At 37.1% G+C, this 129,466-nt stretch overlaps 7 protein-coding genes across 8 annotated transcripts in view; 2 read left to right on the top strand and 5 right to left on the bottom strand.

Moving 5' to 3' along the window:
- Positions 1-5,448: 5,448 nt before the first annotated feature.
- LOC140150656 (2-Hydroxyacid oxidase 1-like) lies at positions 5,449-13,334 on the bottom strand. Its single transcript, XM_072172764.1, has 9 exons — positions 12,835-13,334; positions 12,198-12,768; positions 11,170-11,321; positions 10,266-10,521; positions 9,050-9,204; positions 8,140-8,231; positions 7,626-7,787; positions 6,924-6,993; positions 5,449-5,959 (listed from the first exon to the last, which is right to left on the bottom strand). Exons 2-9 carry the CDS (start codon positions 12,341-12,343, stop codon positions 5,889-5,891), a joined length of 1,104 nt encoding a protein of 367 aa, XP_072028865.1. The 5' UTR covers positions 12,344-12,768; positions 12,835-13,334; the 3' UTR covers positions 5,449-5,888.
- A 27,859-nt stretch (positions 13,335-41,193) lies between these two features.
- On the bottom strand, positions 41,194-48,388 carry LOC140150821 (2-Hydroxyacid oxidase 1-like). The gene is given in 10 exon segments (XM_072172997.1): positions 41,194-41,813; positions 42,729-42,798; positions 42,994-43,155; positions 43,465-43,556; positions 44,256-44,410; positions 46,593-46,701; positions 46,704-46,841; positions 47,494-47,645; positions 48,173-48,190; positions 48,192-48,388. Coding segments are annotated over 10 exon segments (1,074 nt in total). The 5' UTR covers positions 48,299-48,388; the 3' UTR covers positions 41,194-41,742.
- A 3,353-nt stretch (positions 48,389-51,741) lies between these two features.
- Positions 51,742-61,804, bottom strand: LOC140150912 (2-Hydroxyacid oxidase 1-like). The gene is given in 8 exon segments (XM_072173099.1): positions 51,742-51,817; positions 52,688-52,757; positions 52,975-53,136; positions 53,754-53,845; positions 54,695-54,779; positions 58,474-58,790; positions 60,209-60,360; positions 61,652-61,804. Coding segments are annotated over 8 exon segments (1,080 nt in total). The 5' UTR covers positions 61,786-61,804; the 3' UTR covers positions 51,742-51,749.
- Positions 61,805-63,334: 1,530 nt separating this feature from the next.
- On the bottom strand, positions 63,335-73,737 carry LOC140150742 (2-Hydroxyacid oxidase 1-like). Its single transcript, XM_072172878.1, has 8 exons — positions 73,545-73,737; positions 72,418-72,569; positions 68,875-69,130; positions 68,307-68,461; positions 66,261-66,352; positions 65,894-66,055; positions 65,270-65,339; positions 63,335-64,314 (listed from the first exon to the last, which is right to left on the bottom strand). Exons 1-8 carry the CDS (start codon positions 73,679-73,681, stop codon positions 64,244-64,246), a joined length of 1,095 nt encoding a protein of 364 aa, XP_072028979.1. The 5' UTR covers positions 73,682-73,737; the 3' UTR covers positions 63,335-64,243.
- A 2,523-nt stretch (positions 73,738-76,260) lies between these two features.
- On the top strand, positions 76,261-100,384 carry LOC140150996 (glutamine synthetase-like). Of its 2 annotated transcripts, none has more exons than XM_072173219.1 (7): positions 76,261-76,375; positions 83,243-83,428; positions 84,305-84,466; positions 86,576-86,722; positions 87,682-88,009; positions 92,577-92,757; positions 99,843-100,384. In XM_072173219.1, exons 1-7 carry the CDS (start codon positions 76,315-76,317, stop codon positions 99,954-99,956), a joined length of 1,179 nt encoding a protein of 392 aa, XP_072029320.1. In that variant the 5' UTR covers positions 76,261-76,314; the 3' UTR covers positions 99,957-100,384. The 2 variants fall into 2 exon arrangements, with proteins under 2 accessions (XP_072029320.1, XP_072029396.1); XM_072173295.1 differs by lacking the exon at positions 76,261-76,375 and adding an exon at positions 78,995-79,147.
- A 5,251-nt stretch (positions 100,385-105,635) lies between these two features.
- LOC140151147 (ciliary microtubule-associated protein 2-like) lies at positions 105,636-119,973 on the bottom strand. The gene is made up of 8 exons (XM_072173412.1): positions 119,799-119,973; positions 117,270-117,357; positions 116,280-116,585; positions 114,804-114,941; positions 110,904-111,047; positions 109,531-109,698; positions 107,982-108,116; positions 105,636-106,292 (listed from the first exon to the last, which is right to left on the bottom strand). Exons 1-8 carry the CDS (start codon positions 119,867-119,869, stop codon positions 106,050-106,052), a joined length of 1,293 nt encoding a protein of 430 aa, XP_072029513.1. The 5' UTR covers positions 119,870-119,973; the 3' UTR covers positions 105,636-106,049.
- A 1,781-nt stretch (positions 119,974-121,754) lies between these two features.
- LOC140151226 (uncharacterized) overlaps positions 121,755-129,466 on the top strand; it is a 9,506-nt gene continuing 1,794 nt past the window's right edge. Inside the window, 8 exon segments of the mRNA XM_072173529.1 lie at positions 121,755-122,371; positions 123,479-123,663; positions 124,365-124,426; positions 124,836-124,940; positions 125,818-126,105; positions 127,432-127,588; positions 127,958-128,114; positions 129,082-129,466. The exon segment at positions 129,082-129,466 is cut by the window's right edge and continues 646 nt beyond it. Coding sequence (XP_072029630.1) covers positions 122,300-122,371; positions 123,479-123,663; positions 124,365-124,426; positions 124,836-124,940; positions 125,818-126,105; positions 127,432-127,588; positions 127,958-128,114; positions 129,082-129,466 — 1,411 coding nt within the window. The 5' untranslated portion in view covers positions 121,755-122,299.

A 129,466-nucleotide genomic window follows, 5' to 3' on the forward strand; every position in this document is an offset into this window, starting at 1 on the left:
AAAAAAAAAACCCCAAATATTTTGCCAGGGGGTGGTCCATAGAATCACCCCCCAATGTTGAAGCCTAGCACCTGAATATAGGTTTCTGATCAAATTAACCTCATATTTGCCCATTTTAGCCCCCAAAGCGTGCGTTTATTCCACTTTTGCACCATATTTCATCAGTTACGCTTCAAAATAGCTTCAACAGTTTTCGCGCGCATTTGTAACATAAACCTATTATGTCGCCAAAAGGTGCTCACTATACTTCCAAGACTTTTTTCCAACCCCCATCCCCTCAATGTAAAAAAGAAATCTATGCCACTGATTAAATTGGTAGTAAAAATTAAAACATGCACTGCAAAAACAGTGTATAAATATTAAACACCATTCTAGACACCATCTTGTCCTCGATTTGTAAACATGTCTAAATGCTAAACATGTTTAGTAATTTGATGCCATGGGTTTCTAAATCAAGGACATAAAGTGTTCAATCTCTAGACACAGTTTTTGCAGTGTGCCATTGGTCAATTAACACAAACTGCAACTGTATTGGAATTGAATTGGAATTGAAATGAATGCTCAGAATTGAATTGAAATTGATTAGCTGTTAATTTCACTGCATTGGATTGGAATTGAATTGAAATGATTTTGAAATTGAAAAATTGAATTGAAATCGAATTGAATTAATTCTAAAGCAAGGTGGATTGAATTGGAATTGAATAGCAAGACTCCCGGTGTAGAAAGAATTGAATTGGAATAGAATTGAAATCAATGTTCTGGAGTGAAATAACAATACTGTGGATGAAGTTGAACTACCTCTGATAACACTGTGGAAGAAGTAGAACTACCTCTGATAGCACTGTTGATGAAGTAGAACTACCTCTGATAGCACTGTTGATGAAGTAAAACTACCTCTAATATCACTGTTGATGAAGTAGAATTACCTCTGATAGTACTGTGGATGAAGTAGAACTACCTCGCATGGGATGAAGTAGAACTATCTCTGATAACACTGGATGAAGTAGAACTACCTCTGATAGCACTGTTGATGAAAAAGAACTACCACTGATAGCAATGTTGATGAAGTAGAACTATCTCTGATAGCACTGTTGATGAAGTAGAACTACCTCTGATAGCACTGTGGATGAAGTAGAACTACCTCTCATGGCACTGTTGATAAAGTAGAACTATCTCTGATAACACTGTGGATGAAGTAGAACTATCTCTGATGCACTGTTGATGAAGTAGAACTATCTCTGATGCACTGTTGGTGAAGTGGAACTATCTCCGATAGCACTGTTGATGAAAAAGAACTACCACTGATAGCAATGTTGATGAAGTAGAACTATCTCTGATAGCACTGTTGATGAAGTAGAACTACCTCTGATAGCACTGTGGATGAAGTAGAACTACCTCTCATGGCACTGTTGATAAAGTAGAACTATCTCTGATAACACTGTGGATGAAGTAGAACTATCTCTGATGCACTGTTGATGAAGTAGAACTACCTCTCATGGGATGAAGTAGAACTATCTCTGATAACACTGGATGAAGTAGAACTATCTCTGATAGAACTGTAGATGAAGTAGAACTACCTCTGATAGCACTGTTGATGAAAAAGAACTACCACTGATAGCAATGTTGATGAAGTAGAACTATCTCTGATAGCACTGTTGATGAAGTAGAACTACCTCTGATAGCACTGTGGATGAAGTAGAACTACCTCTGATAGCACTGTTGATGAAAAAGAACTACCACTGATAGCAATGTTGATGAAGTAGAACTACTTCTGATAGCACTGTGGATGAAGTAGAACTATCTCTGATGCACTGTTGATGAAGTGGAACTATCTCCGATAGCACTGTTGATGAAGTAGAACTACGTCTGATAGCACTGCAGATAAAGTAGAATTACCTCTGATAGCACTGTGGATGAAGTAAACCTACCTCTGATAGCACTGTTGATGAAGTAGAACTACCTCTGATAGCACTGTTGATGAAAAAGAACTACATGTACCACTGATAGCAATGTTGATGAAGTAGAACTATCTCTGATAGCACTGTTGATGAAGTAGAACTATCTCTGATAGCACTGTTGATGAAGTAGAACTACCTCTGATAGCACTGTGGATGAAGTAGAACTACCTCTCATGGCACTGTTGATAAAGTAGAACTATCTCTGATAACACTGTGGATGAAATAGAACTATCTCTGATGTACTGTTGATGAAGTAGAACTATCTCTTATGCACTGTTGGTGAAGTAGAACTATCTCTGCACTCAAATTTATACTTCTACGCTACTCAAATTTGGTACACTCACCGGAGCGCTTTCACCGGGTCAACCGGCGTCTTCAGCGGATGTTATTGCTACGTATGAATATACATCATTATATCTCTGCACTGTTGATGAAGTAGAACTACGTCTGATAGCACTGCAGATAAAGTAGAATTACCTCTGATAGCACTGTGGATGAAGTAAACCTACCTCTGATAGCACTGTTGATGAAGTAGAACTACCTCTGATAGCACTGTTGATGAAGTAGAACTACCTCTAATATCACTGTTGATGAAGTAGAATTACCTCTGATAGCACTGTTGATGAAGTAGAACTACCTCTGATAACACTGTTGATGAAAAGAACTACCACTGATAGCACTGTTGATGAAGTAGAACTATCTCTGATAGCACTGTTGATGAAGTAGAACTACGTCTGATAGCACTGCAGTTAAAGTAGAATTACCTCTGATAGCACTGTGGATGAAGTAAACCTACCTCTGATAGCACTGTTGATGAAGTAGAACTACCTCTGATAGCACTGTTGATGAAGTAGAACTACCTCTAATATCACTGTTGATGAAGTAGAATTACCTCTGATAGCACTGTGGATGAAGTAGAACTACCTCTGATAGCACTGTTGATGAAGTAAAACTACCTCTAATATCACTGTTGATGAAGTAGAATTACCTCTGATAGTACTGTGGATGAAGTAGAACTACCTCGCATGGGATGAAGTAGAACTATCTCTGATAACACTGGATGAAGTAGAACTATCTCTGATAGCACTGTAGATGAAGTAGAACTACCTCTGATAGCACTGTTGATGAAAAAGAACTACCACTGATAGCAATGTTGATGAAGTAGAACTATCTCTGATAGCACTGTTGATGAAGTAGAACTACCTCTGATAGCACTGTGGATGAAGTAGAACTACCTCTCATGGCACTGTTGATAAAGTAGAACTATCTCTGATAACACTGTGGATGAAGTAGAACTATCTCTGATGCACTGTTGATGAAGTAGAACTATCTCTGATGCACTGTTGGTGAAGTGGAACTATCTCCGATAGCACTGTTGATGAAAAAGAACTACCACTGATAGCAATGTTGATGAAGTAGAACTATCTCTGATAGCACTGTTGATGAAGTAGAACTACCTCTGATAGCACTGTGGATGAAGTAGAACTACCTCTCATGGCACTGTTGATAAAGTAGAAATATCTCTGATAACACTGTGGATGAAGTAGAACTATCTCTGATGCACTGTTGATGAAGTAGAACTACCTCTCATGGGATGAAGTAGAACTATCTCTGATAACACTGGATGAAGTAGAACTATCTCTGATAGAACTGTAGATGAAGTAGAACTACCTCTGATAGCACTGTTGATGAAAAGAACTACCACTGATAGCAATGTTGATGAAGTAGAACTATCTCTGATAGCACTGTTGATGAAGTAGAACTACCTCTGATAGCACTGTGGATGAAGTAGAACTACCTCTGATAGCACTGTTGATGAAAAAGAACTACCACTGATAGCAATGTTGATGAAGTAGAACTACTTCTGATAGCACTGTGGATGAAGTAGAACTATCTCTGATGCACTGTTGATGAAGTGGAACTATCTCCGATAGCACTGTTGATGAAGTAGAACTACGTCTGATAGCACTGCAGATAAAGTAGAATTACCTCTGATAGCACTGTGGATGAAGTAAACCTACCTCTGATAGCACTGTTGATGAAGTAGAACTACCTCTGATAGCACTGTTGATGAAAAAGAACTACATGTACCACTGATAGCAATGTTGATGAAGTAGAACTATCTCTGATAGCACTGTTGATGAAGTAGAACTATCTCTGATAGCACTGTTGATGAAGTAGAACTACCTCTGATAGCACTGTGGATGAAGTAGAACTACCTCTCATGGCACTGTTGATAAAGTAGAACTATCTCTGATAACACTGTGGATGAAATAGAACTATCTCTGATGTACTGTTGATGAAGTAGAACTATCTCTTATGCACTGTTGGTGAAGTAGAACTATCTCTGCACTCAAATTTATACTTCTACGCTACTCAAATTTGGTACACTCACCGGGCGCTTTCACCGGGTCAACCGGCGTCTTCAGCGGATGTTATTGCTACGTATGAATATACATCATTATATCTCTGCACTGTTGATGAAGTAGAACTACGTCTGATAGCACTGCAGATAAAGTAGAATTACCTCTGATAGCACTGTGGATGAAGTAAACCTACCTCTGATAGCACTGTTGATGAAGTAGAACTACCTCTGATAGCACTGTTGATGAAGTAGAACTACCTCTAATATCACTGTTGATGAAGTAGAATTACCTCTGATAGCACTGTTGATGAAGTAGAACTACCTCTGATAACACTGTTGATGAAAAAGAACTACCACTGATAGCACTGTTGATGAAGTAGAACTATCTCTGATAGCACTGTTGATGAAGTAGAACTACGTCTGATAGCACTGCAGTTAAAGTAGAATTACCTCTGATAGCACTGTGGATGAAGTAAACCTACCTCTGATAGCACTGTTGATGAAGTAGAACTACCTCTGATAGCACTGTTGATGAAGTAGAACTACCTCTAATATCACTAGCTGTTGATGAAGTAGAATTACCTCTGATAGCACTGTGGATGAAGTAGAAGTACCTCTCACGGCACTGTTGATGAAGTAGAACTATCTCTGATAGCACTGTTGATGAAGTAGAACTATCTCTGATGCACTGTTGATGAAGTAGAACTATCTCTGATAGCACTGTTGATGACAAAGAACTACCACTGATAGCAATATTGATGAAGTAGATTATCTCTGATAGCACTGTTGATGAAGTAGAACTACCTCTGATAGCACTGTTGATGAAAAAGAACTACCTCTGATAGCAATATTGATGAAGTAGAACTATCTATGATAGCACTGTTGATGAAGAAGAATTACCTCTGATAGCACTGTGGTGAAGTAGAATTACCTGATAGCACGGTTGATGAAGATCTACCTCGATATCATGCATTAATGTTGTTTTATTTTATTTTCATTTATTTGTGTCTTTTTTTTTTCAATCTTATTTGTGTCTTTTTTTTTTCAATCTAAGTGTCTTTCTCCAGTACTTTTGTGCAAGTTTACGTGGTTTAAGGCAAAGCGCCTTTTCATTTCAGGGAATGATTGACTTCTGATAACATTGGATAAAGTGGTGATAGGTCTGTTCTTTGAATTTCTATGTACGCTCTCCCTTTTTAAAATTTCTTTTACACCAGTTATCAATCAAAACTACAATAGAGAAACCAAGAACCAAACAAACCTGGACAATGTGTGGACATTTAGGACCGGTTTCTGGAAGCATGGATAGTGATCAGGCTTCCTGAGCCGTCAGGCCTAAGCCATTATTAGTCTATACCAATGATTATAATTTCACATCGAAAAAATCACCTTGAAAGATAAATCAATAAAATGGTTCCACTTGGTATGACTTGCCCGCTGGCTTAGGAAGCCTATAAGTGATTCACCATGTACTGAAATCGTTTACTACAGTATAATATTTCAGGCTTTTATGTTTCTAGCATATAATAATTGCTGATTCAAAAAGAGTTAAAGAAAATTGAAAGTTATAAGTTCGAAGAAATAACCGGTCTTCTTTCTACCAAATCTGGTGTTATTTCCTTCAATGTCTTACAACCTGTATAAAGAATAAGTTAAAACGAACAAACTTATATAAGCAATGACATTACGTATTATTCAGTTCGTGTTTAATACTATTTCTGAAAACATATAATGCGATTATTAGAGTTATATGTCTTTCCAATGTCCTCAGAAATCTTTAAACAGGAGGACTTTTTACTCTAGATATATAAAGACGATAAACAAACTTATACAAACAATAATATTACGTATTATTCAAATCGTGTTTGATACTTCACTATTTTTGAAAAAAATCTAAATGCAATTTTGCGTCTTTATTATATATGGCTACAATATCGTATACATATATCAAGATATAATTTTAAAAGGAGTAAAAATGAGTTCTAAAAGGACTATAATAATTATGAACATGCAAATAATCAAGTGACGCTGATGTCAGATGTACATATGACCACAAATTAGGACCTCAAAATAACTTATTACGTTCAGTCAAGTAACATGAAATAATTGTTTCTCAAACCCATTCTGTCGAAAATATCCCAATTTTTGCATCAAAAATATCCAAATTTTTGCATCAAAAATATCCCAATTTTTGCAAGAATGTACAATCTCATTTTCACTGCGCCAAAATTGCGACATACAGCAACACTGCATGTTCGTCACCACCCCTTCTGGGATGTGCTTTATGGGATTTAAAATGGTTTCTAATTTTTGTGTTATTACTGTTATGTCATTATTTTCAAATACTAGTAATCACTTTACCTCCTAAATCAATGTAATAACAGGCAGTTGACATTGAAACAAATATACGTATGCACTCGACTGTTAACGTCCAAAATTTAATCAGTTAATTAGAGGGGTATTACGCCAGCCTATATTTGGTATTGGCTATGGTGTTTTTAGTATTATGTTATTTTTGTCCATAATTTGTTCAAACATTAGGTAATAATCTTGGATAGAAATTAACATGATTAAAGACAAATATTCCACGGTGTTCTTACCTGAGAGTGCCATAGCAATATCAAATTCGTCTCGAAGTATTTGAAGAACTTTCTTCACTCCAGCTTCCCCCTAGTAAAAAATAATAACATTATGCACATGGTTAGTTCCACGCAATTAATTGAATTTTTCAATCCTAAACTTGATTTACACCTTTCCTCTCCCTGCTCTCTAACAGCCAATGGCCTTCCTCACCTTAATCATGCCTAAAATCATCAAGATTCACGATTAAATCTGCAAATGATTATATACAAATATTAACTGTCTATGAGTGTGATGGTCGAAATATAATCACGACGTGAAAGATGGATTGTTCCATTCCACGAGCCGGAACGGCGAGTGGAATGGAACAATACATCTTTCACCGGGTGATTATATTTGGACCATTACAAGAATTTAAGACAGTTAATATTTGTTTTATATCACTCATATATATAAATTATGTTGCTCAAAAATACTATTTAAGATAGGGAATACATTTTTTCATTAACATAACACCGTGTTTTGCCGTGACATACTTAACATTTTGGTATCCACCCCATAACTAATGGCTTGGCGCAGGCGCACTACGGCGCAGCACTATGATGGTAAAAACTATCACACGGAGAGGCTGATGGTAAAAATGATAAATGGCTATTAACCAATGAACTGTCTAGAATTTATGTACGAGTGATATAATAAATATTATTGTAGGCCCTACTCACATCGGTTGCCAGACCCCACAGCACAGGTCTGCCAACAAATACCGCTTTGGCGCCTAGAGCGAGAGCTTTCAAGACATCGGTGCCCTTCCTGATTCCTCCATCAAGGTAGACTTCAATATCTGATCCACGGACTGCCTGGACTACTTCCGGCAAGGCATCAATCTGTTTAAACAAATTGAAATCACAAAGCCGTGCAAAATATAGAATACATGGTGTGCAGGAGGTTCAGACTGTGGTCCCCTCAAACTATGGCATGACACCTTATAGATGATTGAATATTTTACCTTCTTTTTAAAAATGCATTTATTTATTTATTTATTTAACATGGGGTGACCAATCAATGCACTGGCACTGTTCTCCCTTGTTTCCCAAGGAGAATATGTATTGATATTTTTCTTTCACATGACATGTATAATGCTATTTTGGGGTGTTTGTAATGTTAAATCATGTAAACTTGGTAAAAAGCAAACTTCCTGCTGGACTCCCAAGATAGGAAACCATGTAATACACGTACCGTAGCAAGGACTCCATCAAGTAAACGACCGCCATGATTAGACACAATAATGGCATCTGCCTTGTGTAAAACAGCATTATGAGCATCTTCCGCTGAAATAGAAACATGCGCTCATTGTCAAACAATTAAATAATTTAAAAAGTTGTTACTTCGTATCAAGAGCCAAAAATGTGTCTCAAATCTTGGAAAGATTGTGAAATTCACACGTAATGCAATTTGGTTACACCATATTTTTTCAGGGGTATGTGGGGAGCCAAAGTGAATGGGATGGGGCAAAAAATCGGCAAATTTTGGACATTATTATGTTTTGATGAGTCCAAGTGTGTGAAAATATTGGATCCAAAACATAATAATGATAAAATTGGATGCTTTGCGCCCAATATTTATTGGTCTCGCTATGAGTTTTAAAATTTTAAAACTCATAGCTCGACCAATAAATTTGGGCTCAATCGATCCAATTTTATATCAAAATTGCCACAAAAAGTGGATTTTTTTGTAATTTGGGTTTTTAATGAGGTATATTGAGGGCAATAAAACAAGTTGAAATGTTATAAGCTTCAATGCTTTCATTGATGAAAAATGAAAAAAAAAAACCAGAAATAATAATAATTTTTTGGCAATTCAAATGTTACTCTGGCACCCACACATTTTCCAATGCATGCAGGAGCTTTGAGACAAACTTTATTTTTAATTTGGCATTGCTAGATACAATTAGGTCTTCGTTTATGTACTTGGGTGTTTTGCAATCTTCTAATCTTTAAAAAGACGTTGATCCACAAGCCTCAGCACACTTTAATGCGTTTGTGGGTCATTTTCAAAATCCCTCTCACAAAGCGTTTATCCTCGACTCCTTTGAGTGAATTAACTTAAGAAGCGTATAACCACTGTTAAAACAAATCCATGCACTTGCCTGTCAATATGCCCTTGAGAATGATTGGTAATGAGGTGACGGACTTGATCCAGTCGATATCGCGCCAAGTCAAAGTTTCATCTTTCAGTCTCGCTGACTTTGACTCGGACCGCAGTTCTTCATTTGTAAATCCATATTCCATTAAGTTCTCAAATCTAGTCAAAAATAATAGTGCTTTGAAACGTTAGATATATACAGGTTTCCTCAGTTAATTTAACACATTTTCAGTAAATTTGTGAATATTCTCAGTCATCCAGGTAGATAAACATAATGAAATGGATATTAAATCTGTTCATCTGGACATACTATTTTTGATAGCGACAGTATCGCATCTCATCCAAGACGCATCATCCGACTGACTGATCATTTTTCAGTACATGTAGCTCTAATACATTTATATAACCCACAATTTAAAAAAGGGTATTTTCTGCTCATGTTATGGGTAAATTTTGCACATTAGAACAAAATGTAATATTTGGAAATTAATTGAGATGTAATATTTGTCGTTCAGTTATCCCAGAGAGAGTGTAAATTAACATTATCATAATGAAAAATTTGACAAAAATGAGCAAAACTGCAGTATTGACTAAGGTGGAGCCACATTCAAATACATCTAAATTATTTGATAAATCAGATGGACATTCCTCGTATTCAGAATGCAATTCGATGTGTCTGATATGCTTTCAAGTCCCACAAAAAATACTGCAAACGTTGCTATCAAAAGACAAAATATGATATTTTGCATGACTCTGTATTATTTCTCTTGACTATATACATGTATTTGAATGGGGCTTCACATTTGTCAATATACTGTTTTGCTAATTTTTGCCAAATTTTTCATTTTCTAAATACCTAATGATAACGTTAATTTACACCGTCTGTCTCTCTTTTACCCATAACATGAGCAGAAAATACCCTTTTTTAAATTGTGGGTTAGTACATCGAGATGTATAGATGTATTGAGCTACATGTACTGCACTAAGATTTATTGAAATATTTAGCTGTGCTGCGTTGGAATAACTATATTAGGCTATAGAATTACACTTACACGTATCAGGGGAGAACTTCGCTATTCCGAAGGTTCGCTATTCCGAAGGTTCACTATTCCGAAAATTAAGAAGGTTCTTTATTACGAAGGTTCTCTATTCCGAAAACAGAAAAGGTTCTCTATTCCGAATATGAAAAATGGGTCCCCCCCGTATCAGGTCCTACTTACCTATATGGGTGTGGAAGTCCTTTTTTGTGCCTTATCATGGAATATTTCTTTCCAATCACAACGCTGTCTATGGTCACAACAATACCCTTATACCCAGCCTTTTCAGCCCTTTGTATTAGGTGTTGTACCAGACTTCTATCTTTGTAAATATTTAATTGGAACCATTTAAGACCCTCGGGTGAAGCGACGGCTATATCTTCAAGACGTTTGGTTGACCGATGGCTTATGACCATCCCAGTTTGCATAGATGATGCCGCTGTAGAAGCAACAAAAGTAAAAATGAATCCCGTATCATCCCGTAAATATGGCGGACTACTCAAATGCATTCAACAAAAGCATGATTGCAATCTACCGTGACAGTTCGTCTCACACACATAACCCTGCACTACGATCAAATAGGTTGATGACAACATTTGATTGAATGGACTGCACTCCGCCATAACTACGGTGAAGGACACCGGTTCAAATCTTTTGTTTGGAGCCAATCGATAAAAGAATGCAGGGCCTCTATATAGGAAGCATCCAGGTGGTTCTTCCTTCGCTAGGCTTCTCACAATGCTTCAAAGTCCAGGTATACATTTAAGTTCTACAACTGCTACCTGTGGTAGTTCTATACTTCATCCAGTGCTATCAGGGGTAGTTGGAATTCAATATCCATCCATAGTGCTATCAGAAGTAGTGCTATAATAGTGATAATTCTACTTCATAGTGCTATCAGAGGTAGTTCTTCATCCATAGTGCTATCAGAGGTAGTTCTACTTCATCCACAGTGCTATCAGAGGTAGTTATACTTAATCCACAGTGCTATCAGAGGTAGTTCTACTTCATCCATAGTGCTATCAGAGGTGGGGGGGTGGGTTGCATAATAAATAATCACAAGATTTGTCTTGTCACATCTATTTACCTTTAGCTGTAGCAATCTCTCCATCAGGATGTGCTAAGCAGTGTTTAGCAGTCGGTGAGATAGCAATAGGAAATGATATTCGTTGTCCTAAAATAGTGGTAGACAGATCACGGTTAGAAACATCTCTCATCAACCTGGGCAATAGCCTCAACCTGCATGTTGACAAAATGAAAGCTAGATATAGTCATTACTCCCAATTCCAGAAAATTTGCATAAGAACATTTTTCTATGTTGCTTTATGGATTTTTGGGCGTGGGGACATGTACTTGTTTGCATTCCATGTTCCCCCGAACAGTAACACTATGGGCTCATCCCAATGCCATAGTTCAATAACCTCAATTAAACAAGTTGCGGAGTATGAAATTGTGTACCCAAATTTTCAAAGGTCATTCAATGAATGTGCAACTACTGTATTGGGGTTAAAGAAATGTACCCTGATATATGAGCATGTTGTGGGTCCTAGTGTTTGTAAGAAGGTATAGACCGTTTTACAAATAAAAGGTGCCAACATAGCCCTGGCCTGGGCCCTGAATGGGTCCACCCTTTTGACTTGCCAGAATCTCACCGGGGGGGGGGGGGTCACTCCCATTGTGGCCTGTACACCATCCGCGATAATGAAAACGCGTAAAAAGGGTCGTTTTTCGTGGGTAGGCACGATACGCGCGTATCGCGTTTAGGGTGTCAAAAACATGAAAAAAAAAAAAAAAAGGGTAGCAAAATTGCAATTTCTAAATACGCGGAAATGAAATTTAGGGTATGAAATTTGATGTTGTTAGGAATGAAATCCCTGTTTAGGGTGTCGTTTTAGCCAAGGGTTAAATCCTTGTTTCGGGTGCTTTTCAAAAGTTGATTATCGCGGATGGTGTACAGGCCACAATGGGAGTGACCCCCCGGGAATCTCACCCCTTCGACCTACCTAAATTGCATCACACCCCTTCCAGTTGCTTGTTGTCTGACTACAAGTCATCCACATTAAACCCCGGCATTAAACTTGCCAAAATCTATCAAAATAAAGTGATCATACAAACCTTTTGAAAGCATCTTTGTTGTCTTGAAGAGTTTGTTGTTCTTGTGCACCACAACTAAAATAATCAAAGGCATATTTTGACAAATGTGTCCTTGCATATGCCTCAAAATCGTCAATACATACTAATGCTGCCATGGCTTGTTGCATTCAGGTAGGCCTATTGTAGCTTGATGTGTTATGCAAGCATTACTGCACACAGCTGCACAGTGGCTATGACACATCACAGGTGTTCCAATATCTGTGGACACATGTACATGCATAGTCATCAAAGCATACTGCAGTTACTGTCCGTTTTCCTATACATAATACACAGTGCTCTTTCCCATTGACGCGTGTCCTCTACAAATAGCCTACGTAAAAAGTATGGGGATATGCCTAGTTAACGTCGCTGTGTGAAAAATAACCGGCCAATATTAAAAGTACTCTTCTAAAGTTCTAGAAAATATAGTTTTGTAACATGTCCTAAATTTTTAGCTAATTTAGATGTTTGGAAATATTCGCACTTTGGTGTTTTAGTTAATGTTATAGGTAATAGTACATTGCCTAGTTAACGTCGCTGTGTGAAAAATAACCTACGTAATAGCCTACGTAAAAAGTATGGGGATATGCCTAGTTAACGTCATTGTGTGAAAAATAACCGGCCAATATTAAAAGTACTCTTCTAAAATTCTAGACAATATAGTTTTGTAACATGTCCTAAATTTTTAGCTAATTTAGATGTTTGGAAATATTCGCACTTTGGTGTTTTAGGAAGGATATGTAAACGACAGATAACACCAAAAAATATGAAGAAATTATTTCCAAACCGTGTTAAGTCTGCAAACCACCATGTTTCTCATTTTCAAGAACGCTGGTTAACAATAAGCACGTATTGTCTCATTTCGTAAACAAAGCCCACACACAATTGTTCTCTAGCGCTCGCTTTATAATCGTTCACCCAACTGAAAGGATAATCCCAGCGCATTGCTCCATTGTACGTGTAAAAGCAGAAACATATGATGTGTGTATTTAACCAGAGAAGATATGATTTAATCAGTTGAGCTGTTTTCAATGAGTGTTATCTTGGTTTAATAGCTTTTAATGGGGTTTAAGTCCTGCAAAGGTCGAATTGAATTCTACTGTAGACATGACTGCATCATGGTTTATATTTCATGAACTGATGTTAGACTTTGTTCAAGTCTTTAATTTATAAAGAGCTTGATTGTCACAACATACAAAAACACGCCATGTTTTGGGCCTTATATTTCCAAAAGTTTGCCAAATATTAAAATTTGACTCTTTTTTTACCAGTTAGGTAAGATGATGGTCAGTTAGCCCCTGATTGAGCTGTGTATTATTGAGCAAAACAGGATTAATATTTTTTTAATTCAACAAAACTATTTTGCTGAGATCGGGTTGTTCAACATATAGTTTAAAACATTTTGGCGCCACACGGACTCTACATGAGGTTAGGACTTCCTCTATAACGTTATGACCAGTGCTATATCGCTCATTCTACAAACTCCGGTGCCAATAGCCTTTTTTCCATTCTTTGGTCCACAAACACTTTGTCGAGCATTTAGGGCATCAAATATGTTGTTTTTTCTGGTAGAACTCAACGAGATCTACACGGACATATATGGTCAATTCCAGCCAAAGCGGGCCAAAATTCTCTCTGGGGCCATTTTGAAAATGTTTTCCTTTTCAATTCTAGACTTATCAAATGAGACGATCATGTCTAGTGAATCATCAGGTGGAAGTGCCATCGGATTGAAAAATAACTTCTTGCTAGACCAAATAAAGTGTTAAATGCGCATATGCATGTTACCCACGAATTCAAGCATTTTTCACCTGTTGTACGCCATAAAATTTCACTTTCTTTAATATCTTTCAATATTTTATGTGTGACTCATATACACTAGAAATCGGTGAAGACTTTGAACGTAAAATAGAATTTTATTACATATATCTACAAAGAAATATTTTGGTTATTACAAATTTTAAGAAAGAACCAGGTGTACAGTTAAGATTGTGTCAATTCTTCGAACTCTTTCCAAAGTGGCTGTCATTTAACATTACTGTATTATTTCGAAAGATTAGAATAAATGCTTCATATAAATATAAAGTTAGATTTTGTATCTCGTCGCAGGATGAGGATCTCGGATGGATTCGTGGGTAACAGCGTCTGGAAAATAGCAATTCCTATTATTGTTTTTAAATAAAAATAAAAAATACTTTTCCGTATGTCAATAATTCAGGCTGCAATGGCACTAAAATGAATTTTAATCAAAATACAGACTACATGGAATATTTAGAATGGATCATTATGGCATTTTGGGTTTAAAAATTTTAAGAATAATGAAGTTGCCAAATTCAAATAGACAGAGCAAACAGTTTAATATTATTATTTTAGTAAAATCATTCCATATTTTCAAGCACCAATATTCTATTAACTCGTGTTTGACAGTTCCTATGAACTATAACACTATCAATACATTGTTAACTATAATTTAAGTAGGGATTCGTGGGTAACCAAAATGTTCGTGGGTAACACATATTTGAAGGTATGTATTGGTAAGCGGCAAAATAGAAAATATTACAGAAGGTTGGAAACCACCATGCGGTTATTCCTCCATTGTGTTTCAATGATTCCCGTTTCTCTAACCAATTGCATTTACCCAAAAAATGGTAATTTAGGATAATCAATCAAAACTTCATGATGCAGCTTCAGTATACTTTCAAGAGGACGCTATTAAACAGGACTGTTTTGGAACCTATTTCGCATGTTTTGAAAATGTTAAGATGCATAAGAAACATATAATTTACGAGTAAATCCTTGGATTCGTGGGTAACGCCGAATTCGTGGGTAAAGCTATAAGTACTATAGTACCGTTTGGGGTTTGCGTTTCTTAGGTGTATAAACTGTAAGTAGTGTCAAAATTATAGCATACCCATGGCTTGAATATGTGCTGATTTAAACTTAAAATAAACAATCTCCTTATTTTTCAAGGTTAGCATCTATTCGGGATTCGTGGGTAACAAAAGTTTAAACCGTCTTAGCTTCTTTTTTAAAGCGGTGAACGTATTTTTACGGTTTACAATTTTAAGCGCTTGTCAAACTAAATTCAGTGTCCAAAGTCATTAAATGTTAATTTAAGTTATGGCAATTATATTTGCTGGACTCGTGGGTAACAGTTGATACGTGGGTAACGTCAAATTTGTTTTTATGGAATTTTATGGGTAAAACGTACTTGCATAAAATAATCACTTGGACCTCAGAATTATAGAACGAAACTTCGTGTCATGATATAGTCATTTATGGCATATTCACTTAACATTTTTCAGAACGATCATTTTATTTTTGATACGCGGGTAACAAAATTATTAGCCAAATTGACTTAATGGCCTCTAGAGTCCACAAACTTTGGTGGAATTCAATCGTTTTACATATGATGAGAGATCATGCAAACGTCTTTCTAACGGTAATAATTTCATTTTGATTGAAGGACATTCAATGACATATATGGTGCTTTATCTTTGAATTCGTGGGTAACGCCAATTCATTTAAGCTATCATAACTTGTCCCCTGGTATGACTTGCTAGTAAAGGTCTATATGCACACAGAGAGCACATTGGACGTGACATGATATGCTCCATCAATAACGTGATTTCCTTTATTAATGACATTTTAAAGTAGAAAGTTAACATAGAGAGAATTTTGTCCCGCTTTCGCTGGAATTGACCATATAGTTGTCCATACTTTAAATGCTTTCTTCAGCCTGATTAACCCTTGCAAAGGCTCAAAAATCGCTAAAAATGTGTTTCCACTGCTCATGCTCAAGTGTCACATCTGACCCTGAATATTTTCTTTGAATAAATGCGATTTCTTTACATATTTGTTGTTTTTTAATTAGATAACGCACCATCATATTGTTTATCAACATTATTTTTTAGTGATTAAAACGTCTTTGTGTAATTCTAAAATAAATTGCACTTTCCACCAAAACGCCGTGAGCTACGTTACCCTTTTTAACACACGTTATTGGAAAGAAGTAAAACAGAGGTATCAATGTAATTTGCAGTTTTTGAAAGGAAACACTCATAGGTTTTTAAAAATCACAGTAAAAATCGTGATGCTGTAGCATTTTTGGCATAGAAATGTTGTAAACATTGAAATGTCGACCGACCATGTTAAGATTGGTGAGCTACGTTACCAGGATTCTATAGTATGCACTTGTATTACATGTACTTCCTAATAATATGTGAAAGCTACCAGTGGTCGAACCCCATTTATATTAGAATTAAACGACATAACGTTCTAACGTTCGCAAATCACATTAAAAACCCGTGAACTACGTTACTGTGAGCTACGTTACACACTCATTTACGCATCTTCAAAACTTCTATGAAATGGTGAAATCGGTTTTACATTTCACTCAAGTGATCTTTAGTTTGCTTTTTATGACCTTGGATTGAGTAAAACCAGCCCATTTTGTAGTCGGTAACGTAGCTCACATTACATTGAGTTTTAGTGTTAAAAACATCATGACTTCCTGAAAGAAAAGTATGCAAGTGGTGTTGGCAATTTTTACATCTGAAAGTAGTGATACATTTACTCTTAAAAACACAAAAGCAGGTCTTTTGAACAACTTTTATTGTTTCAATTTTTATAGTGGATTGGCACCGGATTTTGTTGAATGAGCGATATATATTTTTACACAAAAAGAGCCCACGTGAGGGGAAATAGCAAAAATGCGCTTAATGTTTTTTTTTTTAATCCTCCGTCTCTCGCACCCAATTGAAAACAAGGTGGGAGGGTAAAATTGGGCGGGCGGGCGCGTAAGAAATTTTTGGCGAGCTGAAAGCGGGTTAGCAATTTTTGGCAAGCAGAGAGGGGGCAAGCGATTTTGCCACACATTCTTCGGGCTTAAGCTTAAAAACAGTATGAAAACGCTTAAGTATGCAAATTTTCCTACTCCCTGCACTCGCAACATGTATCTGGACCATTTAACATGTTTAAGGTTTAAAAAAAAAGGCATCCTAAAATATAGCATGTGCAAAGGGGGTAAAGATTTTTTGGCAGGCCGAGAGGGGAGACTAGCGATTTTTGGCGGGTCGAGAGTTTGGAAATTCCCCCCCCCCCCTCCCCGACTGGCACAGCCCTAAGAAACACCTACCCTAATTTGTATAATTCCAGAAAAAGCCCTTTCTTTGTTTTTTTTGCCTTTTTGAAACGGAATTCTATATTGGTTACAGTAAAACATTAATAACGAACGTGAAAGTGATACACATATCCCACCATTAGCTACATCAAATAGGGACCCCCGGGGCTTAATGAAGCAACAAAATGAGGAAAGTGGAAATAAAGAAAAGAGGAGAACTAGAAGAGGGGGAAAGAGCAGAAGAGCAGAGGGTAAAAGGAGGACTGGGAACGGAAACAGGACGAATGAGAGATGGGTAGGTATATATAAAAGAGCTTAAGGAAGATGGAAACATAAAAGGAAGAAAATAAATAAACATGAGAAGGGAAAGGGGGAAAGAGAAGAGGACGAACAAAGTTACTAAGATTTGTTCTAACCACTCTTTAAAGGGCATATATATTGCCGAAAAGTTTAACCCCATTGAAAGAAAATAATTAATACATTACAAATTGACACTTGTTGTAATTATTTATTCGTATTTTTCCTGAAAAATCCCAATTGTGTTGGTAGAATTCTGGCTCGTACGGCCCTTTTCAGCATTCGAAGCGAAGCATTGATTCCCAATGCAACAGACTGATGACGTCATTATATGAACGGAAGTGGTTGTATCGCGGCCCGTTTAAAGAACGTTGCTATGTGTATACATACTGTCACAGAACGGGGATAGGGAAAAGGATGGTATAACAATGGGGATGGTAGCGGATAAAACAGCTCCAATGTCCAGTCACTAAATCAGCACTTGAATGTATACATATTTTTCTGATGACATCAACAGTCATCTAGTCATCTAGGCTATTTTATAGGTAACTAGTTTTATTTGACTGACCATTTTTAATGTCCCTTTCCTTGTCCCCCTCTCTTTTATATATTCAAATGTCATGGCTTTATTTTTCTTATATTTTGTCCAGTGAAGAACCTTTGGTCCCACATCACTAAAATGGATTAGACTCTAACGTTCGGCAGATTTATGTTGCAATGGAAACAGCGCTTTTTTCGGTATTCATAGTATTATAAGGACTGATGACTAAAAAGCATCCAGAAATGACACAAGTAATTCAAATGATGCCTCCAATGGCCAAATTACTTTTACTTAATTAAATTATTAAAATAATTTAATTAAGTATTATGTGATCAAAATCAGTCCGAAGTATATAGGTCCATGTCATTTGCGGTTCTTACATTTTCATTTGCAGCGTATTCAAAGCTCCGCATTAGTCATGTTGGTGAAAACCCTATGTCAATACGACCTTAGTAGTAGGTTATTGCCGATTCTGACTCATTTACTGTCATTTTCCGTGTAAATCTCCCCCAACCATCAAATACACAGTAAAATCACAGAAACCTGTGTAACTGCCGTGTAAATCGACTCAACCACCAAATACACAGTAAAATCACAGAAACCTGTGTAACTGCCGTGTAAACCTCCACTCTTCAAATACACAGTAAAATCACAGAACTCCCCTAACCTTAGTACCAATTTTTTCAGGGCAAAATGCAGGGGAAAGTGTAACAAAAATAACAACACAGGATTACACAGAAAAACAATTTACACAGGATTACACAGAACAAACAACAACACAGGATTACACAGAACAAACAACAACACAGGATTACACAAAAAAACAATTTACACAGGATTATACAGAAAAAACAACAACACAGGATTACACAGAAAAAACAACAACACAGGATTACACAGAAAAACAATTTACACAGGATTACACAAAAAAAAAAACAGCACAGGATTACACAGAACAAACAACAACACAGGATTACACAGAAAAACATCATTGCCGATTCGAGCTCATTTACTGTCATTTCCCGTGTAAATCGACCCCAACCACCAAATTACACACAAAATCGCAGAAATGCTGTGTAACTGCCGTGACTCTTTAAATCACAGTAAAACCACACGCCGCTGCTGCGACGCTAACCCCCAGCCGCTATTTTGGATGGTGTCACGGCCGACTAGTACCGCAATGGTGTTGTAATGTCCCCCTCTTTGAATTCGAGCTTGGAACTTAAAAATAATTTACATTTAAGAAAATCAAAAAAATTTAGTAAAAAAACAAATATAATAAAAAAATGGAATCATTCAAAAATCATTACAATATCGAAAAAGAAATAACTCTCGAATCGAAAGTAGAAAATAACCGTCTGTTCGTATTTTACAACAACCAGTGGGTTCAACTCAGTCAAAAAAATCCAAACAAATTTTACAAACCCGTAACATTGCAGAATCGTTACAATGTCGGTCTATGTAAAGAGTTGGGAATTCCGACAAACAAGGGTAAAAAATATAGTTCGGCTTATTACCGGAAGAATAGAGAGAAGTATCGCGAGGCTTCAAAAAATATTACGAAAAAAGAAATCCTCATAATAATTTGATATTGATTTTTTTTTTTTTGAAAATAAAAAAGAGTTTAAGAAAATAAAAAATTGTATATAATAAAAGAAGATGAAACGAATACTATTCTTTTCATCGAACGCTGAATGGGAGCGTATTAAAAAAATCAAGAGTGAATATACGGTAAAGGATCTACGAGCCATTGCGAAAAATGCTGGCCTGCAAGGAGATTGGAGACACACCCGCAAAACCGATCTGATAAAAATTCTTCAAGAAAACTATGTCTTAGATCCGCTGGATGCTCCGATACAAAATATCGATACGCCTATCCTTCAACCAACGCCGTACATGCCATTAACACAACCACAAGCGCAACAAAGACCACAACCGCAAGACTGGTCCTTTTTGGACACACCTCAACCACCTTTGAGACGGACTAAATTTCAACGAAAAATTAAACAACTGTACAAGCAGAAAGAAAAACCTTTTGAAATTCAAGAAACCGAATCTGCTCTCAATCGATTTACTACTCAATACAAAATTGGTGGAAGATCACGTTATGAACCAAGAACCTTTTTAGCAGCAACTAAACAACCTGTTGTGAACCTTTTAACCAACAATCGTCAAACAAAGGTTGTGCTAGTTTTTCGCTGCATGATGGAAAAGACGAATCTCCAAACGGGAGAACTTATCATCAAAGAAGCCTCATTTACCTCCACTACGGATGTTAATCTGGAGGCAACTGATCTTGATGAATTATACAAAAGGTGGTCTGAAAGAATTTTGGAAAACATTGCGACATTTCAAAACAGTGGAAGCGGATGGGTATTCAAGTCCATCGTAGCTCTGGAGATTCATACCGTGAAGTATAAACCGATGAGTGGTTCGTCATACATTCCGCTTCCAAAAGATTTAGCCAAAAAGAAAGCGATCATCAATCCCAAAAATGAGGACAACCAATGCTTCAAGTGGGCCGTCACCAGAGATATACATCCAGTTTACAAAAATGCGGAGCGAATAGACAAAAACTAAAAGCAAAATCCAAAGAGCTCAATTGGGAAGGCATCACCTTTCCAACCACCCTTAAAGATATTGACAAATTTGAGATGAATAATCCACCAATTTCCGTCAATGTCTTGGGATACGCCCGAAAAAAATCATCCGAGAGGTTGTACAAAAATGAAGTCTACCCGCTGAGAGAAGGTGCTAGCAATCGAAAACATGAAGTTAATCTTCTTTTAATTTCGGGCAAAAATAAGGATGGCTATGACACCCAACATTACTGCGTCATTAAGAGTATGAGCAGACTAATGTCGTCACGAGAGAGTAAAAATGGTCATGCTAGATATTATTGTATGCGATGTCTCACGTCCTACATCTCCAAACAAAAATTGGTGAAACATAAAGAGCTATGTCAAAATAATGAAACCGTGAAAATTGAAATGCCGGATCCAGAGAAGGATTCATCTCAGTATTTTAAACATCATTTCAAGTCTCAGAACGTTCCCTTTGTCGTGTACGCCGATTTTGAATCTTTTACAAAACCGATTCAAACTTGTCAACCAAACCTCAAAGACTCCTACACCAAAAAGTATCAGAAGCACGAACCATCGGGCTTTTGCTATTATATCAAGTGTTTCGATGACTCGGTGTACACTCAAGAACCAGTGATCTTCACCAAGGAATTCGAGGACCAAGATGTGGCTCAGATTTTTGTGGAAACTCTAGAGCAAAACATCAAAGAGATTTATCAAGAATTCAAGTTCCAAAAGGAGATGATCTTTGGATCCAAGGAAAGAAAGATCTTCGAAAAGTCTACCCACTGCCACATCTGTAAGGATCCACTGACCCCCGATGATAAAGATAATTACAACGTCAGAGACCACTGCCACTATAAGGGAACCTTTAGAGGAGCTGCTCACAATATCTGTAATATGAAATATAGGAAACCAAAGTTCTTTCCCGTGATTTTCCATAATCTAGGCGGATATGACGCTCATCTGTTCATCAAGAATCTTGGCAAGACCGAGGGAGAGATCGACTGTATTCCTTCCAATGAAGAGAAGTACATCTCATTCACCAAGAAGATATTGGTTGATACCTTTACCAATAAGGAAGGAAAAGAGGTCGATGTCAAGCGTGATCTCAGATTTATCGACAGCTTCAAATTCATGGCTGCTGGGTTGGGTAAACTCGTCGAAAATTTAACAGGGTATGAAGATGCGATCAAAACCTTTGTTGGAGGAAAGTTTGACACCGTCAAAGATTATAAGAAAGCTTATCGAAAACGGACTGGAAAGAGTCTTACGCATCAAGATTATTGTCATTTGTTGCGAAAGAACAATTGTAAAAATCTTCAGCAGTATTATGAAGATGATCAACTCAACCTACTCTTGCGAAAAGGTGCCTATCCATACGATCACATCAAATCTTTGGAAAAACTCCAGGAGACTAGTCTTCCACCCAAAGACACCTTCTACTCCAAACTCAACGAAGAACACATTTCCGATGAGGATTATGAACACGCACAGAATGTTTGGAATGCCTTCGAGATGAAAACCATGAGGGAGTATCACGATCTGTATCTCAAGTCAGATGTTCTTCTTCTAGCGGATGTTTTTGAGAGTTTTAGAAAAGTATGCTTGAAAAATTATCAGCTTGACCCCTGCTGGTACTACACAGCCCCAGGCCTATCCTATGACGCCATGTTGAAGAAAACAGGAATCAAACTAGATCTTTTAACGGATATTGATATGGCTCTGATGATCGAGAAGGGAATTAGAGGTGGGATATCCATGATTTCAACCAGATATTCAGAAGCAAATAACAAATACATGGGATCCGATTACGATCCGAGCAAGCCCTCCAAGTATATCCAATACCTCGACGCTAATAACCTTTATGGCTGGGCGATGAGTCAACCATTGCCAACCGGAGATTTCGAGTGGATGACTCCGAAACAGCTAGACTCTTGGGATGAAATCCCATGCATTCTTGAAGTGGATCTGGAATACCCTAAGAAGCTACACGACCTCCATAACGACTATCCCCTAGCTCCTGAGAGAGTCACCGTAAACAGGGTGGAAAAACTCATTCCAAATCTTGGAGATAAGGAAAAGTACGTCATTCACCACACGGCTTTGAAACAATGTCTAGACCTTGGACTCAAATTAACCAAGATCCACAGAGGAATCATATTTAATGAGAGTCCCTTTATGAAAAAGTACATCGATCTGAATACCGAGCTTCGCAAAAATGCAAACTCGGAGTTTGAAAAGGATTTTTAAGTTGATGAATAACTCGGTTTTGGCAAAACTATGGAAAACATCAGAAATCGCGTCAATGTCCATCTCGTGAATTCGGAACACAAAGCCATCAAATTAGCCGCAAAACCCAACTACCAGCGATGCACAATCTTTGATGAAAATCTTGTGGCTGTTCACATGAAGAAAATCAAACTGTACTTCAACAAGCCGATCTATCTTGGAATGAGCATCCTGGATATCTCAAAGACAATGATGTACGACTTCCACTACAATTACATCAAGAGGAATTATGGTGGAAGGGCAAAGCTCTGTATGACTGATACCGACTCGTTGACCTATGAAATTCAGACTGAGGATTTTTACGCTGACATTTCGGGTGATGTGAAAAAGCTTTTTGACACCTCCAACTACCCAGCTGATCATCCGTCGAAAATTCCGACCGGAAAGAACAAAAAAGTTCCCGGTATGTTCAAAGACGAAGCCGGAGGAAAGCAAATCGTCGAATTTGTTGGTCTCAGAGCAAAGTTGTACTCTTACAGAATGCATGAGGGAAAAGAGGAAAAGAGATGTAAGGGTGTCAAAAAAGCAGTTGTTGAAAGAAAAATTACCTTCGACGACTACAAGCGTTGTCTCTTCGATGAGAAACCTCTGATGAGAACGATGAATGTGATTAGGAGTTACAAGCATGAGGTGTACACTGAAACCGTCAACAAAGTTGCCCTAGATCCGCACGATGACAAACGAAAGAGACTTGAGGACAAAATTCACACACATGCACGCGGTTACTGTGTTGAAAAACTTGAAAAAAGAAATTTTACTTCAAAACTCTGTCGGTGGCAACTGTGTACCCTCGGGTACTATCATAAGCTCCTGTCTAACAAACGCTCTTTTTGGTGCTCCTTCGACAAATAGTACAAAATTGGATCACCCGGAGTCCTCACGATACTATCAACCGTGTAAGTTTCCAGAGACCAAATGGGATCGGTTGCGCGTCTTCTCTCACCTCCTCCAACTCTCCGGGAGCGTACAAATACCTTAATCTCACGTTACCTGGAATTTCAATCTCATTTTTCAACTTCTGTGGAGCTGAAGACATCGTTTCAATCTTTTTCTTCTTGATAGCATCAACCGGTTTCATTCCTATCAGCCGAGTCTCTTCGCTGTTCAAAGCTCTGATCACATCCGGAAGCCTACCCACCCACTCGGTAGACCTCACATTTTTCTGACCACGAGCTTCCATCAGTATTTCCTGCGAGTACTGATGACCAAACAGTCTTTCAGCCAAAGTTCTGTTGAATCTTTCAACAATTGCCTGAGCTCTATGTTGACCAGGCAACCCTCTTCTGATATCGACCTTGTGCTTTTCATCACTTCGTTCACTTTGCCCATGAATTCTCTTCCAGGATCGACCTGCAGAAGCTTCGGCCACTTTAAAACTCGAGAGTAAATTTTTTCAAATGCCTTAGCCACCTCCCCAGATTCCTTCGAGCTCAGAGGCTCAGCTTCCTTGTATCTGCTCGCGACATCCACCACAGTCAACGCGTACTTGTAAAGCTTTTTTCCTTTACTCGGTCTGTCGTGAGGGAGAAACAACAAATCGGCTTGATGAACTTCATTAGGTACACTTACGTTAAATTTTGCTCTGGGAATGTACTTCGGAGGTGGTAGGTAAATTTGCCACTGAGTCTGCTTTTTCAAAAATTTCTAGCTTTTTCTTTCGTCACTCCAGCCTCTTTCGCCAGCTTGTCTATCGCAGAAACACCCTTCCAATACCCTCTCGGACTGTAGTAAACCTTAGACATTTTAGTTTCAGCCATCTTTTATTTTTAGCCCGATTTGAAAATAAAAACAGTTTAAGAAAATCCCGGCTAATAAAAAACAAACAAAATGGCAAAACAATCAAGCATACTGAAGCAAAAATTTGAACAATTGTTAGAAGAGCAAAAAGGATCCTCAATTTTGAAATGGGTTGAACTAGAAGAAGGTGGAATTTACAAAATTACCAATTTTGAGATCATGGAAACCAGGGTTGGAAAATCCGGAGTTATCACTCTCAGTGATGACACTCGAGTTTGGAGTTGTTCTACCCTAACAAAAAGGCTAGAGAACTTGGACTTGGAGTTCGGTTTCGGTGAATCAATAGCTCTTGTTAGACCCACGGGCAAAAAAGAAAGCAAAACAACCGGGAACATGTACCACAGTTTTGACCTTGTAGTGAAAGAGTTGGAATATGATGAAGACTTAGACTAGACGTACCGTCCCAAGGTAACCAAACAAAAAAAAATCCTCTTTAGACAAAATAGTCTAAAGGGGATTTTTTTTATTGTTACAAAAATGAAGTGTACGAGTAAATATAAGCGTTGTTTTTGCAAATTGTGTAAAAAGAAAACTCGCCTCCGAAAACAGAACAAAAAACCGATTTGTCTATACGGTACTGAATTTAATCAGTTGTTTAAAGAACCCACGCGAGTGCAAAGCCTGCCAAAATGTAAAAATTGCAACTTAGAATACATAGTAGACGATGTGTGTTATGATTGTGGTTTGGAAAATGACGCGTCTCCTAACAAGAACTCACCCCGAGTTAACATCGACCAAATTCGACAATCGATAAAGTACTGCGAAACCAAGACCTACCAGTTTGAAGAATACATCGAAATCTATCGAGGAAATGTTACGAGTACTTCTGAGATTTTGATCGACGAGTTTGTTAAAAAATATAAAAAAAATAAAAATTGTTCGAGTCCCTGAGTAAAAAAGACTTGTTAAAAGTCTTGAGATCAGACCCGGTTTTTTCAAACGCCGTTCACAAGATTTACTACAAAGTTACGGGTAATTTCCCCGTTGATTTTTGTCATGATCGGATTAATTTGTTATGCGATCTTGATAATATACTGAAAATTTATCTACAAAATAAACCCAAGAGAAATAATTTTAACATCCACTACACTCTTTTTTACCTACTCAAACGAAGAAATTATCCCGTAACTCTCGATGATTTTCCAGAGATTAGAGGCTCAGCTCCCACCGAAATACTTTTATCCAAAGTATTTGATAGCGACCACACCGGTTCCGAGCAATCCCAGTCCGATCAAAGCTAACTCCCCATTTTGGATCGATTTTGTTTGATCTTCGTCGAGATACTCTCCATCATAAAGTTGTGGTTCGGGTGGAAAAGAATCCATCAAAATTCCCGTTAAATTATAATACTGTCTCATCGCGTCATCGACGTCCGAAAAGGTTCTCTCCGCGTGACCCTGTTTTTTAATTGATCGTTAATGTAATCTATTCTTGAAAGACGCGCTAGATTCCAAGAATCTCGGTCGTGCTGAAGTTTTTCGAGAGCGAGATCGTGTCTTTTGCGTTCTTCCGAACTACTAAGAGAGTTGAACAGATAATTGCTTCCTGAAAATGCCAAAGCGTTAACCATGGCTCCACCAACCATGAATGCGAGTGACGCCATTTTCTCTTTATTTTTACAAAAAACCCTACCTACCATAGACAGAATGTCTAAGCCATAATTTGATCCGGAAGAATTCCTTGATTCACGAGCCAATCTCTGAGCATCGTAGCCAAAAAGACACTCAAAGTCAACTTTCCGATATCCTCCGCATCAAGCTGCGAGAGATTAGCCGGCTTCCATTTCAAGAACTTTTTCATAACGAACGAGTTAGCCCATATACCGAGACTTATTGTTGTTGCGTGATACGCACCGTTTACGATCATTTTTACGTTTGGATTGGTTTCTGCCATCTTCTTTATTGTAACTAAAAATCATCGAAAGGATCGACTTTTGGTTGATGATCGACCACTGTGGTCACGGTGGGTGGGCTTTCAGTCGTACCGTTTAAAGTAAAATACCCATATGCCACTATCCCTCCAACGACGACGACCGCTCCTCCAACAAGAACTGGACCTGACAACCAGTTTGACACGTCTGAAGGCATGGTCTCAGGTGTATCTTTGGATGGTGTTGTTTGCATTGCTTCAACGGCTTTCATTTTTGCTGTCCTTTCTTTGTTTCTTGCGGCTAATGCTTTTCCAGCGGCAACCCGGTTCGGGTTTTTGACTTTTGCTTGATTCACTCCTGCCGTCACTTTTGTCGGAGGCGTCGTGTCCGCTGCTGGAACGTCTACTGATTTGGTTTCTAGATCACTCATCTTTTATTATTAGAAAAAGGAAAAAATTTGAGCAAATTGCTCAGATATCTGAGCACCATCTGAGCAAATTGCTCAGATATCTGAGCACCATCTGAGCAAATTGCTCAGATATCTGAGCACCATCTGAGCACCATCTGAGCAATTTATTCAGATACCATGGGAATCAAAAAAAAAAAATTCAAGAGGAATAAATACTTCCTCTTGAATTTTTTAGTTTCCGGATCTTAACCCTTTCCATACTAGGCGGGTTTTTGTTGCTTTACGAGTTGTCTCCAGAAGAAAAGATTGCATTCAATCATCATGGTAGTCAACAGAGCTGGTGATTCGCTTCTTCCTAAAATCACGGCCCTTGTAAAATCATCCTTGCTGGATTCGCTAAAAATGTTGTAAAGCGGAGTCGGAAATGGTGAAAATGAAGAAAGTATGTAGCTTGCCATCAGCCTTACGGTTCTTCCGTTTCCATCCGAAAAAGGATGCAGTTCGAGCATTTCGGCTACAAAATATGCGCAAGCTTTGAAGGTATTCAACAATCTTTTTTCCTCGTCAGGATCTTCCCTGCTTTGAATAAACAAACTATTGAATCTATCAACAATGTTGATTGCCGCCATTTCCATATCTTCAGGCATGCGATACTCGTGTCTCTGACCCATAAACGTTGTAAACCTCCGAGCCTGACTATACTCTCCGGGCTTTGTTTTGCCAAATTCTAACGGAAGATTTTTCCTCACAATTTTGTTGGTCTGTCTAATCAAGTTTTCTTCTAGAAACCCAAAATTGCTATCATTTTTCAAACTCATTAAATTTTGACAGGCTTCGTGTAGGTTGAGCGTTTCTTTTGCTTGTAAGGAGGTGTCATCGGAGTCAGGGTTCGATAGAAACTCGCGCGTTTGCGATAGGTTTTGAAATCCATGATATTCTTCGTCTAGACAATGATAAACAAATTCTGTCAAGAGAAAGTCTTTTGGAACCTCGCAATTATTCATCTTTTTGCACTTCAGAATCTCTCGAATGGCATCTTTGATACTTGGAAATTCACCCTTTCTCCAACTAGGGTTTTCTTCTGGAGAAAAATCGATCAAATCGCTAACCGAAGAAATAAATGGCATTTTTAGCATATAGAAAAAGTTATATCTTAAAAACTGTTTTGCAAACTTTTAACTAACGGCGACTCGAGTCGCCGTTAGTATTCAAAGGGTTAATCAATCACATCAATACTTGGGGAGTCGTCTACTGTGCACTTCGCTTCTGGTGGAAAGTCAACTTTTTTAACACCGTTGCTAGTTAACAGAATAGCCTCCAACGGAGCTAGCATATGTCCAAAACTATGATACAGCCCACAGGTCCATTTGTTTAAAGCTAAATCAATAAAGGGTCCTTCGTTCAGAGACTCTTCCAGAGCATCGCGATCGGTAATCGCCAAATTTTTTGGAAGGAAGAGTCCGACCAAATTTACGTAAGTGGTAACGAAGTGCTTTTTCATTGACCTGGTCACTATCCCACCCATGTGAGCCTCGTATCTGGCGTAGAGTCTCATCAGGCTCTTTTGATCAAGCCTATCGATCTCAGCGGAGGTTATGGTCTTTCCCAAATACTCTTTGCTTTTTCCTGCCTCTGCTACGCCGATCAACCGTTCCCGCAGCTGTTCCGTTTTAGCAGAGTCCGTGTTTACAGGTTCCTCCCGTGTAGCCGTACCGTCTAAGGTAGACATTCCACCTAAGGTAGACATTTTGTCTATGGTAGGCGTTTCGCTCAGGGTGGGCAGAACGCCCACAGTCATCGCCTCGTTAACTATATCTTCAATTTCAGTCATCTTGCTTTTTATCTTAAGATTATTTTTGCCACCAGTACTCAGTCGGTTGCTCGGTAATTAAAATTAGTTTGGAATGTTTTTGTTTAGCTAGCTTTTTTTTATCTCTTTCTTCTCTTCTAGAGTTGGGATTATATCGTTCTCCCTTAGAGTCTCGCCGAAACTATCTTGATCTTTTGTGTAAAACAGGGCTGTCCATTTTGTCTGCTCTCTGAGATCGGTAACGATGGAGTTATATTTTTGTGTAAGCACCCAAACGGAGCAATTATCGTGTCTTCCGAGAATGCTAGCTGAGAAAGCATCTGTTTCTTTTTGGTTAATGATCTGTCAGAGCTGCAGTCGTCGATAATGAAAAGTGTGTGTCCGTCTTGTATTCCATAAGTTTTGTAGCCAAATTTCAAACAATCGTTCAGCCAATCGTCGGACTTTGGACACCAGTTAGGATCCATTGGAATGACATCAACGTCCTTAAAAACCAGGATCTGTTTAAGTACGCTTTGTTGCGCGTCCAGGTAGGGCAAACGATTATGATGTATTCAAAGAAATTCTTGTATTCCCTCTCGAGTAAATCCAGAACAAATTCAGTCTTGCCACAGCCGGTGGCTCCGCAGATTATAGCCGAGTGCGCGTGTTTTGGAAACATCTTTTATTCTAGTATTTCACGCTCTGCAATCTTCCGGCTTCGATATTCACCTTTGCATCCTGTATGTAGTACACGTAAGCGTTCAACGCTCCTGCAGCCTCGGCTTCTTTTTCGATTTCGATTTGAATACTCTGACTAGCTCCTTCAATTTTCCTACCAGATCCATGCAACGTGTCATCATCCGTGGTTCTCATGTCCAACCAAAGACCATACTTGGTTGTGAGATAATCTGGTAAAATCACATCGGCCAATTCCGCTTCTTTGATTATGTGTGGGACGGTTCTGAATTTTCCATCCGCAAAGTGCATTTGAATTTCTTCAAAATGGTTGTGAGGTAACATTCCGCTTGCATACAGCTGGTTTGGGTTCCCGTCTAGAGTGGCTGAGACTTTTTTGATTTTTGGGTTGTATAATTTCTCGGAATCTCGAGCGTAATCGGCTCCTCCATCCGCGGGATCTACGAAAAGAATCAAAATGCCTTTCATGGACTTTGCTCGTGGTGCCAGGACAATATTCCAGACGGTGTTTGATTTGTCCAGCGACTCCTTGCTGTGTCTAATAACTCTATCGTACATAACCACGCTTTTTCCATCGTACATGTTTTTGATCATCGTCGCCGTCTCTCGTGAGCTTACCACATCAAACTCCAGGTGAATGTTAGAAATGGAGTAACTGGCAGCTGTGTCTGTGGAAACTACCACTTTCCCATAGTTGTTAAAAGTTAGTTCGTAAGAGAGTCTGTCTTTTAACTCGAACTGGAAAAATGGGTTGTGGGAACTCAGCATTTCAAAGTCCAACGGGATGCAGAACATGTTGCCATAATTCTTGTCCACGGCAATATCCTTGGCGTCGGCACCTTTGTCACCGGCATCTATTCTGTGCTTACGCCCTGCTCCAGATTGAATACCCTGATAGACGGCATTTGATCGCTCCTTGGTTGTTTTCCAAAGATCTTGATAGCACAGGAAAACGTCAGCATCGTTCAGGGTGTATATGCTCTGTCCTTCCAATTTGACCTCAATTTTGACACTATCGCTCTTCCAAGATTATTTACGATTGTTCGATTAACATCTTGGTTTCCACCAGCCGCAGAATTCAAATCAACATTGAATGAAAGTCTGCTAGTTCCAGGGACTATGACATCATTTTTTCCAAGGTCTGGGAACCTCACTGTAAGGATTCCACCCTGATCGATAGTACTTGGAACGTGTGTGTTTCGAATGCTGCGTCGATCATCATTGATTCCTCGTGCATTACGAAGTTGTCGGTATGGATCCAATTTGTATCCGTATTCAGTTGCCATCTTTCTTTTTATTATTACAAAGTTCATTCAGAAAAAGCGTAAAATAAAAAGAAAGATCAAAATGCCAGTAGTTGAACCAGTAACAGATTTGGAAATGGAGAGGCTTGAAGATGAATTGTATGAGTCAACGGTCGGTGGTACAACGGGGGCAGTTGGCGGTCAGACGCAGGAAGAGAGTAATTTTGGAGGTGGACAAATTGAAACAACAGACCAAGGACGTAGAGGAAGCGTTGAATGGGAAAGTAGTGACCTCACTCACGATACTATCGAGGATGTGGAAAGTTTAACTCAACGACTTAATGCTCTTCGCGGTGATAGAATTCGCTCTGGAATTCCAGAACCTCCAAAAGAGTTTCTAAAAATACAAAAGATATTAATGTAAAACTTTCCGTACCTTGGAAAGAGTATGTAAAACAAAAATTAAAACTAAGATTTGAACTCAATAAAGATAATGTTGAAAAAATAGGAGACACATTTCGGAAGGGTACAAAATGGTCAATTGAGAACGATACTATTTTTATTGAATATAAGGGTAAAAAAACCAGACTTACCGTAAAAGGAAATCCGCAAAAATTTCTAAGTATTGATTATATTAAACAACTATATGGTGTAGGAGGTAGTACATTTGTAAGAGAAACCCTAGGTGTAAAGGATTTCATTAGCACTACTAAAAAAACGCAACAACAAGCCAAACAGGTTGAAAGTAGTATCAGTCAAGCAATCAATACCCCCACTGGACCTTCCGCCCAGGGTGGAGCACGTAACGGTACTAGAGCACGTAGAAATCCGTTTGCAAATTCGATTCAACAATCAGTCCAACAATCAGATGAATTGGCTGAACAGCTGGTGGATGATCCCATTGCAAACCAAGAGGAAGTCAGGAATTTTTTGAATGAACAAGGACAACTAAAAAAGCTGTCCGACATTTACAAGCATCTTGTCAAAAGAAGGGATGAAAAAGTCACCGAACTAAAAAACTTGAAATCCAAAGGCGGTCGTTCAGTTAGTTTTAATTCCAATGATCCGGAAGGAGAACCTCTATTACCCGTAAGCGAAGAAGACGCTGAAAGAGCTAGAGAACTGGAAACAGAAATTGAGGATTTTGACAAAGCTATTGCTGACCAAGACGCCAAGGTCAGAAATTCGCTTCAACGTTTGCGAAATTCTATCGAAAATTTCATAGATAGCGATGGCTTTTTGCGTGATAGAGTTAGCACATTATTTCGACGAGAGGGGTTACCATAGTTTCGCTGCTCACAGCCATCGGAATGACGATAGCAACCGTCGTCGAGGCCATTGAGTTAGCCACCAAATCCGCAGTCTCAGCGATCACACCGAAGCCTCCAGAACCAAAACCAGGTCCTCCTAAACCAGACCCAGGTCCTGAACCTGGACCATCACCAGGACCCGAACCCCACCAAAGCCTAAAACTTGGACCGATTGGATCAAGGATCAGCTCAAGAAAATAGCCAATCTCCTTTTGAAACTTGGAGACAAAGCTTTGATCGCAGTTCCAGGGATCATCGGGGCTGTTGTGAATTTCTGTCTCAAAGCTGCGGGGTCTGTTGCTGGATTTCTAGCTGATCACATATGGACATTAGCTTTGGGTGTTGGAATTTTGTTGTACACTACAGTTATGGAATTTGTCAAAAAGAAGTAAAAAAATCTTCTCACTAGAATTTAGTGAGAAGACTTTTTTGTGTGTGTTACCGAGTTTTAAACTTATTTTTTTAAACCGTTTGCCAGAAAAATAAGAAAATTGCAGCGGCTGCCAAAAATAGAGAAAGCTTTTTCTCATCATGCATTAGAGGCTCTTCAGTCAAGGGTGGACTTTCAACCCTTTCAGTCAAGGGTGGACTTTCAACCTCCTCTAAAAACAACGGACTTTCCTCAGGAGCACTGTCTCCAACATTCGGTCGAGAGTCGGTGTTTACGTCTGAGTTTAGCCCTATCTGCATGTCATCCGTAGCGATTTGGATAAAATTGTTGTATCCGTTTACGGATCCCACGAGGATTTCCATATTGCTCGGAAGCACGTAAAGTCCGTGACCCACGACAAAATCCAGTTTGCTTTGAGCGTACTGAAGAGTTCTCTGGTATCTGTCGATCGAGTCCGGAAGATCCACGACCGAGTTGATCGCATCCTCGACGTTTGCTAGAAATTGTTTCTGAGCGTCGAACGCCTTGCCGGAACGCAGGATGCCGGATCTGGCTTGAGCTTGGGATCCGAGAATTGCCCACGTGTAAGTCCTGATGGAGTCGTTGATTCTCGAAACTCCCGCACGTGTGAAACCCTCGTTCCAAGTGTCTGCTACAAAACTGCCGATGGCAGCCATGGCATCTCCTTTCCGAATGGATCTGTCGGTTATATCCGGATCGTGATCGAACAGCTGTTCAATGTATAGAATTTTGTCAGTCTGCTTGTCCACGCCTCCAAAGCTGTCCGCATCAAAGTGAACTTTCCAGTCCATCGACTGACTGTAGTTTCCTCCGTTGGTAAGCTTCGACCATTTTTGGTGGTCACGAATTTCCAGTCGTAAAATTGTTTGTTGAAGAAGTAACTGCCCATTCCGTTGGAAAGATCGAACTTTTGTCTCCAGTTAGCTCTCGTGGACACTCCAAATTCGTTGCAAATTCTTTCGTAAGCGTGGGTGTCGATCCGTTGTTCAGAGGATTGAAGGATTCCTCCGAGGGTAGTGGACAGGACATTTCCGACAGAATTCTTCTGATCTGATAATATGCGTGAAATCTGAACACGGATCGAATCATCGGATCTTTGTGACTGAGAAGTTCTTTGGACACCCGCATCCTGACGTGGCGCACCAGACCGCGAAGTTCAGCTGGTTTTGCCAAAATTGCATCTGGTTGGAGAGCCAGTCATCGTACACCTCTTTTTCCGTGACTCTCGGAAGTTTGTACTTTTGCCACAAACTGGGAAATCTTACGTAAAATTTTCCTTTTTTGCTGACTTGAATTTCTTGATTCACAAGACTAAAACCGTGCGTCGGTTCGAATACTCCTCCGGTTCTCATTTTATTGAAAGATAAAAGAAAAAATTACAAAAGAACAATTACCGGCACCGGCAAAGGAAAACCTTATCGCCCGTTGCAAAGTATAGACAATAACGGCGAGAACTTGAAAATTGGAATCAAAAGGATCTCGGGTCGAGTAGGTTGGTTCAACGTCGAAGAAGAACTCGAATGGAGGTACACTCAAGGAGGGCAGGGACCTGAAGAAGCGATAAAAATAAGCCCGGGGCTGTATAATTTTGACCTGCTCGCAAAAGAATTCACGAGTCAAATCGACGGTTTCGAATTCGAAGTCGACAAACGCGATGGGAAACTCAACATGACAATCCCGCGCAGTATCAGATTTGGTTTCCGGACCGCGTTCGAGAAATGTTCGGATTGGACGACGAAGGGTGGCTAGCAGATGGTGAATACACGGGAGATCGGGCGATAGAATTTTTACCTCGAAGAATTCTCGTATACCTGAATCAGCTGTCAACCACGGACAATCTCAAAAACAACGACGACGTTCTGCAGGAGGTCGAGTTCTTGGGTCTATCGATCTCACAAACGCCGCGTTCGGAGAATACTTCGTTTCGACCTACGAAAAGCCGAGTTTCAAAAAACTGCAAAACGGAACCATCCACGAGCTCGACTTCAACTTCAAAGTAGAATGGAAAAATTCTTCGAGAAAGCTCGATAATCACGATCAACCGCTAGATTTGGAATTTGAAATCCGATAAAATAAAAGAAAGAATGTCTATCTGGGGACCAACGATCAAAACAAAATCGACGTCAATAGCTGGCGAAGATGTAGATCTTTCCGCGTACGTCAAAAAAACTGGAGCGCGAATGACCGGAAGGATTAACATGGGAGGAAAAAAAATAACGGGGTTGATGAATCCAACCGAGCCGCAAGATGCAGCTACTATGGGTTCCGTGACCAGCCTAACCTCATGGTTAAACGACAGAAAAGTTTCGAAGGATGGCGACTCGATGACCGGCGAACTCGCTATGAGCGGCAATAGAGTCACGGGTCTCGGAACTCCCACGGACAACGAGGACGCTGTGACGAAAGAGTACGTAGACCAGCAAATTGGACACGAGCACGATACCAGCTTGCATGTTTTGGGGAGATTCATGGTATGGATGAACGAAGACGGAACGCACTATGTTTCCATCCGAGCCAAAAAAAACATCGACTTGGAGAGAGACAAGTTGATCGAAATTAAAAACGGAATGAATAACACTTTCAACGCTAGGCCTATGCAAATTGGCATCACTGCTGGGTTTACGAATTTGCCGAATCCCGGAAAAGATTTGACCCCCATGCGACTCACTAGACCTTTAGAAATTTTCTTCAACAACCCACATTTTATTGCTCAGCCTTGGAACCTCTCTTTTTCGGTAAAATCGGGAGTGAACCCGCCGAACGCCCCAGCGAACGCTTGTTCTTTGACGTTTCAGTCTAATCAGAATTTCTTCATGTACCTAAATATTACTTGGACCGACGACTCGATATCGTTCAAAGTGCTAAATAACGCGCGGCAAACCCTCTTTTCCACATCCGTTCAAACGGACACTACGATTATGCATCATGTCTCGATCGAGTACGTTGAAAATAAGCTTTGCTTTTGGATCAACGGGGTTTCAGCAGATGTCTACAGAACTCAAGCCCTGGTAAGTCTCCTTGGAATCAACATGAATTTTGAGCAACTGGGAATACTTAGCTTCTACGAAAAAAATTTAACCAAGCAAGAAATCATACAGCATTTCGTTGAAAATCACATCTTGAATTTTACGGAGCACGAAGTTTTGCTGGACTAACAATTTTACTAACGTGATATAAATAAATAAGCATGAAGAAACCTAACGCACCGCCACTTTATCCCGATCTTCCTCAGGAAAGCGAAGATCGAGGAGTTGAATTCCGACTAAAAAAATATCGAAGAGATTAGGAATTTCTTGGACAACGAGGTTAACGAGAGGGAAAAATTGAGGAGAAAATACAAGGCAGCGTGGAACATGTTCTACAACACGGCTCAAGTTTCCGGGCTCATCGCGGTCGGATCTGGAACCGGGGCTGTGGGGACGCTGGCCAGTGGAATTGGCGCGATCGTGAGCATTCCACTCGGTGGAATCGCCATCGCTGGTGGTCTAGTTAGCGCGGCATGCGCTCTTGGAAAGGCTACCATGAAAAAATTGGAAAAGCACGAAAGCGTAAAACGAACGGCTGAGTCCAGTTTGAATACAGTAAATGATCTGGTGTCCAAAGCCCTCGAAGACGGACGGGTCAGCAACGAAGACTTCCACCACATTCGGCGAGAGTTGGAAAACTACAGAGGTCACAAGGCTGGAATCAAGCACAGAACCAGAGCGGATCTAATTGAACTTACGGCTGATAGAGAACGTGAAATTCGTACAGATGCAGAACAGGCTGGACTGGAAAGAGGAAAAAAAGAAGCTTTGGAGAGTCTCCGAAGTACATTGAATCCGTAGAAAATAAAAAATTAGAAATCAAATTTGTTTTGTATAAATAAAAAAGAAATGGACGATACTTCACATTTAACGGATAAGAACATGATTAAGACCCTAAGAGCGTACGGAGAGTATCGAGAAGAAACGTGGGATGATGAAGAAAAACCATGCGGCCTTTGGAGATGGTACTATGACGAAGGAAAAACAAAAATAAAGGCTGTGTTGGAGTTTGTTGACAATAATCCCACGAATATAAGAGTTTTTAACGAAAACGGAATAGTAAAATTCGAAGATACATACTTCCGCGATGTACCTAAAAAATGGTGGAAATCTTGGGGAATGATGGACTCCGCGAGTGTTGGATACCTTGTATTTATAGCAACTTACGGTGCTACATCCTTTATGAAATGGATGTGGTAAACCACGACAAAAAAACCTCTTGTGATTATTAATCACAAGAGGTTTTTATTTTTGTACTCATTCTGCCTAAGATAGAATTTAAGTTCGTTTTGTACAAATAACCACGTTTAAATAAAATGGATCTTCCAAATCTAACGGATGACAACTGGGTTGAGAACCTGAAAGCGTACGGAGAGTATCGGAAAGAAATGTGGGATGATGAAGAAAAACCATGCGGCGTTTGGAGATGGTACTATGACGAGGAAAAAACAAAAATGAAGGCTAAGATGGTGTTTGATGACAATTATCCCACGTATATGACATGTTGGTACAAAAACGGATTAGTAAAAGCTGAAGGTAGATACAAAGACGGCGCACCTAGAGAACCGTGGGAATTTTGTGCTGGGCGGGATCCTTTAGTTACTGGATACGCCGCATTTGTAGTAACCTACTTGATTACAACCATTTTAAACTGGGTGTGGTAAACTACAACAAAAAACCTCTTGTGATTATTAATCACAAGAGGTTTTTTTTTATTTCTGTACTCATTCTGCTTTTTTAGCATCGTTGTAGGCTTTCAAAATTTCTAATAATAAAAGATGAGTGATCAAAAAACCAAATCAGTAGCCGCATCGTCTAAGGTAGACCTTTCAGACCTAGTCCAACGCCTCCAGGACATAAACCTGGAGGCGTATGGAGAGTATCACAGAGAATATTGGGATGGAAACCCACACAACGTTTGGAGATGGTACTACGATGAGGAAAAAACAAATATAAAGGCCGAGCTGGTTTTTGACGATCGTGATCTTGAGAAATGGGATACGCATTATTACAAAAAGAAGGAGACGGATTAGGATTAGTAAAAGCTGAAGGTATATACGAAGACGACGCACCTAGAGAACCGCAGGAATTTTGGATTGATCGGGATCCCTTGGTTGCTGGATACACCGCATTTGTAGCAGCCTACTTGACTACAATCATTTTAAACTGGGTGTGGTAAACTATGACAAAAAAACCTCTTGTGATTAATAATCACATGAGGTTTTTTTATTTTTTGTACTCATTCCGTCTTTTTAGCATCGTTGTAGGCTTTCAAAATTTCTGTCATGCGTCTGGCTTCCATCCTGATTCTTCTCTCGGGAGAATCCAAAAGAGCGCTCGTAAGAATCCAAAATGCTACGATCATCTTTATTTTAATAAAAAATGGCTGATTCGATTTATTTTGAGCTCGCTGATGATGAAATATTCCAACAACTGGAAGACTCTTCCAAAGGAGATTTTTATATGTGGAATGGTACTAGTCTCGGAAACCTGTTTGTTGCTGCTAGCGGTTACAACGGAAACAAAGTAAGAATCCAGGCAATCAACCTTTTGATGTGTTACATTGGGTGGTATAAGGATAGATACAGGATGAGATTGTGTTTAAGACCACCTTGGATTTTTCCTGAAAGGACAGAGGAGTTCGAGGTTTTGAAAAAGACTCTTGAGTTTGTTACGAATGAACCACCGATTGAAAAAAAAGATATGACTATGTTAAAAAATTATCAAGACAAATTTGGTCTTGTGAATAACTTTTGTGAAATAATATATTAAAAGTAAAAATCAAAAATTTTTGATTTTGATGAAGAGGTTAAAAAAAAATGCAGGGAATTTTTTCCCCTGCATTTTTTTTTTGGATAAGTTAAATGCAGGAGAATTTTTCCGTGTAATTTGGATTGGGGTGAATTAAAAATGCAAGGATGTTTTTCTGTGTAATCCTGTGTTGTTGTTTGTTCTGTGTAATCCTGTGTTGTTGTTTTTTCTGTGCAATCCTGTGTTGTTGTTTTTTCTGTATATATATCCTGTGTAAATTATTGTTCTGTGTAATTCTGTGTTGTTGTTTGTTCTGTGTAATTCTGTGTTGTTGTTTTTTTTGTAATCTGTGTAAATTGTTTTTCTGTGTAATCCTGTGTTGTTGTTTTTTCTGTGTAATCCTGTGTTGTTGTTTTTTCTGTATAATCCTGTGTAAATTGTTTTTTTGTGTAATCCTGTGTTGTTGTTTGTTCTGTGTAATCCTGTGTAAATTGTTTTTCTGTGTAATCCTGTGTTGTTATTTTTGTTACACTTTCCCCTGCATTTTGCCCTGAAAAAATTGGTACTAAGGTTAGGGGAGTTCTGTGATTTTACTGTGTATTTGAAGAGTGGAGGTTTACACGGCAGTTACACAGGTTTCTGTGATTTTACTGTGTATTTGGTGGTTGAGTCGATTTACACGGCAGTTACACAGGTTTCTGTGATTTTACTGTGTATTTGATGGTTGGGGGAGATTTACACGGAAAATGACAGTAAATGAGTCAGAATCGGCAATAACCTACTACTACCTTTGGTTACAAAGTTACAGCAATTATTTTGTACACCGGAACAATAAAAAAAAAACCGGAGAAAATCACGTTTAAAGTTAGAATACTTTAATTGAGTCATTTGTAGCACATAAAATACATGTAAATACATAGTCACCTTAGCAACGATACCTTTGCTTCAAGATATGGCTTTCACGAGATATAATTTCACGATTTTTGACAAAAAGTCACTTTTTAACATTTTCACTTCGGTATTTCATCAAAAAAATACTTCCATGTGAAAGAAGAATGTTTTTCCCTTTAATTTACAAAAAGGTAAATTTTGATTTTCCACCCCTGCACACATTATTTGGCATATATCTCAAAACTAGGATTGCCGAGTTCCGACTGATTTTGGTTCATCGCATCACAATTACGAAACGCCGGCAAACATATCTTGAGTGTTGCCAATTTATAAGGCCGTATAAAATTAATATTTTGGTTCTCGTCCAGAGGATTTTCATGAATTGATGAGGGAGGGAGGTGTTTTTTTTTTTTTTTTTTTTCAATGTAAAATCAGCATTGTCTGTAGTTTTCGGTCTTTTCCAACAGTGCTCGAGGAAACGATGTGGCACTTTTTTTTTTTTCAAATGTGAGATTCTGAGGATAAACCCCTAGAGTACCACAAAAAGACTTGGAAGTGGTCCTTGTTCTCTAATAAACTTATTTATATGTATGAAAAATTCATAAATCATTCCAAAGTCTAAAATAATTGAAAAATCTAAAAAAAAATAAAAAAATCTGACAAATCCCAGAAATTGAGGAGGGAGGGACGAGAACCAAAACATTAATTTTATACGGCCTAATCATGTCGTCTCATTGAAAATGGTATAACTGCTGCACCTTTTGTTAAAATAATGAACACCATTTAGCAATCAAAACTACAATAGAGAAACCAAGAACCAAACACACCTGTACAATGTGTGGACATTTAGAACCGGTTTCTGGAAGCATGTCTGGTGATCAGGCTTCCTTAACTATCAGGCTTAAACCCAATTAGTCTATACCAGGGCTTATAATTTCACATCGAAAAAATCACCTGGAAAGATAAATCAATAAAATGGATCCACTTGGTATAATAATAATAATAATAATAATAATAAATACTGAACTTATAACGCGCACAAATTTCCAAGGGATGCGAGGCGCGAGAAGAAGACAGAAGGAAGGGAAACATCATATTTGGGGAAGAGATGAGTTTTAAGGAGACTTTAAAAGTCCCAATGCTATGGGCCATTCTGATGACTATTGGCAGCTTATTCCAAAGACTGGGGCCAGCCACAGAAAGGTAGTATCCCCAGCCAGTTTGAAGGTTCTGGGGATAACAAGCGAGTTACCAGCCGATCGGAGATAGTATGAGGACTGGCGGATATGGAGCAATGAAGAGAGGTATTCAGGAGAATCCAGATTGACACATTTGTAAGTGTGGACAAGCGTACGAAATTTAATTCAAATTTAATTTAATTTGGTATGGCTTGCCTGCTGGCTTAGGAAGCCTAGCCAAGCTTCGAGAATTCGGACCTTATAAAGTACCAATAATGCAATCCTATTGACGTGTGTTTATGTACAGTCAAGCAAGTTGGATAATAAATAGCCATAGGCTGCGATCACATAGAAGTATACTATTCGGGTATACGGTGCACGTTTTGCAGGTTCACGCGTATAGCTTAAATCGAGCAAGGCAATTTCATAGTACCGGGTCACATAAGGCTACGATCGCATAGAAGTATACTATTCGGGTATACGATGCACGTTTTGCAGGTGCACGCGTATAGCTTAAATCGAGCAAGGTAATTTCATAGTACAGGGGTCACATAAGAGCTATTCGAAAAGGCCGTATACCTGCGTTTAGTATAGTATAGTGGGAATCGCGCGTGTTCGATTTTAGTGCAGCGTATACCGTCCAAATTTTAAAAACCTAAACCATATGTGGGTAAATTCATTTTTTAAATAGATGCACTATCTAATTCTGCACAACCTCATTGAATGCAATGTGACCTCAAGAAGTAAAGTTACAAGCATTTGATAAGACGAAGAAAATGGGTACACTGACATACTCGCTATTCGCTATACGAAATACGCTCATTCGATCAGGCTGAGTTCACATAGTATACTCCTATACCGTATACTTCTATGTGAACTCAGCCTAACGGCCTCCTTAGTAAATATACTTTCCACATTGCAATCATAACATTTTTAAAGACATCAACATTTAAATATGGACATCCACTTTTAAATATGTATATAGTATGGCGATTTAAGAGTCCATTGAACAATATAAAAGAGGTTTGCTTTACTGAAAATTCAAGTGTTACCACACAGTTGTAAAATGTAAAACATGATTGTAATCAATTTGATTGTCAAGTAAATGTCACTACATGAATATGGGTCTGGTATCTGCATATTGATAGAGTAGACGGAACACTTGCTTGGTGACAAAAATCCTCACTGCTGTGTTACTACCGATAATAGTCCTCAGCGTGATTCACCATATACTGAAATCGTTTACTATAATATTTTGGGCTTTATTGTTTTTAGCATGTAATTGCTGATTCAAAAAGAGTTAAAGAAAATGGAAAGTTATAAGTTCGAAGAAATAGCCAGTCTTCTTTCTACCAAATCTGGTGTTATTTCCGTCAATGTCTTACAACCTGTGTGAAAATAAGGTAAAACGAGCAAACTTATAAGCAATGACATTTTAATACTGTTTAATACTATATTTTGGAAAACATATAATGCGATTATTAGAGTTTTATGTGTTTCCAATGTCCTCAGAAATCTCAAAACAGAAGGACTTTTTACTCTAAGACGATAAACAATTATACAAACAATAACATTACGTATTATTCAGATCGTGTTTGATACTTTGCTATTTTGGAAAAAATCTAAATGCAATTTCGTGTCTTATATATGGCTACAATTCCGTAAACATATCAAGATATAATTTTAAAAGGAGTAAAATTGAGTTTTAAAAGAACTATAGGAACATGCAAATAAGTGACGCTGATGTCAGATGTACATATGACCACAAATTAGGCCTCAAAATAACTTATTACGTTCAGTCAAGTAACATGAAATAATTGTTTCTCAAACCCATTCTGTCGAAAATATCCCAATTTTTGCATCAAAATATCCAAATTTTTGCATCAAAAATATCCCAATTTTTGCAAGAATGTACAATCTCATTTTCACTGCGCCAAAATTGCGACATACAGCAACACTGCATGCACGTCACCACCCACTCTTGGGAAATGCCTCCTGGGATTGGAAATGGTTTCTAATTTTTGTTATTACTTGTTATGTCATTACTTTCAAATAACCACTTTACCTCCTAAATCAATGTAATAACATGCAGTTGACAATGAATCAAATATACGTCTGCACTCGACTGTTAACGTCCAAAATTCAATCAGTTAATTAGAAGGGAATTGCGTCAGCCTATATTTGTTATTGGCTACTAGGGTGTTTTTAGTATTATGTTATTTTTGTCCATAAACTGTTTATATTCATTATTAGGTAATAATCTTGGATAGATATTAAAGACAAATATTTCACGGTGTTCTAACCTGAGAGTGCCATAGCAATATCAAATTCATCTCGAAGTATTTGAAGAACTTTCTTCACTCCAGCTTCCCCCTAGTAAAAAATAACAACGTTTTGCACATGTTAGTTCCACGCAATCAATTTTCAATCCTAAATATGATTAACACCTTTCCTCTCTCTGTGTAATTGATCTCTAACAGCCAATGGCCTTCCTCACCTTAATCATGCCTAAAATCATCAAGATTCACGATTAAATCTACAAATGATAGTAAATATTATTGTACTCACATCGGCTGCCAAACCCCACAGCACAGGTCTTCCAACAAATACCGCTTTAGCCCCTAGAGCGAGAGCTTTCAAGACATCAGTGCCCTTCCTGATTCCTCCATCAAGGTAGACTTCGATATCTGATCCACGGACTGCCTGGACTATTTCTGGCAAGGCATCAATCTGTTAAAACAAATTGAAATGTTGCAACATCATAAAGCAGTGCAAAATTTAGAATACGGGGTGTTCAGGACCCCGTTCAGGACATGGAGGAGGTGGAGGCTTTATAGACTAGGGTCCCCTCAAAAATGTGACATGACACCTTATAGATAATTGATTACTTAATCATCTTTTTAAAAATGCATTGATACCGTATTTTGCAGAGGACTTGAATTTTATAATGCTATTTTCGAGTTTTTTAATGTTACATCATATAAACTCGGTAAAAAGCAACTTTCTGCTGGACTCCTAGATTGGAAACCATGCACGTACCGTGGCAAGGACTCCATCAAGTAAACGACCTCCATGATTAGACACAATAATGGCATCGGCCTTGTGTAAAACAGCATTATGAGCATCTTCCGCTGAAATAAACACATGATTGTCAAACAATTTAAAAAGTTGCTACTTCTTATCCAAAAGAGCAAAAAAGTGTGTCTCAAAGCTTCAAAAGATTGTGAAATTCACACGGAATGCATTTTGGCAACAGCATATTTTATCAAGGGCATGAGTCATTTTAAAGATCCCGTTCATAAAGTGTGTTTCCTCGATTCCTTAGAGGATAAGGACCATACCAAAACATTAAACATATGTTGCGAAACTGTACTAAATTTAGGAGTGTTTTTGCTCAATGGGCAAATCCTGTTTAGGGTATGTTTTGAAAATCTCTGAAACCTGAGTGCCCAACCCCTTGGAATGCCAGATGTAGATGTAGGGTATCTTAGTTTACTAAAGTTACAAATGTTACAATATGACTTTAAAGGGTTACTACACCCCTGGTCAATGTTGTGCCTATTTTTGCATTTTCTCAAAAATTATAGCGCAGTGGTTACAAGTAAGATATGTATATTATAGGGGCAAGGACTACAACTACTGCACTGAAAATTCAGAAACTTACGGTAAGTAGTTATTGATTTATTGATCAAATATTGGTTTTCCCTCATTTTTCGCCAATGCGCTATAACTTTTGAGAAAAATGCAAAAATAGGCACAAAATTGGCCAGGGGTGTAGTACCCCCTTAACTTAAGAAGCGTCTAACCACTTAACAAATCCAAGCACTTACCTGTCATTATTCCCTTGAGAATGATTGGTAATGAGGTGACGGACTTGATCCAGTCGATATCGCGCCAAGTCAAAGTTTCGTCTTTCAGTTTCACAAACGTTGACCCGTGCCGCAGTTCTTCATTTGAATATCCATAACCCACAAAGTTTTCAAATCTTGATATAGTTTTAAAAAAAAATAAGAGTGCTATGCAAAATTAGATATTTAAGTCTCTGCAGTGCAATATTACCCACTTGTGAAACCTGCACTTTAACTTAAGAAGGAAGGAAATTTAGTATATTAAAAATGCTAAAATTGTCAAACAATATTTTGCTACAAAAGTGAATTGAAGATTTTTTTTTCTTCAATTCCATGGTGAATTATTGTAGATCATTTTGGGAAAAGTGGGGGATGAGGCTGCGGATCACGAAATGCCCTTTTATGTAGAGAAATTAGGTACATGTATTTCAATGGGGCTTCAACTTTCGCTAGGATCACTGAATGGGACTCTTATGTGCAAAATTTACCCATTTAAATTGTGGTTTAGTACCTGGGGATCTATTGTACTAAGAAATCGACGATACCAACTCAATCAAGTTAACTTTTGAGGAAAAAAAAGATGAGAAAATCCCTTTTCTTGACACATTGATTGTTCGGCGTGATGAGGACGGCACTGTCAAATTGTTAGTGTATCGCAAGGTCACACACACTGACCAGTATTTGAATTTCGTATCTCACCATCCTCTGCATCAGAAACTGGGTGTGATAAGAACTCTTATGGACAGAAATAACAATATCATCATAAAAGACAAAGACAAGGAAGAGGAAGAAGAAAACATCAAAAAAGCTCTTCACACCTGTAGATACCCGCCATGGAATATTGATAGAATCGAAACACAAATGGAAACCCCTAAAGAGAAGAAAAAATCCAAGAAAGACGAAAACAGCAAGTCGAGGGGTCTTGTCGAAGATGTAGAAGAGGTCTCCGAACGTATCGCAAGAACTTTCAAAAGTTATAACATTGCCACTTACATGAAACTTCACACAGTGACATCGCCCCGATATCTTCATGGCAGAAAATGCCATGGTAGGGTGAATCCACAGCCACGAATTGTTGTTCCCACCTGTTTATAAAACACATAATAGGCTGAAGGACATCCGACTAAGGCTAATGACATTAGCCTGTGACTGACCTCTGTACGGTAGCGAGCATACATACGCCATTGTCATATGCTTTTAACTGCCTTTACGATAGTCTCCTACGCAGTCAGTTTGTGTCAGTCGGTCTGACACTCGTCGATCCTGTTTGTTCGTGATAGCCACATACAGTCTGGCCGAGACTACCTCCACGAGGGTCTACGCTGCGCTATATAAAATCTGATGATTTTGGTCACTTTTTCAGCTCAAGACGCACGCTAGTTTTTCAAAGCGCTACCTATAACGACGATAATACATGTTGAACATATATGTTCAAGTGCAAGGAACCACATCTGGTTTCTTTATACGAAATCATTTACGGGAGATATTCATCATTTTCCACCCCGGTATCAAAAGATTTATCGTCTGAACATCAATCGTGCATAGCACATTTACGTGTATCGATCCCGTGTATTCATTTCAGTGTCTCTGGCTGTACTAATGTAATTATTAACCATGCGATGTCGGTGTGACCCATTGCTCCCTAATGAAAATGTCAGTTCATCCCAAAGACAAACGTGATCCTGAGAACCACGGATGTCATTTACGCTATTCCTTGTAAGAACTGTCATTTTAAAATATGTAGGAGAAACGGGAAGAAAGTTCGGCAAGCGAATGGACGAACACCGGGCGCAAGCGGAAAAGGCAGGCGCTAACGTGCGGACTCGCGCAGTTAGAAAGGCATCACAATCCATTGTTAATAAATCGGCCATCACAGTCCATGTGCAGGAGAACGACCATATTATAGGCTGGGAAGAGGCTAAGGTAGTCGGTAAAGAGGCAGATAGATACAAGCGGTGGATTAAGGAGGCGATACAGATCAGAAAGCAAGAGACCATCATGAACAGGGACGAGTGGCAATACAATCTCAGTCCCATGTTTGACGATCTTCTTGGAAAAATAACTGGCAACCACGTTGCTAAGCAACCACCAGCATCAATGGTAAACAGAAGTTCGTCACAACAACAATAGTGTAGAAAAGGACGTCTGGTAGACTCCGAAACTTTCACAGTGAGTACTGTTTCTTGGACTAAAAGTAAGAAAAATCTACTATTATGTACTAAGATTTATCGAGATATTTAGCTAGGCGTCTTTGGCTTAACTATTATCATAATTATAGTTTTGATTGATTTACACATACACGTATCAGGTCCTACTTGCCTATATGGTTGTGGAAGTACTTGTGGACTCATCACGGAATATTTCTTTCCAGTCACAACGTTGTCTATGGTCACAACAATACCCTTACACCCAGCCTTCTCAGCCCTTATAGGCGTTGTACCAGACTCCTATCTTTGAAAATATTTAATTGCAACCATTTAAGACCATCGGGTGAAGCGACGGCTATATCTTCAAGACGTTTGGTTGACCAATAACTTATGACCATCCCAGTTTGCATAGATGATGCCGCTGTAGAAGCAATAAGGGTAAAAACATTAAAATTAATACACACATGTTCATAGGAAGCATCCAGATGATGCTTCATTCTCCATGCTTCTCCCGATGCTTCAAAGTCCATGGTATAAGAAAGTTTAATATGTTACGACTGCTATCTGTGGTAGTTCGATACTTCATCCAGTGCTATCTCTAATTCAATATCCATCCCCAGTGCTATCAGAAGTAGTGCTATAAGTGATAATTTTACTTCATAGTGCTATCAGAGTAGTAGTTCTTCATCCATAGTTCTATTTCATCCTCATTTATTAGTTCTACTTCATCCACAGTGCTATCAGAAGTTGTACTTCGTTCAATGCTATCAGAGGTAGTTCTACTTCATCTACTGCACATCTTAATAATAATTAAGTAAAATTTACCTCAAAACTATGTAACATTTACTCAATTATATATCTTAATCAAATTAATTATAATTTTACATAATTTGGTAAATTACTCAAATAAACAATTAAAAACTGCAATTTTTAAAAGATACGCACACTCCTGAGACAAACTCTGGTGTTTTTTTTCTTTTCGTTTTTTTTGGGTTTTTTGGTGGGTTTTTTTGGGGGGGTTGCGTAATAAATAATCACAACTAAAAAGGATTTGTCTTGTTATATCTATTTACCTTTAGCTGTAGCAATCTCGCCATCAGGATGTGCTACGCAGTGTTTAGCAGTCGGTGAAATAGCAATAGGAAATGATATTCGTTGTCCTAAAATAGTGGTAGACAGATCACGGTTAGAAACATCTCTCATCAACCTGGGTAATAGCCTCAACCTGCAAGTTGGCAAAATGTTATACTACTCACGAAACTTTGCAGAAAATGTTGCATATAAATGAGGACATTTTGAACGTGATATTGAAATGGTGTCCCAAAATGCCCCCCCCCCCCCCTCGGCCCGTCCAAAATCGCCCACCCCACCCTCTCGGCCTGCCAAAAAAATTGCATATTTAAGCGTTTCCGTACTGTTGTCCTAAGCCTTTTTCGAGCGTTCTATATAAAAGGCGCCCCATGAATATTTACCAAAAATCGCTCCTCCCCGGCTTGCCAAAATTGCTTCCCCCCCCCCCCCTCCTTCGGCTCGCAAAAATGTCTTCCCCTCCCCCAATTTAACCCTCCCACCAGGGCTCATAATTATTGTACAGTCCCTTAGTGCCCCACCCCGGTGCCCCACCCCTTTGACCTATCTAAATTGCTTACTTACCGCCCCCCGAACAGTTGTTGCCTGATTGCGAGTCATCCACCGCCAGTCTACCGCCAAAAATGTCTCAAAATAAAATGATCATAACAAACAGCTACAAACCTTTTGAAAGCATCTTTGAAGGGTTTGTTCTTCTTGTGCGCCACAACTAAAATAATCAAAGGCATATTTTGGCAAATGTGTCCTTGCATATGCCTCATAGTCGTCAACACAGACTAACGCTGCCATGGCTTGTTCCAGTCATGTTCATGTTAATGTGCACGTAATGTTGTGGTACAAAAATAGAATGCCTTATTCCACGCAGTGGCTATGACACATGCATAGCTCAAAGTTTATAGTTCATGGACTGATGTTAGACTTTGTTCAAGTCTTTATAAAGAGCTCCATTGTCACAACATACAAATAACAAACAAAAAACACTCCATGTTTTGTTGTTGTTGTTTTGTTTCTTTTTTGTTTCCACTGCAGAGGCTTCCCCATAGTTGCCATTTTTGTGAGAACTTATTCAAATCAAAATCACATGCTGCTTGATATTTCAAGATATTAAATAATATTTAATTACTTGTTTCAAAGTTTATTAGTTCATGGAATGATGTTAGACATTGTTGTCTTTATTAAGAGCCCCATTGTCACAACATACAAATAACGTTAAAAATACCGTTATTTCCAAAAGGGACATTCAAAAATTACTCGGGGAGCTAGAGGCACGTCCTGTGCATCCCAAGGACTAAACCAAACCAACTTTTTAGGTTCCTGAGATGACCCCAAAACATAATCAGGATGTTCCCAAAAATATAAACTGGCCCCAAGTGGGTTTTTCCAAGATGGCGTCCAAAATGGCCCCCAAATGCAGGTAATCACTATAAATGACCATATATGAATACTATTTCTGAATCAAACTAACCCTTTTAGCTTAATTAAAAAGCCCAGCATAAACATAAGTTGATATAAAGAAAAAGAATTCCCAACAGTCTAAACCATGTAATTAATGAGAGCATACAATGCGAAATAAAGACACCAGATCTGAAACTGGCTTTAACTTAAATCAATGTTGATTTTTGCGTTCTTTCAATTCCTTTTTTCGGTTCAAACTCACTTTCTAATATTACTTATATGGGCATTTCGTGATCCACAGCCTCATCCCCCACTATTCTCAAAAAAAAGTTGAGTATTTTATACCACTGGAAACCTCTGTCTACATAAATAATGTTTATGTTCCAAAAATTTCTTGGAGATTAATTCGTTTAGGAAAAATACCGTCAAATTTCAATTTTGTTCTGGTATACCAGAACGAAATTACAACAGTGGCATATAGAGCAGTGTAATACACATAATCAATCATGCATAACCCGGAAAGGCAAAATCGGAATCAACTGAAATTTTTGGAATAAGCTTTTTTCGTGGATATCATAAAAAGAGGATGATTTTGATTTAAACTTTTAACCTTGTGTTTGGATCAAAAGTTTAAATCAAAATCATGGTTTATACCAACACAGATGAACTTTCATGAACATAAAAAGAGGATGCTAGGATCACGAAATCACGTAAGCAATGACATTTGTATGCAACTTTTTATGCAATTTGCCGACAACTAATATGCACCTTTGCATCACTTAAAAGGGCATTTCGTGATCCACAGCCTCATCCGCCCACTTTTCTCAAAAAAGTTGAGATTTTTATATCACTGGAAACCTCTGGCTACATAATGTTTATGTACAAAATATTTCTTGCAGATTAATTCGTTTAGCAAAGATATCGTGAAATTTGAATTTCGTTCTGGTGCACCAGAACGAAATTACAACACATTGTCTATGGAGCAGTGTAATATGCATAATCATGCATAACTCGCGAACGCAAAATCGGAATCAACTGAAATTTTGGGAATAAGCTTTTTTCGTGGATATCATAAAAAGAGGATGATTTTGATTTAAACTTTTAACCTTGTGTTTGGATCAAAAGTTTAAATCAAAATCATGGTTTATACCAACACAGATGAACTTTCATGAACATAAGAGGATGCTAGGATCACGAAATCATCCTTTAAGTCCTTCATACCATGCATACCTCACCCAACTCCAACTCCTATTTTTCAATTCCCTGCAACTTATACTGGATATTTTGTAATTCACACCACTTTAACTTGCACGCATTCCTTTCTACATTAAAAACCCGTCCATAAATTTGTATATATGTTTCTTTTATAGAGAATGAACATTTTTAATGTAAGGGTAAATATGAAAATAACAACAAATAAAAGTAATGTTTTCTCTACTTATACAAGACCAGGGACAATAAAACTTTAGGGGCTCCATTCTACTTCAGTGCCAATGAGGTTAAGAAAATGGCAGTTGTTCCAAATCTACCTTTCAAAGAGTGTGCTGATATTCAAAACGTTTATGTCTCGTGGACAAGCATTAAAAGTGCTGATTACTTCGTTTTTTCATACAAGGCCACTAATGAATAGGCTATACCGTATGTATTTTAAACCCTAAAAGTTCAATCTGGTTATAAAATAAAGATGGATTCTTTGCACTATTGCACCTTTTTTTTTTAACTCACCCTGTATATTGCTTGTAGACAATAAACACCCTGTTTATGGACTGAACATCTTATATAGTAATTTAAGTGGAGCACTATAGATATTTTAGTTCATGAAGAGTGTGTTTAATCTTTTGTAATGAAATTAGAAGGATTAGACGGTTTGCAGGGCACTGTGCAAGAAGCGAAGAGGAAGCAGCTTCAAGTGTTCTTATGTGGCAGTCCAAACATGGAAAGCGAACAAGAGGTGCACCCAAGAAGGATTATATCAAGATGTTGGCAGATGATACAGGATTAACAGGCCCAGACATCAAGAATTGTATGCTTGACAGAGCAGTTTGGAGAGCCGTTATGGGAGTCCGACTACAAGAGTCGACATAAGCAAGCAAGTAAGCAATGACATTTGTATGCAACTTTTTATGCAATTTGCCGACAACTAATATGCAGAAATCTTATCACATTTTGAGACTTTTATGCTGCTGCGCGACATGTTAAGAGATTGCAGGGACACGTGTGCATTTCATTCAACATTTAATAAAGAGGTTCTGTGTACTTTCATGGAGTTATCAAAAATGATAATTCAATTAAATGGAATGACATTTTAAATGAAACCTACCCTTCTAAGTAAATCAAAAGGATTTTTTTTTATTATTATTACATTTTATAGATATTAATTTCGTGTAATTGTAGGCACCTGTGGGCATTTTATTCATTTTTGCAGAGTTTGTATTCGTTTTTGTATTCTAATTAGCATTGTTTGAATATAATACCATTAACTTAATGGCATTAATGATCCTAGTGTGTACTTTCATGGAGCTGTAGGTAATTAAAAAAAATGACAAGTCAATTAAATGAATTAGTGAAATACCAGACATGTACGTGTACTTTCAAGAGGTGGTTTGACATTTTGAAACCTATCAAGAAACAGCAACAACTTTACGATGATATTACGTCAATATTTGAAATTGTATGTGAATTATGTTATTAAATTTTAGGTTTTAAAATATAAGCTCATAAGGGTAAATCCTTGGATCCCTATTATTTATATTATATATTAACGATAATTAATACATCAAAGAAGTTCCTATTTATTTCTCGCTATTGATTACACAGATTACACAACCAATTATAATTATTATATTCAATTTGGAGAAATAATCTGTCTTCTTTCTACCAAATCTGGCGTTATTTCCTTCAATGTCTTACAACCTGTATAAAAATAAGATAAAACAAAAAAACTTATATAAGCAATGACATTATGTATTATCCAGTTCGTCCGTGATACTATTTTGGAAAACATATAGGCCTAATGCGATTATTCGGCATTGTGTTTCCAATGTCCACAGAAATTTTAAAACAGAAGGGTTTTTTTACTCTAGATATATATAAAGAAGATAAAACAAACTTATACAAACTGATACAGATCGTGTTTGATACTTTACTATTTTGGAAAACATCTAAATGCAATTATGCGTCTTATATGTCTACAATTCCGTAGATATATATCAAGGAATAAAATTGAGTTTTAAAAGGAATATAGGAACATGCAAATTATCAAGTGCCGCTGGTGTACAAACAAGATGACTACACAATAGGAACACAAAATTACATCAACGCACTTTTTGCCAAAATGTACCATCTTTGCTTGAAAATGACAAATCTCATTTTCACTGCGCCAAAATTGCGACAAACGGCAACACTGCTTGTTACCACCACTCTCTTGGGAAATGCCTTCTGGGATTGGGATGTGGATTCTAATTTTTGTTATTACCTAATTATGTCATTATTTTCAAATCACCACTTTACATCCTAAATCAATGTACATGTAATACATATAAGATGCATTTGCCAGTGAAAAAAATATACGTCTGCATTCGACTTTTAACATCCAAATTTTGATCAGTAAATGGGAGGTGGGATTGTGTCAGCCTATATTTGGTAATGGCTACTATGGTGTTTTTAGTATGGTAGGGTTTTTTTCATAAACTGTTTATGTTATTCATATAGGTAAAAATCTTCATATTGAAATTACAAATGATATGGTTTCTAACTATGACAAATATTCCATTGTGTTCTTACCTGATAGTGCCATAGCAGTATCAAATTCATCTCGAAGTATTTGAAGAACCTTCTTCACCCCAACTTCTCCCTAGTAAAAATAACATAAATAGTTATTAGTTCCGTGTGTTTAATAGGATATTACAATCCATCAACGCCCTTTCTCACCTTGTGGGACTAATTTCTTTTCATTCAAACTTGGTGGGCTAAGCAAGAAATCCCTATCATAAAAGGCCTTCCACACCTTAAAGCTCCTTAACCACACCTTAAATTATCATTCAGCATGCCATTGGAAATGTTGTACTCACATCGGCTGCCAGACCCCACAGCACAGGTCTGCCAACAAATACCGCTTTAGCCCCTAGAGCAAGAGCTTTCAAGACATCAGTGCCCTTCCTGACTCCTCCATCAAGGTAGACTTCCATATCCGATCCACGGACTGCTTGGACTATTTCTGGCAAGGCATCGATCTTTGAAAAAAAAGCAGAAAATTGACGACATCAAAGCAGTTGCGAAATGTTAAATTAATTAGAGTGAAGGGTGTTCAGGGCATGCCATGGTGGCGTCCAAGATGCAGAAATGTGGCATTACATGGATGATTCTTTATTTCCGTTTATGTCTTAATTAATATATTTTTCTCTTACAGAACTGGTGTGAGACTAAAAAAACAAGTTTCTTCGCAGTTGGCCTGAAACACAAAATGCAAAATGCCCGGTTTTTTTTCGTTCAGTTTCAGGCTGTGGTAACCTTTTTTTTAAAAACATCTCAGAGGAAACTCGTATCTTTATTCTAACCTACTCTGCATATTCAGTATAGGCTAAATATTATGTTTTAGGACAATTTTATATTGATTTTCATAGGATTTATCAATTTTATATTGCTTGTAAAACAAAATGTACGTAAATATCCGTATCTGTTTTTATTGATTTCTCAAATGAAAAAACCGAAATGTGGTCAACTCCAAAAACGAAATGCGTGCAACCTACGGGAAACACTTCGGTTTTGGTCCAATGATTCTTATTTTTTCTACACACAGTAAAAGGCAAACATTCTGTTAGATTCAGGAATCCACGTACGTAGTACGTACCGTGGCAAGGACTCCATCGAGTTGACGACCTCCATGATTAGACACAATAATGGCGTCTGCCTTGTGTAATACAGCATTATTAGCATCTTCCGCTGGAGAAAAAACATAATTCATTGTCAAACAATTGAACAATTTAGAAAGCTGCCACTTCCTATATTCTCTTAGGCCTAAAAAATTGTTTGATTGGCGTAACATAAAAAAAAATTTAGGGTAGGTAGGTCGGGATTCTTTTCTTTTCTTTTCTTTTTTTTTTTACTTTTTAAGCTGTAAAAGCTTTGGAACTTTTTTTTTTTCTTTTTCTTTTTTTTTTTATTTTTTTTTTTAAATTTTATTATTTTGGGGGGGCAGAAAAAAAGTTAGGGTCGGGCCTAATTTTAGGGTAGGTCGGGTTACGCCAATCAAACAATTTTTTTAGGCCTTATCTAAGATCACAATATAAGGGTGTAATAAGAAGTCAAATTGTCACATTCCTTCCATCATGGCGATGAAGCTGCATTATTTCTGTAAGATACCTAAGATTTTTCTAAGAATTTTGATTAGTCTCCTATTGCTATACATAATCATTGACATGTTTCTTTAGATTTAATGCCGTCGATGGCTGGACGTACGCAGTTCCAATTTCATCTTGAACTATTGACATTTTTGCCCAGCGTCCACAGCATGATTTTGTGACGGGACTCCGTCAAAGACATATTTTCGGCGCATCCCAGACTGATAAGGGCATTTTCTAAGAAGTGTACATTTGAACCGCTTAAGAAATCCAAGCACTTGCATATCAATATCCCCTTGAGAATGATTGAACTATTGGCATTTTGCCTGGCGTTCACAACATAATTTTTTAACTGGATTTCGTCAAAGCCATATTTTCGGCGCATCCCAAACTGATAAAGACATATTGTAAGTAGTGTATAATGAACCGCTTTACAGATCCATGCACTTGCCTGTCAATATGCCCTTTAGAATGATTGGCAATGAGGTGACGGTCTTGATCCAGTCAACATCGCGCCAAGTCAAAGTCTGGTCCAGCTGTTTCGCTATAGTCGACTCGTATCGTAGTAATCTTCGTTTGAATATCCATAACCCACAAAGTTCTCGAATCTGGAATACAATAGCGAACTTCATTTTCATTTTCTCCAAATCTATGAATTATTGTAAATTATTTTTCAGGAGTGACTTACGGAAAGGTAGAAGCTGTGATAATCACTTAAAGGGTGTAACCCAATCGACAGCCTCATCCCCGATTTGTTTTTTCATCAAAACTGAGATTTTGGTATCACAAGGAAAGCTCCTATTTTGTCATTATCCCAGTAAAATTTTACGCCTATAGGCCTATATTTCGTTTAGATCGTGTAATAGTATGCACTATCCTATGAAGCATTGTTATACATGTTTTTTGTTTCTCATGTAAAAGCCGCTTAAGATCACAAAATGGTAGGCCTCGATGTAAGATAGAAAACAGAACATGAAAATATTGGATGACACCCCTTTAAAACGAAGCCATTAAAGCCATATTATAACATTTTCATACAAAATAGATTAGCATTTCTTTGCCATAAAATGTTAGTTTTTACTGTCAGATATATCCCCTTTTATTTTTGGGCCGAACAACTACAGCAAAGCAAAGAAAATTAGAATTTACTACCAGCGCATATGTCGCCAATACCTACCACTCCTTCGGTCACGTTATGGTACGACCCTTTGTTGTGTAGATCACCGTACCGCACGCCGTATACGTACTGTGTGTTATGAACATCGTGTATGCGTTCGACTAATAATTCCATCGTAATAATAAAACGCTTGGATTTTGACAAAACTACAGCACCTAGAGTCTTGATTTTTGCAGGGTATATTATTATGTTATAATATGGCTTTAAGCAAACAATATACCTCTGTATGGCTTGATCAATTTACAATTACACGTACTTTATAATTTGCGAAATCCACCCAAACCATTAAACATGAGCAGATAATACCATTTTCTTGACAATTTGGTTTAGTACATGGTTATTATGCTTTAACGGGTTATGCCATTTTAAATCGACTTTCGAAAAGTTTTTTGATACATTCATTGATTTCTCAAAAAGTAAAAATCGCAGTTTAACAAATAACGGTTCAAATGAAAGCCATTATTGGGGGCTAATTGTTGTATCACTATGATAGGCCTGACACCAATATAAACACTTGTTTCGGTGACCCAAGTTCATGGTCATTTCTGCTAACGCAGTTTTTACAGATGGCCTGGAATTTCATATTTCGGTTTCAGCGATTGCCCGAAAAAGGTGGTATGTTTTTGAAAAGCGTTTCCGCTTGGAATGTAGATAGTTATTGTTGCTATTACTCTTCGCGATTTTAATTTATGCCCTCTTTAGCCGACAATTTTCAATGCATTTTACACAATAGATACGTCGCTTGCATAAATACCGCTATTTTTAACAGTATCGTTTTTGTTAACCAACATAACATCAAAAAGAGTTCTCAAGACTTTGATGAGACCATAAATACCAAATCGGACTACATGTGATGAACAGATTTTACACTAGAATCAAAAGAACCAGCGTAGGCCCTCTCAAAATGTACTTTTTTTAAATATCGCGTTGTGATAAAAATGACTGCCTTTTCCTTGTTTTTTATAACAAGGAAAAGCTTTACTACCTCAAACTTCAAACGTAGTGCTGTCTCGGTGTCCGTTACTGGTTAGTATTATTCCGATTAAGCGATTTTCATGATTTAGGCCTACTTAGCCTACATTTGAGCAACTATTTGCCCACACCGTGTACGAATATATTCCAAATATGGCGCTGCATTCAGTATCACGCTAACGACAAGGTTATACTAAGATGTGTAAGACTTTCTGACACTATATTCACGGTTGTTCTAATGGCTATTCAAACTTATGACAAATTTGGCTGGTTTGCGTTGTTCAATACCATTTCACCTAGTCTTGGTACCAGCCGGTTTGTGCTCCTCCGTCACTAACGGTGACGGAGGAGCACAAACCGGCTGGTACCGAGACTACATTTCACCCTGATGTGACAGTGACGTCACATCCGGGGTCACGTCAGTATAAAGCTGGTTTCCACAGAGGAGTAAGATATCTTACTCCTCTGTGCTGGTTTCATACTAGCCTGAATCCTTCTGGCCTCTAATGGCGGCGCCTTTTTTTACCCACAATCCTTCACGTTGCCTAATTCAGCACAGTGGAGCGGCCGTGCGTGAGTATTCGAAGACTGGAGGATCGAGTCTAGTTTCATACTACCATGCCGGTTGCAATGAGCGGCGTGGCGCACGCGCATTGCAGACAAACGGACACAATCAAGACTTGTCATTGGTTGAAACGCTCTGCCGCTTGCCGGGTGTTCGTGATCGCGCGCCATTATCGTGATGATCGGGGATTCCTTTTTTTTTTTGTTGTCACCAGTCGAAATGTCCGTATTTCAGAATGCAATGAACATAAATCTGTACTCCCCCGGGGAGATGATGTATTTTGCGACACTCATGGCGGGAAAGAGATATGAAACGAATTTTATTAGGTGCAGCATCACTCGCTGGAGTTCGATGGCGCTGGTGTACATACGCACGCGCTTAAAGACACCGCATAGATGCGCGAGCGAAACAGCTGTTCACAACGCGTTGACATCACTGCCACATCGGGGTGAAAAATGGTATAGGTAATAGATGACTATGAAACCTCAAACTCGCCCCTCGATAAAGGTTGGCAATTGAAGCAGGCCTTAGTTTAGCGAACTTTGTCTAGTTTAATGCGATGCGAGTGCAAGCGCCGCTCAGAAGGTTTCTGGATACCGAATATGGGTTTAGATTAGGCCTATATCATGTCCTCTAGGCCACATAATTTATTTTTGGAAAGGAAAGTCTAATCTCGGAGCCTATTCAATTGAAAAGGGACTGGATTTTGTCATAATAATATAAAAATTAATACTTAATGCCTCGCGATTTTTTTGATATCCAACCATAGTATTTTAATTGATTAAACTGAACATAAAGCTATATCTTTACTAGCTTTATGCACTAATTTGCAGACCCGCCCGGCCTTCTACATGTAGTGAGTACCACATTAGATTGTGTTTACAAGAAATAATAAGCGCTGCCTCCTCGAAATTTCTTATGACATCAGCTTTGATGATTAAATATTATCTACAACTCGGCACCTGTGTTCAAGGCCTTTCTTTTATCTATTGACCTTAAAAGAAAGGATTAGAATGATCAGAATGCCGTCCCTGACCCCTTTCCACACATTAATAATGAGTCGGTAAGGGAACGTGCTACCGTTATACTTCAATGAGTACGTATGGCTACTACGCAGTTCAATGGCCTTATTGTGATCTGGCGGGAGTTTTAAAAGCACGGTCCCTGACTGCGTGGGCATATTTCCGGACAAGGAACAATAGAGACCAATTGCCTGGCAATGACGTCACATGTAATCCCAGTCTATAGTGTGATTAGAACATTATAGGCTGGGGGTCACTTATAGTACGATCAGTACGAAAAGTCCAATGCGATTATTAATGTATTTTCTAAAATTAAAAGAACCACTTTTTAGCGGGAATTTTTGTAAGTTACACAGCTGAAGTTGTGAAAGGGTTGAAAGACTATAATATTACGGCTTAAACAAGAATTTCTTTGTTTGGTCGTTATTCCTATAAACTCATCCCTTAAAACATTGCATTGCTCTAAAACTTATCGAGATATTTAGCTAGGCTACTAAGGAATAAACATATATTGTTTGAATTGCTTTACACTTAAACCTAGTAGGTGCTACTTACTTATATGGGTGCGGAAGTCCTTGTTTGTGCCTAATCGTGGCGTATTTCTTTCCAAGTACGGGGTTGTCAATGGTCACAACAATACTCTTACACCCAGCCTTTTCAGCCCTTTGTATTAGGCGTTCTACCAGACTTCTATCTTTGAAAATAGCTAATTGGAACCATTTAAGACCTGCAGGTGCAGCGACAGCTATATCTTCAAGACACTTAGTTGACATACTGCTTATGACCATCCCAGTTTGCATAGATGATGCCGCTGTAGAGGCAATAGAATTAACAGTTATAAAACAAATACTTTTATACATATATAGTTACATATGTGATTCCTTCTCCAAGCTTCTCACATTGTTTCAAAGTTCATATAAAAGTAAATTTAAACTCCATGATAAAGTGCTTAAGCTGGAATCGTTCATGCAGCGCTATCAACAGAGCCTAATTAAGACACATTGTGAACAGGTAGTTCTCCCCCCCCCCCCATCGATCTAAAAATGTAAAAATCCCATAGGAAAATGGCCGAAAAACAGCTTGTGCCCCCATCAGATCCGGTGCCCCCAATCATGGTCGGTGCCCCACCCCCCATATGATGACCCACGCTGCTACACCACTGAGTTCTACTTCATGCAGTGTTATGACTGCTCTCTGTGGTAGTTCTGTACTTCATCCAGTGCTATCAGAGGTTGTTCTAATGCAATACCACCCATCATCAGTGCTATCAGAAGTAGTGTTGTAAGTGATAATAACATGTACTTCATCCATAGTACTATCAGCTCAGAAGTAGTGTAGATTTTCATCATTCCATAGTACTATCAGAGGTAGTTATACTTCAAACACAGTGCAGTGATATCATGGATAATCATAGGTAGTCCCGCTTTATTCACAGTGCCATAAGATAATACGTTTACTTCATCCAGTGTTACCACTAGAGGTAATTCTACTTCATCCACAGTGCCATCAGAAGTAGTTCTACTTCATCCACATTGCTATCAGGGGTAGTTCTACTTCAGCAATAGTGCTATCTGAGGTAGTTCTACTTCATCCAGTACTATCAGAGGTTGTGTTATATCCTCCATAGTGCTATCAGAGGTAGTTCTACTTCATCCAGTGCTATCAGAGGTAGTTCTATTTCATCCAAAGTGGTGTCAAAAGTAGTTTTACTTCATCCAGTGCTATCGGAGGTAGTTTTACTTCTGTATAGTGCTATCAGAGGTGGTTTTACTTCATCCAAAGCTATCAGAAGTAGTTTTACTTCATCCACAGTGCTATCAGAGGTAGTTCTACGTCATCCACTGTGCTATCAAAGGTAGTTCTACTTCATCCAGTTCTATCAGAGGTAGTTCTGATTCATCTAGTGCTATCAGAGGTTGTTCTACTTGTTTATCCACAGTGTTATCAGATGTAGTTTTACTTCATACAGTGTTATTAGAGGTAGCTCTACTTCATCCACAGTACTATCTGAGGTAGTTCTGTTTCATTCAGTGCTATCAGAGGTAGTCCTACTTCATTCAGCGCTATCAGAGGTATTTCTACTTCATCCCCAGTGCTATCAGAGGTATTTTTGCTTTATCCAAAGCTATCAAAGGTATAATTCTACTTCATCCACAGTATATCAGAGGTAGTAATAAATAATCACAATTGCAAAACAACATTTTGTCCTGTCAATATCTATATAGGTACCTTTAGCTGTAGCAATTTCCCCATCAGGATTAGCTAAGCAGTGTCTACTAGTCGGTGAAATAGCTATAGGAAAGGATATTCGTTGTCCTAAAATAGTGGTAGACAGATCACGGTTAAAAACATCTCTCATCAATCTGGGTAATAGCCGCAACCTGCATGTTGATGTGAAAAACAGTAAAATGAAAGTTAATTTAGAAGTGGTAGTAGATCCCGAAAAATACAAAACTAACTTTCTGGGATTCCCAAAGTTCTGCCAGATAAAACATATCTCAATACAAAACCTTCAATGCGACCTAACTGAGAATAAAACCGATATACCGTATTCATTCAAATTTTAGAATAAAACCCTTATTTTGTCTTATGCTTTCCTACAATAACATGAACAGTCACTAAATTTGGCACAAGTCTAACATTTCGCGTTTAGGCTAAATATTAAAGGTACTCTGTATTTCCCTTTTGTCTTTATTTTTCAACCAAAGTGGATTGGTTTTGACTGATTTTTATTTTAAATGCAGGCTTTTTTTCCTTCCGATTTTGTACAATTTAATTGTAATGATTTTTTCCAGGTGGTGGCCGCATTGCATTCTCTAAATTCAGTACATTTTCATCGTCAACCGTGTAATTGAATGGGATTATTTTAGAAATTTTAAAACGCTTGAAATATCACAAACAAATAGGCATATGTTGATAAATAATATAAATACAAGCTAAAACCGTTGGGGTTAGATAATGAACCCCACAAAACTAACCGACTATATTGGAAAATGCCATACGGCCGGGCGGTTTCACAAGTTACCGGCTCGATCATGTCATCCGCCGCCTGGATTTTTCAGAATAAAGTCCTGACCGACTCTATTTGGCAAGTTCATCAGCCTGTAGATCAGGACTTTGACATTCGTCGTCTTATAATGTGTTTTTAGGTCTTTTATGAAACTTCGTCAAACGGTCAAAATTTTTAAATGATGATCGGCTTTTCTTCCCAGCTACGTACATTTTAATAGCCATTTTGTTGAGCACCTCAAATTACACGAAGGAATAACTTATTATCATTAGATTGATAAAGTTTACTTCAAGGACTATTGAATGTCAAAAATGTCCTTATTTGATATCAGAAGGACATTCCTCGTATTCGAAATGCAATTTGGTATGTCTGATGTGCTTTTAGGATCCATAAAACACAGTGCAAATGTGGGTGACCGAGCTCTTAAGGATTAGAGCATTTAGCTATGGCGAAACATTTTTTTATATATTAAAACAAATTCGGTCTGTATTCTTCTGACATCAGGAGTATCAGTATAGTAGAGGTGTTGGTGGTGATAGCCCGGGTGGTAGAAGCAGCTTCCATTAGAGCATGTACAAACGAACAACTCATTTGGGGTGACGGTATCATAGTCAGAAGAAGACCTCGGCCCTGGGTTTGCAAAACAATCTAGAATAACAAACCTTTTGAAAGCATCTTTGTTGTCTTGAAGAGTTTGCTGTTCTTCTGCACCACAACTAAAATAATCAAAGGCATATTTTGGCAAATGTGTCCTTGCATATGCCTCAAAATCGTCCACGCAAACTAATGCTGCCATGGCTGGTTACAGTATTGTTCATGTATGTTTTCAGCATGCCTTTAATAGCACACAAGCAATATACATTAATGAACATGTCACATGATGTCTCCGAGAGACACGTGGTTCATAATAATCAGACCGCGTAGACTGATATTTTTTATTATTTTTTATTTTTAGTATGTTTCGACTATATTAATAAATACGTATTTATAAATGCGCAGGTGACCATCTCCGCGCTGCCATAACAGCTTGCAGACAGTAAAGGTCGGTTCAAAGTGTATATTCGAAGGCGAATATTCGGCTTCGAATACTTTTTGGGCGTCAAAATATATGCGGCTTCGAATATAAAACTATGAACCGGAGAAAGATTATATTTCTACAATTCACAGCGTTGCCCGACTGTTAACAAGTATTGCCCGTTGACCAACCCAACAAACACAAAAACGTTTTAAAAACGTTTTAAATAAGTTATATTTTGGCTTTTGGTTTAGGTAAAAACGTTTTAATAACATTAAAATGTCGGGTTATATAAAGGTCATGATTACGTTTTAAAACGTTTTGTATGAAAACACACTACAACAGTATTTTTAAATGTTTTCAAAAAATGTTATTGTAAACTATTTTTGCAAACATTTTTGCCAAATATTGTGTCAATACTTATATAACATTATGTTAAAAATATTTGAACCCAGCAAACACGGAAATGTTCTTAAAATGTTTTTTCAAAACCTTTTCATAACATTTAAATGTCAGGTTATATAAAGGTCATGAAAACGTTTTTAAAACGTTATTGAAAATATTTCGGAAACATTTTTCGCAAAATATTTTTTCAACCCCAAAATTACATTCTGTTTAGAATGTTTTGTATCAAGTTTTCAAAAATGTTTTTGGAATGTTATTAAAACGTTTTTATACCCTTAATATATATAACCCGACATTTAAACGTTTTCTGTAAAACATTTTTGTTTGCTGAGCAGTAGATTATCAAAAAATGTTTTTAAAGGTTATGACAACGTTTTATACTCTTAATATACCCGTTATATAACCCGACATTTAAACATTTTCTGACAACCTTTTATAACCTTTTGTGAATGATGTCGAAAACGTTTTGTGTTTGCTGGGAAGGTAAGCTAAATTTAGAGAATTTCTTTAACGAAGTTAATAAAATCATAATAGGTAAACTCCATTGAACTATTGTCAAGATTTAATGTCTATATAAATGGGTCTAAATAGAAGCAGTGGCGTAACCAGTGGGGGGCAGGGGGGGCAAGCTTCCCCGGACACAAAAGTTGGAGAGCAAAAATTGGGAAGGGTAAAAGGGCGGAAGGAGAGAAAAAGAGGGAAGAAATAAGAGGGAAGAGAAAAGGGAAAGAAGAGAAAAAAGAGGGAAGAAAAAGGAAAGAAGAGACAAAAAGGGAGAAGAGAAAAAAAGGGAAAGAAAGAGGGAAGAGGGAAGAGAAAGGGGAAAGACGAAAAGAAAAAAGACAGAAGAAAAAAGGGAAAGGGAGAAGAGAAAAGGTTAAAAAATTGAGTATAATCATGATAATATTGTTGTGTAATCAGCAGATAGAATTGGAACATCGTTGATGTATTTATTATCGTTTATGATATAAATAATAGGGGTCCAAGAATTGACCCTTGTGGCACACCTCAACTTGTATTTAAAAACCTTAAACAGGAAGCCCCGCTTGGTCAGTTCTCCACAGAAGAACTGACAATACACCTGTTACTTCGATGACAGACAGAACAGAATTTACATGGATAAATTTTAACCTTGATTAATTCCCCAAGGAACATGACCCAAAAGTGGGGTTACACTTGAACATTAAAAAGTTAATAACATTACTCATTAACAATTTTTCCAAATGTTGGGGTAATATCATCATCGTAAGAACAACTTGCTGTTGTTTCTTGTTAGGATTTCATTTTAAACGTCAATCCACTTGTTGAAAGTGGTCCACTATTGTTTTACAAAATGTTAATTAGAAAAGATTTAGAGTTGGAGTTACTTAGAAGGGTAAATGTAAATTCGTTTTATTAACTAGTCATTATTTTTAATTACCAGCAGTTCGATGGAAATACACACCAGGTTCACTAGGGTTAAACAATGTTAATCAGAATGCAAAAACGAATACAAACTCTGCAAAATTGCATAAAATGCACGCAGCTGTCTACAATTTCATGAAATTGCAATCTCTGTAAAATTTAATTATCAGAAAAAAATGTTTAGATTTACTTAGAAGGGTAGGTTTTCATTTAAAATGTCAATCCATTCAATTAAATCGTCGGGTTTTTGAACAACCCGATGAAAGTACACAGCTGGTTTACTGATATCAAGCAGTATTAGGTGTAAACAGGTGGTGGCACAGTTGATTACAGAAATCCTCACTTCACACCATGTAAACTATGATATTTTAACCTCTTGTATTTCTATCATTATGTTGCTGATTCAAGAAGAATTAAAGAAGATTAAATGCTATAAGTTCGAAGAGAATATCTGTCTTCTTTCTACCAATTCTGGTGTTATTTCCTTCAATGTCTTACAACCTGTATAAAAAATAAGATAAAACAAGCAACCAAAAACAATTATGTATAAATTCAGATCAAGTTTGATACTAGTTTGTCAAACATCTAATGTGAAATGCGACTTTGTGTTTGCAATGTCCTCGGAATTTTCCAGCCGAATATTTTTACTCAAAGATATAAATATCTTTTGAGCAGTAAAATGGGATTTTGAAAGTGTGGTATCAGGACATGCAGGTCGTCAACTGCAGTTGGTGCACAAAAAAGATGACCACAATTTCAGGTTTGAACCGTAAATAAACATTATGTCCACATTACATTTAGATTATCATGAAACGATCTTGTTCGAACTTTCTTGTCACCAGTGGTCAATGTATTAAATTAAGTTATTCCTTTCAAAAATGTCCCACTTGATTGAAAATCGTATAAATCTCATTTTGACCGCTCCAAAATTACAACATACGGCAACACTGCTTGTCATCACCATCTTTGAAAATGCATTTTGGGTTTGGGAAATGTTTTCTAATTTTTGTTATCATTTTGTTATGCCATTAGTTTCGAATAACCAGTTTAACCTAAATCAATGTAATTATAGACAGTTGATTTGCATAAAATTAACACTCCACTGTTAATTTAATGGGGTATTGTGGCAGTCCAATTGGGAAATGGTTATTTGTTTTTGTTTTCTGGAGCCCAAAATTACACTAAAATTTGACAAATCGGAAAAAATCTGAAGATTTTTTGCAAACATATTTTCTAAACATTTTCAGCCAAAATTAATCAATTTTGGTTAAAACGGCTGATTTTACACGATTTTAGCAAAATTTAAAAAATAAAACTCTAAAACGCAAACAGTCGCCTTATGATTGTTTTTTCATAAACTGTTTATGTTATACATTTTATTATGTAATAATCTTTAAATTAAAAACAATGCTTGGATATAGTTTGTAACTGTGACAATTATCCATTGTGTTCTTACCTGAGAGTGCCATAGCAATATCAAATTCATCTCGAAGTATTTGAAGAACTTTCTTCACTCCAGCTTCCCCCTGGTAAAAATAACAAGATACTCACATATTAGTTCCACGCAAGTACCCAATTGAACTTTGCAATCTGTAACATAATTAACACCTTTCCTCTCCATGTATAATTGCTCACTAACAGCCAAATGCCTTCCTCACCTTATGGGGGTACTACACCCCTAGCCAATTTTGTGCCTATTTTTGCCTTTTTCTCAAAAATTATAGCGCATTGGTGACAAGTAAGATATGTACATTATACTGGCAAGGACTACAACTACTGCACTAAAAATTCAGCAACTCAAGGCAAGTAGTTATTGATTTATTGATCAAATATTGGTTTCCCTCATTTTTGACTGTAACTCCACAACTGTTGTCTGTGCTGAAATAAAATTACCAGTGCAGTAAGTGTAGTCCTTGCCCCTATAATATACATATCTTACTTGTCACCTATGTGCTATAATTTTTGAGAAAAATGCAAAAATAGGCACAAAATTGGGCAGGGGTGTAGTACCCCCTTAACCATGCCTTAATCATCAATATTCAAGATCCCCGCAACAAATGATAGAAAATATCATACTCACATCGGCTGCCAGACCCCACAGCACAGGTCTGCCAACAAATACCGCTGTAGCCCCTAGAGCGAGAGCTTTCAAGACATCGGTGCCCTTCCGGATTCCTCCATCAAGGTAGACTTCAATATCTGATCCATGAACTGCCTGGACTATTTCTGGCAGGGCATCAATCTGAAATGTTGCATCATCACAAAGCAGTGCAAATTGAAGTTTGTCATTTAATACATGGTTGATTCTGTTATCTTATGTGTTGATATATTGCTTTTACAGGACTGGTACTGGCCGGCTTTTTGTTGTTTACTTTTTCTTTTTATGTTATAAAAATCACAGTACAGAACAAACTTTCTGCCTGATTCCGACTAAACCATGCACGTACCGTGGCAAGGACTCCATCAAGTAAACGACCTCCATGATTAGACACAATAATGGCATCTGCCTTGTGTAAAACGGCATTATGAGCATCTTCAGCTGGAAAAGAAATATTCAATCATTGTCAAACAATTGGACAAGATAATTGCTATGCTTCCTAGAACCTCTTAAAAAACAATTGAAAACTATTGCTACCTTGCAAACAAGCATCAGGGACATGTAATATTCGTTGGCCGTATCACATACTGACGTATTCGACATTTTTAACATTTTAAAGAAAATTGGTATTAGTTTGTTATGTTCTACTCTATATATTCACCAAAAACTCAAAGCTGCTTAATTAGTAAGGTATTTATTGATTTAATTATGTCGTATTTACAAAACCTTGAAATGTCTGCATCACATAACGACGTATTTGCCGATCACCTATACTGCGCAAGCCCAGTATATCGTATCTGCAATTTGAAGAATTTGCCGTTTCACATACTGACGTATTTGCGCTACGTATTTGCGCGACTCTGTCATTGCACGGCAAAATTGCTGTTTTGTCCTTTTCACATACTGACGTATTTGCGCAACTGTATCACATACTGACGTATTTGCGCAACGTATTTGACATTTGAATGGCGAAATTGACATTAGTCCTTTTCACATTTTATTTATTATTGATTTTTTGCAGAATAAGTTATTCTCTGATAGTGATAAGTGAATTATATTGAAAATGTGGTATATTTACATTACTGTTAACCTGGTTTTAATCGACAATAATATTTTAATCAAGATTATGCAGCAAATGAAAATCGCTAGATTTTCAAGTTCGATTTTCTCGAAATGCGTATTTTGCAAATACGTCAGTATGTGATACGACCGATCAATGTAAAGCTTGTTTTGAGGGCAGAGTTGCCTATCCAATATCTGAAAAGGTGAAAATCCCAACATTTGTGGTGGATGGTCACAATTTCATGTTGTACAATCAATCAAGCGTTCAGATTGGTCATGTAAGTAACATTCAAAATGATGTCATACGTACAAGTGCCACATACATCTACTAAGGGGTGCAACAATTATGTGTACCCCGGGGTGGTGAATTATAGGGGGGGGGGCAAATATTTTAGGGGCAAATATTTTAGGGGCAAGCATTTTTGGCAGGTCGAAATGGGGGACAAGCGATTTTTGGCAGGCAGAAAGGGGGGCAAGCGATTTTTGGCACAGAGGCTCTAAACTGGGCTCAAAAAGAAACTTTTTTCACAAGGTCATATCTTAAAATCCTGTCCATAAAAATGAACCAAAATTGCACACAGGATTACTTCAATACGCTACTCTAAACAATGTTCAGAAACCAAACAGTTGTCCAGCTGACACAACAGCAAATTGCACTGACATGAAACAGCTTCCTGGACCACATTCACAGCCCAATGATTGGCACCCAACACAAGAAATCTGTGAGTAAGTGGAATAGTGTGGAACAAATCATGTTTCTTGAAGAAATTGTGTGAAAAGCAGAAGCAGCCCCGTTCCACACTATTCCACTTACTCTTTGGAAATAATCACATGTGTAAGTATCTTGGACGCATTCGCACATATTTCTTTTGCTGGGTGCCAGTTATTCGCATGTGAATGTGCTCCAGGACACTTTTCCGTGTCAGTGCATTTTGCTGTTGTGTCAGTTGGACAACTGCTTGGTTACTGACATGTGTTTAGAGTAGAGTATTGAAGTAATCCTGTGTGTAATTTTGGTTCATTTTTATGGATAGGATTTCAAGATATGACCTTGTGAACAATGATAAGTTTCTTTTTGAGCCCAGTTTATAATACGCCCTAAAAAGATGCAGGAAAACGTTAGGAACACGTTCAAATATGCAAAATATCCTGATCGCTGCACTCGTATGATTGAATCGATTATCGCACCACCCCTAATAAATCTGTCATGCCAAAACTAGACTGAATCAACCCATTTTGCTTGATTGTAACATTTTTGGGTGAAACTTCGGGATGAACGTAAAGAAGCGTACAATATTGAAATATGAACCACTTCACAAATCCAAGCACTTACCTGTCATTATTCCTTTGAGAATGATTGGTAATGAGGTGACGGACTTGATCCAGTCGATATCGCGCCAAGTCAAAGTTTCGTCTTTCATTTTCGTTATTGTCGACTCATATCTTAGTTCTTCGTCTGAATATCCACAACCAACAAAGTTTTCAAATCTTGATACAGGTATAATGAGAATAGTGCTTTGAAAGGTTATACATGTATATTAAAATCGCCACAAAATTGAGTATACTGACAATTAGCAAACAATAGTTTTGCTACAAAAGGGAACTGAAGATTTTTTTCGCCGAATCTATGGAATTATAGATATTTGTAGAAAATAAAAGTTCTTCAGAGCTTAAGAGCAGCGATAATCATTTAACCCCGAGTGATTAATCAAAATATACACCTTTTTGTGACTCAATTTACAATTAAACATAGTTTAGATTAGCAAAATTTACCCAAAACATCAAGTATGCACAGAAGATACCATTTCCTTGATTTTAGCTAAATCATTAACAGATTAGGCAATAAACAATTATAAGATAATACATTTTGATCTATTTACAATTCATAAGGCTATACTTACTTATATGGGCGTGGAAGTCCTGTTTTGTTCCTTATTAAGGGGTATTTCTTGCCAAACACAACGCTATCAACAGTCACAACTATACCCTTGCACCCAGCCTTTTCAGCCCTTCGGATTAGATGTTGTAGCAGACTTCTATCTTTTAAAATTGATATTTGGAACCATTTGAGACCATGAGGTGAAGCGACGGCTATATCTTCAAGACGCTTTGTTGACCAACTGCCCACGACCATCCCAGTTTGCATAGATGATGCCGCTATAAAGACCAAAGTAGCACTAAAAATTAAAGGCCCATTCAGTGATTGGCTCATCCGGATGATCCTAAAAATCATCAAAATTCAGATTTTGGTACCTTTGTCATTGTCATGATGTGCTAACATAGCCTGTGAGTGGTTCAGCCAAAAGCCACGTATTAAAGACAAAATAAGACATTTTACACGAATCTGTAATTTAGATACTGACAGTATCTAAATTAGCTATCTGTATTTGAATGGGGCTTAAACTTCGTCAGTACTGCTGTTTTCTTCGTTTTTGCCAAATTTGTCATTTAAAAATACCAAATGACAATTTGAATGACTTATCCTTCACTTTTAAGCTATTTATAAACAATTTTAATTTCTTTTACACTTGAGCTGGGATCACTGAATGGGTCTTTAATGAATATAAACATGTACATAGGAAGCATCCAGTTGGTGCTTCCTTCTCCAGGTATATTATATGGCTCCAGACTAATTCACAATACATCAACGTTCCTGTATAAGTAAGTTCAAAGTGCTTTCAGCTGGAATTCTCCTTAATAATAATAATAATAATAATAATAATAATAATAATAAAACAGCATTTATATAGCGCATTGTGAATCTCAGATTCCTCAATGTGCTTTACAGATTTAAAAACTACCAAACTTAATTTACAATATATGATTTTAACTTACGAATTATACAAACAATACTATGTATAAAAATAGCAGACCAGCTGCAAGCAAACAACTTGCAAGAGTAACACTAACACCAGTGAGAGGCCCACCGACAAAATCCCCAAGGGGGACTGTCGCGTCGGTGCACCTCACACCGGCATCATCAATACATCAATATACAGCAAGATAATAAAAATTACACTAATAATCTCATATAACAAAAAAGCACACTGAAACCGAATGCAAAGGTACACAACCATCTCCATCCAAAGATGGAGATGCCAGTGTAGAGTGCGTGAGAGACTCATCGATGTAAACACATCCACGAGCCTCCCACACAGTACACACACACAAACAAAATTATACTCAACAGCAGAAATACATGGCATAACAAATCTAAACTCAAGCAAAAACAAAACCTACTCCATCCAAAGGATGATGGGCGGGGATGTCTATGTAAGAAGCATGAGAGACCCACCGATGTAGCATAAGAGCCAATCCGTGGGCCTCCCATGCCCCTTGAACATAATCAATGCAAAACCAACTGACACCAATGTAATATTATGACCACACTAAAAAAAACCCATCATTCCTGGTGTGTAAGAGACTCATCGATGCAAACATCCATGAGCCTCCCACACACCAAATAACAATAACCACATCAATAAATATGACACCAATGTAATAATAGACATGCAGTGATATCGATCATGAGAGGTCATATTCTTTAAGAAATACAATAATGCATGCAAAGGTAGTTCTTTCTATTCAGCTTCTTCTAGTGCTATCGGAGGTATCTGCTTCCTCCGCAGCCCTAACATATAGGTTTTACTTCATTCACAGTGTTATCAGATAATCAGAGGTTCTACTTCATTCACATAATTGCTATCAGAGGTAGTTCTACTTCATCCACAGTGCTGTCAGAGGTATAGTTCTATTTAATCTAACGTGCATCAGATGTAGTTTTATTTCACCTGCAATGCTACCAGAGGCACTTCATTCGTAGTGCTATCAGAAGTAGTTTTACTTCATACATGCTATCAGAGGTAGATCTGCTTCCTCGCAGTGCTGCTATCAGAGGTTCTACTTCATCCACAGTGCTACCGGTGGTAGCTCTAATTCTATCAAAGGTAGTTCTATTTCATCCACAGTTCCATCAGAGGTGGATCTACTTTATCCACAGTGCTGTCAGAGGTAGTTCTACTTCATCCACGGTGCTATTAGACATGTTAGAGGAATTTCTATTTCATCCATAGTGCCATCAGAGGCAGTACTATTTCTCCACAGTGCTATCAGCGATATGCCGCTACTTATTCCACATTGCATCCAAAAGTAGTTCTACATTATACACAGTGCTATCATCCGCACTGATATCAGAGGTAATGCTTTTTCATCTACAGTATACCGGTAGCTCTACTTCACCCACATTGCTATCAGAGATAGTTCTACTCCATCCACAGTGCTATCAAAGGTAGTTCTGTTTCATCCACAGTGCTACAGAGTTAGTCCTGCTTCATCCACAGTGCTATATAGGTAGATTTATTTACTTCATCCACTCAGAGATAATGCTATTTCAATCACTTCGCCATCTGAGATAGTTCTATATACTTCATCCAGTCATGCCAGTATAGCTCTACTTCATCCACTGTGCTATCACAGGTAGTTTTATCTCACCCACAGTGCAATTAGAGGTAGTTCTATTTCACTCACAGTGCTATTGGACGACGTTGTCTACTTCATCCACGGTGCTATCAGAGGTAGTTCTACTGAATATCCACAGTGTTATCAGAGATAATTCTACTTCATCCACAGTATTATCAGAGGTAGTATTACCGAATATCCACAGTGCTATCACTATCACAGGTAGTTCTAATCCATCCGCAGTGCTACCAGAGTTAGTCCATCTTCTGCACAGCACTCTACTTCATCAACAGTGCTATCGGAGGTAGCTTTACTTTATCAACAGTGCTATCAGAAGTAGTTCTACGTCATCAACAATACTATTAGAGATATTTCTACTTCATCAACAGTGTTATCGGTGGTAGTTCTACTTCATCAACAGTGCTATCAGAGGTAGTTCAACTTTATTCACAGTGCTATCACAGAAATTCTGTATGATAATTCTGCTTTATCCACAGTGCTATTAGAGGTATAGTACTACTTCATCCACAGTGCTATCAGATGTAATTCTACTTCATCCACAGTATTATCAGAGGTATTCTACTGCTATCAGAGGTAGTTCATCTTCTGCACATCAGAGGTATAGTTCTACTCCATCCACAGTGCTATCAGATGTAATTCTACTTCATCCACAGTATTATCAGAGGTGGTTCTACTGCTATCAGAGGTAGTTCATCTTCTGCACATCAGAGGTATAGTTCTACTTCATCTGCAGTGCTGTCAGAGGTAGTTTTCATTTTCATGCACAGACTGTGCAATATTAGATGAAGTTCTCCGTGAGTGATAGTTCTACTTCTAAATCTACCATGTATGTTCTAAATCTGCTAATGGGGCGCTTGCATCAGGACGTGTGTCGAATGTTATAACAATAATAATAAATAAGTACTTCTAATAAATAATAGCAACTAAAAAAACAATGTTCAAATTTAGCTTTAATATATAAATACCTTTAGCTGTAGCAATCTCGCCATCAGGATGTGCTAAGCAGTGTTTAGCAGTCGGTGAAATAGCAATAGGAAATGATATTCGTTGTCCTAAAATAGTGGTAGACAGATCACGCTTAGAAACATCTCTCATCAACCTGGGTAATAGCCTCAACCTGCATGATGACATGAAAAACATTATTAAAAACGTTATAATTAGAAGTGATAGTAGATACTACTCCCAATTTTCTATGATTACTAATTTCTAGGATTAAATTAAAAAATACTCTTCTGATCAAACATAGCTTGAATGCTTAATTCAAATCTTAACAATTAACTTTTTGGGGGGTCGTTATGTTTTTATCAAAAAAAGCAAAAATAAACAAAAAGATAATCACAGAAATCACAACTACAGCTGCAAAAAATATAGATATACATATAAGGTACTGCATACAATATGCCCAGAGCATAAGGTTAAAAGAGTATGAATAAAGAAATACAGTCAATATACTGACAAAATGGCAAAACACTATTACATTGTACATCAAATGGCAAAGCACCACTTTTTAAGATGATTACTTAATTCACCCTTTTTATAAGCAATATCATATTCCATTCTTCGTTTCATCAAAATAAAGTTTTTCAAAGCAGCAAAATTTGTGTTCACTTCCTGAAATCTACAGCTGTATGTAGTATTTACTGCATAATATTAAAAATGAAAGTAAATTATCATTGGCAATACCAAACATAAGATGAAGTTTGTCATTTACCAGGTTAAATAAATCATTCCAGATCATTTGAACTTAATCGCATTCACAAAAACATGAACCACAGTTTCGGGAAATTTGTCACAAAAGAAACAAAGCGGAGAAACTTTCCTACAATACAAGGAACCTGTACTATTGGTTCTTGTAGTGTCAATAATGAAAATATTTTCTAAGGCAGACCCCGGAGGCATAAGTAATTATTGCAGTATCGATGTACCAATATTGTTACTTGCCCGTCAACTTGAGCGTTGATCTAGGCCTACTGTAACATGTTAGTAATAGTAGCTAGATCAAGAGCAACTCAAGTCATTATTATATAATCAGTTATTGTTATGTCAAAATAACTTATACCACCAGTTTGCAAAATAAACTAAAATAACAAACCTTTTGAAAGCATCTTTGTTGTCTTCAAGAGTTTGTTGTTCTTGTGCACCACAACTAAAATATTCAAAGGCATATTTTGGCAAATGTGTCCTTGCATATGCCTCAAAATCTTCCACACAGACTAGTAACGCTGCCATGACTTACTGGTATGGTTTCTATAATATTGTACGTTGTTTTTTATGTAGTTTGCTTCAGCGCACAAGCCACACGGTCATTTTATTATTAACGAATCAATGAACAATGACCTTGAACTTCAGTTATTTTCTACATTATAATCTATAATAAATTACCGAGTTTGGCGAATTAGCAAGGCTAAAAACTTTTACGGTTTGCATTATTTTGGAAAACGGACGTTTGTGATGCGAAGAACAAGGTCGTGCGAACTTCAATAAAATGTCGAATTTTGTTTTTGTTTACGTTCAGGGGGTCAAATTAAGTTGATTAGGTTCAAAAGCACTGAAAGTGCCTTTCGGACTAAAATAAGGTTGTCATATTTTTCATTCGCATACTACTTTTTTGTCTCATACTCCGGTCACTGCATCAACTATTACATCACACAGGAGAAATTCACAAGTAATTAACATGTTGTTTATTCAACTAATTTGTCAACATTAGCATGTATTCAGTGTTCAAAGGGTGACTGTTTTTATGGAGAACCTATTGTCAACAGTAGAGTGTTTGTTTATTGAATTAGTTCAAGTGTTTGATGCTTTTGTGTTGAAGGACAATTAGTCAGTGTCGCCAAACCCATGCCCGTACGCAGGATTTCATTTGAGGGGGGTGCTGATTTTGAAAACGTGGACCTTTTTCCAAGGGGGGGGCGATTTTGTGAAAAGTGGACCAAATTTGGACCTTTTTGTCCAAAAAGCGTAAAAATCCATTTTTTGCTCGCTACGCTCGCAAATTCTGAAATGTTGGGACTTTTGTACACTTTTCCAGATTTGGGGGTGCACCCCCGCACCCCCCCCCCTGCGTACGGGCCTGGCCAAACCCGTGATGTGGTAGCCCAAATGGGTGACTTTTGAAGATTTTCTCGAAGACTTTCGACAATTTCTGTTGGGTGACTTTTCAGCAATGCAGGGGCAAGTCTGGTAAGACTAAGCATTTGGATGTCTTGAAGGCCTACAGTTATTCAAGTAAGGGACTGTGCAATTCTTAATTATGAACCCTGCTCAGACCCTGGGAGAGGGTTTGTCTGATATTGGGTCCCTCATACAGAAGTAGCTGACAGGTAATCTGTGTCTGTGCTAAATAGTTAGGCCCATGTTGAACGTAAGTGGCCTACAAAATTGTAAATTTATTTTGAATGTTCATTTGAAGATATTCCTAACAGTTAGCAGTAACCTTGCCAATCTAATAACATTGGACCACTATAATAGTTATAACAATTTTTTGGTTATCTTTAAAAAAAATAATTATAAATCTCTTTAACCTCCCACATGCTAAGAAGAAAATGATAAGAAACATGATAAATATAAAAGATTTGTTTTGTTCCGAAAGGAGCTAAATACAATGGCAGCCATTTTTTAAAAAACTTTGCATTGGAGAGTTTTTAGGGGCAAAATAAGCTAGAATTGCACACATATGCATTTCAATCGTTAAATGTCAGCTTTTGGATTTAGTGTCTTTTGAAAACTCTCTTTTACTGCTGCATTTATTTTATAAACATTAGATCTGATAGAAAATTAATTGCTCTATCATGAAAAGAAGACGGTAGTTAAATAATTGTTCAACACGTTTTGCCTTGATTTCCTTGATTTGAAGACTCTCAACTCATAAAACAAATTTGATCTATAATAATACCTATTTTGTTGCCATAGAAATCATGACATTTTCAAATATAACAAAATATTTATTTTGTAATTTGGAATAGTTTTCCAATATTAAACATAAGCTGGCAATTTACCCAACATCAAATCTTCAGATCTCACATGCACTATTAACTAACAGAAAAACGAGCTTAATTTGTTAATGACGCACTGCAGAGTATAGTTTGGTGAACCTCATCATCATCATCATCATCTTCATCATTATCATCAATTGTTGATTCTGGTTCTGGTTGATTACTCTGCAATCGCCTCCAGTGGCGGCTCCAGGGGGGGCATGGGGGCGTGTCAGAACTCTTTCCCGCAGTCAGAACTCCCCCCCCCCCCAGAAAACCGCAAAATTACGAAAATTTCCACTTTTTGCGGTGATTTTCCGCAATATTTGTTGATTTGGCCCTCCCCCTGAAATTCACTTTATAGCCCCGTAATGCCCTCCCCTCCGCAGGCCTGTCCCTCCGAAAAAAAATCCTGGCGCCGCCACTGATCGCCTACATAGGCTATTACGCAGAGGGACGTATTCACAGCCTCATGTCTCTATGTTCACAGCAAGGCAACTATATCTGTATGATACCCCTAGTACCTTCATCGAGTCAGTAATTTAGATATTGTTTTTTATTCTCTATAAATATAATGATGAGAAATATATAAAAGTATACATTTTCAGAAATGAAATAATGCAAGAAATCCAACTAGCATAACAAATTCCTGCAAAAATTAACAGTTTGTGAGAAAATCTCAAAATTTTATTTTACTTTACTACTGACTCGAGGAAGGTATATGGACGAGAGTTGTATAATAAGAGTCCCTATAATAAGCGTATATAGCTATGTTCATGTTCATGTCTTTTACATTGAGATGACCTTTGAATAATGTGCAGGGATGCTGCTGCTGCCCTGCTGTGAAGCTTCCTTCTACTACATACTGCTACTAAACAGCTAAAGCTTATGCATACGTACACACAGATGCTGGAGAAAAAGTACACTACCGTACCGTCAAATATAAGAGGTGAGTTTCCCTGAATGTTTCCATTTACAATATTTGAAGAATTAGATGCAAAATTTAAAAGCCGATAAATGCCATCCATTTTCAATTTTTTTTTGTGAAAACCATCAACATTCTGTCCTGTAATTCTAGCTTTAATTTGACACCCTTTAAAATGTCCAAGTTTATGACCAGTTATATATTTACTTATATTGAGAAAATGGACATATCGTTTTTTGCATTTGAATTGTTCATTTCAGTTGATTATCATCAAAATAATGATCTATAGGCCTACTTCCGTAGCCATATTTACTGTGATTTAAATATTTCGACCTTTTATCTTGATGACCCACGTATGCTACGCCACAGCTACGTCCCCTATCTCTCTCCCACTCTCTCTCCCCTCTCACTCTCTCCCTCCGCCCCTCCCCTCTCTCTCCCCTCTCTCTTTCCCTCCCCTCTCTCCCCTCTCGCTCTTTCTTACTCCCCTCCCTCCCTCCCCTCCCCTCTTTCCTTCTTCTCTAGATCTCATAGATCTCGTTATCCCCGGCTCCCATTTCCTTTTTTTCGCCCACCATCTTTCTTTTATTGTTTATATGATATCGCTCTCTTTAATATAAAATTGATATAGGTGTAGGGCTGATACTCTCACTCACAGTAAGGGGCAATCGGTGCCGAGCAAAATATAAAAACAAATGATGGGGTCATTGGGTGAGAGCATGATTTTGGCATTCGGTGCAAGCAAAATGTACAAAATATGGGGTCATTGGGTGAGAGATGGACCGTTTGGACCTAAAGTAGGGTAAGGGTATAGGGCGAGAATATGACCCTTTTTTAATGGGATCCGGTCCTAAGGCCTTGGGTGAGATCCAAAAGAAGCCTCAAACATTGAATTTCTAGTTCTGAATGGTTTCAAATGGCTTTTATTTCAAAATAAATAAATTTTAGGCAATGATAACATTTTCTCTTATCATTTCACTTTTATAAACAGTTTACGGTGTATTCATTTAAAAAAATGTTAATAATGATAATGATGATAACCCAGCAAACACAACGTTTTACAGAAAAGGTTTCAATGTCGGGTTATATGCCGATGCCGTGTGTAAAAACGTTTTGATAACATTCATAAAACATGATTGAAAACATGATCATATGCAAAACATTTAGCTGTTGACAAAATATTTTGCAAAAAATGTTAGCCCAAAACATTTTAGAATAACGTTTTAAAAACGTATTCATGATCTAACCCGACATTAAAACGTTTAGAAAAAACGTTTTAAAGAACATTATTTTGTGTTTGCTGGGAAATGCGAATAAACCATACCAGACATTGTAAAAGACATTGTTAAAGACACATTGTAAAAGTTGCCGATGGCAAGATTTACATAGACTTTAATACTGAGCCAGGGGAAAAGGGAAGCAAGGTAATTTTCAAGGAGGAAACTTTCACGAAAAAATCTAGTGGATATACGTGACAGGCAGGGGGACAAGAGGGGGAAGACTCCTCGCAGGTGGCAGTCTTAAAGTGGCATTTTGTTATATAGGCCGGCCTATCATCTCTTAGTATGGTATGGTGCAGTAGCCTAGATATCCATGAAAAAATCTTACTTCTAAAATTACAGTTGATTCGTACGTTGGATTTCGTGAGTTACGTGTAATTCACTAACGACCGAATGTCAAACGAGCGAATCTGGGAGAAAGGTTATTACGGTTTATATGTTAATGCATACAAACATTCATGTGTAGGCCCCTAAGTCATTTTGTCCTGGGTTTCTGATGGTAAAAAAAGTCTCACTTTAAAATGCATAGTAGGGCCTTTAGTAAGGCATGGGAGCTGGCTGTTTATCACAAAGTGTCCCTTTAAAATTTAGGGTCCCCATGATGTTTTATAAAGTGTAAATCAACATTAATTTTATCTTCAATTTTATATGAGTATTTGCTTTAAAGACATGAAAGATATGAACATGATAGTGTGTATTAATAGTGGGGTCAATAAATGTATTGACCGTGCACTTTTGGATAAAAGCACCAAACTCGGTATATATAGGCTTTCCTTAGGGGCATGGGCATCAATGGCGACCGGGGGGGGCAAAATGATTTTCGTTCTTTCCAGCCACTTGTTAACAATTTTGGCCGGTGTCCCACACATTTCAAGCCGGATTTGCACAATATTTTACCAGTTTTAATACCTTCCATATGGCAACATTTTTTGCGTGCTTCGTAGGCCCTATAGCATAAACTTGTCGTCAAAAGGTGCTGGATTCAGTATCAAATTTTTTTTTCCAACTCCATCGATCTCCCCAATATCAAAAAGAAATCTACGCCGCGCCACTGATCAAGTGACATTTTGGGAATAAGTGTTTTTCGTGAATATGCCTAGGGCCTATCATAAAAATGTCATCAAAAGAAGATGTTCGAATTCAGCGAGCTATGTTTATGACACTATTTAAAAACAAAGGTGCCAACATTTTAATTTGTATGATTTTTACGATCCTTCGGATGAGCAAATCACTGAATGGACCTTTAACAATTAATTTTTGGGCACCCATTTAAAATTGTTCTATGCCAAATTCCTTGCTTTTATCAAGAAGTGAACGATCATGATAATAATAAGCAGTTATCGACTACACTATAATCACATGTATCATGTATACTGCTTGTGTCAGGATCTTTTCACGTAGGGCTTACGTGTTGAACTTGAACCTTGTATCACGGTGGTTTCATGATGTGTTTGTTTTAGTCTCGCAGTATTTGTTCATTTACCTCATTTTTTGGCTTGGATTGTGAGCTGTTCAAGTAAGTTTTATATTATACAGTAGTAGGCCCTACAGTATAATTCTAAATGCATGAATGTAATTTATTACAATGAATTCAACTACTTGTTGAATTTTATAAACTTAAGCTTAAAGTGATACTAGCTGATACTAGATGTGCTATAAATGTGCTAAATATAGCCTGCTATTAGGCAAAAAAAAATGGTTTGTCTCAAAGCTCACGAGTTGTTTGAAAACAAATGCGAAATGCGATTTTTTTTTTTTTTTTAGTTGCTGACTTGGTATTTTTATGGTATTTTGAGGGAAAAAAATCTGGTTTTCGCCGAATTTTTCTGGAAAAAAAAAAAAAAATTTTTGAAATAAAAAAAATTTCCCCATTTCTTTTTTTCCAAATCACACGATTTTATAAACGCGCTGCAAGCTTTGAGACAAACCTTTTTTTTTTTTGCCTTAATAGTTACTCCCCATTGGCATTGGCCATTCCAGAAAAATACAGAACTGTTTTTTTTGGATTGAAAAAATATTATTATCCGGTTTTGCCAAGTGAAACATAGCCAAATCCTAATCCCTGGCAATGAAAGTAAAATTTTAATATTTGGTCAATTTTTGGAAATAAAGGCCAAAAATTTGCATTTTTAGGGCATTTTTTTGACCTTTTTTCGTATTCTGTGACTTGAACAATTACCAATTTCAAGTTAGGCCTATGCATTCTACTTTTTGGAAAACACATTTTCCAATCTTTTTCATAACTAATTCATAAATTATCAAAAATAGCATATAATATTAAAATTACGAGCTAACTCATACTCAAGATTTTTAAAGTGCTTAGACTTGTGCCAAGTCTTACAATTTTGTCTACAAAACAGGCAAAATTGCATGTTTTTGGACCATTTTCCCTCAAATTGCAAAAATATTAAAATTTGACTTTTATTTCCAGTCTGTGCGGGGGGGGGGGGCATGAGGGGCAAATGCCCCAAGTCAGAACTCTCCCCCAATTACAGAATTTCACCTTTTTGTGGTAATTTTGCACAAAAGTTGTTGATTTTGCCACCCTGAAATTCACTTTTCCCCTCAATGCCCCCCCCCCCCCAAAAAAAATTCCTGGCACTGCCACTGTTGCCAGTTAGAACTAACTAAAGGATTTAATAGGATTTAGGTATGTTTCATTTGGCAAAGCAGGATCCGGGTAATATTTTTTTAATCCAAAAAAATTAGTGTTGTATTTTTCTGGAATTGGGAGTACCGTAGTTCAGCCCAAAGTTGCGTATGAAAGAAAAAATAAGACATTTTACATGAATCTGTAATTTATACTGACAGTATATAAATTAGCTACATATGTATTTCAATGGGCTTCAGCTTTGTCTGTTTCCTTGTTTTTTGCCCAAATTTTTCATTTCAGAAAATACTAATGACAATTTTAATGACATCACTTTTAAGGGATTTATACACAATTCAGATTTTTTATACTTTCCCTGGGATCACTGAATGGAACTTTATAAGCTTCATTCATAACCTCATTTATACGCAAAGCCTGTAATCCAATAAAAAGAAATTGATTGCCTGACCGCGCACTAATTGCGAGGTCATTAATAACTCACAATGACTCCGGATGCGCAACAATGACTTCTGCGCTCGCGTGCGTGTATAAGCTATGTGTTATGGCAACGCACACGCCTACGCGATGCCGTCGCGTTTCTGTGATTGGTAGCTCTTGTTGACGGCTCGAATGTTATATTCACCTGGTTGATTTTTTTGAAGGGTAGGTTACAACAATGATTAAAACTTGTTATATTTAACAGCGTTTTATGGCATAAAATAACATAAAATGCCATTTTGATTTGTTCAAAATATTAGATACGATGGTAATGAATGACATTCATAACCTCATTAATAAACGCGATGCGTGCGATCCAATCATATTTTATTATTTGTGAAAACGTGAACGCAAATCGAGGTCATTAATATCTCACAATTGACCGCAAAATGCGTAATTGTTCCAATGTCGCACACAATTGACTTCTGCGTGCGCCGTATTGTGCGTCCAACGAACTGCTTGTGCGCTGGCTGCGTATTTGGATTGCGCGCTACCATATTTGCACAGATTCTGATACGCACTTTTGTTATTGGTCGTTATGTTTTAGCCTGATCGATTTTGGGAAAGGGAAGATGTAAAAATCATCTATTTTTATAAACTTTTGAGCAAAATTTTGTGTTATTTTGTAAGATGAAGAGATTAAAGTGACGGTTATGAATGAGGTTAATTGCATCGGTAATATGTCGGGCACTGTGAAAAATCTAAACATTTTGCTCTGGACCTCGGAATATTCCTCGGTTCCAAAGGCAAAATGTTTAGATTTTTCACAGTGCCTCCAAATAACCAATGCGCAGTTATTAACCTCTAAATAATAACTTTGCACCATCTATTTTGAGGTCATTGTGTGAAATTGTCGGATTTTGTTTTGGGCCTCGGTATTTTTCCACGGGAGCTGCCGCTCCGTCGTAAAAAATACATCAGCCCTAACAAAACCATCCGATTCACACAATGACCTCAAAATAAATATCTTATAGTTATTATTGTCTAATTCAACAACAATAAAGTGGTTGATCTACCCAATGCATACCTACATGAGACTGTTTTCAGTTTAAAGTTATCCAAGAGTTAGCTAAATCATGTTATGTATTTATTGTGGAATTTTGGCTTAAATGCAAATTTTTGCTATTTTACCAAATTCATGCATTTTCATTGTTGTTATTTCAGTGGCATAGCGTGATTGAGCCATCCTGGGGGAACTGGCTAGGCCTATGATTGGGGGTTTATATGCACCGATTCCATAGGTGGCGGAAGCGGGGGAAGGGATGGGGAAATTTCCCCCCTATATTTTTGCAAGGGTGGATGGCCCCCTAAAAATCATAACATAAATAGCGATACCGGGTATATTATTTGCCCAGTACATTGCCTTTTTATTATTAGCACAATACTGTGTTTTGAGCCCAAATACTAGGGTGTAGGTAGGCCTAAGGGACCATTCACCATGTTGGGGGGGGGGGGGCTGATGCAAAAACAATTTTATGGCCAAAAATTTTGGGGCCCCCCTTTACAGACCTCAAACATTTCAGGGCCCCCCTTTTTGACATGAAAATTATGGGTCAACCCCAACTTATAACTCAATTTTTCCAGGAAAATTTGTGGTCATTTTTTCAGGGCCCCCCCTTAGGAGGGTCAAAACTTTTCAGGGCCCCCTTTTTGCATCAGACCTCCCTTACAAGTGTTTGTGAACGGTCCCTAATTGCAACATTTTGTGTGCTTCTTATTATCAAAACATACCTCTTTTTGGACTAACATATGGTCTCAAATTGAAATTTTTGTCGCAAGTTTGTGCGCACAAAAAGTCCCAGTATTAAAAACCGGAACAAAATATGCTCATCCCCCAACCCTCCTCCTAAATTTTAATGCTTCCACCACCTATCGCCACAGACCAGGCCTGATTATATGGGTGGGGCGGGTGAAGAGGTGGGGAAGCACAAGTCATTTTTCAGAAATTTTCCTATGGGATTTTCTAATTTTCAACAGAAATTGGAGGCAACTTTGTTTCCAATGGACATTTTATTGTGAAATTTCATTGTACAAGGAATACATTAAAAAAAATTCCACATAGCCCCTGCATGAAAAGTATTTAATTATCTTTGTAATCACTCAAAAAGCATTTTGTGTGAATTTTACATTCGAACTAGGTGCTATTAAAATTTTTATGAGCCTTTTTATTTTACATGTAAAGTCTATGGGGGTGACGATTAGAAATGGACGGCAATATTGAAAAACCCTCATTTTGGGCCATTTCAGACACTAAAATGCCCATAAAAAAGAATAGCACTTCGTTCGGATGTAAAATTCACACACAATGCTACCTGAGTGAGTACAAACATAATTAAATACATTTCATTCGGGGCTATAGCAAAAACAAAAATGTCCTATACCTTAATGGTTATGGAACAAAGGTGGGGGGGGGGGGCACATGCTCTCCCCTTTGCCCCTATGAATTGAGTACGATGCTACGCCACCGAGTATATCTGTTGTTTGCTAATTATTTATTTACCTATTTATTGCCGTTCATAATAGAATCACACAACCTCATCATGGCTGATTATTCAGCAGCATTAGACAAGAAAGTGCTGCATAAATACCAAGATCTTACACAGAGTGATGATGACACAGTTCAGTGTATGTATGTATGGATTGATGGGACGGGGGAAGGTCTACGCTGTAAGACGAGGACACTCCCATCTGAGCCTAAGACAATCAAAGGTAAGAAGTTAATTTGGTCCCCAATATCTGCTCCAGGACTACAGTGCTAAAAACATTAAGGATGCAAGCCCTAGCAGGACTGAGGCTGTTCAATATAGCATTGTGCTCCTGGACCAAAAGTTATGGACGGAATCAGATTTTTGCATGGTAAGAAGGAGTGACTAGGCAAAAAAGAAAAGCAACTAAGCGGCCTCACATGTTTGTTTTGGAGTACACATTTGTCTTTGAAAAATTGGCCCGTTTAAATGTTTTCTCTTTTTTTTCTACAAAACAGTAGTTAAAATTAAAAGCATTTGTTGAAAGAATTGTGTACGGTAATTAACACTGCAAATTAATATTTAAAAAATTATTGTGTGAATTAGAATAAGAGTGTCCACCTCAGCAAAATATTGCTTTAGTGTCCATTTTTCCTTTAGTTTGTTTGTTCTGTTTTGTCTTCCTTGTTTCGTTTTATTTTTTGTGGGGGCTGGCATTTTCTTCGGAAGGGGAGGTCCTAAATTTACAAAAAGCCAGCGTCAATAAAATTGCGACCCATTCCACATTTGGCAACAAAATTATATCACATGACACCTTGCCCTAAACAAGCTAAAATTGTGTTGAAATCAGTCTTTTTGAATAAATTAAACACACTATCTGTGATCATCTTGTGACTCCCTACATTTTGGTCATCAGAAGTTTTATGATCCCTCCACCTATTTTTCTTTCCAAAAATTTATGACCCCCAGTATATTTGGGACCCCCCCCCCCCACCCCCACCCTCCGAAGAAAATGCCAGACCCCTTGTTAGCTTTTGTGCTGGTGTTAAATACTTTTCTGTTTGTTTGTTTTAAGCAAACATAATGTATCATTCCTCTATTTTTATTTCATGTTATATAGAAATTCCAATGTGGAATTATGATGGATCTAGCACGTACCAAGCAGAAGGTTCCAATAGTGACATGTTTATAGTTCCATGTGCCATGTTTAGGGATCCATTCAGGAGAGGAAGAAATAAACTGGTATTATGTGAAGTCTTCAAGTATGATATGAGACCAGCAGGTAAGCAATGAAAAAAACACCCCTACTATATGTGACCCCTCGGCACAACTGAGCCCGGAAGTCGCCAATCATCATTTTTGAGATATTCAACCAAAATATTCTGCTTTAAATTAGCTTTAAAATGATGTATATCATGTCTATAGTACTTGACATTTAAGTAGTGAAAAATCAATAAAACAGTCAATAAATCCTTTGTTTCCTATTGTTTATTGTTAAGTTCGATGGAGCATATCTCAATAGTGGCACTGGCGACATCCGGGCTCAGTTGTGGCGAGGAGTCACATATGTGACCCGCTCTAACAAAACCAGGAACAAGACGCATTTTTGACATTTCATGATTTGAATAAAAATGTAAGCACTAGACAATAAGCTTTAAAATGATACCAAAATTATATAAATAGCATCGATATTTTTCACGATATGGATAATTTTGTAAATGATACCTTGATATTTTTATTTTTGCCAAATTGCTATTCTGAGTAATAAGTTTCCTGCCTTACACAGGATTGAATAGGGATTATCATAGTTCAACTGTTATTTATTGATTAAATAAACCTCTTTTTAACGCGGCTGTGTACTCTAGCCATTGTTTCTTTCTCAAAATTTAGTTTTTATGATATGTTTGTACCTTGTTATGTTTTTTATAAATACAAGGAATGAAAATCCAGATTTGTAAACTCCAACTGCAATATTTTAAGGATTTTATTTCACTATTCCACTCGTGTTTGAAATTGAAAAGGAAAGAAAATCTTTGTTGTACCAGCAAAGGTACACGCGCGCAACAACTCATCGCGTTGCGTGTCGCGCAATTTGTTAACGCACAAATACGCTGACGCATACTGCTGACGCTTATCTGCATGCTTGGCGCATCTTATGGAAACACCACGGAAGCACTGATTTCACAAAAACCTAGTGGTCAAATGGCTCCGTTTAGCTGCTAAAATGTGGGTTTTTCAAGTTCTTTCCCTCGATTTAAATATCAAGTTATGAATGGATTTCGCTCAAACTTCTCAAGGGGCTGTGGATTTACCCGATGTTCACGTAATATAAGTTTCAAAAAGCGAAAACTGTCGCATTCTCCTGTGAGATTCGATGAAAGTGCAAAATGTGACCACTTTAAACTTCAACGGCCATTATTTCAATGTTCATTTTCTCGGTAAAATGGCGATTTAGGTACTACGATAACTCAATAAATACAGCATCTATAGGTAAGCAAATATGATCATCGTAAAAAGCATGATCGACTCAAGAAAGCGGTTTTCTCATTTTTTATATTTTGGTCTATTTCCGATTTTGGGCATCATTTTGTGCAAATAGGCGTTTTTGAATTTTAAAAAGTTCATTTTGATGCCTTATATGGTCAATATCTCAAAAAATAAGGCCAATATCAAAAAAATAAAAAAACGTTTTTGGAATGGAGCCTCAAGATTGAGCTAAAAACAAAATAAAATATTTTGGAAAGAGTGTTTTTTGTTATGATGTACCTAACAAATATTGCCAAAAACTCACTTTTTGTGATGTTCTTCAAAATTGTTGTTTTACCCCAAATCTGTATTTATATTAAGATTTATTGATGTCTTGCCTTCATAAAAATGTATACTTTTATATGTTTTTGTGAATAATTACAAAGTTATTGCACTTTTACTACATGCATGTCTGAGAGTACACAGCCACCTTAATAAGCACTTTCAATGATATGAAAGTCCACTTAGTCTTACACAGTCAAATACCATGAAATTAAGAATTCCAAAATTCTGACGACTTGTTCCAGGTTTTGTTGGAGCAAAACAATAGGGTCTTTTGATCGTGGCAATGCCTAAAAAACACTAGCTCAAGAATTTTTTCTCAAACAATTTTCTTACTATAATACAATTTAAAGCTAATTAGCTGAATTCTCAAGACTTTCATTAATAATAATAATATTAATCAATGTTTCTATATGGCAATTAGCATCACAGATGCCCCATTGCACTTTTTATAAAAATTACCCATACAACAGATTAACATTACAAGATTGATGACACTGGATATTAAAAACTACACCCTAAAAAGTTATCTAAACACAACCAACAATTAAAAATGTATTTGTTTGTTTTGCTTCTTTCTCAGAAACAAACTTCAGAAAGTCCTGTAAAGCTGTAATGGAGAGAGCCAAAGAAAGTCAACCCTGGTTTGCTTTTGAGCAGGAGTACATACTCTTAGCACAGGACTCACATCCTTTGGGTTGGCCTAAGATGGGATACCCTGGACCTCAAGGTAACCTACTATCATTGATAGAACCTGCAGGGGAACCCACTAATCTTGGGCTTTCCCCCTCCCCTATTCACCAGTCAGGATACGAAATGAAAGTTGCCCCAGCTCGAAATACCGGGACAAAATTGACCAAAGTTGCAATGTGCATCTTCATTTGTATTGGTACATTTTTAGGCCACACTTGTCCTAATTTCAACACATTTTAGCTTTAAAATGCCCACATTTGTCCCAGTAAAGGCATTTTAATAGTCAGTTGGACACATTGGAAATTTAGCCCCCCAGCTTGGTGGCCCGGTAGACCCACGGTAAACTTTCAGGATCAAAAAATATCAAACAAATGTGATTTTTGCACCCAAAAATATCACACATTTTTGGACAAATTAAATATTTCAAGGACAAGCAGAATCTATGATAATAGTTGTTAGGCTTAACATTTACAGGAAACAGGAAAACCTTATACTTCTTCTTTCGGTCACTGCTCTAAAAAAATATAACTATGTGATTATTTGGCTTAAAGGAGTATTTCAATATTTCAGTATTTCAAGTACTTTGCATGACATTTTCAGTAGATATCCAGGAAAAAAAATTGTTCCAAAAATCTTAGTTGATTCTGATTTTGCATTTGCGAGTTATGCATGATTACGTGAATTACACTGCTCAATGGGCCAATGTGTTTAATTATGTTCTGGTATACCAGAAACATAATTCACAAATTTCATATCTTTGCTAAACAAATTAATCTGCAAGAAATATTTTGTACATAAACATAATGTAGCCAGTGGTATAAAAATTATCAACTAATGTTTTTTAGAAAAGTGGGGAGGGGGCGAGGGAAAGAGAATGAGGCTGTGGGTCATGAAATGCCCCTTTAATTGGGTCTTAAACAATTTCAACTCCTACCCTGATCAATACCAGCCTGCCTTTCACTAAAATTTTTGTTAACATTATGCCTCTTGCAACAGGTGCATACTACTGTGCTGTTGGAGCCAACAAAGTTTTTGGTCGAGATATTGTCGAAGCTCATTACAGGGCGTGTCTATATGCTGGTATCAAAATAGCTGGAACCAATTCAGAGGGTATGCCAGCGGAATGGGAGTATCAGATTGGACCTCTGGAAGGCATTGCTGCAGGAGATCATCTGTGGATGGCTCGTTTCTTGATGCATCGTATTGCAGAAGACTTTGGAGTGGTGGTAACCTTGGATCCAAAACCAGTTGCAGGAGATTGGAGTGGTGCTGGTGGGCATTGCAATTATAGCACTAATGTTATGAGAGAACAAGGAGGACTCAAGTGAGTATTATGGAAAAAAATAAATAAAAGCACAAACAAAAACTATAACATGTACACAACCAGTCTATAATATCGAATTGATTAATTTGAATTAAACAATTCATCGAGTGGCCATGGGCAGTGCCATTAGACATGTTACAAGACTACTAAGTGACAGGTAATGGACCCTACACACAAAAATGAATAGGCACTTTTTTGATAATTTTCGTCAAGGTTACTCAAAACTTACCTAGCTAGTTTATTATACAGCAGAGGTCTGTATCAACGGAAAGTCTTGTTATGCTCGCACAAACTTAGAAAAAAATCCAAAATTTTGGTCTAAATATCAGCCACGATTACTGCTGTAGTGCTGTCCCATTCAAAAGCACACATATCAAAACGTTAGGGTACCCAAGCGTCATTGATCATTTTCTTATTTCATTCCATTAACAACCGTCCACTGACATCAACCAAATTCAGACATTTTCTCAAAACATTTGTATTACTAACCCCACAACTTTGACATTATTAGTCGTATATCATGCTTCTTCATACCAAAACAAGCATGAGAATGTCCTGCAATTTAAAATCGCATCGAAAACAATGTAGACTTATTAATTAGCTAGTTTTGACTGATGAGACTTAGAAAAATGAAAAAGAACATCATTAAAAACATACCGTAAAACCCCGTCTACAAGGATATACCTAAGAAGCGCCCTCAATAAAATTGGTTGCTTTTTGTATTTGGAGTTTGAGCAAATATATACTGGCACTGGGTGGCTATGCATTCCATCTAAGTATGTTGTAACACCAATCAATTGTATTGACATAATAACGACTGTTTCAGTATATCAGGATCGTATAGCTCAATTGATAGGCGTCAGACTTTGGAACTGAAGAGAGCATGGTCCGGGCACGATTCCGTTTTCATTCTCGTTTAATTTTAACTTTTTGACATGTTCTTTTTATCTTTCTTCAAATCTACCTTTCTACTTTTAATTTTAGGTGCGTTTTTTTATATTTTTTTTTATAGTTTTTTTATTTTTTTTTATAGTTTTTTTTAGTAATTTTGTGGTTTTATAGAAACTAGTAAAGCATTTATTCTAAATAAAAGCGAAACCCACGCTTAGACAGATGTGTTGTAACTACTTGTCTGTCCTCGTCTTTGCAATAAAAACCTATGTTGCACCTTTGTGCCATCCCAATTCTTGAGGAATGGTAGGTAGGGTGCGTTTTTGGCTTAAGCACGATTTTGTTTCTACTTGAAATGAAATCAAAATAAATATTGTTCTGTTGCCACAATTGCAGTTTTTTCAATAAAAAAAATAGATGAGGAATAATAATTATTCCATATTTGAATCTACAGGGTGTATCAAAATGATTGGTACCGACGACTTCTCATTTTTGCCGAATTGTTTTACTATTATTTGTACCAGTTTGGGGTTAATTGTTTAAATATTTGAAATTATAGTAGTTTTATCTTCTCTAAGAATTTTAGATCATAAAGATAGCACATTCTGTTCAGAAGTTACATGATTCTAAAGGAAAGTAGGTGTTTTTACACTTTTCATCGTAACGCTGGATCAGTAGCAGCTAGTAGCGCACCATTTTCAAAGCTCTATTTTACCAAAAATACCTTGTAAGAATGATATGTTTAAAATCATGGAAATGTTTAATTTTTTCGTTGCCTATTTCTTCATTTATAATATATAAATATTCTAATCAATATTTATTGGTTGAGAGTAATATTATTGACAAACATCATTTAGGTGGGGTGAAAGAAGTTTGTGTATCATGAGCGGTAATTTAAATTGTAGTAATAGATGTTTGAGATTACTAAGGAGATGGTGTGGCAATGAATGGCTATAGACTGTAGAGAGTGTCTGTTTGGTTAGACCCGGTAAGAGTTATTAGAATGGCTCCACAGTATTCCACACTTCAGCGTGCATTCATAAAGAATTACTGGTTGACACGAAGCCAAGTGCAGAGAAGATTTAGAAGACCGCGGAGAAGAGCTAGGACTATCCCATGCAAACATGCTATAACTTGTAGTGTTTCAAGATAATTTTGAGCAGTTACAGAATGGATCCATCCCAGGTGTTAAGTTCATTTAAGATAGGGCTTCACCTCACACTGCCAGAGTCGTAAGGCAGGGACTTCATTCAGGAACTATCTTTCTAAAAGCACGTGTAAAGTAATTTTATGTTTTGTAGATTGAGGTAAGATATTGAAGAGCATGTATGCAACGAATAGTTGGAGTAGTGAACCTATTCATCTTGTGTTGTTTAAGTAAAATCATGACTACGTCGATCTTCGTTTAAATGGCAATAGCTCCCAGATGCATCAACCTATTATCTTCAGATTATTAGATCAATGAGTTAACATATGCCCTTTTCCATTTATAGTACAAAAATTATATTAATTAGGAATTGTATATTTTTGGTATATTTTTGAAAATGTCACATAGCCCGGTACCAATCATTTTGATACACCCTGTATTGTCCCATCAAGAATAGAGTGTCTTCAAAAACTTCAATCAATTCATCTGACAAAGGAAACTATTCTGGTCATTCAATTTTGTTTAAGCTTGCACCTGTTATATCCTAAGCGTTAGTAGAGAAGGCACGCTTCTCTTGTCTTCACCGAAGTAGTGATGTAAACACTAACATGATTAATTACCATAGCTAGCAATGGACATACACTATTTTTTGTTCCACTTGAACCCAAATGTATATTATGTGTCACAAGGTTTTCTGCTGAACCACTAGCAGGCTATGTTACCACATCTATGACAATGACAAAGGTGAATTTTGATGATTTTTACGATCGTCCGGATGAGCAAATCACTGAATGGGTCTTTGGTTCCCTCCTCTCCTTATCCTGCCAATATTATATAATCAAAGAAAAATAAAGAAAAAATAAAATTAAACAAGAAAAAAAGACAAAGAAAAGAAACAATAAAAGAAAAACAATAGAATAAATTAAACTAAATATGAAAAAAAAATGATCACGAAAGGAGTCTTTAGAAAATGCAAGAAAATATAAATGAAAAGTTTGAACAATATTTTGTTTATAAAAGTTTGTGTGACCGTGATGAGGCTCGAACTCACCATCTTCCGATCTAAAGAACCAAAGTCTTATGCCTTGCCAAGTGAGTTATGCTCGTGAGATGCGAAATAAAGATAAAATAATACATTGTATACCTGCTTGTGTCGGTAAATGATTTGCTCAAATTCCATAATGATATAATATTGTGGAGGGCGCTAGCGTGAAATATGCTATCATCACAGTTGCTACTATTCCTTATAGACGGGTTTCTACGGTATGTGCCAATTTTCAAAAAAGTGACCAAAAATCACTATACACCACCAGGGACAGACTTAGGTTTCAGTTTTCTTCTGGCCCTCTGGGCCAGTGAAATGGCAAATCTAGTGGCCCTGCAATAAATTTACTGGCCCAGCTTTTTCAATATGTTCTACTGCAAAACCCTTTTTTTTTTTCTTGGTGTTTTGGGGGAAAAATCTATATCAATTTTTAATCATTTGCCATAAAAATGTGTATTATATCACGAATTTCAAAAAATCAAAATTATTTGATATCAGAAGGACATTCCTCGTTTTCAAAATGCAATTCGATATGTCTGACGTGCTCTCAGGTCCAACAAAATAGGGCCTATATGTGGAAACGTCGATATCCGAGCCCTTAAAGTCAAGCAAACCTTAACATTTGTTTTGTACTGAATGTACTCAATGTAGAGAGTGTAGTAGTCACTAAGACGAGTTCAGTCAGTAGTCCTGCCCAATAATGGCCTAGGGTCGGTAGCACCCGGGGCAAGAAACAAAATTGGCGCCCCTACCCCCCACCCAAGAATATCTTAGACGCGGGCAGTGGCGTAGGTCAGGTGCTAAGGATACATAATTAATAATTAAATAATTAATTTTGGTTACTAGATGCTGAATATCGGTCTTAAAATGTTCTTTCAATTGATTTTGTGCTGAAATGCACGCGAAGCGCGCGAAAATTTTGACTTTCATCGCTTGGAGGGGCGCAGAATCGATACTGAATTGATCAATTTGGCCCCCAAGGGTGGCGGCCGGGGCATGTTGCCCCCCTCCCCCCCCTCTGCCCCCCGTAGTTACGCCACTGGTCCTGCCTTTTTTAGTTCCAAAAGTTCACAAAGGTTCAAATATGCGGTATTTGCGGTATCGCTATCATCATGTGATAGAGCACAAAAGAGCTTGGAAGTAGTAGGCTACGTAGGCCTACTACCGCCGTAAAAAGCGGCCGTATATTTCAAACTTGCTAGCAATGCAAGAATAAGAATATAAATATACGAAAAATCATAAAAATTACAGGTGACAGGCGGAGCAGAAACTGTGTAAATAATGTCCATGACTGATTATATCTTGTCTCATATGTGTTGGCTCAAAAATCTAGTGGCCCGCCGGGCCAGCGTTGTTGGGAGTTTACTGGCCCGACGCAAAATCCACTGGCCCCGGGCCACCGGGCCACTGCTTAAATCCGTCCCTGTACACCACTATGGAATACAGCCGACGAATTATTATGTTTATTTATCACCACTGTACAGACACATTGAGGAGGCAATTGGAAAGTTACGGACTCGACACAAAGAACACATCAAGGTGTATGACCCTCAGGATGGAAAAGATAACCTCAAGAGGTTGATGGGGGACAGGGAGACCTCTCTGTATGATGAATTTTCTTCTGGTGTTGCTGATAGATATGCCAGTGTCAGAATTCCAAGACAAGTAAGTGTATCCTGGGAACAGGGGTGTAGCCAGGACTTTCGAGGGGGGAAAAGGGGGCAAGACAACTTCCATGGGGGAAAGATTTGAAGGGAATTTTTTTTGGGAATAGTCCAATTTGTCAAAAATTGTATGAAAATATGTTGTAAAAACTGTAATTTGTTGTAGTTCCAGGTTGATTAGAAAATTTGTATAGCAATGAGTCCACTTTCAGAATCTCTGCAGCACCCTACCTAGACCAAACTTGAGTTACACCCCTCCCCACCCCCCCACCAACTGGAGGCTCTAGTTGTCAAGTCAAGCATAATCACAGGTCAGGTGCATAGCCAGGATTTTTTGCAAGGGAGTGCAGAATTTTTGGAGCGATTACTGAATAGTGTGCAACTCTACTAGTCTTATTACAAGACTGCCTTACACCAACCCTAAACCCTAAACCCCATAAACGAAGACTGGACTCAAGTTTAACAAGTTGCACCCAATTTGGTAATTGTACTGAATTTTTAAAGTGGATTTTTTCGCTTTTTGGCATACTCAGGCCACTCCTAACCGGGGACTGGAGAAAATGTGCATGTAATCCCTGAAAATGAAGTCTCTTTGTTAATTTTTCCATTTATGATCTGGCCCTTCTTGGGTACATTTTGACATTTTCCCGAAATGTGGATTTTTTGAATAAAATTCTTTTGTTTTCTAGCTTTTTCTGTGTTACCTGAAATGAGTAAATGTATTTTTATCATTGACATTGTAGTTATAGCTGTAGTTATAGTTGTAATCACATTTTTATAATCATTTATAATTGTAGTTGGATTATAGTTGCAATATAGTTGCAGTTAGAATTATAGCTGGATTGAGAGTTATAATTAGGGAGTTATAGTTGAGTCTAGAGTTATAGTTGAGTTTATAGTTACTTTATAGTAGTTGTAGGTTTAGAGTTAGGGTTGAATATTTCACTATGCTACATATGATCACAGAAGTAAGAAATCTTTCATGATGATCAGGTATTAAACCTAGTAAATTCAAAACCTAGGTCTATAGATTCAAATCTTCTTAAACTATACTCCAACATCAGATACTCTTTTTTTTTCTGGAAGACCTGGGTAAATTACTTGAGGGCACAACAAAGGGGAATTAGTTTTATGGCCATATTACATGTTTTCACTGTGGGAGACTATTAGCATGATTTAAGTAGTTGTGAAAACAGACCCTGGAAATAAATTTCAGGATCTGTGCTGTGATCACCTACCATGCCTATACTGTAAAAATAGTCATGATAGTGGGGTGGGTGTAACAATGCTGTACTTAATAAAAATTCCTTTAAAAGAAATAGGGTGGGCAAATGAAAAATTGTCAAGAGAAATGAAAGAATGAGTAAGTCAAGTTCACAATAAATAAAAATTGCTTTAAAAGGAATAGGGCGAGCAAATGAATTGTCAAGTTAAAGGTGTAGTTCCATATTGATAAGTCCAAGTAAAATAAAAAACATGTTTCACGTCCAGGTTTTTGAAAAAAGGGAGTAGGAGGGGCCTTTTTATTTTGTATCGCAGAATCGATGTAAATACCCATATTTAGAGCTATTTTAGCGTGCACAATAATGCCTGCAAAAAGGAGGAGGCCTCTTTTTATTTGTTGTTCTGAGGGTAGGTCCCCTCTAATGATCTCGAAACCTTCCAAATTGTTTCTTGTATATTGAGAAGGCTTTAGAAAGCATCTCAACTCCCTAGACATAATTTTTAAAAAGTTATAACTGAATTGCAAAATATAAAAATATAATTGAAGAAACCTCCAAAAAGGAGGGAGGGGACGTGAAACATGTTTATTTTGTATTTGGCCTAATGCAGTATTACCGATTATCACTTGTCATCATTAGCAGAGGAGTGAAATTTTGATTGAAAGAACTTAACTAAGGGCCGCACCATTTGATACTGAGAGGGGGTAGGAAGTTGGGGTCGGGGAAAGTTTTTTATTTTTTATAGTTGGTGGGGAAAGGTTTTTTTTTGCTCATGAAGTGGGTGAAGTTTTTTTTTTTTTTTGAAAAACTTCCTACCCCACCCTGAGAATCTAATGGTGCATCCCTAAGAAGGTTTGTGTTTGAAGTTATATAAATAACGAACTAAGAGCAATCGAATTAGGACAACAAAATAAAAAATAAAACCCACACCATAGGACTGTACGGTAAAACATGTACCAACAGGCTACTTTTTAGTCACCCACCTTTGTAGGACTACACAACAAAATAGCCCTCCACCATAGGACTTTGCGATAAAATATTTAGAGGAGTATGCCAATTAAGGCCAAGTAAAAAAATGTATATGTCCGGACTTTTTCAAAAATTGGTGAGGGAGGTCCTTATTATTTGTTATCGTGTTATTGTTTTACCATTCATTTCTGTGTAAAATTGCAATGGCAAATGTTTGTCAACACATCATAAAATCGGGAGGCCCTAATATTTTGTTATTTCCCCAAAGCCCTACCCCTAGCTTGAAGAAAGTGTTTGCAATGTGTTTATAAATGATAACCAAGAACTTCTAAACATGTCATTTCATCACAACAATTTTATAAACAAAGTAAGGAAGCAAATAGGAAAAATAACTAAAATATTTGAAAATCTCCAAAAATCGGAGAGGGCGGGGATGATATACACGTTATTTATTTTACTTGGCCTAAAGAATGAATCACCACTCATGACTCGAGGTCAAAACCATTATGTAAATAAGATAATGTTTGCATGCGATGTCAAACAAGGAAATGTTGACATAAATTAATTGACTGTTTGGTTTTCACGATGCTATTAATTTAGCCCAAAGATTAGGAAAACTAGGAAAACTGGTGAACTGGTACTGTTCAAATAAAAACATCTGCAAATCCAGGCGGCGGATGACATGATCGAGCCGGCAACTCGTGAAACCGCCCGGCCGTATGGCATTTTCCATATACTCGGTTAGTTTTGTGGGGTTCATTATCGAACCCCAACGGTTTTAACTTGTATTTATATTATTTATCAACATAGGCCTATTTGTTTGTGATATTTCAAGCGTTTTAAAATTTCAAAATAATCCCATTCAATTACACGGTTGATTGATGAAAATTTACTGAATTTAGGGACTGCACGTCATACACCACCTGTGCAAATCTTGCTGCAATTTCCAAATAGTATTTCTATTACTTAAATAATTATTTTTGTTATTTCTTTTAATACAAACACATTACTGCCTATGACGACTTTATCGTATTACTTACATATCAAAATCAAGTAATAATTACAAAACTCGCGTAAACTATCACCTCTGTGGGTGTTTGGGATATAACTGGCGCGAATATTTTCTCAACACTGCGGCATGTGAAAAAGTAGGTCAATAGTCAGAGAATACAGGGTGGGTGCGGCACGCCGCACCCACCCAAAAACAATTGTGCCATTTAGTACCATTTAGCATAACTTAATTAGTGCAAATTGCACTCTATTAGTTTAATTAGTGTTCAGTGGTGTAGTTCAGGGGTTGTGGTGCCCAGGGGTCAATGATACATGTACATAATGGTGCCCATTTTTTTGCATCAGCCCCCCCTTACAAGTGTTTGTGAACGGTCCATAAATAGTTTTGCGAGCATAGCAACCATGACATTTTGGACACATTTCTCTACTGTCCCCTCTTTTAAAGTGCCAAATCCCCACAGCTCATAATTAGGGGTATATGAGGGGTGTTTGGGTGATGGAGCCACCTTCAAAAGACAGGGTATAAACTCTTCTACAGGAGTGGGAGAATTAAGAAGGGGCCAAGAGGTGAAAAATTTCCAAATCTTCCTGCTGTCCCTCTACTAAAATATTGTTGATATTCACTGAGAAATTAAAAATTGTGGTCTAACCAGGCCAAAAGAAGATACTTTTTGTCAATTTTGTCCCAGTATTTTGAGCCGAGGCAATATTGACCAGCCCCTGGGGGGATCAAAAATTTTGGTGGGTATGCTCCTCCGAAATTTTGAGGCGGTGGGTCTTTGGGAGCTGACTGCGTACCGATAAAACTGAGGTGGTGGGTCTTTTGGAGCTGCGAACAAGTAAAACAGGGACTTTTGGAGCTGCGAACAGTCCAAATCAAGGGTCTACCTTGGCTTTCTGGTTGAAAATCGCCTGAAAAAAACCTTTCAGAGCTGAGATTATCAAAATCAAGGGTCTTTCGGAGTTCTATTTTGGTCTTTCGGAGCTGCAAAATCCAAAAAGGGGGGTCTCTGCGGGGAGCATACCCGTATGGTCAGTTGTGTTGAGTGCCCCAGGACAAGCCTCCCACTCCCCATTACTGCTGATGCTGGTATGCCTCTGCTCGTCTGGGTCTTTGAATTGATGAAGGATCATGCTATAAACATTAATTAAGTCATGAAGTGACATGAGCTATCTATAAATTGCATAATGGGTTGCTGTTTTGGCCATGATTTGACCACCCAGAGGCTTTCATTTCCTGCTTAACCATCAACACATTGACCCCTCACTGTGTGTCTCAACTCCAAGCATGAAGTTATAGAACCCCCAGGACCCCAGTTTAGTATCTTTGTTTACCTTGACAAAAAGGCATTATGGGAAGGCATTCCAGTACAGAGTACGGAATGCATTTATGGAAGGCATTTGACTACCGGTATAGCATAGTATCAACAATGCATTATGGGAAGCTATGGCATAATTTCATCAATCCTTTTTAGGCCAAAAAAAAAAAAAAATTGTTGTGTTGCCCTCAACCGTCCGGTCCTAAATCCTGAAAAATCAGGGTCGCATTTTTTTTTTTTTTTTTTTTTTTGAATGATGATTTTTACAGATTTGTTCAAAAAATCAATGTTTTTCACTTAAAATTAATATTATATTGAAAGACTAGTCTTTAATTGATGTCTAACAGGTATCCAGAAGTCAAAATTGACAAATGTCCCTAATTGAAGAAGCATTATTTAATATTTGAGGGGATTTTTTTAAATCTGAAGGTTTAAAAAAAAAAAAAAAAAATCCGACCGCCCGACCCAACTTTCCCATTTTCCCACTTGAGGGCAACACAACAATTTTTTTTTTTGGCCTTATGGGAATATGAGGTACAGGTGATGCATTCTGGGAAAAATGCATAGTGTACATGTAGGCCTATTTAACATGACAATAACATGGTTTAAAAAATGCATTATGGGCAAGAGTTCCAACAATGCATTATGGGAAAGCATTCCAATACAATCTACAGCATTGATGCATTTATTGGGAAGACATTCCGCTACAGAGTATGGGTATAGCATATAGTTTCAACAATGCATTTTGGGACACTATATCATAGTTTCAACGATGCATTATGGGAAAGGTCCCGGGTTCGATTCCCGGCGGTGGCAATTTGCTGGGATATTGACTTGGAAAAAAAAAGTCTGAAATTAATTGGCAACTTCTGTAGATTAAATTCAGACTTCCGCTCTCCGTGGTTCATTTAGAATTGGGTAAATGAATCATGAAAGTACTCAAATCCTTCGGAGGGGACGTTAAGCCGTCGGTCCCGTGTACAGAGAGCCATACCTGTACATGTATCTCGCAGCCAGTTTGAAAAGAGTAGGGTGTTAACCCCTGACTGTTCCTAACCGTCCCGGTGTTCAAATGGACCCCAATGGAAATAAGCTTCAAAAGAGGCTTTCTTGGGTTATCCAGGGTTGTCAAAACCCGAACAAATCAAAAAAAAAAAAAAAAAGCAGTCCAGTACAGGTTACGGAATGCAATATGGAAGGCATTTGACTATAGTATCAACAATGCATTATGGGAAGCTATGGCATAATTTCATGGGAATTAAATAATTTCATAATTTTATGGGAAGCTATGGCATTATGGGAAGATAAGGCATTTGACTACAGGTATAGCATAGTATCAACAATGCATTATGGGAAGCTACATAATTTCATCAATATTTTGTATGAGAATATAAGGTACAGCTGATGCATTCTGGGAAGAATACATAGTGTACATGTATTTAACATGACAATAACATGGTTTTAAAAATGCATTATGGGCAAGAGTTCCAACAATGCATTATGGGCAAGAGTTCCAACAATGCATTATGGGCAAGAGTTCCAACAATGCATTATGGGAAAGCATTCCAATACAATCTACAGCAATGCATTATGGGAAGACATTCCGCTACAGAGTATAGGTATAGCATATAGTTTCAACAATGCATTATGGGAAGCTATGGCATAATTTCAACAATGGTACAGAGAATGTCTTTAGTTAATTAGCCAACTATAAACTCAACTACAATTTACTATAAACTCAACTATAATTCCAACTACAACTATAAACTCAACTATAATTCCAACTATAACTACAACTACAACTATAACTACAACTATAAACTACAACTACAACTATAAACTATAAAATGTAAACACTCACCTACCTGAAATATTCACCCATCAACACCCTGTTTCAGTCCAATTTTTCTTGACTGCACAATCACCTGTACATGTACAACCCCATGTTTTCTGACATCCGTTACTTTGGTCCACTTTCATGGAACACTTTTCGCTAGAAAAAAAAAACATCCATAAACATCAGTACCAATAATCACATTTCTCTACAAAAAAGGACAGTGGTCTTATGAGTATCTCCATGGCACCTTTTTCATTATCATATGTCCCAGTCATATGTTTAAATTGTTGTTTGTTTAGATTTGTCCCGGAGTTTTGTTTTCAATAAATTGTTCACCGATCGAGTGGTGGCAAAACACATAAAGTACACTAGTCTTGTGTATCATTGAATCAGTGACGTATAAACTGTGTGTATATCGCTAATCGATATTTGTCTTACGTCTTGACGTATAAACTGTGTACATCCCAACTGTGTGAAGCTCCAACAATAATCATGATCACTAGTCGTGTCTAATGATCGGTTAGCTAATGTACACGCATTGTAGACGCTGGAATGAAATAGCAATTTTCTTCAAGTTACCTCATTTGTTTGGCTCAAAATTAAAAGGGGACAATGTGATCAGTGAAAACTAACATTTAAATAGGAATCTATTCTTTATACAAATCACATATTATTGCTTTAATATTCCTTTTTTTAAATGTATAGCTATTATTTCTTTTGTCTTTAGGTTTTTAAGGATGGTAGGGGATACTTAGAAGACCGCCGCCCATCTTCAAACTGTGATCCATATCGAGTTACAGAGGCCGTTGCAAGAACAACCATTCTTGATGACTGGCCTTAATCCGAGTGAGATGTTGCTTTTATCTGGTTTTAAAAGGTTGCATGTTTTTTTTTGAGTAACCATACCGGGATGTGCCACAGTTATTGTAAAAGCTATATAAAATTTATTTAGCGTGTATATGCAGTACTATTTGCTATCTTGATAAAATCGCCATCATTTTAATTTGCACTTCCTATGCACTGTTTCATGGCATATGTAACAAAAGCCTTTCCTGTATATATAATGGGCTATTCCATTTAAAATCCACACTGCCCCTTTCGCAGAGGGAGTATAAGTTTTGAATAGAATAGAATAGAATAGACATTTGGATAACTTCCATTAGAAATATTCACTCCAAGATATAGGTAAAGCCATATTGAGTATGGGTTTCAAAATGATTAACTCTGACCAATTACATTTGAAACACATACTCCCGGGGAGGGGGGCACTTCAACTTTGGAGGTGACGCGTATGTAGGGCTGTTAAGACCCCCTTTTCAACATCGCTGTCACCCAAAGACCCCATATTTTTTACGAACACATGCTCTGCCCCCTATTTTTCTATTTGATCTGTCACCCAAAGACCCTTACAAGTTCAATTTAAACAGCAACTTTCATTTTTCACTGATTTTGTTACTTATTTTGAAAAAACAATGAAATTTGAAGCCATTTAGAACTAGAAATTCGATTTTCGAGGGTTTTTTGGCGCTGTTTCGGCTCTCACCCAAAAATTCCATTTAAAAAAAAGATCATGTTCTCACCCAATGACCCCATATTTTTTACATTTTGCTCTCACCGAATGCCAAAAATCATGCTCTCACCCAATGACCCCATATTTTTTACATTTTGCTCTCACCGAATGCCCCTTAGTGCGAAAGTGCCAGCCCTACACCTATATCCATTTCATATTGAAGTGCCCCCCCCCCTCCCCCGGGCACATACTCCCTCCCTGTGGAAGATATTTCCAAAATCTTCCACAGGGGTAGTGTAGATTTAAAATGGAACAGCCTGTTTTGAAGCAAAAGCCTTTTCTGTATGTATAATATATAAAGTAGTGTGTGTTATTCCTTTGCAGTATTATAGTAGGTATGTGCTTTAAAACATCATTTGCCAAAGAAAATCAAAATGTAGATTTTTGTATGAATTTGTATCAGATTTATCTAAATATTGCCTTTAGAAATTAAATAATAATTTGTATCTGTTAATTGTGTTATGCACTGTTTCATAGCATATGTTCATTTGAAGCAAAAGCCTCTTCTGTATTAAGTGGTGTGATATTTCTTTACAGTATTTTATTAGGTATGTGCTTGAACATCATTTGCCAAAGAAAATCATAATGTAGATTTTTGTATGAATTTGTATCAGATTTATCTAAATATCAGGGTTGTTTGATTTAAATCACGCCGATTTAAATCACTGATTTTTTTAAATCACTGATTTGAATCAACTTTTTCATTTTTTACCATTTTTAATAAATGTAAGTTAATTTCTTTCTTAAATTGACTATTTTACTTCATTCCTGATGTTTCTACAACTTTTGGATACATTTAAAATACCTCTATGATGTCACTTTATCTATTGCTAAAATTCATCTTCAAGGTGCAGAATTCAACAGGTTTTTCCCCACGATTTGCCAAATGTTTTCTTTGAAATTTTCACATGTAAAAACACGTTTTGAAACCTGATAGGATTGCACATATGTCTAGCATTCCACTTGTCTCTTTTGAATATATTATGGGGTATAGCAGTTCTTGGAATTTAAAAACAAAAACAAACAAAATTGACTTAAATAAAATTGAAAAAAATTGAAAATCAAAAAAGTCTTCAACCCTGTTAAATATTGCTTTTAGAAATTGATTAATAATCTGTATCGGATTGAGCACTGCGGAAATTGCACCAAAATACAACTGAAAAATGTGAAGTCAAATGGCAAGATATTTTGAGAGTTGGTAAAATGATTTTTTATAAACAAAAAGACTTCCAGTACTTTTATTTTAGCATTTTATGTGATTTTAGAGGGGGTAACCTTATTGGTATATGATATGGATTTTTCTTCAAACTTACATACAATATCAAATATTGTCCTCTTTATGCACATGTAAAATAAACAAGAACATTTTTAGCGCAAATGTGAATAATTAGCAAGCTTATATGTTGGTATGCGCAAATTGCATTGTGGTCCCTCTCATTGTACATAGCAAAGCATGCAAAGGTTTGCTGTATTAAACTTTATAGAATATAGAAGTCCCTGTTTTCCCCCAAAGACCCTCTACTTCCCTTGTTTCCCCCAAAAGATACCTTCTTACCCCGACTAATTTTTTTTCTTATTCCACCCACCCCCACCCCCCCCAAAAAAATAAGACCAATTTTCACTCCCTAAACCCTTTTTGTGAACAAATTCCTGTTACAACATCTGCAACAAAAAGACCCAATTTGTAGAATCTGCCCCAAAAGAGGTAAGTTTTAGGCTCTTTCCTCAAAAAGTCCCATTTTTAGCATGCCCCAAAATACCCCATTTTTAAGATCTTGCCTAAAAGGACTGCAGTCTTTAGCATCTGCTCCCAAAGAGTAAGACCCATTTTTTTAGCATTTTCCTCGCATGTTGAAAGTTGCAACTACACATGCATGTTACTTGGTTACTGGAGTGACTACCAGGGTTGTATGTTTCTGAGTGAGTCCTAATCTATTCTATAGAGGCCTTGCATGTGATGTATCATCCCGTAAATATGGCGGACTACTCAAATGCATTCAACGAAAGCATGATTGCAATCTACCGTGACAGTTCGTCTCACACACGTCTCTCCCTGAACTACGATCAAATAGGTTGATGACAACATTTGATTGAATGGACTGCACTCCGCCATAACTACGGTGAAGGACACCGGTTCAAATCCTTTGTTTGGAGCCAATCGATAAACTCATGCAAGGCCTCTCTATTGGAACTGTGTGAGAATCTTTGGGTTGCTATGTTATGTAACAAAAGTATTTGAGATCAGCAGATAATACACACACAATAATGTTGTTAAGTTCATGATTATTGTTTTATTAGCAAATGGACAGAATCCTTTTTTATGTATATTTATTTGCTGTAGCATTCTTGCTGGTTTCCATTGGCGAGACACAATTCACACATGTAAACTTTGCCTAAAAAATTAGTTACACATCCATTCGTCATCTGCATCACATACTGTTGTATTTAAAAAGGCTGCCTTGTGTAATTTGTGTGATCAAATAGAGGCCTTGCATGTGACGTATCATCCCGTAAATATGGCGGACTACTCAAATGCATTCAACAAAAGCATGATTGCAATCTACCATGACAGTTCGTCTCACACACATAACCCTGCACTACGATCAAATAGGTTGATGACAACATTTGATTGAATGGACTGCACTCCGCCATAACTACGGTGAAAGACACGGTTCAAATCCTTTGTTTGGAGCCAATCGATAATTTCATGCAGGGCCTCTATTGTGATGAGATACACTGTAAAATTGATTTTATATATCTTAATTTTGAGGTATTAATACTATTGTCACAATATTACAATCTCATGTCTATTCATAAAAGAAAGAAGTCTACTGAAATATAAAATAACAATATATGAAATACAACATCGATAATAAAAATCACACAAGGCAGCCTTTTAAGATGCAACAGTGCAGACGACGAAATAATACTATTATTATGTACAATTTGTTAGCATGGCGTGTATGAAAATATTATTTTTATAAAATGTATGATGCTATATCATGATTCGTAACATTTGTGGTTAAATCACACACAGTACTTAGAAATGTTTGTATTTGGAAAGACTTATTGCATAGTGTTGGTTAATAAAATCAGTAATGACAATATAATTTGCATCTACGATTCATCAATATTTGGTTTGAATCATCCAAAATATTCTTGATTTGTTTGCAGGGCATAAATCAACCCAGCAAACAAAAATGTTCTTAAAATGTTATAAACGTGTTATAATCACGTTTGGATTTTGTTCAAAACGTTTTAATAACATTTAAATGTCGGGTTAAATAAATGTCATGAATGCATTTTTAAAAACATTTGATTTGAAAAACCACTATAACAATATTTTAAAATGTTGTCAAAACGTTATTGCAAAATATTTTTGGCAAACATTTTTGCAAAATATTTTACCATGTTTTCCATCAAGTTTTCAAAAATATTTTCTGAATGTTATTAAAACATTTTATATCCTTTATATAACCCAACACAAAAACATTTTCTAGAAAACATTTTGTGTTTGCTGGGAATACACTATAACTAACTAGAACTACAGTTAGGCCAAAAAAAAATATTGTTGTGTTGCCCTCAAGTGGAAAAATGGGAAAATTGGGTAGGACGGTCGGATTATTATTTTTTTTTTTTTTTTAACCTTCAGTTTTAAAAATCCCCTCAAATATTAAATAATGCTTGTTCAATTAGGGACATTTGTCAATTTTGACTTCTGGATACCTGTTAGACAACAATTAAAGACTAGTCTTACAATAAAATATTAATTTTAAGTGAAAAACATTGAGTTTTTGAACAAATCTGTAAAAATCATCATTCAAAAAAAAAAAAAAAAAAATTGCGACCCTGATTTTTCAGGATTTAGGGTAGGACGGTTGAGGGCAACACAACAATATTTTTTTTTGGCCTTATGCATAATTATTTGTTGATTTTTCAACTGCATAGCTCATGGCGAATGAACACTGCGCAGAACTGATAATATTTTGTCAGGTCTCTCAAACTACATTAACAACATTTGTGAAAGCCTGAAAGCTTTAATCATAGTGGTCCAACAAGGGTACATGTATTACATCCATTTCAATCAGGCCCATTATGATAGCTATAGGGCCCAAATCCATCAAAAGTTCCATTTCTTTTAAAGACATGTTTAAAATTAGACCAAAAGGTACCAATTCTCTTGATTGAAAAACCCACTTTTGGGTTCCTTTCTAGATGCAAGGTGTAGGAAGTCCTGCACCACCCCAGAAAACTGGTGATGAGCCTGAATTCAATTAATAAGTTTTGTTGATTCATACGAGTCAAACATGAAAGCATTAAAAAAAAATATACATGAGTAACATAACATGACCCTTTCAGTGCTTACTTGAATGGCAACAAAAATATGTTCTGACACATTTTATATAATACATTATAAGTAGCATCAATATTTAACTATTTTAATATTTAAAAATAATGCCTATTTGATTTTTTTTTTTCAAAATTCAAATTGCACAAATTATTTAAATGCCTTGCACATTACATTTAAAACAAATTAATTAGTTTCAATTAATTGTGGCACAATCTGATCAAGTCAGACCAATGTCGGACATAATGAATTTGAAAATATAGGTATGCAAAAATAGAATTGGAAACATAAATTTCTTAATTCTACACAACTGAGTTATGCTAGGAATACGGGTGTTGGGCACTAGAAAGCCAAGGTTCTGTGCTAAAATAGTATGATAACTCAATTTTCAAAATTACCAATATAGGCCTGATCAGATCAGATCCTGTTATAAAACATTATCTAGCTGCAAGCTGAAGCTTTGGCATGTTTGCATCAAAAAATCTTTACGCCTTCATTCATATAACCCATCTAGCTTCCTCGAGTGAGTGCATGTTCCAGTTAAGCAGTACGAAATGGCGGTACGGACTCAAAGAACTAGCATGTTTACACTTGCAGCGGTCAAAGGCGGAACATACACAAAGTAATTTGGACAAAGTACTGACATCACTCTCTGGAAGAAGCAACATGGATTATAGAATGCTTGTACCATTTTTATAAACATAATAAAAAAAATAAGCGATTGCATTTTAAAAAGACAGCAAAACTGTTTTGCACTACCGTACCACTATTCTCCATCTTTCTCTTTTTCCATTGTACAAAATAATACAAATTCTTTTTCATATTTTCCCTCTTGTAGTAGCGATCTTTTTTCTTTTTTTGTTACAAATGCAATAAGACATGCTAAAGAAATTATATAATACTTGTTACTGAAAATTGATATGTGATTGCTCCTTGGTTGTGTTATCACACTCAAGAAAAGTCTTGCGTTGATCAACTTTAATACTGGACTTAAAAATCATATCAAAACAGATGCATTATATACTTTGTTGTGCATAAATAACCTTCCTAGCTCTTATATAGTCATCACCACTCTGTGGTTGAGTCAAAGATGTCTTATCTTCTGGGCGTAGATTGACAGCTCGCATACGTTCTTGCATCATGCCATCTCTACTTGTTGGTTTTCTGAACACCTTAGAGTTGAATACGCTGCTGTGACCATCTTTATGTTGCGCTTCTTCCCAACGTTGAACATCATAGCGACCAGCACCGACGGGATTCTGCATTCAGAGAGAAAATGTATGGAGGTAAATATTAAATGGATAGTGATCATCACATCTTAGACAAAAAACAACACAATCGGGCTATTCCAATTGAAATCCACACTACCCCTGTGGAAGATTTTGGAAATATCCTCCACTAGGGGGAGTATGTTTTTCAAATGTAATTGGGCAGTGTTAATTATTTTGAAACACATACTCCCCTTGTATTATGGCTTTACCTATATCTTCCACAACTGGAGTGAGTATTTCAAATGGAAGTAACCCAAATGTCTATTGTATTCAAAGCGTATACTCCCTCTGTGGCAGACTTTAGCTAAACCTTCCACAGGGGATTGTGGATTTTAAATGGAATAATCCATTGTTTGATTGCCCTACAGTCCCGAGAGGTCACTCCCATTGTGGCCTGTACACCATCCGCGATAATCAACTTTTGAAAAGCACCCTAAACAAGGATTTAACCCTTGGCTAAAACAATACCCTAAACAGGGATTTTATTCCTTGCATCAAATTTTATACCCTAAATTTCATTTCCGCGTATTAGCAATTGCAATTTTGCAACCCTGCAAATCTATTTCATGATTTTGACACCCTAAACGTGTTACGCGCGTATCGTGCTTACCCCCGAAAAAACTACCCTTTTACACATTTTCATTATCGCGGATGGTGTACAGGCCACAATGGGAGTGACCCCCGGGCCTACAGTACCTTTTCTCAGGAATAAACTTTTGATTCTTAATTTGTTTTTTTACATATCTTAACCAAAACATGTATGATAAATTTAATTTTAAAAAAACCTTAGATTTGGCTTCAAAACGCAGCTGACGGCACCCTGACGACTGGGCCTGATTCCTGTTGGCTATTGTTTGGAACAATAGAAAGACAGCTATTGGAATCCCAACTCCGCCAAAAAAAAAGGGGGAAACACCTCACAAATATGCTATAAATAATCTATTAAAACTAAGTGTGGTAAAATTGACACACCATTCAAATGGCTTAAACAGGGCTTAATTTTGTGTGACATTCTCCTCAACTTTGGAGGGAGCACATCCCCTCTAATACCCGTCCTGCACAAGAAGAAGTCAACTTTTTTAAAACCTATCCCTAATAATTCCTGACTACGTACCTGAATTAGGATATTTAATTACTGCAGCACTTCATGTTTGAACACAGTTTAGAAGCTATTTAAAAATTTGTTTTACATTATTCAAATTTGATTAGTATTAATTTTATCAGAAGTGGGAATAGTTGTAGTTGTCAATCTCTGTTATTTACATTATGATTATAACCAAACAACCATTTTTCGCCCTGATGTGGCAGTGACGTCACTGAAGCAGCTGGTTCGCTTGTGCATCTATGCGGTATCTTTAAGTGTGTGCATGTGTACAACAGTGCTTTGAGCAAGCGGTGGCGATTTGAGGTTGTGCCCAGTGGGCGTAACTATGGGGAACAACGTCTCCCAGGTGCTACCACTAGGGGGGACCAAATCGGCCTCACTTAAAAAAGATGCCATTCCCACACCCCGCATCTAAGATATTCTCGGGTGGGGGAGTAGGGGCACCAATTTTGTTTCTTGCCCTGGGCGCTACCAACCCTAGTTACGCCACTGGCTGTGCCCAATGAAATGCGCACTGATGTCACTGCCACATCAGGGCAAAAAATGGTATACAGATTCATTTGTATACATACCGTTTGACCAGTAAAGAACTTTCTGGCTCTCTTATCAAACCGCTCTGCTGATGAAATAAATGCTGGTGAGTTCTTGGCTTGTGATTCTTTTGTTGATGGTGTTTTTGCTTTGTAATGTCCGGGTCCTGGCTCACTCTGTAAGAAAATATAGTCATTGTTAACGTTACATCAGAGAAGTTGTTGATCATGTTGGTACACAGTTACAAATCCATCTATGACAATGGGCTATTCAAATTAAAATCTATACACCCCCTATGGAAGACATGACTTTAATCTCCAACACAGATTTCAAATGGAGTTACACATTCAGGTAACCCCATTTGAAATTCACACTCCCTCTGTGTGAGATTAAGGTCATTTTTTAAACAGGGGGTGTAATAGCCCGATAGAGAAGAGGTTAAAACTGATATCAGCTATCTTCAGTAGAGAGCAACATAACACAATCTGATATCAGCTAACTTTTAAGTTATTGTTGTCCACGCATACTCATACCCAATCAGAACCTAATCACTCACTCAGCCAATAAACCAACGTGCCGTAAGGCTATCATAGTAGAAATAGAATAAATGATTCAGTTACACAAAATCAATATTCGTCCGTCTATTTCTTCAGTTACAGCTGATGTTAGATTACATTACTGTTGCTATTAACTTTAAAAAAAGTTCATAGCAACAGTAATGTAATCTAACATCAGCTATCTTCAGTAGATAGCAACTATTCGAAGTTCTGGTTAACTTGATTAATTGAGATCAATTAATACTATTTTCCTTCGGGGCTGCGCCCCTCGGGAAAATAGTACTATTGATCTCACCTCGGGCCCATAGTTTTAACCAGAACCTCTCATGGCAGTATATATTTGTATAACACAATCTGATATCAGCAATTTTCAGTAGATAGCAACATTAATGTGATCTAACATGAGCTATCTTCAGTAGCTCAAAAAACCCAGCTATCTTCAGTAGATAGCAACGAACACAATCTGATATCAGCAATTTTCAGTAGATAGCAACATTAATGTGATCTAACATGAGCTATCTTCAGTAGCTCAAAAAAAATCAGCTATCTTCAGTAGATAGCAACTAACACAATCTGATATCAGCAATTTTCAGTAGATAGCAACATTAATGTGATCTAACATGAGCTATCTTCAGTAGCTCAAAAAAAATCAGCTATCTTCAGTAGATAGCAACTAACACAATCTGATATCAGCAATTTTCAGTAGATAGCAACATTAATGTGATCTAACATGAGCTATCTTCAGTAGATAGCAACATCAACACAATCTGATATCAGCTGTATTCAGTAGATCGGCTATCTTTAGTAGATAGCAACATTAACACAATCTAATATCAGCCGTCAGTAGATAGCAACATCAACACAATCTGATATCAGCCATCTCAGTACATAGCAACATTAACATGATCTAATATCAGCTATCTTCAGCAGATAACAGCATATAAACACAATCTAATATCAGCCATCTTCAGTAGATTGTAATGTGTGGCGGATGATGAGAAGAGTTAATACCCCGGGGTTAATACAAACTTACAGCTGGTCTTGGCCATTGTGATAGCGTAGAACAATGCATTCTTTCTGCTGGTCTATCGGGATATTGATTGATCTTGCCGAGTTTGCCTTTGAATACATGGTGTTCATCTTGCCACTTATCGGTGAAAGAGTTGAGCTCATACTGGCCGGGTCCTAATGCATGACGACCCTGTAATAAGCACAAAATAAACGGTTTCATTAGTATGTGACAATAGCATCTAATAAATTCATCAGGTGACACTCAGTCCCATTAAAGGATGTCTCCGGCAATCACAAGATTATGCCTTGTATGTAAGAAAAACAATTATCAAGCACGAATCACACAGTTTTATTTAAAACAAACCCACAGTGACCATAAAAACGAATAAAAACATCCGTCTCTCAACACGCGATATTCAAAATTCCCGGGTGCCAAAATTGTCGAGTGCAATGACGTCCTAGTAATACAATGAAGGCTGACGACAATTACGCAAATAACCACGGCGTCATTGCACTTATACAATTTCGCGTGGGAATTTTGAATATCGGCGTGTTGAGAGCCGACTATTTTATTCATTTTATGGTCAATTTGAGTTTGTTTTAGATAAAACCATGTGATTCGTGCTTGATAATTATTTTTCTAACATATGAGGCATTATGTTATGCTTGCCGGAGACTCCCTTTAAAGAAAGTGGTAAGAAAAAGGTTTTTTGAATCTTGGTTTAAAAGCACTAGAAAAGCTTCAAAATGTTCAAGTGTTTCTATGCTCTAGTTCAATGTGTAAGCCTCTTCCTTGAAGAAAAAAAAAAAATAATAATAATAATAATAATAATAATAATAATAATAATAATAATAATAATAATAATAATAATAATAATAATAATAATAATAATAATAATAATTTAAAAAAAATAATAATAATAAAATTAAATAAATAAATAAATAAATAAATAAATAAATAAATAAATAAATAAATAAATAAATAAATAAATAAATAAATAAATAAATAAATAAATAAATAAATAAATAAATAAATAAATAAATAAATAAATAAATAAATAAATATAAAATAAATAGAATTTTGAACATGACAAAGAACCTGAAAAGTTGTTCTCTGATTCAACTTAATATACATACAAGTAATCAAGGTAAGAATTCTTTAAAATGGTAAAAGATGAAAGAATGTCCCATCTTCTCCAAATGGAAATAATTGTCATGAAATAAATAGGGAAACAACTGGGCTAACAAGTAAGCCAAAAAATGCCTTCTGAACATTGAAAAACATCCTGCAGGCTACTCTCATGAAATTCATATAAAAAAATGGAAAATATACAATAAAAAACAGAATTCTTTAAATAAAAAATGTTTCATATAAATTCAATTTCAACTACTTACAGGTTTTGCGAAGTGTCCTGCTTTGACAGGTGCATTTCTTTCCCCAGTAAATAAGTCATAGGGTCCTCGCACACTGGTTACTTTATTGGTTATGCCTTCAGTAAAGCTTTTGTGTTCATATGTACCTGGACCTAATGGACAACCCTGTAACAGAGAGACAGAAAATGTTTAGACATGAGTCATTAAAATGATATTGAGACAGAGAGACAAAATGATAAGATGTTGGTTAATTTACAATTTTAAAGAGCCAATTGTAATTGTTATAACTGAACAAAAATGTTAAAGTTAGACTGGTCCACATGCAATTGGGCTATTCCAGTTGAAAATAATACACCCCCTATGGAAGACATGACCTTAATCTCCAACACAGAGGGTGTAGATTTCAAATGGAGTCACTCATTCAGGTAATCCCATTTGAAATTCACACTCCCTGTGTGGAAGATCAAGGTCCTGTCTTCCGTAGGGGGTGTAAGGATTTTAACTGCAATAGCCCATTGTGACACTTTCCAAGACTTCAGTCAGGTAAATCAACAACAGCTAATAACATTAGCAGGGAAAGGTTGTTGTTGAAGCCAGCATAGTTTTGTCAAGATTACTTTAGAAACAAATTTTCAAAGGCTCAAAACATCTTGTTTAAAGGTGAACCTCATTGAAAATAAAGTTATATATCAATGGAAAGCTTATGATGTCAGGAAGCAGAAAAGAATATTTTTTATTTGCCAAGCGTACCAGGCTAGACACAATCTCAATGCAAAGATTTGATATTGGCACCCCCTAAATTACAAAGCGAAATCGTTCAAATTGGGCGCTTTCGTTGATGGCGTCCTCGGGACACACAGTTACTTCCGGGTTGGATTGTAAACACAATGTCCATGCATTACTGTGGCATGCATCGGGCCAATGTACGAATTCAGTCATTGTCAACTTACTTTACATGAAAAATATCTTCAATAAAATAAGAATAAAAAAAACCATCATGATCAAATCAAGAATGAAGTTCCTGAATAAAGGGTGTGGGTAAAAATGGAAAAAGTGCTGGCCGGGGTGATTTGGGATAGGCCAAACCATCCACGATATGCACAGGGAATATTACAGTAAAGCAAGAGCGAAGATTAGCGAAGAACCGGAATGAAAACAGATTGCAAAAATAACTGCTAGTGCTACCAGTTCATATCGTCACACCAAGTTGAGATGAACTTATCACAATGAGAAAATGAAGGAATAGAATAAGGTACATGTACAGGATTTTTAATTCTTTCTTAGTTTTACAACCGGTCATGTATGATAGGCGAACTTCGTGAGATATACATACGGGCGGGGCATACTGGGATGAACTCAGTCGCCGAGTGTTCGGTATCCATGACTGTACTGCTTTGCGAGACAAAATGACCGATTTGATATTCACATTCTCATATTTCCAACTTATTGCTACCGTCAGCAAAATTTATTCCTGTAAATGTTCCAAATATCAAGGAGCGATTGATCAAATCAGCTAATACACAGTGCTCCCGGAAGACGAGCAGCGCTAGCGCTGTTGGCAATATCCGCCTCGCAGACACCAGCTCCTTGCAATTTCTTCAGTATTTCGCTACTACCATCATCCATACAACAATTACATAGATGTTTTTCTTTTTTTTTAGGGCTACACCGATTGTGCTATCATCAAGAACTGTGACAGAAATGACAATATTATAATTTAGATTTCAGAATTCCATCAAATAACGGTCTATAAAGCCTAAATTGTATTTATAAAGTATTTGTTTCTTTCAATTGTGAATTCATCAGTGGAAAGAATATTTTCCATAATGAATGATATCCGATCGGGAATGATCACGGCGCTAGATATGAAAACCTTTTTATGAGCTGGATTTTATAATGAAATCTTTTTTGATTACTGCAAGACAATATTTTTTAGAAATCAGATATTTTAAAATGAATCAAGAACAGGGAATGTTACTTGATAAGCAAGTATTTAATTTGATGTTTATATTATTTAATATGCCATGACCGGTCACCGGTCGCAGCAAGCATTTGCGCATGGAATTGATCACAGCGAAATTCGAACTCAATAACCCAATTATACCCAGCCAGTTTCGACTGATTTTGTCCAAAATTTACGGAAAATTTATGTGTTGAAAATAATTATATTATTTGCAACTTGAATATTCCTCTAATTTCAAGCTTAATTGCGAAAATGCATACAAGCAGACTTGATCAAATCCGGAGATCAAATCTGCTGCAACACACACACCGGACCGCAAGTGATACCAGAGGACGAACTGGGCGACTCGCTGTGTTTGCGCATATCCACCTTGGTCGGGTGCCTGCTATTTCTTCAGCAGTAATTTACGCATCGTGTTCGGTAATCCATAAAACATGAATGTTTCACTTTTTCAGTACCATACACTGATTGTACTATCATTAAAGAATCGTGACACAAGTGACAATATTTTAATTTTATTCAGATTTCAGAATTCCATCTACCAAGCCTAAATTGTACTTATTTTATATAAAAAAAAGTATGTTTCTTTCAATCGTGATTGCGTGGAAAGAATGTATTTACCGCAATGCGCTAAATATGAAAACCTTTATGGGCTGGATTTGATGAAATCGGCGTTTTTTAAATTAATTTTTGATTACTGCAAGCGATATTTTTAAATATCAGATATTTTCAAATGAATCAAGAATAGGAATGTCACAAACAAGTATGTAATTTCTTTTTCCATCATGTTTATTCAGTCGATGACATGAGCGGTAGCAAGCATTTGCGCATGGAATTGATCCCAGCCTTGAAATTCAAACTCAATTACCCAATTATACCCAGCGAGTTATGACTGATTTTGTCAAAACTTTACGGCAAATTTATATGCTGACAATAATTCTATTATTTCTAATATATATAGAAGGAACCAGCAACTTGAAGATTCCTCTAATTTCAAGCTTTATTGTGAAAATCAGACTTGCCGGGCAGCTTGCAAAGTACAGAAGCAAGTCTTGTTTACATGTTTCCGAGTAGGATCACGTGACTGCGAACCCTGAGCTTACGTCACGAGCATTCTCAAGGTCATAGGCGATTGATTTGGGTGCTTTTTGGCGCCTTAAAAAGACCAAAAATTCATTCCTTTTTTTAATTTTTCAGCTTTATTGGCCATAAAAAAAATCGGAAAAAATAATTTTTAGTATCCTGACATCATAAGCTTTCCATTGATATATAACTTTATTTTCAATGAGGTTCACCTTTAACACTGACATATTAATGAGCATTTCCACAAACCTTCAATCCACAGTAAGGGGTAGGAACGGGTGCTTTAACCAACCTTTGGGCTGTGCCCCAAATAGGCCCGGCAAATAGGAAGACTTTGAATGACAAAACTATAGTTCTGAAGCCTCCAAAGCCACTCCTTGGAACAACACTCTTTTGTAAGGAGTAATTTCATAATATAACTCCAACAATATGTATATGATACTAGTGCATTTGTGATGTGATCAAGCAAAATCAGTCAGAAGTCGGAAATATTGATTTTGAGATATAACCAAACAGAGGAAGTATTTCCTTTTGTCTCCTATTGTTTTGGAAACTCTTTAACTGCTCATATCTTTTGAACTGGTTGTCCAAATTCAATACAATTTTCTGTAAAATGTAGCTTTGCAAATTTTGTTTACAATCCTATAATAAGAAACTGAAAATTGAATATGTCCGACTTCAGACTGATTTTGCTAGATCACACCACATTTGATACCCACAAATTGTCATGCACATGAATATTTTTTTCTTCCTACAAATTTGCAAACATATTATGTTGCAGAAACATGGGTTCTATCTATTCAAAATTCACAACTTTAAAGTTTAATGATGTGAAAATATCATGTTTTACAGTACTTCTCAGAGTTGCTACTTACCACTGAGGGTAAATTTCTAGGTGTAGATGAGCCAGCATCTAAAATGCCTACAGTACTGGTGGATTGTTGGGCTTTCTTCTCTATGGCTGAATGAGGTATACCACCTTCACCATATGTACCAGGACCAGGAACAGAACTCTGCAAAACAAACAACCAAGTTAGAAAGAAATGTTAGACTGGTATGAAATGTTTGTTAAGGGATATTTTGATATTGCATGAGGAAAGCTATAATATAATTTGGCATCATTAGTTGGTATATTTTAATAGCCCTGTACACATTAATTTGTGGTTTTTATTTAGATCAATTTGTTATTCTTCTTTTTCTATAAATATATACACATCATACAGATTTACATAAAATTGAAATTTCTGTTTTTTGTTTAAGTTGTACATCTTGATTAATACGCATTTGCACAAAATTAAATTATAATTTGTTGCTGTACTGTCCAATGATTATCTACAGTAAAATTTGCTATTTAAAGCCTTGGTTTTGATCAAATTTTAATCTGGTTTTTCTTTGCCAAATATAAAATATTGTTAGTAATAACTGTCAGGAAAGTTTTCTGGTAATTTTAAGCCAAATAATGAGGTAAAATGAAAGAAAACTTGCATACTATACTTTAGTGGTGTTCTATGGGGGATTTCAAAAAAGTCATAATTATGGCTTTTCAAACTTGCTGTGTTTTCCTAAAAAGGTGTAAGTTGGCGTGCAAAGAGATTTTATCTAAAGAATACTGAATGTACCATGCTTGTCATTCATGGAGGGCAAAATAGTGAATGAGCTCAACATGCCCACTTTACATTTCTGATTTAAAATGCTTGCTTGTTTGTATTGAATGAGTAATGTATGTGCATTGTACTTTGTAACATGCAAGCTTGAAGATGCAAATTATCATTCAAAATTGGGTTATGCTGATTCTGGAGGTACATATCACCTTTGTTTCCAATGGACATTTTATTGTGAAATTTCATTGTACATGGAATACATTTATTTAAAAAAATTACACATAGCCCCCGCATGAAAAGTATTTAATTATCTTTGTAATCACTCAAAAAGCATTTTGTGTGAATTTTACATCCGAACTAGGTGCTATTCAATTTTTATGAGCCTTTTTATTTTACATGTAAAGTCTATGGGGGTGATGATTAGAAATGGATGGCAATATTGAAAAACCCTCATTTTGGGCCATTTTAGACACTAAAATGCCCATAAAAAAAGAATAGCACTTAGTTCGGATGTAAAATTCACACACAATGCTACCTGAGTGAGTACAAATATAATTAAATACATTTCATTTGGGGGCTATAGCAAAAAAAAAATGTCCTATACCGTCATGGTTATGGATTAAAGGTGCCATGTACACTAGTTTTAGTATCCACCTGTGACAAACCAATATGACAGGTTTACCATATGCATGGTGCAATTGAGTCTGTACCGGTACTCTTTGGTTCTAATATGTTCATTTGAAAGCTTACCGTTGCTGTTCCTCTAAATCTCTTCTCCTTTGTAGCACATATACCTCGTGTACTTCTTGGTTGATCTGATAAATGATTTAAAAAGTCTTTAATTTGATAACTTCCTGGCCCCAGATTCTTCTCAATCATTCTCTTCTTTTCCCATTGTTCTTTGTGTAGTAAGTGTGGTAGTGATGCCATGCGTGAAACTTGGTAGGCCCTAGCCCAGCCGGGACCTGATGATTTTCGTTCAACTTCTCGTTTGCTGAAATTGCCTACTGGATTGAATTCATCTGATGAGTATGTACCAGGCCCCATTTTTCTTCTCTGGAAGGATAAAATGTCAGGATTATTATTATTTATTATACTACACGAGATGATGATAGATGGTGCAGAGTGTGAGTTAATTGTGTAGGGGTGTGTGAATGGGAGAGAGGAAGGAGAGAAAGTGATGAGGAGAGGCAGGGATAGTAGCACTAGGAAATTAAAGGGGTCTGTGGACCTCCCTTCCCCCCCCCCCAAAAAAAAACCCACTCTCTTTTCAAGCAAAGAATCCTTTGAAGTCTGTGTCTAAAGGTTGGGTCAGTTTGGTGTCTCTATAGTGCAGAATTTACTTTTTCATTTTTTATGCCTCAAATAAAAAGAGTGATTGTGGCCCCCATAATCAACCAAGTTTACGCATTAGTATGTTTTGATTTAAAATCCAAATGACATAATAATGATAAAATTTGATGCTTTGGTCTCTTAAATCAGTTAAATGAGTATTAAAATATTAGACTCAACTACATCTCACAGTCAGACCAATAAAAATGGGCTCAATCTATCCAATTTTATATCAAACATGGGGTCTTCTAGCATTTGGGGGTCATGGATCCCAAGGAAGTCCCTGTGTACTTGTAAATTCTTAGGAGAGGTGCTGTGAAAAGAAACATCTTTTGACCTGTACACACTTGGCAGATGTAATTCAACAATAATAGATTTTGTGAATCAAAATAATTTGTTATTACTTACCAATTGATGCATAGATTTGTTACAATACCAAACTTGTGTAAATGTGCCAGGCATCTTGCTTTGAGGATGTACCCCAGACACATCAAACCTAAGTAAAAACAAAACATGTATAATTAAATACAAATTTGAACTCTATATTACAATGTACTCCATCTAAAAATTGCATAGAATTTTATTATTGTCCACGGACCTGTATTTTTGCTTGACAAAACCAAGTTGTACTCACTACAATATTCCGTCCTTCACATCGGAGGACTTCATCAGGTATGACTGATATGGTCATCTGAAACTGGTCTCCAGCATTTCTTAGTCTCTGATATAAAAGCAGGAAAGAGACTCAGGACTCTCGGAAAACAGTTTTACGAGAAAGTGGATCAGATTATCAGATGACATACCATTCATACATACGCGCTATATAACGGCGCGCGTGATTGGCCGAGAGCCGGACCGTTTATGCCCGGTGGCCCGGATGTGTGATCTCGAGGTAAAGAAAGCGAAGGAAATTCATCGTTTTTTTATGATGTTCCTTGTTATCTTTTGTCATTATTTTGATGAAATAAGAATCACAAAATGTTCTGGTATGTATGAGCGGGGTTCATTCATATATTTTCATGACTAAGCGGTTGTTCATACATACGCGCTATATAACGGTAGCGTGATTGGTCGAGAGCGGGGCATGAACGGCGTTTATGGGGGGTGTGCCAGGTGTTAGGTCGCCGGGTAGGAAAAGTGCAGGAAAGTCGTGCATTTTAGTAACTTTTTTGTTATTATTTTGATGAAATAAGAATCACAGAATGTTCTGGTATGTATGTATGAGCGGGGTTCATTCATATATTTTCATGACTAAGCGGTTGTTTATGCCCTCGGGCAAGCGTCCCCTCGGGCATAAACAACCGTTTAGTCATGAAAATATATGAATGAACCCCATGCCCTCGGGCCTGGGCATAAACAACCGTTTAGTCATGAAAATATATGAATGAACCCCTAAGTAATGCCTGACAAAGTCCTCCGATGTGATGAAGGACAAAATATTGTAGTGAGTAAAAATTCACCTCCAGTCAAAGCACCTTATATGGCGTTCTCAGAAGTTTTGTCAAGCAAATACCAATTTGTTTATTTTAATCAACAAGCCTGGTGAACTTAATGATATACCAGAAAGTTTATAACATATATTGTCAAATCAAATTAATGCTTCTCAGATCATCTTTGCAGACATTTTGCACCAAAGATTTGAGTTTGTTTTCATAAAAACAAAAAGATAAATTTGAAATTTGTTAATGAGCAACCTAAGACTAGTACTTAAAGTAGGCTTTGCATTGCTTTCAAATTATTAAGGGCTGGGGTATGAACGTTTGGACAGTATTTATTTTGGGACATTAGAGCACATCAGACATATCGAATTGCATTCTGAATACGAAGAATGTCATTCTGATATCAAATAATTTTGATTATTTGAAATTCGCAATTTAATACACATTTTATGGCAAATCATTAAAAATTGATATTTTTGATATTTAACAGTACTTGAAGTAAACTTTATATATCTGATGATTAATACTTAAAGTGTATGTAGGTGGGATGAAAAGCCGACGATCAATTGAAAATTTTGACCTTTCGTATTGAAGATATGGATTTTTTTTCCCAAAACACCAAAACAATTTAGGTCTTTTTGGGAAAAAATCCATATCTTCAATATGAAAGGTCAAAATTTTCAATTGACCGTCGGCTTTTCCTCCCTGCTACATAAACTTTAAGAATATATCATTAGATTTATATAATTTACTTGAGGACTGTTATATATCAAAAATTTGAAAAATATCAAATTTTTATAATTTGTCATAAAATTTGTATTATATTGTGATTTAAAAAATGAAAATTATTTGATATCAGAAAGACATGCTTCGTATTCAGAATGCAATTCGATAGGTCTGAGGTGCTCTCATGTCCCACAAAAATACTGTCTAAAACGTTAATAAACGCTCATTTTGGATCCCTTAAGCCAATTGAAAATTGAATCAGCCAATCAGAACTGCACTTATTTACGCTTTGCATGCTCACAGGCAAGAGTACGCCATTTAGTGTAAACTAAATGTCAATACAAAATATTCACCACAACAAGAAGAATATCATACAAATTTACCGGTACCATATAAAATAGGTAAGTCATAAAGTGGAAATTAACAATACAGTATCAGCCCCATCGTTTTACCGTTTCAAGACATTCAAAGCCAAGTGAGTAAACTGTGTACCATATAATTATAATCAGGATGTTGTGCTTGCATTGTGAGTTGAAGTACCATTGTCTTCATCACTCACTTCCTGGTTTGTGCAATTCTTTGGGTCTGAACAACAATAAAGTTTAAACTACAGGCTCAGCCCTATTCTTGATCAGTGATGATTCATGTTTCAATTATGAAATCAAAATTCTAAATCAACTTTAAATATATTAAACCTGAGACGATAATATCTAAATTGTCTCACACTAAATCATGTCTCCTTTTGAACATTTTTCATTTTTCGTAAGCTTACCTTGATTTCTGGGTCCCAAATGGTGCGCCCTGGAAAGTCTTAGGCTTAACACTAGCCACTGCAGCTGCCATGTTGATCTCAAATCTGCTTTATCTCTGTAAATTAATTCAGCACAATGATATCCTAATTATCTAATTCCCCGTTTAATTCATTTTATTTTGTGCGACGATCTACTAGTACTACTTCTTTGATCTGTATGCTATCGGGTTTGTTTACATTGAGCAATCATGTGATGATGTGCCGCGGTGTAAATACATGTGTTCGTCGCTCGGCAACCAGGAAAGCCGATAAAATAGCCTACATAAAGCCGTCCTGCTCTTTTCACATAGGACTTTATTGTGATGCGTACGTCCGTATATAATGCTAGTTTATTCTATCAATCGATTGCCAGTCCACATCAATCAATCAGTACACGCCCACTTTTGACACAAAGTTATCATATATTAGGCCTATATCCTATTTATAGACTGATAATTAAATTTGAAAAAAAAAGTTATGATGAGGAAGCAAGATAGATAAAGGGAAGAGAGGAATATTTATATGCAATTATAGAGAGAGATATATACCAAAGAGATAGAAAATAAAAAGATAAAATAGGCCTATGCCGAGCCTCTTTCTGTTCTTTCCTTTCTTTCTTTCTTTTTTTTTTTTTTTTCTTTTTGCTTCTTTTCCTCTTGCTTTTTCATTTTTTTTTGCCCCTTCATTTGTTATGAGGAGTTACGGGTAGGATAAGAGTTAATAGGGTGTGATAGATGGTTAGGCCTATAGGGCCTATATCATGATATGTTTTTGCTTGTGTGCTTCATTGTTTCTTTTGTTGTTTCTTTCTTTCCTCCTTCCTTCCTTCTTCCTTTCTTTCATTCATTCTTTCTTTAAGTTTCTTTCTTTCTTTTTCTTTTTCACTTTTAATTTCATTATTCCTTTCTTTCATTCATTCTTTCTTTAAGTTTCTTTCTTTCTTCTTCTTTGTCACTTTTAGTTTATTCTTCCTTTCTTTCATTCATTCTCTCTTTAAGTTTCTTTCTTTTTCTTTTCACTTTTAGTTTCAATCTTCCTTTCTTTCATTCAATCTTTATAAATGTTTCTTTCTTTCTTCAGTTTCTTTGTCTTTTTTTCTTTTTTCTTATCCTCTTAGCTTTCTGTCATTTCATTATTTGTCTTAGGCTATATCTATTATAGTTTTTTGTTTGGTTTTGTTGTTGTTGTTGTTTTGATTCTTTTCCACTTGATTTTTTGTTTTTTGTTTTTTTCTTTCCTTTTCTAATTCTTTGGGGTTAGGAGTTAGGGTTAGTAGGCCTATTATACAGGGTAAAGACAATGTGTAAATGGTTAGGTCTATACATTTTTTGCTCGTGTACTTCTGCTTGCTGCTTCTTTCCTTTTTATAGTATTTCTTTCTCTGGTGAATTAAAAGAAATTCATTTTATAAAGCACACTAGGCAAGAAAAAATGCAGTGTTTTTTTCCCGGTTTTTTTTAGTTTACACGAGTGTATATTGAAGTGAAAAACTTCCCGAATTACTTTTTGTGCACAAAGAACATTTATTTTGAAACTTTCCTGAAACTTTTTTTCTCAGCTTCTCACTGCATGTCGTCGGAGGTGGCGGCAGTTTAAACTTTCTTTTTTGTTTATTTCAGGCCTGGTTTATTTTATTTCATTTTCTTCTCGGCAAGTTTTCAAAAAAGATCAAGGTTGGGAGGCTTAGAGTAGAACAACAAAAAAACTCCCAGAAGAGAGAAAGATTTTTTTTTTTTGTAAACTCACCCTCAAACTCGGGGAAAGTTGCAGCGAAAAAAATAAATCCTGGTTCGCTCAAGAAATTGGCAGACTTACAACAAGTCTCTTAACGATCTGAGATAATCCGTATACGTTTTTGAAGACTCAGATCAAGTCTAGTTAAAGCGCGATCTTAGCAACGGGACGCCAAATGACCCGCCTACCCTCATGACCCTGCACTGTCATGCCTGTGTGTGCTGTTTTTGTGGTAGGTCGATATGTGCAACTCGTCACAGCATAAATTTTCTATACCAGTTCATCGATCATGAATGGTTTGTGAAATTCCAGAAACATCGTAGACGTCATTTTCAAGAAGATTTTGCTTAGAATTTGGACAGAAATACTTGAGTTTTCACCCATTTGCTTGTGATAGCCATATTTTATTTCATATTGAATGTGGATGGGTGCAATACACCGTCACTCATGACTGTGTCAAGTGTAAGCTTACATGCGAAATGTAAACGTTGTGTACACGATAAAAGCTGTGATAATGGTTGTTTTCAAACCAGGCACAAACAACAACTTAGCTTGTATAAATATACTGAGGAGTCACCCAGGTTGTTGACAAAATGTGCTCTTCACTGTGAAAAACAATTATTTTGATCAGGCCTAAATTTTCTTGGACTTAGTCTTGGTTTGACATTTTTATCACACATTTCAATTTTCACAACCAGCAAAGACTTGTGAAGTAAAATGACAAACTCTTGATTCCTGATTTGCCAATAATGGAGAAGTGTCTGTATGCTTTTGACTATGTGGATTTGAAGAACAGAGAATATGAACGAAAACGTGTCAAGGTAAGGTTTTTATATTACCCGGTACATTAATTTTGTATCTAGACAAAGTTTAACCAGATCTTCTCTGGTTTAACTTTGTTGTATGAAAATAAATCCGAGTTTGACTTTCATTTAGTCTGACTATTTATGTATGTTTACCAGTCCACAATCATAAATATGTGACACAATCTGGTCCATGGGGGCCAAAGGAGGCATTTTTGAAAATTGAGTTACTGTAACTATTACATTTATACATGATACAATAGGCTATCATTTACTGAAAACACCAAAGGTCTAGCATAGTTGCTTACTTGGTTCTAAAGTTATGAAGTTTTTTTGATGTCTATTTTCTTATGTATTTTATTGTTTTTTTACTCCATAATTTTACCTAATATCACAGTTTCAAATTTGCCGCCTTTGGCCCCCATGGACCAGATCGTGTCACATATTAGGTTACAACCGTTACAAAAACTTGCAGAAACAAAATTCCAGGCTTTCAATGTGACACGATCTGGTCCAATGGAGGCTAGGAAGCATTTTAAAAATTGAGTTACCAAAAAAACTATAACTTGAAATAAATACCTTTTGAAAATACAAACATTAGGCTTTTTTAAATCATAATTCATATACTGAAAACATCAAAGGTCTAGCAATCTTCATACTTGGTTTTAAGTTATGATCCCAGTGGGCACAACTGACGTCGAAATCATGTTGAAATCAGGTTGAAATTTCGACGTTGAAATCAGGTTGTATTTGCAAATAGACCTCAACCTGATGGACTTCAACCTGATTTCAACCCGATTTCAACCTAGAGGTTAGTTGAAATCAGGTTGAAATTTCAACGTTGTATCAACATTGAAATTTCAACCCGATTTCAACTAACGTCTAGGTTGAAATCAGGTTAGGCTGAAACTTCGACGTTGTATCAACGTCGAAATCCTAACCTGTGCCCACTGGGATGTTTTGTAATGTCTAATTTCTTCTGTATTTTATTGTTTTTTTCTACATAATTTTGCCTTAAGTTTATCTCAATTATCCCAATTTCAAATTTGCCATCTTTGAGGCTACATGTAGACTTGAAAAATAAACCTGTTTCTAAAAATAATATTCTCATCACATTTTTTCCAGCCTCGACACCTAGGTGATGTTGACGGCAAGTACCGCTATCGTCCCAGATCGTGTACACCAACACTAGTAGGCTCACTTGTTAACTTAGAATTGCCAGAAACTAGAGCCATCAATACTAGCAATGCAAGGGGTATTATTGCAAACCAAGCTAAGCAAATTCAAAGCACATACGAAAAAACAAACAGGTAAGTACTATGGATTAGAAAATATGTCATAAGCTGGGCATCATGTTTTCAGAGCTCCCAAAGACCCATTTTTGATCAATTCAGAGCTCTAAAAGACACAAAAATTGCTCATTCCTCACATTTTTGTTTTCAGAAAGCCAAGAAAAATCCTTGATTTTGACCGGTTGCAGCTCCTAAAGATCTCCTTTTTTCGGTATGCCGTCAGCTCCCAAAGACCCACCACCTCACAATTTGTGGGTGGGTGGAGGGAGTGATGTGCTTCCTCCAACCCTTACCTCCCCCGGTGTAGACCTACATCCCATGATTAACAATATTATTCAAAGGTCTTCTTTATTGTTCATTTAATATCATACAATGTAAACCCTCTTTTTAAGGTGAATTCTTTCTTTTAAGGGACCGTTCACAAACACTTGTAAGGGGGAGGCCTGATGCCAAAAATTTTCCCGCAAAAAATTTTCTGGCCCCCCCCCCCCTTTACAGACCTCAACAATTTCAGGGCCCCCCCTTTTTGACATGAAAATTATGGGTCAACCCCATAGAAAAGCATATAAACTAAATTTTTCCAGGAAAATTTGTGGTCATTTTTTTCAGGGCCACCCCTTAGGAGGGTCAAAAAATTTCAGGGCCCCCCTTTTTGCATCAGGCACCCCCCTTACAAGTGTTTGTGAGCGGTCCCTAACTTTCTGCTTCTTTCATTTCAGGGCAGCTACACTGGATGCTTGGAGTTACCCACCACTGTTTGAAGAAACTCAACAAGCTGAAGGTAACTAAAAACTTTTTTTGATGGTTGACGTCAGCAAATATACATGACTCCATTAGCAAGATCTGTGATTGAACTCTTTCATTCAGACATGCCAGGTCTGATGCCACCATTTAATAAAATGGGCCCCATGGGCAGTAAATTTTGACCATTTGTAAAGATGTTTCGCTCATTGTTTGTATTTGTATAACACAGGTGGACAGGTTTTCAGAACCACTATATTCATGTGATAAGTAATTAGAGGCAGTGACACTTTGTAACCACATTAAAGACCTGTCTTTTTAGAAAATGTAACTCCATTCATACCATAGACTACAGAAAGAGCTCATTCTGTTTTCATGTGCATAAAAGAACAAAATTATGATGAGCCTACTTTGAAATTGACCCACATATTATTTTTTATCCCATTCAGCTGAACTTCCCAGAAGACCTCATACAGCAATCGGAACACATCACAGAATAGAATCTGGCAGAGTAGCACAACAAACAATCAGACCATTAAGTACAAGTAGCCCAGGTAAGAGCAAAAAGTTGATGTGGGGGGAAGTGGAAAGAAAGGAGGACAGATGGATTTGGAAAAGATGTAAACAAACTCGGAAATGGACAATTGCTGTATACTTGCTATCGTTTCAAAATACTAAATGTTGACTTAATGTTTAAGGAATATTGGTATGGGCATAGTCCTGAGGAGATGGGGATCTGCCCCCCCCTCCCCACTTTTTTTGTTCTTTTCAGTCAACCACTTTGTGACAATTTAGGCCAAATCCCCCCCCCCCCCCCACCTTTTATGATGGATTGATGCCACGGAATATTGGTATCGTACCTCCATTATCATTTATGATTTGTGACAACCTTGAAATCTTAGGTTTGGATTGGAGTCAATGCAGGGGTAGCGCTGGGTTGCTTTTTTGGGTCCCGGACCCACCAAAATAGAGTTCGGACCCCCTGTTTTTAAATTTTCTGCAAGTTCAGGGGTCCCTGTAGACTACCAGTTTTTCAATCTAGCGCTATTGCAGACATACTATTTATGCTGCATTTCAGTGTGCAACTCGGACTTGCCAAACTCTACTCCGGACCCCCTACTTTTTTGTTTTCTGCAAGTTTGGGGGTCCCTGCGGACACTGGAGTGTTTAGTTCTAGCGCTACCCCTGAGTCAATGGTGGGGGGAGGGCAAGAGTGCCCCTCAAAGTGCCCATTTTTGAGTGAAAAAAGGCAGCAAAAAATTAAGTAATTCTATGTCAAATCAGCCCTTTTGGACCCTGTTATGGTGTTACCCTTGCAACTGGGACAGATTTCTTATGCTGGACTTTTCCCCTGCCAATCCCCCCAACCAGAATGACCAAACTGGTTACGCAGAGTGTTTATCATGAAATTTTGAACCATATCATTTTCAGGTCAAAGAGTGCATCCAGATGCACCACCCCAGCTGCAAAAATACATGGTAGCTAAATTGAAACGAAGACACAGTGGGAGTGGCAGCATTGGAAAGAATGTCACACTGAAAACTGTTACTACATCATTGCAAGCCCAGTGGGAGGAAGAAGACAGAAATGAAAAGCAGAGTCCTCGCCGTGTGAAGAGTCAGAATGCTAAACGATTTGACTCATTTGCTGGACAGTGGCTTAGTTTTGCCGGTGGGACAGAGCAGGAAGAAAACAGCGGTGTTCTGGATGCATTCACGGGTGAGTTCTGGATATATGCTTCTTTCTATGGGATGTGAGGATCTCCTTGTCAATGACCAGTGCTAGGGACAGGCACATCTGTGTGAGGGCGCTATTTATTTTACTTGATAATAAAGCCCTATGTAAATCTGTGCCATTTTGTGCCACTGAAAACACCATTTTTTGAGAAAATGATGAATAAAACCAAAATTAATCTGTTTCAGATGCTCTAGTTTGCATTGACAACAGATTCAAAGCTTTAGGAAGCAGAATGCAACATTGTCTTCACTTTTGAATATTTTTTTCTGTGAGATATGCCTTGGTGAAAATCACCGTTTTGGTCAAAAAGGGGTCAAAAGGGCCATTTTGGGAAAAAATTCTATTTTGACCCAAAATTCATCTCCTGACAAAAGGGAAACATGGTTTGACAAAAACTTTCATCCTTTTCACATAACAATTCCAGTTTACTTATTTGCTGGGAGAAAGCACTTTTTTGTTATCGCTTGGGGAAAATCATTGTTTTTGCCTAAAATGGGCCCAAAATGGCGAAAAATGGCAAAATTTGACCAAAATTAGCACAAAATCACTTTTTACCACCTTAAAATTTGAATTTTCATACAAAATTTCACAGATGTGTTGAAAATGATAACATACATAATATTCAACAAAAATTAGATTAAATTACAGTGAAAACAAAAAAATTGACAGGGGGCACAAAATTATCAAGTCCCCCATGCACTCCTATGGTAAGTCTTATCAGAGAAAATGGCCCAATGTTCCGACAGTAATTTAAGTCATAACTTCACTTAGCAATACAGTAGAAGATTGGTTTTGGTGTCAAATTGTTTCTGAGAAGTTCTCTCTTCCAATAAACAACAATTCATGTTAATAGAATTAATTTGAAATTTTTATGCCTGTCCCTACCAGTGCCATCTAGGAATGAGATAGGATTTTGAAGCTTGGTGTGCACTCTTTCCAAAAATAATTCAAATACCCAAACCCCAGCTCATTTGAAATTATAAGTTATGAAATGAGTAATTGGTTTATATTGGGATTGTTCTTGATAACTTTCTTAAGAGCCTTGATGCATAGAGTTGAGAATATGCACTGGCTGTTACTGAAAGAGAGCACTTTATTTTAGCAGTGGTGGAAGACTTTCATGATCAGAGAGGCAGTTGGAAGGCTTTATGGTTCCAACACCAAATTTGACCTGTTTACTTTTTGGTAGGAGAAAATCCAAGAGTAAAGTTCTGGAATACAAGATTAGGAACAAATCTGCAGTGGTGCTTGGAGAACTATGATTTTTTTCTAATCCAGGTACTTTATTTGCATTTTATTTTTACACAGGTGAGGCAGCAGATGAATACTACAATGTTGAAACACGGATTGGGGCTAATATAGCAAGCCAACTTAACAAAGGCAATAAGATACGAGTAGGCAAGAATGGTGTACTACAGTCAAATAGTCTCAAAGTTAACAAATGGAAGAATGAAACCAAAGATAGGTAAGTCTGTCTTGATTTTCATGTGCTTGTGGATCATTTCAAAATCACTGTTCTTTGAAACAAATGACCTGTGTTGCTTTAATATCCCGTCTGTCGATAATTGATATATGTCAAAATATTTGACAAAGTTGTGAAAATTTGAAAATGCATCAGCCGTGAGAAAATCAATATTACTTCTGAACATTTGACTCACTAGCTGTGATTTTTTGCCCCCCCCCCCCCAAAGCTACAGCTTTGCTCACCATACACGTAAGACTGTACACAATTTTCATCTTGAAACACAGCAGGTGAAATGGATCGGCAAGTAATCGTAATGTACTGTACTTCATCTCTTTTTTTTTTACATTTAATGTTCTTTTCTGTTGACAGTAACATCATGTCAGATTCAAGCAGTACGTTAGATAGCTGGTACAATACCAAACCTGTTGCACGACCCGTAGTACCATTATCATGGGATGATCAGCTTGCAGAACCAGACGTCAAAGTGCTTGATATCAAAGACAAAGATGCACCCCCTTCTAAACCTGTAAGTATGATGTGCTGAGGACTTGTGGACAGTGTCTTAGCCAGGACACTTTTTCAGGGGTGGGGGACAATGCAAAAGGCCTAAAATTCTTAAAGCTCAGGGTGGCCAGCATCCGGGGGGGGGGGCAAGATGTGGGGAAGAGACTTCTCACAGGGGGGGGGGAAGCTGCTCTCTTGCCCCCTGGCTACACCACTGCTTCTGGGGTTGAGCAGGAATTAGATAGATATGGTCAATATTGGTCATGTCAGGCCATGATAGCTCTACAAATATGATAGAAATATCAAACATTTTGATATAATGACCTGCTTGCCAAAGTAGCTGTCAACGCTGATTGATAACTAAGACAAGCAGTAGCCAACTCCTGAACAAAATCACCTTTGATGGGAATGGGGAAGATTGGAGGTGTATCACCACAGGGGCACAGAATGAGGGGAACATCTCCATTCAAAGTGAAAATTTGAAAATCTCTGTGCAATAATTATGAGCCTGGGTGGGTATAATTTCCAAATGGCATGCCAAAAACTGCTCCCCCCACTCGGTCTGCCAAAAATTGCTTGCCCCCCCTCTCGACTGGCCAAAAAATCTTTGCCCCCCATTTTACCCTCCCTCCAGGGCTCATAATTATTGCACAGCCCCTTATGGTATAGAACTTACATCTCTAGGAAAGATGAAAAGGCAAAGACATTGAGTAAAAATTTGAAATTGTCATAAAAATTATGTAATGTCTGAATTAATACTATGAAGATTGGAATTCCACATTTTTCTATCCAAAGCTGAATCCATTTTGTAGAAAATGTTCCAAGAAACAATATAAATACTGCAAAAATAATTCAGTTGATTGTGCTGATCTTGAGCAAGCAAAAACAAATTCTTGAAGTTTATTTCTTATGTTGATTTTTTGTTGACAATGCTTGTGACATGTTCAGAAAGCCATTGATGTCTTTTCGTTTGTTTTTGTATTTTGCAGGATCTTTGTGAGCGTCATCCAGTGGTATTTGAAAAATTAGTCAAGAATGACAACCTGCCGAAACGCAAAGTCAAACTAGATACAGGATATCAAGTTCGACAACGTACAAAAAATAAACGAAACATCGATGGTACCGAAAGCCTGAATAATCGCATCACAATGATTACAGTGGATGATGTCAAAGAAGATCGCGATTCAATGTGTTCAGAGGAATATGAAGAACTTCTACAACGAAGCTTACAGGTGTCCGATTTGATGCAAAATAAAGTGGAGTCTGATACGAAAGAAGATGTTCAAATGAGTCGGGAAGACTTTATGCTTTCGCCTCCTGCGCCCTCTCTGGCAAATGAGAGTCAAGAGTCGTTTATACCTGATGATGGTAGCG

The sequence above is a fragment of the Amphiura filiformis genome, chromosome 1 (assembly GCF_039555335.1).
Source record: "Amphiura filiformis chromosome 1, Afil_fr2py, whole genome shotgun sequence".
Taxonomy (NCBI): domain Eukaryota; kingdom Metazoa; phylum Echinodermata; class Ophiuroidea; order Amphilepidida; family Amphiuridae; genus Amphiura; species Amphiura filiformis.

Coding starts and splice junctions, on each gene's coding strand:
- LOC140150656 (XM_072172764.1), bottom strand. CDS start 12,343: ATGCAACAAGCCATGGCAGCATTAGTATGTATTGACGATTTTGAGGCA. Junction 8,232..9,049: donor TCTCAAGGGCATATTGACAG/GCAAGTGCATGG, acceptor TTTCTATTTCAG/CGGAAGATGCTCATAATGCT. Junction 6,994..7,625: donor TGTGGGGTCTGGCAACCGAT/GTGAGTAGGGCC, acceptor ATTTTTTACTAG/GGGGAAGCTGGAGTGAAGAA.
- LOC140150742 (XM_072172878.1), bottom strand. CDS start 73,681: ATGGCAGCGTTACTAGTCTGTGTGGAAGATTTTGAGGCATATGCAAGG. Junction 68,462..68,874: donor GGACTTCCACGCCCATATAA/GTAAGTATAGCC, acceptor ACCTGTATCAAG/ATTTGAAAACTTTGTTGGTT. Junction 65,340..65,893: donor TGTGGGGTCTGGCAGCCGAT/GTGAGTATGATA, acceptor TATTTTTACCAG/GGGGAAGCTGGAGTGAAGAA.
- LOC140150996 (XM_072173219.1), top strand. CDS start 76,315: ATGCATACGTACACACAGATGCTGGAGAAAAAGTACACTACCGTACCG. Junction 76,376..83,242: donor CGTACCGTCAAATATAAGAG/GTGAGTTTCCCT, acceptor CGTTCATAATAG/AATCACACAACCTCATCATG. Junction 86,723..87,681: donor GGGATACCCTGGACCTCAAG/GTAACCTACTAT, acceptor CTCTTGCAACAG/GTGCATACTACTGTGCTGTT.
- LOC140151147 (XM_072173412.1), bottom strand. CDS start 119,869: ATGGCAGCTGCAGTGGCTAGTGTTAAGCCTAAGACTTTCCAGGGCGCA. Junction 116,586..117,269: donor ACAAATCTATGCATCAATTG/GTAAGTAATAAC, acceptor TTATCCTTCCAG/AGAAGAAAAATGGGGCCTGG. Junction 109,699..110,903: donor CAGGACACTTCGCAAAACCT/GTAAGTAGTTGA, acceptor TGCTTATTACAG/GGTCGTCATGCATTAGGACC.